At 40.4% G+C, this 132,323-nt stretch overlaps 3 protein-coding genes across 7 annotated transcripts; 1 reads left to right on the top strand and 2 right to left on the bottom strand.

The window, feature by feature from the left end:
- Positions 1 to 31,468: 31,468 nt before the first annotated feature.
- CLEC16A (C-type lectin domain containing 16A) lies at positions 31,469 to 93,366 on the bottom strand. 5 transcript variants are annotated; one of them, XM_050317070.1, is made up of 24 exons: positions 93,200 to 93,366; positions 87,801 to 87,929; positions 86,325 to 86,458; positions 85,665 to 85,813; positions 84,887 to 84,992; positions 83,076 to 83,199; positions 82,054 to 82,228; positions 80,515 to 80,568; positions 77,957 to 78,070; positions 72,876 to 73,104; positions 71,869 to 71,998; positions 67,874 to 67,974; positions 67,024 to 67,146; positions 65,402 to 65,511; positions 64,875 to 64,919; positions 63,517 to 63,567; positions 62,285 to 62,413; positions 58,873 to 58,993; positions 54,917 to 55,068; positions 54,018 to 54,222; positions 52,522 to 52,689; positions 47,417 to 47,563; positions 41,796 to 41,915; positions 31,469 to 38,151 (listed from the first exon to the last, which is right to left on the bottom strand). In XM_050317070.1, the coding sequence occupies exons 1-24, from the start codon at positions 93,277 to 93,279 to the stop codon at positions 37,811 to 37,813; spliced, it is 3,237 nt and encodes a 1,078-aa protein (XP_050173027.1). In that variant the 5' UTR covers positions 93,280 to 93,366; the 3' UTR covers positions 31,469 to 37,810. The 5 variants fall into 5 exon arrangements, with proteins under 5 accessions (XP_050173027.1, XP_050173029.1, XP_050173030.1 ...); XM_050317073.1 differs by having other exon boundaries at positions 38,008 to 38,151; positions 41,796 to 41,919; XM_050317074.1 differs by lacking the exon at positions 41,796 to 41,915 and adding an exon at positions 39,200 to 39,238 and having other exon boundaries at positions 38,025 to 38,151.
- Positions 93,367 to 94,792: 1,426 nt separating this feature from the next.
- Positions 94,793 to 103,405, top strand: DEXI (Dexi homolog). Its single transcript, XM_050317510.1, has 2 exons — positions 94,793 to 95,648; positions 102,745 to 103,405. The coding sequence occupies exon 1, from the start codon at positions 95,156 to 95,158 to the stop codon at positions 95,435 to 95,437; it is 282 nt and encodes a 93-aa protein (XP_050173467.1). The 5' UTR covers positions 94,793 to 95,155; the 3' UTR covers positions 95,438 to 95,648; positions 102,745 to 103,405.
- A 3,370-nt stretch (positions 103,406 to 106,775) lies between these two features.
- On the bottom strand, positions 106,776 to 126,880 carry CIITA (class II major histocompatibility complex transactivator). Its single transcript, XM_050317250.1, has 19 exons — positions 126,757 to 126,880; positions 125,695 to 125,823; positions 125,207 to 125,266; positions 124,137 to 124,220; positions 123,485 to 123,544; positions 120,446 to 120,595; positions 119,067 to 119,207; positions 118,881 to 118,937; positions 116,805 to 116,870; positions 114,646 to 116,353; positions 114,367 to 114,540; positions 113,458 to 113,529; positions 112,101 to 112,181; positions 110,961 to 111,053; positions 110,534 to 110,617; positions 110,107 to 110,190; positions 109,538 to 109,621; positions 108,791 to 108,883; positions 106,776 to 107,388 (listed from the first exon to the last, which is right to left on the bottom strand). Exons 1-18 carry the CDS (start codon positions 126,875 to 126,877, stop codon positions 108,811 to 108,813), a joined length of 3,321 nt encoding a protein of 1,106 aa, XP_050173207.1. The 5' UTR covers positions 126,878 to 126,880; the 3' UTR covers positions 106,776 to 107,388; positions 108,791 to 108,810.
- Positions 126,881 to 132,323: the final 5,443 nt, after the last annotated feature.

The raw sequence follows: 132,323 nt of genomic DNA on the forward strand, positions 1-132,323 counted from the left end.
TAAGGTCAGCCACTACTAATGAATTTCCACACTAACTTTTGGTCTAGTCAAGCCTGGTTTTGCACTGCTACAATTACTTGGTCAAAATAGTTACACCGATATATATGCCCCAACATGAAGTTCATTCTCCACTCCAGTAGGAATTAACTGTTTTAGCCTGAGGCTCCTCGAACTCAGTGCATTTCTAACCATCTGATGGTGCTGGACTCCTTTCTAACTCTACAATCATAAACAAGGACTCCTGCCTTTACATCGACAATCTATATTCGAGAACAAGATGTAGAAACCAAAAGGGTACTTTGGTATAAGTTTCATACTTCTCTTACACAAGCTGCTTCTGCTTGAGAGCAGCTTTTTCCTTTCAACTTTTGGTACCAATTTTTTATTTAACTACAGAGCAAGGTCTTTATACTTGCAGAATTAAAGATAGATACAATCTTTAGAAAGAAACCTCACAGTTATTTTCCCACATCCTGGGTAGCTGCAAGATCCTTTACATGTTATTAATGACCTTTCTGTGTGCTTCAGACTCAACCATTCTAATACCTTATTTTAACTGGTTAGTGTTAACCTGAACCCCATATTTTTGAGTACTTCTCACTCCTATGTCCCATTCCTATGGTCATTCAAAGAACCTTTTCTTCACTGCCTGCTGGGCTATGTACCTGCATGAGCATGGAAATGATCTTTCTCTGAAAGGCTCGTGGTATCAGTTCAAAGCTATTTGCACTTCTGTTTACACATCATTCCATGTGTCCTCTTTCCAGGTGCTCCAGAAAATGCTAGGAACAAAAGAGCACTGGGTTGCCACCAGCTGTTCTAGTGGGATAGATCTCCCAGTACATCAGTGCCTTTGGTGCAGATGAAGCAGGGTATGACCTACAGGAAACACAGATTGTTCCCAAGTTACACAGAGCTCGCTGATACCAACAACAATCTCATACAAATGGGTACACTCTGTGCAGGCATCAGCAGCTCTCTAGATGTGAGAGCTCTCTTCAGAGATAAGGTGGAAGCACAGGCACTGTGTGCTAAATGATTCAGTCAAATGTCTTGCAGGAAATTGTTGATGTATTCTGTTCTGGGAATGTTTCCTGGGAAAAACAGCTGGCAATTTAGAACAGAAGGCTTCAAGGCTGCCTCCATATCCAGCTGCAGCTTTGCTGGCAGCACACAGTAGGAGTTAACTTATAGTTAGGGTAGGTTTCCACATAATTAAATAACTATAGAGGAAAGGCATCTATGAGTATGGAAAGAGTAAATCACTCAAGCAGGAATAATTATTAGGGGTTAAAACTGAACCCACAAGCTCAAATGTAGCTGGAGAAAGCACCAACAGACACAGCTTGGATTTTGGTGATACATGAAAAACTCAGACACTTTGCTACCTCAAATTTAGACAGTCCTTGCTGGTCTCAGACTATGTCCTCTTCTTTAATATGTATTCTTCGTGCATGTAATTACCAAAAATCTGAGGATATGGAAAACATCTTCTGCATCAGCTTCTCTTTTAGCTTTGAATGCACCAGCAGGAAGAACTGAACTAGTCACCTGAGCTGAAACTCGTGCTGGTTTTGACTAGGATAGAGTTAACTTTCTTCATAGTAGCTGATATGGGGCTGTGTTTTGGATTTGTGCTGAAAACAGAGTTAATAATTCAGGGATGTTTTTGTTATTGCTGAGCAGGACTTACACAGACTCAAGGCCTTTTCTGCTCCTCACCCCACCAGTGAGGAGGTTGGGGGTGTACAAGAAGTTAGGAAGGGACAGAGCTGGGACAGCTGACCCAAACAGACCCAAGGGATATTCCAGACCATATGGCATCGTACTCAGTGTATAAAGCTGGGGAAGAAGAAGAGAAGTGGGTTGTTCAGAGGGATGGCATTTATCTTCCCAAGGTGTGATGGAGCCTTGCTTTCCTGGAATGGCTGAACACCTGCCTGACCATGGGAAGTGGGGAATGAATTCCTTGTTTTGCTTTGCTTGTGTGTGTGGCTTTTGCATTTCCTATTAAACTGCCTTTATCTCAACCCATGGGTTTTCTCACTTTTTCTCTTCTAACTCTCTGCCCCCATCCCACTCCGAGGGGAGTGAGGGAGTGGCTGTGTGTGCTTAGTTGCCAACTGGAGTTAAACCACAACAGAACTATAAGCAGCTTTTCTGCACAACAATTGCTTTTGTGATCCTTGTTCTGTGCTTGCTTTTTGCTCAGGTGGTGGGGAGGAAGTGCAAGGAGAGAAGATGTAACCAAAGGAGTTTGCATGAGAAACTGTTCTTTCTCATGCAGTTTGTTTTTTTTTCACACCATCACAGCGGGAGATTTTTCCCGGCAGCACACTTTGAAAGTTGTGAATCTTTGGGTTAACAAGGATCAAAGGTCCTGCAGGCCCAATTGGCAAGCTTAGAAATGCTATCCCTCAGTACTGCACATCAGAACCCTCCTGTCTTATTTAAGTGTTGATGAACCAGATAACACCTTGGTAAGACAGCACAGCCCCTGCTGGGCATCAAACTTTACAGCTCTCCTGCCTTTTGGAAGAGGTGAAAGGGCAGGGAGTCCCTGCAAATGCCTGCACAGCAGGCAGAGGGAGGAAGCTGTCACTGTAATGATGACTGAGCAGGCTCATTCCCTTGGGTACATCCTGTACCAAAAGCCAGAAGTGTTAAGGAAAACTAGTAACTGGATATCCTGTTATTTCATCTGTCATTAATGGAACTGAATATATGAGTGTTGTTTGGTTTTTTTTTTCAAGCACATGACCAGCACCTCAACTTACAGGGGCTGTAAATCCAACCCACAGAGGATGAAGCAAAGGATGAATAGTCCTTCCCTTTGTAAGTCAGGGTGTTCCCATGGGGAAATCACGCATGGTAGAATCCAACCTATTAGAGAACTGCATAGCAAAAGAAGAATTTAGTAAAGCTGTGGGATGAAAAAAATTCAACATGTAAATGTTGCTGGGTGAGAGTCAGCATGGATGAAAAGAGCAGAATGGTTTCAACTGTGCTGATCTGCAGCTCATTAATTGTGCAAAAGCCAGCACAGCTGTGCATCTGGTGACCTCAGTTTTGAGAGGTAATTAAAAATGGGATAAAGCAAGGAGTGAGACAGGAAATATCATGGGGTGACCTTGATGTGTCTTAATACTGAAGAAAACAAAGGAGCCTCAGGAATGCTCAAAATCTGTGAATTGGACCCTAGAAATGGACAGGAATTAGTAAAATTTCGAAACTTCATGACTAACTCCAAATCCTGCTGGCCAACAATTTTTTTGGTCTGGAGGCTCAGGCTGTATGGTTTATATTTGCCAGCTTTTTCTCCTTGACAAAAACTTGTTTTCGTTTGGGGGATTTGTTTGTTTGTTTCTGAGAGCAGGCTGAGAATTTTGTATCACTAAATATCATGAATCCATGATGAAACTGAGGGACTTGGTGACACTGCCAAAGCCACTGCATCAGGCACGTTTTCTGCTGAGCTTTGTGCTCAGCCCTTCACCCGTGCCTTGTTCTTTGTCTGAGTTCAGGTACTACGTGCCCTGCTGGTGCTTCCAGCTGTCCCATCCTCACCTCCCCTCAAGGACACAAGAACCGAGGGGCAAACCCTGCCTATTTGCTGTCGACCTCATGTCACAGCCTGGAGGGCTGTTTTGATGCAGTGAACCTTTCTAGAACTGCTAGTGCCATCATGGACTGAGGACAAGAAACTGCTCCTAAGCAAAGAGAAACAGCACTCAACACTCTCTGCCTCTCTCTCCCCCCAAACAGCAGCAGCCCTCTGGAAAGAGAGGGGTTAACTGCTCCCTGCACAAAGGGAGCTCTGGACTGTAAGAGAGGGGTCTTAAACTCCAGCCTTGTGCCTGCAGATGTTGGACCAGCCCTTGCCAATTAAAGGAATGACACAACTTCCTATTGCAAAAGAGTCCAAAGGTTAAAAAAGAAGGCAAAAGTAACATAGGATAACAGCGCTGCACGAAGCCAAATCCTTGTGTGACCAAAGTAAAACTTAACCAGGTTATAGTCTTTAGTAAAATCACAACATTGTTCCATTTACAGATTGGTGACTCCCCCAAATCATCCACTGTGTCAGTAGCTGACTCAAAGATTGAGGGTAAATATAAATTGGATTAAATATAGTCACATCCACGAATTTATTTGGAAACTGAAGAGTGTAGGTGTGTTTCATCTCAACCTACAGCGCAATTTAGCATAATTTAGCACACTCTGCCCTAAAAATGCTGATTTCTCTCCAGAGAGAGCTTAAGGTACACACATCCATGCTCTAAGTGGCTAAGGGCGATGGAGGGGAATGCCACGTCCCTTCTCCTGCATCCCAAGCGGCCTCCCCCCCAGAGGCAGGCACTGTGTGGGGGCGCCAGCTCTTTCAAGAAGGGAAAGACAAAGCGTAAAAAAAATACGGGGATAGGAAAAGTGAGGCCGTTTCCAAGAAGAAAACAAAGAATCAATCCAATTGAAGAAAAAAGCAAACAAAAAGTGGCCTGAGGAAAACTTGGCCTCCGAAAAACAATGGGCCAAGATGGAGAAGAAAAACGTGGGTAGGGGAAGCATATGGAGTACTTCGGTTTTTGTGGTAGGACATGTGATTTTTAGGAATTTGAATTTCCTTTCAAGGGAAACTGTTATTCCTAACACTTCCCTCTCTTCTGAGAAGTTTTCTCAGCTCGTGGAAACGATGTGTCAATGTTCCACTCCTTAGGTGGCCCCTCCAAATACTGATGAGCCCTTGTTTTCCTTGGAAAGCCATTAACAGGTATACACAGAGCCGCCTGCTCTCTGATGCACCTGGGACACACAAAGATCCCTTCAGGGGATGTGATCAGCTCCCGGCTGAGTGATAACCTGACATCCGCAGCGGCTAATCGTTTTATTTTGGGAAGGCGGGCAAAATATTTTGTTTCTGCAGGGACTAAAAGCAAAGTCTGGAATGCGAGACTCAGTTCCCTTTCTCTGAAACCTTGACGTCTCAGTCAGGCATCAGCTATGACGCCACTGGGCCCCAGGAGGAAGCCTAGAAATAAGCCACAAATGGGAGGGCAGATGCATGACTGGTACAGCAGCACAGCTGTTCGTGCTCTGAGAGGAAACCCTCCCCGAGAGCTGCTGGAACGCCGTCAGCAAAGCATGGCATGAGCGTGGAGGGGCCCCCAGCCGCTGGCACTCTGCCAGCAAAGGATGCTGTTCCAATAATTAGCTGGAAGCAGCTGCCCGCTCGGAGTCACACCTTGCCTTCTCTGGCCGTGTGTACAGGCAGGCTTAAGCAAGACCGAGGGAGGGTGTTGTAAAACCTCCTCTTGGCTCCCTCCCAAGCTTGTTTGCTCTGTGTATCCTGCTCTCTTACTCTGCGTCCCTCCTGCTCTCGCCATTACCGCTTGTTTAGTGTTTACAATGGCAGTTAGCCCTTTATTCCTACTTTTTTTTTTTCTTTTTAATTTAATTGGAAAGGAAATAAGTGAAAAAAGAGAAGTACTGCACAGACAGCCCTTGAAACTGCTGTGCATGGACTCAGCTAGTGGAGTTTTGTGACTGTTCCAGCTCAGGTGACTGGGATGCAAAAAATGTACCACAAATCAACACTCTCATGCATCCCTGGTGTGACAACACACACATGCTCAAACCATGTATCAGCTATTTCCTCTCCAGAGAAGGGCAAAGCTTTGGCAACACCCAGCACAGTTATGACACATGTAAATGATTTTAAGAATGTTATTTATAAAGACTCATCAGAGTCTCTGTGTCCTTAAATTACAAGTTAAGGGTGGGGATGTTATTTCATGAGAAGATAAATCACATGTTCTAACATGATGGAAGTTTTTAAAAAGAAACCACCCTACAGCAGTTGGACCAGCTGATTGGATATTTTCCTCCTGAGCTTACAGGCTGGCCCCAGACATGAAGCTGGCTGAGCAGAACTGAGCCCGTGCCAAGTCATTGTTATGCCTGGACAAACACCAAGTTCTTCTCCCTGTTTTGGCATAACATACCCCTGCACAAATGTGGCTGCTTTGCAAGTCCCTTCTCACCCAAGAGAAAATCCTGAAACAGCTGGGATCTCTATCACCAGGGCACCAAGCCTGTTTCATTCACGTGACAGGAGATCTGTGCCTGTGTTGGGGGGTGAGGAGTATTGCAGACCCCTCTTTCCCCTGCAGGAAAGGTTTCTGTAGCTCACTGGTAAAGCATGGTTTGAAACCAAAGCAAAACAATTTTTTTGGGCTAACTAATTCATGCTCACACCACCTGAATTCCAGCTGATGCTGTTTTCATTCCTGTGGATGAGGTTTGGGCCCCATAAATATGCCTGTTAAAGAAAAAGGAAGAGGCCACAGTCTTTTGGGACTGAGTACCACAGGGGACCACTAGTGCATTGTTCCTACTGTTATTTGAGGTCAGTGGGTAAAACCAGCTTCTTCATTTGCTGGGCTTAGATTCATAAAAAAAAAATGGAGCTGGATTCTTAATTGGAGAGGGGAAATTTTGGTTGGGTTTTTTGTTGTTGTTTGTGTTGTTTTGTTTTGGTTTTTTTCTGCATCTGCCAAAAATGAACTGTTCCTTGCAGACTGCAGCCAACACATAGGGAAATGAGGACCATCCTCTGTGTCCTGCCCCAGATGCTGCCCTTGGGCAAGAATTGTGACTGCCTGTGCCTTGCTCAGAAAAGGTGCCAAGAGAGGCCAAAGCTTTGAGCCAGCGAGAAGAGCAGAGAGTACACTGTTGGTGTGGAAGATCCATAAGTGCCTGATAGTAAAAGGAGAAGGAATCCCAGCATTATGTGCACACCCCTCAATGTGAAAACTTTAACTTGTCAGGTGTAGAGGAAGGAAACCTCATTAACCTTGGGAACCCTCGATGCACTGTGTCTGGGGAAGGGCTCACTGTCAGCCTGACAACATGGAGGAAAAAAGCTCCTTCCCAACCCCCCCTTCTTCTTCCCACACTTCCCTATTTCCCCATCCTCAAACCTGATGTTCAGCTCTGCCAGGTGCACTCCTCTCACACTTGTCCTTGAATGACTCCAGCAAATTCAGGCAGATCAGAGCAGGGATAAATCTAACTCACTGGCCTGGAAAACCAATACAGCTCCAACATTTGTGCTCAGATGAGGTTCCCAGATGGGAGAAGCCAGGCTAAGCTCTGGCTTGACACACTTCTCCTTGCAAACAATCCCAGCTCCCAGGAGGGGGCTGAGTCAGTGCTGGCCCCTCCTCACACAACGGGAGGGGGCCTGCAGCCCTCACACAGCTGGTTTCTTCAGATGCAAGTTGTCTTTTGCTCTGGCCTTCATCTGCAGATACATTCTCAGAGAAGCAGCACAAAAATCAAAGGATTTGTCCTTTGTCACTCGTGCTCTGCAGCGTCTCTTGACAAGACTGACATTGTTGGTTTCTTTCTACTGACAGGAGGGCGGCAGGGAGAGGGTTAATGCATTGCTTCCCCCTACATCCCTGTTACCTGCCGAGCCAAAGACACTGCAGGCCAGTCAGTAATTGGGTGAATCATCAGAACTTTGTTCCTCAAGACCCTTCACTCTACCAAAGCACAGAGGGAAAACACAAGTTAAGCCCCAGATTTGTCTTTGGTTCAGCCTTTTTATTCAAAGCCTCTGCTCACCAGGATTTCCTCTCTACTGTGGTGTTTAATTTCTCGATTAAGATGCCACATCTCCCTTGTTTCTGCAGGCAGAAGGCTCAGAAAGAGGCCATCAGCAACTTTTGACACCAACACACAGACATCATGACTCATCCTGCACATACCACAGTAGACTTTTCATCACTGCAGTTATATCTAAATGTATTGAACAGGTGCCATAAAATACCAATAAATTCCAAAGAAGTATTTTAGCTTTTGAACTAATATATCCCTTTTCAGCACTGGAGTAAACTCTTTAGTACCTGCTAGTTGAATTCTCTAGTAATCCCAAATTCCTTTGTGCATCTTTACACCTTGCTCTATCAACTGTATTTAGATGCAGAGAACCTGTTATCTTTTTGGCAGTAGGATGTAAAAAAAAATTCTCCAGTGAATTCTCATGCTCTCCTTCAGAGAGTTTAATTCATAAACGTTTCAGATTTCACATTTGAGCTGCTGTACAGCAAACAGTGGCAAGGAGCCTTGTAAACTACCACTTATTTTGTGTGATGCAACTCAGCACAAGGTGGTGTTCCCTCAGTTGTTCAATGCTCACTTCTCACAGCCACAGTGGCTGCACCACACCACGAAAAGGTTTCACTGAAGCATTTCTGCAATTCAGTCTCATTTCAGAGAAGTAATCAGAATCTGCTACTGCTCCTTCGAGCCCTTCTTAAACACCAACAATGGTTGTAATAGAAATTTGGTCATCTTACTAATATTTGATTGAGGCAGGAGCTCTCTGATGCCGTGAGCAAGCAGGGACAGGGAAGGGGGAAGATGAGGACACCAGGGTGGAGGAACGGAATGCGACCATGCAGGCGGCACCACGGCAGGCACAGGGCACTGATTGCTAATGCAGAAGAGCCAAGGACACAAAATGTGTCTCCTGTTGCAGCACTGGGAGGAGAAAAATGCTGCCTCCTGCAGGAAAGCCAGCCAGGGCTCTCTGATTCCCATCGATTTCTAAACAACTTGAGTCTTAGTTTCCTCGGTTCAAAGATATGGGCATAAAATCCCACCCCCCCTTTTTTTCTTTTTTCCTTTTGAGACCCTTTTCAGCACCGTGTTGCATCACTTCTACTATGAGGTGGATGAAGGAATAATTAAGAAAGACAACTGCTTAACAAGATGGCAGAATCCAGCAGGCACTCAGGAGACAAAAACCCCAAATGAGTCAGGTATTACACACTTACAGTGCAAGATGAAACATGAAACACAGGCTGAAGTCTCTTGGGGTGATGGGACGTGGCACCTCTGAATCTGTTAGGCACAAATATGTCTGAATTGCAGTGAAATTTCTTCTTCCCAGAGGATGAGGACTCATTTCAGTGATATGATGAACTGTAAAGAAGTAAGAAAGATACTAAGAAGGAAAAGAGGTTGCCTGAGACAAAGCTACTTTGAGAAAGTCTGTAAATGGATCTAATGGAAGGTACTGAGCGTGCTCTGCACCCCCAGACTTGCTCTGGGTACAGTTCTCTCTTATCAGAGACAGACAGATATACTCTGAGGAACCAATTCATCAGGAACTGCTTTAATTTCCCAGACAACTGCCATAGAACAAATGCTTCCAGCAATGAGAGACCCCAAATATTTTTGTGTGGTAGAGTTAATATTTCTTTCACTATTAGTCAACAAAGTCTTGATAACTGTACCTACTTTCAATTCGATCTTGCTGTATCCTGGGAGTGGTTCCACACAGTCATTTTTAGGCAAGAGTTTGTCTGTCTTATGATGACTTTTTTCCCCTTTTTTTTAAACACCTTTTTTCATCTCCCTGATCTTGCTTGCTGCAGAATTTTAGCTTTGGATCCTGAGAACTGCATCACACCCAGTCTGTTTAATTGTGTTCTATAGCACTCATGGCAGGCTGCCTGAGAGCACACCCTGCTCTGTAACCTACCAGGATAAATATGACATAACACTGCTAATTCCAGAGGAAAGCACCTGTAAGTTCTTTGATCTGAGGGATATTTAAACAGGATGATAAACCTACAACACAGTTCCAGTAGGGCAGAAGCGAGCCTGTGTTTACACACACCAAATATTACACCACAAAGTGGTTTATATCTTGATTTTATGTACTGTGGTGCCAAACTTTCTATCAAGCTTTTACTCTCAATGAAAGCTTAGAGAGCCAAAAAATGTAATTACTTTTAGAATGAACTGAGGTTAAAACACATATGGGTGCCGTCCAGACTGAGAAACCAAAAGTATGTAGATAGAGATATCTGAAAGATATCTATAAATGTTTGGATAACAATCTTGAACTAGTTTCCAGGGGAATTCCATCCATATGCTAATTCCTTTAACATGGAAACACCTCTGCAACGAAAGCAGGTCACTGGGAACACAGAAACCCTTCCAGCGTGCTGCGTGGCAGCAGCTGGCTGAGGATGCAACATCTACTTGTCTCCTTGGGACACTTCGTGATTAAAGTGCTGCACGATCAGCACTTCATTAACAATGGCTCTTTGCAGTCCTCTGAACAGCCCCCCAGTTTTTAAATCAATGACTTAATAAAGGACTAAACGCAGAAGGAAGGCTGCAGATTGCTCGTTCTGGGGCGAGTTAACACCACCTGTGGTGTAAGAGAGCCGTCAGAGGACCCTTGAGCCCCTGCGTGGTGGAGGAACAGCCCCTGAGGCTCAGCCTGCACTAATTCTCCACGCAGCGAGCTGAGCCCAGGCACAGAGCCAGCCCCGCAGGGCTCAGCTGGGTGGGGAAGCACCGTGGTCAGCACAGATAACTCCAAACCACATCAACCTGAGCTCAGTGGGAACTGCACAGTGTGTGCTGATTTCTTTAACAAGATAGCGGAGCTCCCACCGAGTCAGGGGGAAGCAGCTTCTGCTGATTGCACAGGACTTCCCTCGGCTGCTGTAACTGCGTTCAGCACAACCGAGAGCAGAGCCGGGGGGGGAATTTTCTGTGGACTTTGACAGAAGCAGCCAGACCTCTGCCAAGCTGAAAGGATCCTTCCTGACAAATAACACAATAGAATAGAATATCAAGTTTACAGGATACAAGATCAAGATACAGTCAGCCACAGGCTGCCCACTGATTTGACTTACTAATTTATATCCACAAGTTTCTACTCAAGAGAATGTTAGAAGTACGTTAGTTTTTTTTCCAATAAATGTACTGAGGAAAGAAGGTTAAGGAGAATAACACTGTGCTTGATGACAGTCAAATAATATCTCAGTAGCTTTATGTGATTCTCTTGATCACAGCTTTTGCTAAAATGCTTTGTTCAAAAGAGAATATATGCATATATATCTCAGTGCATATATATAGATCTCATATTTATACTGCTCTACTCCCCAGCAGTCTTCCTAGCACAGTTTCTCTCCTAAATAAAAATCTGAGATTCATCCTTTGCATTATTCTCTGTGATTTCTGTTGACTTACTTCCAATATCAAAAATAGACAGGGAAGAAAAAAAAAACCAAACCCAAAGAAAATTGATCCATGCCTCAGAATTCATCCTTTTTTTTTGCACATCCTGGAAGTGCAATTATAGCTCATGGGCATCTGTGTGGCCTCTAAAGGCAGTGGGAGCCCAGGGAACACTCACACAGTGGGAAGACGATTCACCCTGCAATGAACACAGAAACTTCTCAGAGCCAGGAGGATCCTGAGGGAGACTGTGACACTCTCAGAGCACTTCCTTTTATTTTGTGAAGAGCAGGAACCTTTCTCCTCCCCTGTCACAATGCTCACCCTGAGCTCAGCCTCAGAATAGGGCAGGCAAAGATATTCCAGAACCTTCTGGATGCAATCCTGTGCCGTGTGACCTGGGATGACCCTGCTGGAGCAGGGAGGTGGGACCAGATGACCCAGGGTGGTCCCATCCTGCCTGACCCATCCTGGGATTCTGTCCCAGCATTGTCCTTGTGGCGTCACGCACTGTTACAAAACACTGAGCTGTACCAGCCTTAACAAAGAAATCTATTTCCTTTCCCAGGAAAAGACTATCTAAAACTCCAGCTATTCCCTGGCCTTCCCGTATTTGCATATTATGGACTGATTTGGTCACAAAGTCTATAACAGTCACACTGCATTTCCTAACAGCAATTAAGCAAAGCAAATTTCACCTTCTGATCAATCAGCTACTGCTTCCATGGTTCCAATTTCTTCAGCTGAGCAAATAATTAACTGCTTATTTCATGGAAGCAAAACAATGAACAGAAGCAGAAAGCAGATAATACCTCTTTGGGAAACATTTCTAGGGAATTTTGGTGATATTAACCAGGAAAGGAGAAGCAGCAGCAATGATTTAATTTTAAAATAATGAAAACCTCACATTTATGTTAAAGCCTCTACTCTTTAGGCCAGTCCACACACATTCATCTACACCAGATATCCATCAACAGTGTAAGTCTCCTTAAATTATAGTAAACACTGCAAATCACATCTCCAATGCCAAGTGACAGCCCAAGCCATCTCCTCAGAAGTGTTTACCCTCTGGATATGAAGATAAGCCTTACCTTTCTCCAGGCAATTCTCATTCCAGTCTATTATTTCTGTTGTCCAGGTCATCCAGGTTCTGAACCTTCTGCCCTGCTCCTGCTGTAAACCAGAAATGCCTTGGGAAAATACATTATAAGAGAATCTGGGGTACACCTCAGTGGTGTGTTTGAGGTGTAGGCGGAGTATGAGTGGCTTTGGTACAGTCCAAAGATGATACAGGTGGGAGGAAAGAGCTCATACAGCTCTGGGTAGCTGTATGAGGGGGGAACTGGGAGTCAGCTTTACAGAGCTCATTAAGGTTTTGAAGCTACCAGGCCATAAATCATCAGAAGGGTATACTGATCTGATTTTAATGTGCATGCTTAACATTACCTTATTTGTGCTTCAGAGTTCTGAAGTTTAATATGGGGCAGTGAACAAAGGGTTCAAGTCCCAACAAGGATTGCTTTGTGACTTTGCTCAAATCTGATTCCAGCCTAACCAACGACTTAATGTCTAGAGTTTGGTTCCAAGTTTGTTGCTTTTTTGCAATTTCATTTCCTGAAGCACAGAAACAATTATCTATGTTTACAGTGAGCTCCTGGTTATGTCCAAACTATAAACATATTTTCAGGCTGGGATCCTGTCTAAGATGGAGAGTAAGTTTGTGCTATTTGCTTCCTCCATGTTTTTTTTCAAAATAATAATAAAAAATCCTGAACTTACAATATCTACAGTAATATCTTATTGAAAATCCAAGGTAAGCTTCTATGTAATAAAGAGAGGCCAGAGAAGATGTCAAACTCATTAACTTATATATAAACGATGGCTGTTTGAGTGCTAATACCATTGCATTATATCAAGACAGAGAAGAGGAAAGAACCCATATCTGACTAAGAAATAATGAACTTTGGTACTTCATCTCTGAACATTTTAAGATGGAAGGAGGTCATTTTCACAGAGTTCTTGTGACCATTTCAGTCTAATTTGGAGTTTCTGAACTCAAGAATCTTTGAAACCGCTATTGTTATGATCCTAATGTCACATCCTAATGTGTGATGAAGTAATACTAACCAGAGCAGGCTGTTTCAGAAAAATACCATGATTGCAATTAAGAAAACAACAGGACAAGATGTGGGAGGAGCAGGCAGTGTTTTTTGGGTGCCTAGTTTGATCAGAACAGATTATTGCACAATTTCAGTTCCTAGGCACGGGAAAGTAAAATTACCTGGTGGCAGTAAACTGACCTGCTACGGCTTCAACTCCTAAATCAACACTCATTTATATCTTGTGGTTTCCACACAGGCAAAGCTCTCTGCTGTCTTATTTTTGGGCAGTTCCAACACTGTGACAGACACATCCTACAGCTCTAGGTAAGCATCACAAAGCTCTCTGGAATACCTCTGGAATACCCCATTCTCACCGCAGAGTTACAGCTGAAGCGCCGAGTGGAGGGAGAGGCAGGTTTAGACTCAGCAGGTGCTCAGAGTACTGAGAAGTTTCTACTCCAAGTACTTGGCAAAAGCCCAGCACCACTCTTTGTGCCCAGGTGCCAGGACACCTGGCTCTGATCTACCTGCCAGAGAGGACCATCCCCAGCTTTACAGGATTTCCAGGGATAAAAAGGATTGAGAAGTCCTAGTGCCTGCAGCATTAAAGTCTGTCCATGCCTGCTTATACAAGAAGATAAACCATTCTCTGTTCCTTTCACTTTAAACACAAACACAATACAGTGAGGGTTTGAGTGTTTTGGGTTTTTTTATTGTTGTTGGTTTGGGTTTTATCCTAAACCAACATTAGTCTCTCTTTTTCTTAGGGAAGCTCAACGCTCACTTACAGCCAATAGGGCCTTACTGGGTTGCTGCCAGATTACAATGTCTCCTCTCAAAAAAGGTTTCCCTTTCCAGCTATATCTGTGTTATTTATAGGCAAAAAGCAATGGATACAAAAAACTCAGGAGAAAAGGGAGGGGCAACATCAAAGAAGGTGGGTCTTTATTCAGTTACTGCCTGACAGACAAATATTTGCCAAGGTCTCTTTGAATAACTTTAGAAACTTTCTATTACAGAGGAAGAAAAATCATTATTCAAAGATCTGGCAGCCCAGAGATAAGGAAAAGGCTTTAATTTCTAAACAAAAAAGGACACTTGGTATTAAAACCACCTGCAACATACTCAGTTCTGGAAAATGATAATGAGGGTTTGTTTGCCTTTTTTAGGGGGAGGAGGAAGGGGAGGGAGGAGGGAAGTGTTGGCTTACTTTAGAAAGAATGCCTAGGATAGAAAAACAGCTGGAGTAGAAATACAGTGGAGGCAGAACTGTGGTTCCATGGGAGAGCCAGGAAATTTGAGTGGAATTGCTCCCTTGCTTAAATTTAGGCAGCTGCTTACGCACATAGCAGAATTTTCTCAAAACACGCTTTTTTTGGTCTCAATTTTATATGAAAATATGATTTATGTTATTGTGCTGCCTCTTCTTCCTCCTATTCCATCCATACAAATATTGAAATACCAGAGCTATCCACTACCTCCAGCCCTTTGAATACCAGCAGTTGTGGAGAGAGGGGAAACTACTTTCTTTTTCTCTGCTTATCTAATCACAGAGGAAAAAGTACGAATAGCTTAGACTGTTTGGGAAGGCCCACCTTCTACTTAGGAGGCAAGAGCCAGCAGCTGTTTAGCTCTGACCAGCCACAGGATGTGCTGCACCCTAGTCTTAAAATCAGTAGAAAAGTTAAAATATCTACACTTGATGGAAAGCCTATGATGCACTGACTTTCCCTATACCGCTAGATTTAAATTCCTCTGCTTTTACAATATTAGAAGGCAAACTAAAAGGAAACATCAAAAACAAGGCTGTGGAGCAATCAGTGTACAGGCTCTGAAGTCCAAGGGAAGCAAAATGTCAACATTTCTCCATTTGAATGTACTCAAGTTTGTATTTAGCCAGTTATTCAGAAAATTATTAAATACGTTGTCATTGCCTATTCATAACAATCGGTAGCTGAGTTATCTTGCTCTGCAAACATAGAGAAAAGTGACAAGGCAGATCTAAAATAGAGCAATTAACACTGGGTTTGCAGGGTAATAACACCACTAAACAAGACCTGGTATCACTTTTACTTCAAACACTAAAGCCCTTGGCCCATTAAACTTCTTTTAGGGTTAATTAAATGACGTCAACTCTTGAATTAAACCAGACAATTTCTGCTTTTATAGAAGTTGGACATTCTTTCAGTTGAAGGTGGAGATACCTACCACTAGAGTCCATCCACCTGGCTGTTCTGTTTGATCTCCTGGAGTGAGTAGGTGGGAGCAGCCCCCTGCCCTCCCAACAAACGTTGCACTGCAGTAACATCCTGACTGTTCACCTGTCCACAGAAATAACCTGTGTTCTCTCCAGGGGCTGTGATGGACAGTGAGGGTGATCAGGTCCACGCAGATTTTGCCAGCAGCTGAACTAAATAAAACTTTTCCCCAGCCAGGTCTCTGGCCAGTCAGACTTTGAACTCTAGTGACATCTTAAGTGTATTGAATTTAGATCTCGCTGAGAATTTTTTATATTATTTATGAGAATGGATTGATTTTTCTTTTCTGTGAGAGAATAACATAGCATGTATCCCTCCCTCCCTCCCCCACCTGTACTTCTGGTAGAATAGTTCCTACATAAATACCAGTGCATCAGTGTCAGAAGCACTGGACAGTTTCAAAAGTCTGCCTCACTTCGTAGCTCCTCGCTTTGCCAGGGGTCACAAAGAATTCATGGAGAGGAAGAGAAAAACCCCCTGAAATACAAAGGAAATTCAGAATTACTTTTTCTGCTTGCTGTTGATATTCCATTACAGTATAAGCTTAAGTTCTCTGCTGTTCTTCAATTACAACTACATGTTACACAGACATTAATTTGATCTTGTTCCAAAGCACATTGAAATTGAGAACAGGAGCCTGGAGATGGTAAGTGATATTATCTTTCTTCCTCTCACCTTACAATAGGCATAATTGCTCTTTCCTAGCTTACAGTTGATAAACCAGACACATAACTCATGTTCATGTTTTTCTTCCACAGGATGAGGTTTCTCTTAAGACATTTAACCTCCCGCCAAACACTTAGGGTAAGAACTATGGGCTTATGAAGCAAGATTATGGCAGAATTTGGGTTCAAATTGTTCTAAAGGTTCAAAACTGTGATCATGAAAGTATGATTCTGCTGAGCAATTGCTGGGCCCTGAAGATGCTCTTAACTCCAGAGATCACTTTTGGCTTTACTTCCACGGATTTAAATGCTGTCTGCTGAGCTTTGCAGCTCTCCAGGCACTATACTGGGTTTGGATCTGATTCTAAGGGTGAGATTATAACAGAATTCTGACTTAAGGCTATCAGTGTAGCAGGGGTAGAGTGTTTATAGTTAGGCACCAGTAGATCTATTTCTCTGGAGCACTTGATCTCCTGTGATCCATTCTTCATCAACCATTTCCCACAAGGTTGTCTCTATTCAAATATGCCTTTGCCCCTTATCCTGTCTATGTGTCATTTACCCCAAAGGTTATCTACTGCTTTCTCTTAACAAGGTTGTTTTTGCTGCTGCCCCTGTTTTCTCCTCCTGCTTTCTCCCACACTAAGCAGACATGAGTATTTCCATCCATTCCTTCAAGGAGACTGAATGAGGCTGTACCTTTCTGCAGGGAGGAGGAAGACAAGGAGATGGGCCTGGGATGAAGCAAGGTGTGCTCAGAAAATTCCTGTTGGGAAATGAAAGGCTACAAAAATTTGTTTAAATTGTGAGCCAATTGATAAACGTCACAGCAGTAGATCTTTCTAAACATTAAAAGAAAAAAAAAAAAAAAAAAAAAAACGTGTATGTTGAAATCAGAAGAGGCCCATCTTTATTTTTCACGAAAACAAGTTTTTATCTATTTTAATTAAAGAGAAATATTTACGATTCCTACTTCTTCTTCTGGAGAAGAAAAATTATACTTAAACAAGTGCCCCACCATTTACTGCATCGAGGAAATGCAGCAAATCCAAGAACCTGAAACCGAAACTTAAGTCTCACAAAAGCCATCTGAGGAGCTGCCTTATCTCAACAGCTGATTAACAGAACCCGAGGCATTTACTAGAACACACTATATCACTGTGTGTCAACAACCGCACAAGCTGCTGTGAGACAGTTCAGTGGTGACACAAAGGGACACCTGAAATTAATCCGAGTGCGAGGAAGAAAACACTTGGAAAAACAACTCTCCCCTCAGTTTTGGGAAAAACTCCTTCACAGAAGCAGCCTTGCTTGGTGCTGGGGGAGAGGAAGAAAGGTTGGATGAACAAGCCTCCCACGGGAGATCAGCTCAGGGAGATCAGCTGAGCTGCACAGCCTGGCCGGTGCCCAGGGATGTGTTTAACAGCGAGGCTGCACAACGAGAGGTCTGTCACTAGAGCTGCAGGGCCACCCCCCTGCCATGGCAGCTGCTTGGGTCAAGGTTAAAGTGGTAGGTTACAAGCTTGGCAAGGAAAATAAAGCCTAGTTTTCTGCTGATTTAATCAGATTCAGGCTACAGTACTGGCCAATACCCTGCTAAAAAATCCCACAATTCCTTATTGTTCAACACTGCCTTCCCACTGAGTGTGCCAAGGCCAGTGTCCCACGAGTCCTGGAAACAAAGCAGCACTACCAATCACAACTGTGTAACAAAATAAGTGTAATTTATGGGCACAATGATAAAAGCCTGGCCTGTAATCAGCAGCACCTGCATTGCCCTGCTGTGCTCATGCTGCCACTCCTGCACTGAAAGTTTGGCAAAGTATTCACATGGCCTGCCAGACATCTCCAATTTGGTGGCTGCTGCTGTGGCAGCAGGGCCATGGGATGCTCTGTACTGCAGCACACCTCAAATGCACTGGGCCTGCATTCTGTGGGCAACAACAGATGGAGACACTGTTCCGACTCCAGAGGGAAAAGCCTGGATGGAACTGCACAGCTCAGTCCTGCCCGTTACATTAGTGCAGAAATCAGCATTTGAGAAATGATAATTTTTGCACTTGGAACTGAGTCCCTGGACCACAGATCCTGCATGTACTGAGCCAGTGTCCTCCCCCTCCAGACCATCCCTCATGCTCCAAAGAACAAAACGAACCCCAAAGAGCAGAAGAGAACAGACTCTACTGGCTCTGATGCTGGATATAGTGACTCAAAAATGAGGCATTTGCTTTTCTCAGTCCTCCCTTCTAGGTTTTTAGAAGAAATCTGTTTCATGTGTTCTGAACCCTTGTTTTAAATGGGAAGGATACTGTGTCATCATACTATTAAGCACTGCTTGCAAGCACAGTTTTGATCCCCAGCCAATGCAAACCCCACAGAACTGCTCAGCACCTTTCACTCAATACTTCAGAATAAGAACAGAAGTAATCCTGTTCTTTTGTATGCAGATATTTGTATGATAGAGAGAAACAAAATGTGGTTACAGCCCACACTACTGCTGCACAAACCAAGTCCTGAGAAGGACTAAATCGTAGCTCTGAAGAGCTTCCTTTAAACTGCACACTGGTGTAGTAATCACAAAATGAGTGACAAGTTCTTTTATAGGGACAAGAAGGTAGCAGAAAGCAGCAGCAGAAGTAGTTAAAGACTAAATCTCAGAGAAAGCAAATGCCTGGCACTCAGGGCCTGGGATAAGCTGATAGTTTTGAGTAAGATTTCATGGAAGTTTAAGTGAATTTCAGGATGTGCTGTGCTCCTGTGCCTGTCCCTCCCTCCCCATCTCTCTCTTGTGCCAGCAGTAAAGTTCATGTGGCTCTATAACAAAATGTCTGGCAAAAAAAAGAAGAAATTAAGTATTTGGGAACTTTCTTTCTTCCAGTGAAGAGTTTAGGCAGGTTAACTCCCTCACCACAGTCATAGGGGGACTGTTATGAATGCAAAGGAGAAAAGGGGGAAGGCTGTACAGTAAATCCCATGGGAAAGTGCTGCTGGAACCCACCACAGCCCAGGTGAGGCTGCCATCAAATGAGGCTGCTGTGACTCCATTCTTTAATCACAGAATGGAGACACTCAACCTCTTTGCTGGTAAACAAGTTCATGGACAAAGTCCTTGCCTCACTTCTCTGCACCCTTCTAAAAAGAGTACAAAATAAACCAAGTCTCAAACACAGCCAACCCACTTGCCCTTAATAAACTGAACCACTGGAGCACTTCATCAGACTCCCCAGTCTGAGTGCAGAAAAGCTTTTCATCTGTGCTGCACAGGTTGGCTCTCAATACCGAATGCACAGTGATGTGAGGAGAGAAGTATTTCTGCTATGGGAAGGTGACATCTAGCCAGAAAATGTCAAAAGCTTGGAAGCCAGTTCTTAGGAAACAGGCTGCAAGACATGGTAGGTGCCAAATGAAGCTTTGCCAAATACATGCCAAGAGAAAGAAAAACAAAATATGGTTGACAGAAAGCACCTATGTTGTGACATCCCTGCCTGAGAGCAGAGAGGGACTGAGGGCTGGCCAGAGACCTGGAGACAGTCTACTTCAAGCCTCTGTCAGCCTCCCTTCCCAATAACATGACTGTGTCCTCAATATCAAACTATTTCAAGATTATGAAAATGTGTTCCCTAAGTGCACCTGTTGTCGAGACACAAAAAGCTTTCTGAACAGGGCAGGAACAAATGGGCCAGGCAAGATGGCATGGCAATGCCTGTTAAACACAGGCAAGGCAGGGGACAAGACATCTTTCTTTGCAAGGTCTTCAGGCACCATCAAACTCTGGAAAGAGTCTGGATGGCTGTGAGATGCTCTGCAGAAAATCCAAACACTGCATACTGCCTCCTTCAATTTGGTATCCCTCACTTTGCATTTTGTTGTCTCCATGGGATTATCGGCTGGAAACGGACACACTTGATATTTTCTGAACCCTGCCACAACACTTACTAATTATAAATACTTTGCCAAATATCCAATGTTTTCACTGGCTGAAAGCCCACACTTAATGGGCTGATAAAGAACAAGTGCTGTCAGAGAACAGCATGTGAGTGGTTACACAGGTCAGCTGAAACTGTGCCCTCAGGAGGTGCCTGCCTGAGCAAACAGCATAAATGAATGTTTCGTTTCCTGGCTAAGAAGCTGAATGAATTCTACTCCTGGAAGAGAATTTAATATGTTTAACTATTCCCACTGCTACTAAGTCTTTCCCTTCAGTGCTGGAAGTTGAACATCCAGTGCATGTTACTCTCCCAGGAGTGCTGTGACCTGTCTTCAGTGATTAGAAAACAAACTGAGTGACCTGGGCTCGAAGATGAGTCTGTGCTGGGCATAAATACCTGTTTCACCACTCGTGCTGGTGAAAAGGGGAAGATACTGAGTGAGTATCAGTACAGCTGTCTCCTAGACTCCTCAGATCTTTGCTATCTAAACTCTCTCAACAGCTAAAAATGCTCTTCTCTCAACTTCTGGAGGTTAACACTGATGACATGTCTGAGTTATCAGCTGAGTGAATGCTCATTCAATCATCTGATGGCAGGTATTTGTAGGAAAATCTCTAGAAAAACTCAAATAATAATTTCCCTTGCAATCAAACATTCTAGTTCCCAATTAAAAAAAAAAAAAAAAAAAAAAGGAAAATCACTCATTCCTCAAACTGTCTTTCATGAAGTCTTTGCTTCTATTGTACCACATTCAGGGAGTTAACACTGTGGAGACTGTGTATGTGTGTGAAAACAAAGCAAAAAGCCCCACATGCTGTCCTGTCACTCAAACTTGTCAGAGACTTTGAAGAACAGTGTGAGGGATCAGGAGGAACTACAGGAGAAGCAATGGCCCAGGAGAGCAGAACACTGGAAATTAATAAACCCCAGGGTCAGCTTTCTAGACACAGTTCCTGACTTTTGCTGTTATTGGTTGTGCCCCTCACACCTTTCCACTTATTCATAATTCATTTTACTTGCCATCTCACTCAGATTCTTTCTGTAGTGTTGTCTTAGAAATACATTCAGGGATTTACTCAGTTCTCCTGGGGGAGAGAAGGGAAACAGAAGCCACCACCACCTGAATGATTAATCTCTCTGAGGCATTTGTAAGAGTACAGACCTGGGTTTTACAAGCACCTTTGCAGGGTTGTCTTTCTTTTAGAGGGAAAACTATTAACTCAGTTCTGTTTATGACACTTGGGCTTCATTCTATAACGTGTTGAATGAAAAGTTTGGTATCACCACGGCAGCACGTGGTGCCATATAAATGTGAAAGTAACTTCTGTGAAGGCTGCAAGGCAGGGAAAATGAGAGCACTTGGCAGCATCAGACAAAGCCAGCACCAGCATAACCCATTCAGGTTCAAAACTAGCTGAGATAAAATGTCTCTGTCTAGTCTGTTGGGAATTCAAACACCACATTAAAAAGGAATAGACGATTTAATACATTTTCACAAGTGGTTTAGTAAGAAAAAAACCAGCTTTGAACTGAGCTAACTTTGAAACGCCATACCTGTCTCAGTGGTGGGCAGGCAAGAGCACAGTCTGCAGATAGGCTTTCCACCACCTGCTGACTCCCATGTTCCAAGCTGGAGTGGGCATGGATTAAACAACCATCTGCTGAAGCTGAGCCAGCTGTGAGTTCAAACTCAGGTAACACTTCTAATTGCTGTTTATTACTGACCTTGTTGAAATTCCTAATGGGACGGTGATAGTTTCACTTTTCCTTCTCCTGGTTGAGGTTGTTGGGTCCATCTGGAAAGGGAGGAGCCCAGTTTCTGTTTCTCAGAAACAGTCCCTTTAGTCTTGGGTTTCCTGAAGTCTGACCAGGAATGTTCCCAAACTGAAGAGTTCTTAAACATTGCATGCTGCATCTATTCTGATCTGGCAGTGGACCAGCAGGTGCAAGGCCATTCCTTCACAGCAACTCTGTAATGTAGTGGCTCAGTTTTAATTGTCTTTATACACATTCCAGACTCTGCTGAAACAGCCTAAAACGTATTTGGGAACCAGCAAACTTCTGACATAAGCACCATATCTAACAGTCACTGGCCAGGAATGCATAAGCCAGTCTTCTTCCCCCCCCAACCTCTGCATAATACAAAAGTTATGGAATTCCAGTTCTGGACATAGTTTCATTTATTTAAGCTGAATTTTGTGCCTGTTATTTCATTTGTTCTCACTAGTGGACCAAACATGACAAAAACACTCCTATCAACAATTCTAGCTGTCTCCACCTTCTTTTCCCCCCTCCCCATCTAATATATTTTATGTTTTTATACTTTCAAATCCACCCCATTTAATCAAAACTAGTTGCAACACATGCAACCCAAAATGAATTACATCAGTATATACAAGGACATAGAAACTTAGAAGATAAAGGCAGAAGCAAATGACTTCTAAAACCATTTTCTGCAAGGAAAAATATATTGAAATGACATACTCCTGAGGGTAAGCAATTTAAGCTTCTGCATGACTAACTTGACATTAGAAGTCCATCTCTGGACCACAGACAGTGAAACAGTCACCCATAGAATGAACTTGCAGGCATGGTTTGCTTCACCAATGGACAAAAAAGGATGATTAGATATTTTTTCCATTCAAAAAAAAATGGTTCGAGGTTTCTTAACTAATTTATTTTGGCAGGACAAAGAGTCTGTAGCGGGTATTACTGTCTTGCTGCTTTGAAGAACCCTGGTTTTTTCACATTCCCACAGAAAATCATTTGAAGGAAAAAAAAAAAAAAAATCCTCTGCCTCTTTATGTAACAAATGGCTATGGCCTAAACCAATAAGAGAGCTTAAAATTAGTGTGTTTCTAATGTGACCACTGAGACATTTCAGACTTAATTACATCTGAGGCAGACTTAACCACCAATTTCTCTCCAGTTTCACACAAGCAGTAATTGCCCCTCTAGCCGCACGGCAACATTGCAGAATTAACCACATCCTAGAGGAGCTGGAAGAGAAAAAGGGAAACCAAACAGTCTCCAGAGTATCTGTCCAGAGGCAGAACAGGCTCACTGACACTCTGTCAGGTCTCCATTCTGCAGTAAGAAGCAGAACCAGCCCGCTGAAGGCAGGAGTGTTCTGTACCAAACACTAAAGCAGGTGATGCTCTTCTTCTCTTGGCTTTCTCCTTTAGCTCTTGTTGACTTACACAGAGCCAGAGATACAAAGAGAACACCCCTGAGTTCATATGTACATCTGTAATGTGATCATCCTTATTAATACACTTTAAACCCCCCCACTATTTTCACTTGCAGAAGCTGTGCAGATTTTCCTGTCAGCTGGAATCCTGTGCACCAAATGATACACAACCCCCAGGCAAAAAACAAGTGTTATTCAAGTTAGTGCACCAGTATAAACACATATAAATAGTGCCTATTAATAAAAATGTCGAAATTATAGGTCCCACAAAAACCTTACACCTGGATCTTACGTTCGAGGCCAGCAACCACACCATGGCAGCTGGAATGTGGTTCTGCAGTTCCAGTATGAATGCACCACTCCAAACATGCTCCTCTGTGGCAGGCAACAAATCCTCAGTGAATCAAAACAGGCAGCAAAATACGTGTTTACACACTTAGGTGCTATGAGGGAAAGTGGAAAATACACACTTAGGTCCTGTGATCAGCGGGGGTATAAACAAGATTCTCTGTGAGCCACAGAGCCAGGCACGTCTGCAGAATCAGAGCCTGGGAGGTGGCAGAAAAACCCAGGAGTTTCCTGGCATAGGAGATGGTACAATTCAGGCTGCCCCTGCCTTGCTGCAGTGCTGCTCAGCACAGGGAGGTATCTCCTCTCCTTCCACTGCACACTCCAGAGAGCAGAGCTCCCAACCACCATTCCACTGTCCCGTGTTCCAGACTGACTCTGGAAGCAGCAATGGGCTGCTCTGTGTGCTCCAGGACTGCAAACTTCATGGAGGGCCGTTTATTTTATATCTTGCACATACAGGCTTTGTTATTCTGTCTCAGCTCAAGGAGGTTGAATTACAGATCCCCACTTTATTGTTTCTTCACTGCCTGCTTTAATATAAAGAACAGGATTCACACTGCACACAGAGCTGAGGATCCATCCTCCCAAGCCTCCTGGAATGCAGAAGGAATGCTAACAAAACAAGGAGCAGCTGCTCCTGCCTGCCAGGTTAGACTTGCAAGAGATCCTACTTCTTGTTTCTGGTTTCAGGCGGGATTGTGTTTTTCATTTTTCTTTCTTACACTGAAACGAAACAAACATGCCAAGACAAAACAAAAATCACAGTGGTAAATTAATAAGTGACCCAGAATTCAAGCCTGAGACATACCTCAAACATAGACAAAGGCAGGGTATTTTGCTGTTTGCACTGCAATGTTTGAAAATTGCCTGTTGCAGAACTTTAATTCTGAGAGTTAAGAAATACTGTGGTTTTCTTCCCTATTGTTTCCTTAATCTAGAAGCAATTCAGAAATACCACAGTTCCGTGAGTAATACAGAGTCAGAAGAGCTAACATTGACATGTTCCTGGCCAGCACTAAAACTATCTGTATAAATCTGCCTTTCCCCCTGAATGGTTCTCTCCAGAGAGGAAAAGTGCATCCTACAGAACTCTGAAAGGCACCTTGTCCCTGTGCTTGCTTGGACAGAAGAGCTGTCTTCTTGCAAGATTTCTAGTCATTTTGGCTAAGGAAGGCTTGCATGAAAATTGCTCAATACACTTGGAATTAAATAGTCTCATTAAAAAACCCTGAAATATCAATTTGTTTTCATTCCTATTTTCTCCGTCAAAATGCTTGAAATCAGAGTTTGTTCATTTAGTGTCCCCCCAAAATTTGTTGATTTAGATACTTCACAAGCAACCAAACCATGGGAAATTGCTCTTCAATCAATTCCTGCTGACAGCTGAGGCAATATTCCAGATGATTCTCATTCAGACTGGCAGAACAATCATTCTGGGTTTGTAGTACTATTTTTCTTGAAACATCTACTTACTCATCATATTATTCTGAGGAGTAGAATCATGAGGAGAAGTTTCCTTATATGTATATAAAAAAGATCTTGTCTAGATGTATTTTAACATCAGATATTACATATAATCTCTCTTGCCACTGGAAATTCAAAACAGACATCAGTAAAGGCAGTTGCAGAATGAGGAGTTCTTGAATCATCTCCTGGTTATCCAGCTCAGAGTCAGTATGTAATTAAGAAAGAATAAGTGTTTCTCATTATTAAGATTAGTCACAGGACTACCCAGAAATTCCAGCTTCCAGAATGAATGGTACATTATTAACCAGGGAGCTGAGGAAATCCTGTCAACAGACAGGGACACGTTCTAACATTCTAACACAAGGTTGTGGTGACTTCTGCATTTCTTTTCTTGAGAATAGTGAAAAATCAACAGACTAGTTTCCTTCACATACATCCACTTCATTCACTCAGGATAATGTTCAGGTTATTGTTACAAGAAATACAAGAGCGAGTCTTGGTTAAGTCTCACTGCTAATAGTGCCTTATAGGACCAGCATTGCTGGCCACTTCAGGTTCTTCATTTTGCAGCATTGAAAAAAGCTTTACAGGGAATTCTCCATTTCTTTTCTGGACACAGACTTTCTATTCCCACTCCAGTTGTTCTCAGCTGCTTCCTGACACATCTTTTTCTAACAGAAAAGGCTCCACGTGAAAAACTGCACAGCAACCAAGCTGCCCATGGTCTGACAGATACTCTGAGCAACAGACTGACCAAGTGGGATTGTTCAGTTATTCTGATGAACAAATATATTGTATTTGACCTTTGCTAAGGTTTGTTATACTCACAGATACCTTGTTTTCAGTGCTGTTACTGAGGACTCTCAAGCAGTTAAAGATTTCTTCATGATTACCAACACTTAACACTTTCCTCCTTTGCTGTCTTAGAGGGAATTTTGTCACACTCCCAACTCAGAGAAAGCAAAAGGAAACATCCAAGAGCTACTCACCTACCCCAGCCCTTCCCCATTATTTCCTGTTACATTTCCCAGGGGTTTCAGATAACACATGACTGTCACTGAAGCAGATGAAAAGGATTCACATATTCCTTTCCAGTCACTCTGCTTTTGTACTGTCATGTCTTAAATGGAGCCATTTTTGCAATTTCCCCCCCAAAATAATTGTGCAGCTAATACCTGAGGCTTTTTCAGAGGTGGCCTGTACATCATGGCTGAATTTGAGGCAAACTTCTCACAGGATCTGGCTTTTCTTAGGCATTTCTTTTTAAGTTTCATGCTTCTTTTAGTCTCTATACAAACAGATGCTTAGAACAGTTTCAACATTCTGACTCAAACATTCAGTTTAACTTCTAAGTGGATTAATCATTTCCTTACTATCATTACTATAAAGCAGGAACAATGGAAAAAGTTAAAAAAATACTGATTTTTTTTTTTTTTTTTTTAAATTGAAAAGAAACCAGGCTTCTTTTCAAACGTCAGAGACATTCCTGTGGATTAACCAGACCGGACAATAGTGAACCACTGCAAATTATGACCAAAAGTTAAATGAAACAATCCTAGAAGCCAGGTGCAAGATTTTTTTCCTTAACGTTTGGAATTTGTCCAGATGACTCAGTTATGGTGCAAAAAACAAACAAACAAAAAAGCTATTTGTTTTGAAAGTTACAGGTATTCACCAGGAACTACATTACCTGGTGTGAGCAATTAAGACTGAAATGATGGGTTTAACTACATTTCTTTATGGCAAGGTGATAAAGAGATTAACTCTTGGCGTCAACGCCAAAGTGCTTTGCAAACACCAAGGAAGCTTCACAAGTGAACCACGAACTGTTTGACATAAATACATTTAAAAAGGGGGAAGTGAGGGACAGGAAGGACCTGTCCAACGTGCTGTTAAGCTAAAGCAAAGGTGAAGCCTGCTGATGCCAGGATAACACTCACTGTGAGATAATCCAGGCACAGTCAGGGAGAAGTCAGCTCTGATTTCCTATAATAGCTCTGGTTTTCTTTCCATACTCAGACAAGACAGAGCAAGCTTAACTCCAAGACTGGGGTTCACAGAGATGTGTGCTTTTAAAAATGTGACAGGTTTCCCTCCCTCACAAAATATCTTAGATGAAGATCTGTTCAGAAACCTCACAAAGAAGCATGTAAGATCTATTTTAACCAAAATTTAGCGGGCAAAGCAAGCCTTTTTCCCTCCAAAGTGTTTTGGCAGCTGTGTAAGAATTGCAGGTTTTCTGGCAGACAGTGGTTACAAACAACACTTTCGCAGGAAAGCCTTGAAGCTGATAAACTGATAAGCAAATTCAAGTGAACTGCACCATGGAGAAGCAGCAGAGCAAAGCTGCTCACATCTCGTTCCCAAGAACTCTGGAATTACGCTACACCCTCCTCACATCAGCTCTAGGGTTTGCACAGGGTAACGTGGTGGTGTAGAAAGAGTAACAATTAACACAAGTGTGGCCATGGACAGTTATAGCTGATATAGTTACAGATAATGTGTTTTTGTAGTACCAGGTAAGTAACTGATATCCTGAACAAAGGTCGCGATGAAATATAAATATACGACTGTTTTTTCTTTTCTCATGTCCTGTCAACCTCTTGTTCTTTCAGTTTTAATACCTGAAACAAGACATTACATTGAAATTAATAGGTTTCAAATTTCTTATCAGAGAGAAGTCAAAATGGAACAGCAAAATCTACCACCAATCAGACAAAGCCAAGGGACTTTATTTGAAGTCTATTTAACACACTAAATTAATTTAATTCTAGAATAGCAAACAGAAATCGTAAGATGTGTACAGGAAATATTCCCAAATCTTAACATATCCCGAACTGTATGCATCTAGATTAACAGATGTATCAAATAGAGTATCAAATACAAAGTTAGACAATTACTGGCCAGCTAGTTATTTTATGGTCCTTTGATTTATGTTATTTTTATTTGACTTGTTCCATCTGCAAATGGATGTCAATAGCTAAAAATAAACTTAAAATAAAATTTAATTACTGTCTTACATGAAAATTCTCTCCTGAATATGGCATTAAAGTTTGCTTTAAACTATGCATGATTGCTCTGATGCTTTGTAAACCCTTAGGACAGGGCAGATCAAGCTGCAGCAGGTCCTATTCAGTCACAGCAGACCTGACAGTAACCTAAAACCTTTCCAACTCAGTTCAACTTGAGAACACTGCTGACAGAAATGCCTGGTTTCTTTTTTAGGAGAATAATAGCATTAGTTTTCTGAAATAATTTGTATCACAAAGTAATTTAGGGCTCTCCAGCACTGCTGTCTTTGAACGCCTGGGCAGGTTAGAGAAACAACTGCTTTGTGACCTGATCCCAACCCTCCCCTTACAGCTGGAAAGCCAGCAGTCACTCCACATCCAAAACATGGATTTGGCAGACCAGTACAATTTTGAATTTACTTTATAGTGTTTTTATTGATGTTTTTGTTCATATTCACTGGCAACCTCCCCTCACCAGACGTGCTGCAAAACCCCTGGTGCAGTTTCTCCTGCCCCACGATGGGTGCAGACCTAACACACTGCTGACCTGCTCCCCTGAGCAGATGCCAGTCACGGTGCCCCTGAACAACACAGGCACCTACATTTGCACTCTCAGTCCCCAGAAAAAGAGGATGAAGTTCTTAAATAAAAGCCAGTAACAAAAAACGCCTCACCAAACCATTTCAAACGGTGAATCAACAGTGAGTCACGACACTCCTGGATTCTGAGTAACAAACCAGAGACTGAGACAACGCTGCAGATAAAAGGAATCCTCCATTTAGTGTGGCCTACAGAAGATATGCTAAGAAATAATCATAATAAACAGAGACTTCACCCTGTTGACAGATTGACTGCATTAGTGATTTCTCAAAGTTTGTGGTTTTCTTTTTTTTTTGATTCCCCAGTCCTTACTCACCATTGGATATTTCCAAAAACTGTTGAAGTGCTCATCTTACCCATAATTTCCCAATGACTGCTTGTTAGTAAGGGGTATCTACTATTAAGAGAGATGCTTTTGTTTAAGGGAGGACAGATGCAAATTTCCCCTCAATGTGGGCAGAGCATTTTCACTGATATTCAGGGTAGAAGTGTGGGCACACACATTACTATCACAATTAGGTTCTCTTAGGAAGAGTAAGATTACTTTTCTCCTTTGCAGACCCTACCTGACCTTTGCTGACTTGAAATTCTTTTCTCTAAGACATTATGGTGGTTCTGCCTCTCTCCTCCTTCAGAAACTCTGTTTCTATTTCTGGTAGCTCTTGCTGCTGAGGGAGAGCCAGCTCTGACCATCCCTGTGGTGGTGACACAACCTGGTTATCTGCCTCCTTGCCTTGCTTGACTATCAACATGCAGTTTCAAACAGCAGCTCTAATCTGCTTCAAACAAATGACCCCGAAATGAGGACAAATTTACACAAAGATGCCTTCACGCAATTAACTAAAAGACAAAATTTATTTCTACAGTAAAATAACAGCTTGTTTTCTCATCCGATGTCACAATGTTTATTCCATACTAAAGCCGAGAAAAATGTTGTGTAACTAAGAAACAAAGCCCAAGTATTCATCTGCGCTTATCAGTCATCCAAACAGGCCAAAAAAAATTAAACTGTGGCCTATGTGAAATATAAACCTTTATCTGGGGGCAAGACAGCGAGAATGGAATGAGGAGATCAGTATTTTCTGTTCAACAAGCACAACATTTCCCAACTTTGTAGAGTGAGTGTCTGAGGACAGGCAAAATCTTTCAACTTACTTCAAAAGATCTCAATGTCAAGTCCAAATAATCAGGCACTTCACCTCTTAAAATCCATTTCAGAGAACTGGCATCCAAAACCAATAATCATTTTAAGACCTGGACATATTTGCAGATAAGCTGTTGGTAAAACCCTGGAGCTAAAAGCAGACACACAACTGAACACCTTCCAACAGGACTGACTTAGTCCCCCTCAGTTCAATGTGTGTGAACACTGGCCTGAAACCTCCCTTCTAATTTTGCCACTTTGGAGATTTGCAGCTCCAGGTGTTGCAACTCCCTCCACCTCTCCTTATTTGAGAGACAAAAGGTATCATTTAAAATGCAATGGAATTTTCAGGGAATACAGCTACACTCATTCCCAGTTGTATGCATCCTGTATTCAAGAAAATCATCAGAAAGTGCCAAAATGGCTTTTGTCTTCACACAGGCTCTAACATGGCAGCACAGACATGCAGCTTCTTCCATCCATGAAAACCCAACACACACTTTCCTTGATACAGAAACAAAGTTTAAGAGTCAAAGAATGAAGATACCAATCTCCAAATGCAGTGTCTTTACTTAGACAAGAGTTATTTTGATGAAGATACATGTATTTGACAGAGTTTCACTTTCTTATTTATAGAACTATGCTGGAATTATATTAATGATGAAGCTGTGGATTTACCTGTTACAGGACTGTTCAAGTTGTTGCACTTACATATTCATGGGGGCTATTACAGCACTGCATTTCCGTCCAGCTCATTTTCAACAGTCAGCATGAGGAGAGGGTTGGAGGCTGTGCTTTAATTCCATCTCTGATCATCAGTGATGCAGGACAAGATGCTGAATCTGACTCAGTGTCTGAGTCTAGAAAGACTTTGTGCAAAAACATAGGAAAAATGACAACACAAAAGGCTGAAAAAGTTCTGAAGCATCAGGATATGGAATCACAGACCAGGTTCAAACTTAGGAAGGAAGGAAACTTCCTGCCCACAGATTAGAAAACTGGCACCCTTAAAGCAGTATCACTGTCACAACTTAGAAAGTTCAACTGCCAGGAGCAGATTTAAACTCATTTTCCATTATACACCATATTTTAATACTTGCATCTTGTAGTAAATCCCAGGGTTGTCTCCCCCCTCTGATACCTTCCTTGCCTATTTCAATGTACAATGTAATTGAATTTCTTCCTCAAGATGCTCCTGGAGCAATGATTAGTTTGAGAAATAACATTTCACAAGGAATGTATATGACTGCAACTAATTCCTACTGATGTAGAGGCTAATTAACAAGAATCTAATTAATAAGTTGGTTGGGTTTAATCCATACAGTGAACTGGCAACATACAGCAGAGAAAAGAGGCAGAGAGTGCAAGGATATACTTGGGGAGGAAATCACACATGACAGGCACTTTCAAAGTGGTTCACAGATATTTTAGATGTTGCCCAGCCATCTTTAACCTTTGGGCTCATCTACTTTCCATCTCCCCTTCAGGCTTCTTTTCTGCTCCCTCTCATGCTGTGTCCATCCTGCACACACAGTGCAAATTACTTTGGTTATTCCAGTTTTCAGCTCAAAGATTAAAACACCCCCCCTTCACACACGCACAACATTCTTCTAACGAACAGCAAATTCTGCTAATTTTGCCTTTCACTGTTACTGAACATCCTCGAGCATCAAATGCAGCAACAGAGCATGAAAAGGGAAGGAAGTTTCCTTAGTAACACCATTTTTATTGCCAAGTTCCATTTACAAAGAAAGGTCCATTCTTCATCCTTGTCCAGGTTTTCAATAGCCACGACACACGACCAATGCCAGCAAATACAGACTCAGCTATAGAAATCTGGATTTCAGAAACATACACAATATTTTCTAATTCCACTCCCTTTCCAGACACTTATTTACATTCTTCTTTAAATTAACATATCATCACATTTACTCCAACTGTCTAAAATAACTTATATTAAATAATTAATACTTATTGCCTGTAGAAAGACATTTCAGAATTCAGTTCACCCCATTTTTGGGCTTTTTTCCGTGTAAATGTAAGTGCATGTTCAGGACTTGATTTTTTTTCTCAAATGAAGTACATTTCAGACACAACTTTATTGAAACATATTTCATAGGAGGACAGTCCATGTTCATGAAACGTTTTATGTAGTGTTTAAACCCCAGGTACATTCATTCTTCTAGAAAAATACATTTCTCCCTCTTTGCACTTGAAACAAGCAAACTTACAAAACAACTCAAAATGAAATAAAAAGTTTGCAACAAAAATATCAACACAGCTATTCATAAGTGGAGATGCCTAAAGTTATTTTCTGAAGTTTATAATGCTTCCAGCAGGTTCCCTAGAACTGTGACAATGTGTTATTCAGTGCTATCCCTGGGCAAAACAAAGCTCCTAGAAATTCTAATAGTCTATAAATTTGCACACTTGAATGTATTCTCAATCTTTTTAAAAATTACCTTCGTGTTCAGTGTAAATATTTGTGCCACAAAACCTCAGACCCTCCCATCTCCTCATACATATTGAAGTTATCAGATTGCAATTACTATGTGTCTTAAACTCAGTTTAGTATGAGCACCCAGAACCAAAAGTAATAGGGAACAAGATAAAAATCTAATGTATCTTCAGATTACAGTCTTAAAAGGCTCCTGTGAACACTAAATACTAATCTGAACCTTAACTCTAACTTTGTTATCAAGTATTGTTAGTCATTACTTGCTTAAGCCCTCTTTTAAAATAAATGCACTCCATTCATTTTTTTATGACAAGAAAGTCCCAACAATGACTCAAGTTTTTCCTTTTCTTATTAAGAAGCCAATGAATTCAAGTTAGTAAAACAATAAACCAGATACCACCACAGTGCACATTTATTAGACAACCAAAATTTAGCTTTACATTTATAATACATTAACAAACACAAAATATACATTTTATAACACCTCGCAAAAGAAATCAAATCCGAGCAACGCGCAAATCTAAAAACGGTGGGAGATCAAAATAGGGAAAATTCTGTACAAATGTAATATAAAAATATGTTTCCATATGAAAGAACCTTCTGTTTGAGACTCAGCCAAGAACTGCATCTCCTATGTCTTTGTTGCTGCTCAAAAAATCCTGAGCAGCGGGAAAAACCCCCAAGCACTTCCCCCCTCCCAGCCCCTAAAAACATCCCACCCGCCCTGCTTGGACCACGACCTGCTTTTCCAAATCCACCAGGAGACAGTAAGAGTTATTATATTTGTTTCTAATTCATGCTGCAAAGGTTGGGAAAGGTCAAGAGCAACAGAGCAGGCAAGCACGGCAGAACTACTCCAAAGGTTTCTAGAGAGTAGAAGAGCAGTGTCCAGTTAGTGACACCCCAGGGTAAGCCAGGGATGGTTAAGCAGTGACACACCAAAAGACACTTTCAAGAAGAATGACAGTAGCAGTTAGGAAGAGAATTTCCAACATACATTTCGATGGCTACCATCAGGCTGTTTGGAAGTAGGAGACTCATTATCTTCAGAGGCAATAGGCCACGACCTCCAGCTGATGACTCTGCAAACCTTTGATTTGCACTGAGCCCCTCACTTTGCGCTTTTGAAAGCAACTCCCTGTTCAGCTTTGGCTGGGTAGTGGAGACAACGTCAGAACGTTTAGGCTGGTGGTGTTTTTTGACTACTATGACCTTGACTACTCCTGAGGCTGTTCTGGAGTTCCCTGGAATGTGCAGTGGAGAGTGATTGGTCACACCAGTGACAGCACCACGGGAATGAAGTGTTTACTTTTATGAAGTGGCTTCCCACTCACGCACACAGTTTGACCTGCTTATCTGATACATTACCTATGTCTTCAAGCGTATTTATTTTACTACTAGTGAAGTGACACTCAGTTACAGGGCAATTATTGAATTCCTGGATTGCTTAATCACCCCAAAGCCACTTTCAGTAAGTGGAAATTACAGTCACTCACACCTTACTGCTTACCTAGAAAACAAAATCACAGTAATTCTGATTCTGAACATCGTAAATGTTGCCGTGAACAAACAATTTTAACTATCACTTCTCAAATTCTACAAACCAAAATACTTTGAATCCGGAAAGGAACATTATTTTCTCCTGTACTCTGTCTCTATTGGGTAAAGCTTTTAAATTAATCACTGGACATTGACTTAAACTCTGAATACAGATCTGTATCTGAGCCTTAAATCCTGGATCTGGAAGATGATTTTTTTTTTTAAAATGTCACATACCTGTCTTTCAGCAACAATACTGCAAAAGAATAAATGAACTCTGGAAGATATTCCCAATTCTTCCTCACCAAATAACTTCAAGTAAAATTCCAACTGCATTGCAAAGAGAAGAACATTGAGGAGCTTCTTCAACAGGTGTAATTTTATATATTCCTTTTTTTTTTTAAGCTCAGTGTAATTTAAGAAAGTGTAGTCAGAATTTTATAGTTTATCATGATTAGCAGTGGAGAATACAAATGAGCTCTGCCCTTACAGTGTATATAATTCATGACTTCACAGACAAAATACAGCTTTTTGTAGTAATATATGTGACCACATTTCTAATGAAATTGGTTTAATACACACAGCTTGTGAAATGAAGTGCAGGAAGCTTGACCTTTGGTTTTGTTCTATATCAAAGAATTTCAGCAAAACCATTGATTTCCACACCCAAATTTCACACTGCAAGCATTACTTTCATGGTTAAGCAGACACCAGAACTGGTGTTTCCTCCCTCCCTTTCCTCACCAAATTACCAAGTGTCTGCTGCCACTACTCCCTTCACAAATGGAAAGCTCAGGTCTGGGTCACTGCTGTACACTGGGTGACAACAAAGCAAAGGGGACCAGCAAAAAGCAGTGAAGGTGACACACAGTTCTGTTAAACAAGTGGTAAAATGTAATAAAATAAGGCACACAGACCATAAAATAGCAAAGTAACATTCATTATGCTCAGGCTTCTTCGGCTTCTCCAAAGGAAGAGAATAACAGGATTGTGTTCTGTTGACAGGACATGGCTGAAGAGGCACAGCCCCTACAAACATACACTGAGAATTTAGCATATCTCCAGAATTGTGGTATTTTGCTCTGGAACGTTGCTGTATTTAGAGTGATTCTATCTCCCTCTGCAGTATTGCACTGAAAGAGTGGGGCTTTTGAATGACCAGGTGTGTAGCTGCTGCTCTCACCTGCAGTTTGGTATTTGGGTTTGGTTAGAAAGTGATGTTACTCAAACTTTTTTTTTTTAAGAAAAAAATTACATTTGTGGCTGATGTGCTGATGCCTTCCTGGTTGAGTTTCCTTTTTACAGTGAAAGGAGGATAAGAAAACAGCCTAAGGAAACAGATTCTGATGAGTGAGAGATAGATATGATACTCTTCAAGGAACTGCAGATGAGTATTATAATTGCAGAGCTTAAAAATGACCAGTGGCAGATTATTTTGGCATCTCCAGAGTTTTTACACTCTGAAGTCTCCTAACGCAGCACAAAGCACAGAAAATTGTACATGCCTTAACATCAACGTCAAAAATCAATTCTGTGGCAGAACCATCCAGACCCAGCTAAGAATAACACCCCAACATCGGTAAAGCTGGTGCAGTCAGAGCTTTCCTGGTGCAATTCCATCTCTGCAGAGAGCTTTTGATAGAACTGCTACAAGATATCCCACCTATCCCTCAACCAGCAAGGCTCTGCCAGCAGCAGGCTAGAGACAGTAGACCTAGTCTTCTATTTTCCTAATAATAGCATCCCTCCCAGTCATTTCCTCTGAAGTTCTCAGTAGACAACTGGTCACGAGATTTAAAAGCCACTCAAAGGCAATTTAAAGCACAAAGTCAGCTTTCTGTCCCTTTGTCCCCTTTCTTGTGCAGTGTGGCTCAAGGGTGAGACTACGAATACCCAAAGAGACTCCTCATGCATGGCTCTGATCTTCCTAGAACTGAATTTGAAGGGAGATAAATAAAGATCAAGGTTTTCCTGTCTAAAAACATTTCTATTTAAGGGAACTCATTCTGCACAGTGGCATTTTGTGTAATCTAGGTCAAGAGTTTAAGGTTAACAACCAACATAAAATGCTTTCAAATTAAGGCCTTTTTTAAAGTAATTGTCTAGAGGAAGTCTAGATTGCAATCAGTTCAGCTAATAATTTACCTAGCCCTTGTGCCCAAATTGCTAGTGATGTCTAGGCTTGTGCAGGTACATGCTCATTACCTGCAACAGTGACTGCATGAGTGCCAACTCACCCTAAGTACGTGACAAAAAACCCTAAAAAGTAAGCCCTTACTCCAGCCATGCCAAATTCTCATCCAATATCCATAGCTGTGCTCAGGACACCTAATTCTCAGAATTCATTTAGAGTCAGGGCCACTCTGGAATGGTCAGAATTATCAGTTAACTCAATTTGAGGGGAGGAGAAAAATTACTGGCATTCAGTAGCAGACACCTTATATATATGTTTGGGAAAGTTTAAGTTATTATTTGAAGGAGAAGATGGAAAAAGTGAGAAAAGTTACACTATATATATAACATTGAAAATCACTTCAAGTATTCCATATGACAGCCAGAAAGAGGTACAATAAACAACTGGGAAGTAGGTAAAAACTTTTCAGATTCCCCCATTTGAAAAGAAATCAATGGTAGTGGAGACAGAATGAGGAAACAGATTGCACTGATGACTGAAATCAATACCAGTAAACAGCAGACTTCCTTCTTTAGAGCCAGAAAGCACTCAGGTATGAACAGACCCACAATGACAATCTGCTCATTTTACTATTAATTTAAATTAAGATACTTAGAAATTGATGACAAATCTTAAATTTCACTCACGTTAAACTACGTATGAAATCAGCACAGAACATCCCTGACTTTAATCAATACTTTTCCACTACTCTCTGTCAACTTGGTGCCAGGATCTAGGAAGCAAAGTATGCCAAGCACAAACTCAGGATCACTGTTATGTAGCAATGTTGTTTAACTGGGATATCAGCCCAGATGGGAAAAAAACCTTATACAATCCCTTTCCTTTTGTGTTTCAGACTTGCAAAGGAATCCACAGTCAGATATGATGACCTTCCTATATGACTACGAAAAATTTGAAAACCCTCTTTGGAGTAAAACTGCTTCTGTCTGCTTCTTGAAGTTGTCTTTCAGGAGCAAGGATATCACCATTCCTCAGAGGTATAGCAATTTGACTGTCAGAAGCAAACAAACAAGCTACAGCAATCTCTTAAAATGTTTCACATTCCTCTGTAGATGGCTAAGCAAAGACCAAAGTAGTCTCAAAAATCCCTTATGTTAATTTGAATAAGCATTTTTCATTAACTTCAGACTTTTGCCTTTTAGAAAATTGTATCTTGCTTTGAACCAAACCTTGAAATAAATATTACATATGGAAAAAACAATATTGAAGTCTGGAGTCCTATGAAGACAACACTGAAAGTGGCCATGCCTGCTGGTATCATGCAGACCTCCAAAAAGATGAACAAGACCAGGATTAAAAACCAAAACCAACCAAACAAAAACCAACCAAACAAAAAACCAAAATCCCTCCTCCCTCCAAAAAACAAAACCAAACACCAAACCGAAAACCACACCCTGACTCAAATGGAAATTTTACCTCTGTACTATAACATATCATTTTTTTCTGGTCAATGGCATTTCTCCAGTTTGAGAGACGTAATAATACAGCATCATGAAGCTGGGTATCCAAAAATTTCTTCTCTTCCCCATAATACTGTATACCTTTTACAATTAGTTAGTTCCTGTTAGAAAGACAATAGGTCCTCTGAAATACTTTCATGTTCTTGTATAACAGAAATTGGTAGGAAAGAACCAGTCCAGATTCAAAAGTTTGTTTTTTCCCCTTTTCTCCAGCTGAGATATGCTGAGTATCCAACATTTCCTCTAAAAGCTGCTGACAGTCTCACTCACCAGTGGGCCCCTTGTGGACCCGATGGCCTCTCAGGCTTCAAGAAGTATCTGCACTCCCAGAGGAAAAAAACAATTCAGAATTTGGATGTGTTTTCTTCACTGTTTATTACAGTCTGCATGTTGCCTTTAGTCAGAACATTCTTGCTCAACCTCCTTTACCTTGCAAACTTCATCTTCAGGCTGCAAAGAGGGCTGAGGGATGCAGGGGAATGTCCGAATGCTGTGTGGATCCACCGGAGGCACCAGAGTCAGCGACTCTACGCTCAGGGTATCCGTGTTGTCGTCTGTAATCAGGGATATTGTGGGCTGCTGGGCAGGAATCAGGCTGGGAGACAGGTTTGCCGTTTCTATGTCACTGGTTTTCCCAGCACTTTTGCTGGACTTGGAGACGGCTGAAGGAGTTTCATCAGTCAACAACGTCTGACCGGAAATGGCCGTCTGAGGATGCTCTGGAGCTGAAGGATCATCTAATAAAAAGGAAACACCAAGAACAATCAATATTCAATTTAGTATGTACATTAAGCCAAACAATACACTATTACTCATGAGTGTTCAAGAATAGTTGGGTGGGAAATGCAGTTCTGTGAAGCACTATGCTTACACATTCACTTTCTAGCAATTAGAAATAAAACAAGATATTATGGAGGCATAACCTAAAATGCCAGCAGGATTCTGTTCAAAACCAGACAATTTTAGGCATTTAGTATTAGAATATGCAGCAATATTAGAAATATTCCTAGAGAGAGGAAATTGAGGGGAAGAATAAGAAAACCTCTCCAGTATTTAGTATCCACTAAAATAAACAGCTACCCCATGACAGGAAGATCTTGAGAAATAAGAGAGAAACCAAAAAAGAACCTAGCTAGCTTTCCCAAAAGGTGGCTTGTTTCTTACAAAAATTTGGAAGTCATTCTCTCAATTCGTTCTCCAGATTCACATTTAAGCGACACCTCAACCACAGGAAGCAAACTATGGAAGCACAGAGGGAGGAAAATGTGCTCACTGCAGGTGAAAGGTGCTGCAAAATAGGCCTGGTTTATACAGGCTTGGGTTGCAGGATTTTTTTGTCCTCCTAAGCATGGAGCATACAACACAAAATTGAGAATAAGCATAACATACTACAGTGAACTGATACGCTACTATACCTTTCCACACTATGAAAACCACTCCAGTATTAACAACCAGTTGTACTGTCCTTTTCACCCTAAAGATCCAAGTGAACTATCCAGTAAACTGTTCATTTGGCTCAGGATGGAGAAGGAATGGAGGGGATGAGGTGATACAGCCTTACATGAGCAAGTATGCCCAGAAAAGTAATTTTTTTTTTTTTTCTTCTCAGACTACAACAATTGATGCCATTAAAGTAACAGATATCCAGCTTCAAGACAGACCAGTTTTAGAGCTTTTGTAAGAAACAGCATGTGTTCAAGTGTACAGGCATCGGCACAAAGTCTACAAGGCAATGTAGTGAATACAGAAGGTAAGAATTAGGTTCTGGTTTTAATACACAGTGACCTTAAAAATATTTCCGTTTCAATATGATTCCAATTATTCCTGGAAAAGAACAGAAAGCACGAACATAAGACAAAAAAAAAAAAAAAAAAAAAAGACAAACAAAGCTGAGAATGGAATGGATCAGTGGGATAACAGTAAGGTTATCTATTTTTTTACCTTGCTGGTAAGATAAACCCCAACAATGGTGTATTCTCACTTCAGAAACCACACAAATTTACTTTTTCCTGAATCGGTGGCTAAAGCTTCTTGTTTTGACAAAACCAAAATTTACAGACCGTAAAAAAGTCTCCTTTTAAATAAAAGGGACATGACTGGTTATTTTTGAAATGTAAGGGCAGATTCAAAGTAACTCTGCAGATTCTTTTCAGTTGTCAAGAAGCTTTAGGGAGAATGCAGTGACTGATAACAGAGGAAGTGATGCAAGACTTGCATGGAAAATGAACTGCTAAAACAATGAAATACAGCCTCAGTTCTCTGAATTCCAAGCTAAATGCTACCATTTCAGGATGCGCAAAACAGAGTGTCTCTTTGTGGTGATTTTACTTTGTGAATTTATAAAACCTTAAAAGGATATCAAATGGTCTTTGCCAAGACTATTTTTTATTTTACTCTTACTATAGTGTGAATATTCACTAAAATCCAGGATTCAGAAACTTGAGGCGTTCTGATAAATAAAGCATTCTCAATCAATGGCATTCTGCTCAGGAATGTTCTATACAGCACATCTCTACTGTGGTTCTGCTATTGCACTTCTGATCCTGTATTTCATTTCTTATATAATTCCTCCCCCTTTCCCAATAAAATATCAATATATTTTCTCAATACTTTCATTTATTGAAATCATGAAAGACATATATATTCCTTTGTTATGCTGTATTGACCCCAAATCCTTCCACGTAGGTTCTAAATCAATGCTGAAGTGACTCCCTTCTTGACTTCACAAAGAGTATTTGCAAAAATCCTCCACAAAAAAAAAAAAAAAAAGAAAAAAGCAGCTGGAGTTAACAAGCCCAAACTTTCCATACAGAAGTCTCAAAAAACATTCATGAAAAAAAGATAAAAATATCAAAAAATGCTCTCAAGCCCACAGGCTACTTTAGGTGTACAATTGGTTTGAAAATGCGACTACAAGTTCGTGCTAGTAAGTTTTTCACCGTGATTATCTCATATATTGTGGATATAAGCCTAGAGGAAAACAATTCTAGACTACAGACAAAGGAAGACAGAGATCCAGCATCCTGGAATGAAAATTTGGTATATAAGAGACATTATAATGAAAAAAAAAATCAAACAATCCTCATGATGGAAAAACATTTTTAATTGAATAAATGGCTTCAGGACAATAATTACTAATGAGAAAATCTGTGAGGCTCAAAATTTCAAAGCCATTTGAAGTCATGCTCAACTCAGAGAAGGATGTAAATAATCTAATACTGGAGAACAACATTCTTATTTATCTCTCCCCAAGCAAGAGTGTTCTGGCAAAAAATATAAGCCAGATCTGAAACAATACCAAGAAGAGCGCAGCCAGTTTCTTCACATGGTTGTGATGTGGACATTTAGTTCTAACAAACCCCTCCCACATACCTGCAAACTTAAGCACCAAACAAGATTTGAAAACAGGGTGTCATTTTGCAAATTGTGGGGTATTATTAGCTCTCTCTGGAGCCAGTGGCTTCAACAGCCTTAGATGTTTTTCAGCACTTCTGTAATGCTACAAAGGTTATCATTACAGAAAAAAAATCCACACCAAATCAATCAATTTCTGCTATATTAACTTATGTTTAGAAGAATTATTAGTGAAAAAAGACAGACTAGAACAGAAGATGCAAAGAATGAATATCATCTACAGAGAAGTGTTCTAATCTGTACAGTAACATAATAGGAAAGGATAATGAAAACATAAATTACTAGACATTAAGTGAAAAGATGCAAATTAAATCTATAAAGATGAAAAAGGCTGTTTACATAATATCAACAAAGTATCTTCATGCCACGACAGTAAAAACAAGAAATTATTTAGATACAAGTTAAAGTAGGTTATATAAAAAAGTAGGTCATCTGAAGTGTATTTTCCATCTTTTTTGCATGTGTTTCCCCTCCTCAGGCAATTAAACAGTCCATAAAGTCACCTGCCCGAGTTTGATGACCACAGAAGCATTAAGCTTGTGCCATCAGAGTCCAGGGGCCATTCAGTTATGCTGAATTCAGTCCATTTTACCTGGGCTAGAATAGATTCCCTGCTGCCGGCCAAGCACCTGCATTACTGTCCATTCAGAGCCCGTGCTTACTCAAGGTCACTACAGCCAGGGCTGCCCTGTGCAAATGAAGACATGGCTGCTTTGAAGCTGGAGGTTTGATAGCACAATTTCCACCTTTGGCACCAGAGCCGAGAGACGTGGGAGAAACTGCAGATAAGGCTTTCAGAAACGGCTGAAATATTGCTTTACAGTTCTCCCAAAGCAAAACGCAGAGACAAAAATCACGACGCTTTCTTTCTTCAGTTTCCTACCTCACTGTCACTGCTGTCAGCACGGAAACCAAGTTATGTTCTAGTGAGTGTTATGGGCTTGTGAAAGCTTATGGAGGAACCTGCCTGAGTGGGTATTGCGGGAGTTTCTGCTGCAGCTGCTGCTCGAAGACCTAAACCCAGTGTCCGCCGTGACTGTCAGCCTCCGACAGACTAAACACCCGCCGGCGTCCTTTCCTGCCAGACCTTACTAGAGGAAAACACAGCGATATATCATACACAGGCTTTAACAGGGACACAGGGAAGGGAAACTGGAATGAAGACAAAGGATAAATGTTAGAGCAGCAACAAGTATAAGTGACAAGGACGCATCCGGAACTGCTGGTATCTTGGGATACAATTTGACACCGCACCAAGAGCTTTCTAAGTTTGGGAAATACTTCTGGAGTTGGAAGTATTCATTCTTTAGGAATAAATGAGTTTAACTGAATTTAATTTCTTCTTCCCTATCTGGAAAGGTTCATAATGCAGTTTGGGCTGTGTCTGGCAATACCAGCAGCACTTACACCAAGGAGGGACTGGCAGGCATTTATTTGCATTCCAATCTCCTCATATGCTTTAAAAACCTCGAGAGAAGTTATTTATCACAAATTCTGGTGACATAGAATTATTCTCCCTTTCCCTGGCCATAAATTATATGAGGTGCAGTACTGTGCAGGTGAGAAAATTGCAGACCATTCAGCCCTACAATTCTATCATCTAAAAGAATTATAATGACTATATTAAAGCTAACCACACTGTTTCAAAAGATAGCAGCAGTTCAGATGATGATGCTTGGTGCATAGAAAGTTCCTAGAAAAGAAACTTTCTAAGAACAAAAGTACTTCCTCAGCTAGTTAAAAAATTACTACCATCATAGAACAGGAGATCAAATCACATTTACATTACTGATCATGAGGGAAGAAACAGGGATGGTTTCAATAGGATGGGAGGCACTGCTCTTACAGGCTTCTCCATGCTTCATTAATCATCCCCTCCTTGGAATAAAAATTTAATTTTACAGACCGAAATCTAATAGAATCACTGCAACAAGGGACAGCTCTTTGTACTTATTTTAAGTCTTTTATCATCAATATCTGCCAGAAGTGTGAAATACAGCATAAGTGGCACAGAAGATCAGTGCCTTATGAAGTCCTCAACATCCATTGCTCCAATGTAAACATTTTCATAAGTACTGAAGCCAATTGCTTTTTAAAGTTAAGACAACTTAAAAAGTAATAAAATACAGTGTAGATGACATTAACACATTTGTAATTCTAGAAGGCTGCTAACTTACAGTAAAGAGAACTTCTATATCTAATCTTTGACATATATAAAATAAGCACTTTCAGGGAGTGCTCGGTTCCAGCAAGGTTAGCCAAGACGTGACTGCATTCTGAGCTCTGAAATCTGATGACTAAAATCTGCCTAGAAAGAGAGCATTTCTACTTAATGCACAGCAATACTTCAAAAGGACACGTTCATTAAAAAAAGTAAATAATGTAAATACAAAGAAAAACCCAAACCAACAGCAGCACTTGCAGAACTTGATACTGTTTTTTTCTGTCATTAGGGATTCTGCTTTCTTTATGGGATGACTTCCGACTTTCCGGTTTTAAAGAACTGTGATCTTTTAAAGGGGCTAAGATTAATTCCCAAATACTACAAATGGGGGAGCTGCTAGGTTTTACAATATGTGTGCCATAAAACAGTGTGACAATTATTAGGTAGGATAGATGATAAAAATCATAAGAGTTTATTTTACTCATGACAATGCAGTTAATGCAACACTGTGGGATTGCTTGATGTAGGTAGGAGTGATAACAAGTAACCTATTCTTACAAAACACCAAATTATTTTTTCCCCATCATGCATTTTTGAAAGCTCTTTTGCTGTTTAATCTTTAATGTATACTCTATGTTCTAACATTGTTTTCTCTTAACTGACATGCAATTTGTCTTTATTTTGTTCTCATCTATCACTGTTTTATGTTAAAGTTGGTGGGTATGTTCCAAATCTTATTTCCTGAAACAACTCTGCAAAGATTTACAAGTACCACCTCAAATATATCAAACCCTGAACAGTTTAAATCAATAGCAACTGTCAACAGACTAGTTCAGGACACTATAATCACAACTTTACAGTATAAAAAGCTGTGTGGTTTAAAATGTTGCTCTTAAGGAAGGTAGTTGAGGTAGTTTCCTTGAAGTCCAAATACCCATCTCCCCTTTACCTTGTCTGGCCTTCTTGACTGGAGTTCCTGAGCAGCTCAGCATGTTCTTCATGCTCAACAACCCCAGCAGTTGCCAGAACAAACATGGGAGCAGGGAGGGAGGGAGGGACAGAGAGCTCATACATGTGCTTGTGTGAGTGTGTTTAAAGTGGAATGGGAAATGAGACGGGAGATTCAAATGTGACAGACGGTGGTAGCATTCAAGTGCTACCTTGGGACATAAAACAGCTGTTGGCAACTGCTTGCTGCTCATCAGCTACTTGTTACTTGCTGCTCTAAAGAGCCACTTCACATCATGCAAGTCTCTTCTGCTTACAGCCAAGTAAGGCAGGCTAGTTCCAACTGTCCTCAGATGGTTAAGGGAAAATCACTGTTTTGCACTGAAGTGGGTAAATACCAACAACTGTTTCCATATCCCAGCTGAGTGGTCAGTAAGACCTGATACAACACACAGTGATGACACTGTCACTTATTTCAGCAGAGTACTTCTGCTCATGCAGAAGCCTATCTGGAAATGCCAAGGAGATCATCTCTTTCATGACTGTGTTCCTGGAAAGTTTCTGGTACAGATCTCGATTACACAGAAATAGTATAAAAGGGAGAACATCAATGACAAACTAGCAGTAAACCAGTCAAATCAGTGAATGCAGAAACACTGTTCCCAGGAATAGAAAGCACTATTGATCTGACACTGAAGATTAGCAAAAAGTGTCAATAGAGCACCTTGGGTTGGGGAAAATCCTCCCCACATCCCAACCCCCAAAAGACTTACCTCCAGGGATTTCAGAATTCTCTCTAGTTTATACCAAGGACCTTGAGACACCATCACCCCCTCAGCTACAGCTATTTAAAACATTATTCATTATTGGTTGCAACTACACCAGCAGTTTGGAACAGACCTTTGAAGCATCCTGCACACTTAATGCTTTGGTCTGATTTTAGGAACAGTTTCTGTGCATTAATGAGATTCTGTCACAAGGAAACCGAACTATAACATATGCTACAACTATGCACCAAATACACTTCAAATATTAATAGCAATGAACACCTGAACTAATAACTGGTCCTTCAGACAATCACATACATGGCAAAATCCCTGAGCCATCTCAGTACCACCTGTGCATCATCCTACTGCAACAAACTACCTGCTCAGGCACCTACAATCACTGTCTTCCCTCTTTGTTACTGCTCCCTGAGCAGAACAAAATTCAAGGGTTGAGCTCCAAAGTCATCCCTGCAGCAGGTTAGTGAAGCTGCTGACCCCAGACTGAAGGAGCTGACACCCATTCTCATGTTCACCTCCTCTGCCTTTACTGAAGGTCACTGTGCTCACGGTGGTAGGACACAGATCTGTATCTTCACAGCTACATTTGCTAAAGCACCTGCATCAGTGTGCCCAGATCCTGGGCAAAAAAATCATACCCCACCCAAAGACTGTTTTCTTGCATGGCATGTGGCATTATGCATACACATAATTTATGATTAATTCACAGTGAAGGTCAAGGTGGGCAGTTCATGCAATGCAACCAGTAAAGTGCACACTGAAACCCTTCCTCTGGTATTTTTGTTTGTTTGTTTTTTGCTGTTGTTCTTGTTGTTGTTTGTTTTGGATTTGTTTGTTTGGTTTGTGTTGGTTATTTTTGGTTTTGGGGAGGGTAGGGAAGAGTTTGTTAAGAGTTTTTGTTATTGTTTATTTTTATTTTTTTTTGGAAACAAAACCCACCCTCCTGTCATCAGGCTTTTTAAACTCTAGGAAAAACAGAATTTTATGCTATACAAATGCCAAGATAGTGTGTAAGTAGACTGTAATTTTGGTAACTACAGTCTGTGCTTATTCTTAGATTAGGCACTATCTTTTTATGCTTGGTGAGTAATTATGTGTTCTGAATCTAGGCATTTTTTCATAGAAGCCAGATTATATGCACTTGAAAGACCTCAGTTTGAAACGTAGTACAGTCTTGTTTGATATTTCTGTGAACTGGTATGTTGCTTACAACAACAAAAATAATTTAGATTCTTTATTTTCATTTCCTTTACCACAGTTTTCTCTTAGCCACTGTTGGCAAGAACTTGTAGTTACATTTCCTTGATCACAGATGATTTAAATACAGCAAGGATACTGCACATGAGCCTTTTTACACTGCTAAGGAGAAACATGTCATCAAACAAATCTTTTCTTGCAGTGCCAATCCATACTGAGAGTTCTGACAAATAAATGATAGCACCTCTAGGGTCTGGGTGCTGAATGCTTTACATATTTACTGTTCACAAACTTCACAAGCACCCTTTTCTCACCCTTTTCACCAGTATTTCTTGCAGGGATAGCCAATTTGAACATATAATGCACACTGATCTGCTGACACTGTTCAGTGAAGGCTACAGAACACACTAAATGCCTAACAAAGGTTGCATCATTTCCTGTAGGACTGCAATAAAGTTTAGATCTACCTGGGGCTTCCAAAATGGTGTGTCTTAGAAGGGGTAACCAGAACATCCCTCTCAAGGAGTGATCAACACTGGAAGTGACCAGTGAAATGAGGGGGTTGCTTGAAAAGGCCTTGAGAATCAGGTTCCCTGTTTTGTTTTACAACCAAATGAGGCAGAGGGGATCAGTTCTAGCAGGAAAGCAGCTCAGTATTGCACCCTTCAGCATTCACTTCTTGTTTAGTCTCCAGTCTAAGGCTTTACCTCACACATAATTTGCACTCAGAACAGACACCATTACAAGATTCTCTACAATCACTATCCAGAAAGGAGGAATGAAGGTGTTCTAATGCAACAAGAAGTCCCAGTTTAAACATACCCACTAAATATATTGACCAGTGCAAACAAATGAGGGCCACATTTGTCAAAGTTACACTGTCACTGATTTATACTGCAGCCTCTTCTGAACCAATGGAACAGCCTCCTGAAAGGTGGTGGTGTTCAGCCACAAGAGTGTTATTGCAAAAGCTTTACAATATTAACATCCTAAATAACTATTTTCCAAAAACTTCATATTTGGCCCACTGCTACAAATTAACATGAGTATCAAAAGAACATACAAAAGCAAATGTCACCCAGTTCAAAAAAGATGGAGATCAACTTATCCACTAAGGTGAAAGGCTAACAGTTTAGATCACATACTCATGCAAAGCAATACTTCAGTTAACACAAGCAAAACAAACCATCAACAAAAAAACCCCACAGCATTCTAAAGTGTATGTGCTAGGAGAGCAGACAGGCAAGCAGGACATAGTTTCACCAGTACTTAAAATCACTACTGGAAGATGCCAAGTATTTATTAGAGTTCCAGAAAGCTGAAGAGATCATTAAAATTTGCACCACAATTTACTTTTAATTGGTTTAGTTGAATGATCAAGTGATCTGAAACCATAAAACCCCATTGTTTTTAATCCAATAACACAGTAACTTAATTTTACAAGGAACTACTCTATATCCCTTAGTGCCTAGGCTGAAAATGGTGATTGAATACCTGAGGGGCTCTGTGCAGCAGAAGGGGTGGATGTCGAGCTCGCAGTCACTGAATCACAGCGCCCTGTGCTCCCACTGCCACTGGAAGGTGATGGTGATGAGAGTGGGGAGGGATTGTGCTGATTTATACACTGGGCTACAGCAAAGCCTGCAAAACAGCACAGTGAAGTTTACAAGTTAATTATTGGCTTGAAAGAATTAACCTATTGAAGAAACTGGGGAAAGGTAAGAGCAAATACTGTATCAAAGTGGTGCCGATTTCATGTAGTGCCCCGGAGGACCCACTGAAAGCTTTAAAACAGAAATGACAAGTCAGGAAAACGCTGTGAGCAGCAACATACACTGACAGGTTGTGCTACAAGTGAACAAAACACAATAAAGAACAGAGAAAAGCTAACAGTTATCAGTCCTGTTAATAATCTGACTCGATTTGCACTCCCGCCCCCATGCTTACACTCTAGAACTACACTCAAAGCCACTTGTACAAACACAGTGCTATCCTGAATTTCTGTAGTACTTGCATCATAGGTCTAGATGGGTGAATGCCACTTTTACCAAGCTTTTCTCTTATTTTAAGTTTCAATTCATTATGTCCAAGATGAACACCACTCGAAAGAATTAAATAACCACCACGGCAGGAGCCATCTATTTTAGTGAAAAACAAAACAGTTTGGTGAGGGGCTAATTAACCCATAAATGTAAATAAATTCATGTATTTTATTTCAGAAACCAACCTGATTGATCTTCTACAATCATTTAGATAAGTTGAACTGAGGTCACACACAGTGACGCCTGACAGTCTGCAAAAAGTTAACCACAAACTGACCTACCTCAAACGTGAAAGACTCCTCTATCACTGGGCCCGAGTGCAGTAGTTTTTAATCACAGAAGATGTACATTAGGTTTCTCACACACACTTCATATTTTGAAATACCAGTTAGAATGGGGAAACAAGGAATAATCAGTGAACTTCTGACCACAGAAGTGAGGCAAAGCCAACTGTTAAAGTGAATGAAATTTGTTTTAAGAACAGCTACTAAAGTCACTGGTATAGAAGTGCTTACATCAAGATATTTTTCTTCCCTTACAATGCTGGAAAAAGCTGTACCCAACCAAGGCACTCTACACCCACAACAGGTTTGCACTTCAAGGGAGGAAAAATCTTCCATCCTCACCAAAATAGCAGAAAACAGTAAACAAGGTCTGCCCTGACTATCCCAGGGAAAGCTGCCCTGATTCAGCAGGATTGCCTGCCCAAACTTCTGCAAAACAGCACTCAGGGATTCATGTCCTTAACAAGGGAGCATTTCCTTCAAAATGATCTTAACATAGCTTCTCTCCCAATACAGCTGCAGAGGAAGGATTTGAAGTTAACAGGAAGTTAATTTAGATAGGAGGGAAAGGTAAGTCTAAATCATTCAAAATACTCTAACTGGGAAACTGATGACCAAGAACAAATTTGCTAATCAGGAAACTCCTTCAGGAAATACTTGCAAAGAGAAAGGGAGCAGAATTAATCATAGCTACAGGAAGGAAAATTAACTTAGAAGGTTCTAGAGGGTCTTTGTCACTACTTTATGACTCTCAAGTTGTGATTGAGATTACTAATGAACAAAAATATTTCCTTTCCAGTAGTCATGATTCTGCTTCAACGTAACTTTCTATTTAAGAATCAGCAAGGTATTACTGTAAAGATGTGCCTTTCCAGTTCCTTGGAGATCTTATTTTCATAATCATAGTTTTTCATAGGGTTGTGTTTTCTTTCCTAAAACATGTATCAACAGCTATCCTCCTACTGTATTTTACATACCAGCAGCAAAATTTCATGCCAAAACCTGAAATAGCTTCTCTTTAAAGGAACTTTTTCTTAAGCAATTAATTCAAATCTTCCTGTAAAAAGCTCACCTATTGCCTTATAAAAGTTTTCATGTGAAAGGCAGCCTTAACAACAAATTCTCCTAAGAATAAAAATGGAGGTGAGAAAGAGGAGAAAGGGCACTGATGGCAGAAAACAGGAAGAGCAAAAACAAACAAAAAAAAGCCTGAGAAGTAGAAATAAAATCTTGGCCAAGAAAGTAGTAACTGTTTTCTCAGTGCAAACCATATTCTCATTGCCCCAATGTCTTCTAGGGCAATTTCTTACTATTCTTCTTACTATTCTACTACTCTTACTGTTCTTCTCTGCGTTGTTATCTCATTACAAATTCTCATATCACACTTAAGTAAACTATTCCAATCTGATTTTCCTACAGTAGTTGTTGAGCAAATTTTAAAAAGAATTCTTGCCTGTGTTTTCATTTTTATTTAAAGGGTTACAAAGTATTAAAAGATCATTTTTTCCTTCAGATTTTAAAATGCAGATGGTTATAGTTTGCTTGCCATGGCTAATGTTAGGGAGAGGTTTTTTCAGCTTTTCCCCTCAAAATCACATCATCACCATCATATACTAAGGTCTTAACAATGGATAAAATAGTAAGAGATATCTATTGATTCCTTTTGCTTTTCAAAATAAATTTACTCAGTAGGTAAGCTACCACACTTGTTAAAATATTTAGATGCACCTTTTGCTGGAAATCATTAAGATTTCCCTTAAGACACACTGGGAACATAAATCTCAGAATAGAGCTGATACTTGAAACTAATACTTGAGTTTGCTTGGAGAGGAAGTCATTATTTATTTACTTTGAGTAGAAGGCCTATATTCACAGGGCCCCTACCAAATTTGCTGGTTTCTCTGAAAACAATATAATTATTTACATAGAGTGCTTCAAAAGTATCATATTCATACACAGATGGTGAATAGTCCAGCCAGCTAAACTATCCCTAAAATGCTCTAACATTCTAGCAAAGGCCATTAACTTAAAATAGACCCTGAAGCATATTCATAGCCATGACTTCATGATGTTAAAATTGATCAAGTGAAGGCTTTTGCTTATGTTGTTCTCTGATGAGAACTGCCCAGTTTATCAGCCAGTTGGCTGGGATGATTCCAGCACCTCACTGCCTTTGGATAACACTCCATAAAACGTACAGGTGAACAGGGATGTTCTGGAGCAAGGTCTGTTATATTCTCATCACCCTTCAAGGGACTTGCACAAAATCCAGTTCTGAGCTACAACAATCCTCACCCTCTTCCCCCCAGATACCAAGAAGCACTTTCAAAAACATTTTAACTTTGGACCAGGAAACAATAAAGAAAAAGAAAGCACAGTTTGCCTACAATAAGGTAACTGCACACTCTCGAGTGAAATATGGAGAGCTCTATGTATGCACTGTGACAGAAACCAGACCAGACTGAAATATGTGTTCTTGGAAATTCTGAATTCATTGACAAGGGGGATTAGGGAACTGATTCAACAGCTGTATTAATATCCTCCACAGACCAACATTTGCAAAAGAGCTGAAAACATTTATATTATGTTAATGTCTTAAAACCCACACTGGGTGTACAGCACTGACAGCTAACATCATACTAAAAGTAATAAATAATCTTCCAAAAATATTGCCAAAAACATAGTTCTCCTTTAACTCTACAAAGGACATCATCACCACAGAGAAAGCATAATTTGTTTCTTAAAAGTACTACCAAATTTACTGACTGTATGAGCTTTGCACAACTCTTAAGCACCAGATGAAGCTGTAGAAATTAAGAATTGAATACATGAAGCCAGTAATTTAACTGCAACTTCTTCAGTAGTTGTTTTAAAAGGCAAAAAAAGTCTTCCTCTTGAAGTGAAAATCACTGTGGGCCTCATTAAGGGATAAGTACAAAGAGATTCCTATGAAAATCACTCAGAACAAGGAAACCTCATTCATTCATGAGCAAGAAAGAGGCATTTGATTCTTGTTTTGTAATCAGATGTAAAACAGGATATGAATCCATTTTTTATTATAGTATCGGTTGTCATAAAATGCACTTCAAAGATGCTACACTTTAAATGTTCTGTGGCCCATTTCTTGTACTTTGTACCAAACAAAAGCTCTGCAATACTTTTTCCTCTGGATTTGCAAGTGGAAGTCTCCATTTCCTGGAATTCAAAGGAAGTGTGTGCTTGTTTGAACACATTACAATATTGCACCACCTCCAATATCCCCCCCTCAAATTAGTGATGAAGTCACCTGTTAGGAACACAAGGGTACTTGTCTTGGAGAAAGCTGAAACAGTAACTCTGGGACACCTTTCCAACCACACCTTTTCCATGGAAGTCACGTCAAATAAGGAAATACACTCCCATCATACAACACACACTTGGCTTTTGAGAAACATGACTGGCAATATCTATGGTTTTATCATTGCTGTTCCCCAGCCAGGACTCAGGAAAACTGAGCTCCAATTCAGTCTTAAAGCAGTTAAACATCTGTGGTGTAAGTAGAGCATTTGAATTTTGAACCACTGAATCACATCTAAAGAGCAATGCTGACTTCTGTGAAAGGATTGGCAGCAATTGGGGTAATGACATAGTATCTTTTTGTATAATATAGCACAAATAAGTACTTTCAAGCAGTATGAAATTCAAATTTAAAATGACTCAAGACAAAATGAGAAAATTTCACCATCTGGAAAAGAAATTCTGCACAGAAGTCAGTTTTGCGAAACAGAAAATAAGAGACAAAAAGCCAAGAGCTCATTCTTTTAGAATCATTCCTTTAATCCCAATTCCAAGCTAATGTTTAAGGAGAAGCTGTGGCCCTCTTCTCTCTTGCTGGCTCTGAGGTAGATGAAGCAGTTCACAGTATCCTGGTTATTTTTACAATCTGGCACAAAAATCATCATAACCAAAGGAAAGGAGGAAATACACACAACTGACAGGTGTGTTGCATAAATATTAGAGTATGCAAAACAGGATTTAAACTGACTCAGTTTGTAAAGGAAGGCAAAGTATTAAGATATTCTCAGCACATCTGGGGAAGCTGTGTCATGGGTTTGTCATGAAGTATTGCTCATGACATACCCAGAATACACACCCAGCTGTTATTTGTTTCCCACGGAGCAAATTTATCCATAAGCCTCATGCTGGACTTGTGTGTTCAGGAACATATTACAGTAAGCTTTTCACTGCTTATATAAATTACAATACAGTTTTTGTCAGTGAATGCTCATCTCACCTGGGACTTTGTCAACAGATGCAAAGACAGAGCGCTGCACGGTGGGGTCACTGCTCCCACGCCGGGACTGGTCGTAGAATCTAAAGGGAAGGTGTTGGGCTGTGCCTCCAGAGCTGTGTCCAAAACCCATAACTTCAGTTGAAGGCTGAACAGGAAGATCCAGGAGAGCTATGTTTAATCACAATTGATAATTTTTGTTACTCAAAAATATATAAAAGGAAGAGGAGGTGAAAATAAAATTGATAGTTTGTTCAGGATCTTAAGACTAAGCCAGATTTTTAAAGTGATTGTCTGCATTTACCTCTTAATTATGGTTACAATTGCATTGGAAAATGAGAGAACACTTCTGGCAACCTGTTCTACCACTGGCTGTCCACATCACATTCACACTAAAGAAATCCTAGAATATAGTGGAGGGCTAAACCAAACAGGATTACAGGAAGCTCCTTGCACTAAGCAAGCCATAGGAGTTATTAAAAATAAAAAAACCTTTTGTTTTTCCCTGTACAAATAAAGCAATTAATTAGTTACAACTGAACACTGCAGAAAGCCATTGAAAGACAGAGTCTGCTTTAAACTGGCAAAAAACTGCCTCTGCATTACCATTCAACTTAAAATTTTTAGTATCAAATAGATCTGTATTACCCTCAGACTTGCTTTAAATTTTTTTATATGAAGAAAGCCACAAAAGTATGACATATCCCTTTGTAAACTTGAAGTATAAAACTACAGATTCATAATAATCTAAAAGCATCTATAATAATTCTCTGTCCAACTCAGTAATTTTAATACTAGCTATGACTTTGTTTGTCCCAGCTCTGATTAGTTCATTATTGTTCTTGGACTATCCAAGTAACCTTGATAACTGAGTTCCTTTTTATTTGCACACTTATTTTCCATCCTATATTTCAAAGCTTCTTTTCCTGCACTCACAAGTTCACTCAGTTTACTGGTAAGCTTCAATTTACTCTTCACTCAATACTCAAGTCATATTTGAATCATTGCTATTTCCTCAAAGCAACTCTTTCCTTCATGTCTTCACATGCATTTCCTCCAAGCACAGGAATCTAGTGCTGATATGCCACTCAACATTTTGGATTGCTCATCATCACCACATCCAAGCATTATCATCAAGACCATCCAACTCCAGCAAACTGAGCTCCAGTGCAGTCCTGGGGCAGCAGAACATCTGCTTTCCATTGGAATTCTGAACCACTGCACCACACTTGAAGAGAAACGCTGAGTTTTGTACAATAATTGGCAGAAAGCGGCAACCAGACAGGATTCCTTTTTCATCCGTTCCTGAACTGTCTGTCATAACTACGAAACCACATATTTCACTCCAATAAAATCTGTCACTTTGAAACTCAACACTGCTTTACAGCTTTCTGTGGCCACCATTTTTCAAGATTTCTGTACCTCACCCTTGTGTTACAGAGGGCTTTGCAATGCCACACAAGCCTTGTTTCCAGAACCATTTCACAGTCACCACTCACCTGCTATTCTCTGCATTTTCATGCGCCGGGCCTGGATCCGGCCCTTGGCCAGGCGCTGCTTGGCAATAATGCAGCGGATGTGATCCGAGAAAATGAACGTGGCCTGAAGGATGGGGAAGGGCTTAGAATGAGGGCTCGAGGCAGGCTTGTGAATGATTATGTTCAGAGCTCTACTGTCATCCTCTACTCCTGTCACCTGCATGTCCTAAAGAGTAACACATGGCAAGGAGTGAATGACAAAGCAAGCTTTTCAAAAAATACAGATTAAGGATCAAAATTAAAAGAAAACACTATGAATGTTCCATTGAAGCTCTTACAAAGACAGTTTCCACAGTAAAAACCCCAACTGCAGTTTGTGCAACCTTGGATTTACTCCTTCAGAAACTGGTATTCAGAGAGATTTAGTCAGTTTAAAATTCAATTAAATTATTTGAACATAGCAAATTTTCAGGAGATAAAAACAAGGCAAGGAGACACAAATCAGAGAAACTTCCTAAAGCTTTTGAAATCAATGAGATAAGCACAGATCATTTTGAAGTTGCAACTTAGTCACCTTCCCTACTCACGTAGGAAGATAAGAACTCTTGGAGAGTTCCTGAGCAACGTGTTTGGGACTCAATCCTAGCTGGAAATGACTTCAGTGTTCAAACGAACACAGCCCAATATATACTAGGGAAGTCACCTCATCTGCAAGTATGTTTCTAGTAAGCTGTGTACACTTCTTCAGAAAATCAGAAATAAAGGCAGGAAGCAGAAAAAAAGATTAACAGCTGAAGAAGCAAATAAGTATTGTACAGAGCTGAAATATGAAAGCTAATATTGGTATTACTGTTTATCCAACACAAAATGTAGATTTTCAGCTCAGAAAAAGTAAGCACCTAGACTACAACTTCTCTTACCTGCAAAAGGCCTGCAAATTTAACTACTCCCCATCCAAGTCTGGCAATATCTGGTTCAACCAAACTCATCTGGTAAATATCCACAGCCAGGAATCTTTGAACTTGACCCCCATCCTTTGTTATCACTGTACAGGCAATTAGATCACTGTTATCTGAAGGAAGAAAGGAAGGAAAAAGGTTATTTAATCACTGAAGTTGAGAATTCTTGGGTTTGGGTGTTTTACATTACATAAAATGTTAATCTATAAAAGCATAATAATTTTGACAACACATGGTTAAAGCTTTTGTTTGCCTTTTTAAAAAATATTTTAAATTTCCCTATAATATTTATAGCTACATAGAAAGGACAAGTTAGATTTTAAACAACAGTGGTTCATACACCTGACAAGCCACATATAAGATGGGTACTGTACTACATATACACCTTGCTTTCTCTTATCACCTTTATTATCTTTCAGTAAAAAAGTAACTCTTTCATCTCAGGAGTGAAATTGCAACATTGCTGCTGTCTCTCACTAAGTGGAAGTCTCAAAAAGTTTTGTTGGCAGACCAGAGACAGTCCTGCACCACTGCAGGTAATTATTTCTACCTTATTAGAAACTCTGGCTCCTGACACAAGTGAGATTTGCACAGGTCAGACACCCGCTATTCTGACTGCTGGAAGTGCTTCAACTTCAAGATTACACAGACTCTCCAGGCAAACTGTAGCAGGCTTTGGCCAATATTTGTTAAATGAGGTGACATTTTTTCCTTTACCCCTGCATTTTATTCACTTGTATTGAACATACCCTTTCTTTACCATTACTCCAGGACCTCTCCAACAAGGCCCCAGACAAATCCTCCCGTATCTCCTCACTGCCCCTGTTCCAGTTCAAACCCATCGTGCTTGAAAAGGGATTCAATCACCTTTTTTACACCATCTGGAATCTACCAAGTACCCCTTAAACTGGCACAACTTCTAGTAGACCTTTGCTAATCTTAATTAGATTTGCTTTTTCCCTTGCTTCAGACTGATACTTTCATTCACATACTTGATACACGCAGGTCTTTTTCCACTCTCTCATCTAGTACAATTTATAGCAAGTAAAGTATTCTGAATATTTTACAAAACAGTGGAACTTAAATTTACTCATCCAGACATCTAACCAAGTATTTAACACCATATTTCATACTAGAAACATTTGCAGGATAGATATAAAGGCTACAAGTGGAAGCACACAGCTTTTCACAGTGGCAGGTCATGCAACCACAGGCAACAGCCATAAATTATGGTTGGAAGGTGCAAGGAATTCCTTTGTACATAATACAGCACAGCAGGTTACCCAGAGAGGCTGTGGAATTTAAAACCAAAGGTTTTCAAGTTTCAAAAAACCAAAACCAACAATCCTCCCCAAACCAACTTCCTCTTCCCTCCCCAAAAAACCCCCACACCACAAGTGAGAGGTCCCTTCCAACTAACATTTCTCTGAATCTACAAATTACCCCTTACCAGCAGGATCCATTCAAAATTGATTGGGTGATAGGAGATGAAAAATGGAACCCTAACACAATTAAAAGAGGGTAATTAATGCTAATCCAGTGTGAATTTACTGTGAGCTCTTGAAATTTGAGAAAACAAGTTTAATCAATAAATGCAATACATACAGGACGTGATTCAGTTACATGAGGATTGATTGCTATTACCTTCTCACAGCCCTAGAAGGCTCAAGAAATCCATACAGGATTGGTAAATATTACTATAGGAGCCTGTGGAAGATTTATTCCTATTTAGAGAAGGAGCTGAGACACCAGGCAGAAAATCACAGAGATCTAAAATGGCAAAGTAGGCAACTGAACCCTACTGAATATTACTGTGCCAATGGCATTCTAACAACCTGAACAATGAAAGACAAGCCACAGAAACAGAATAAAACAAGAAAATCCATGTGAATATTTATAAAGATTTTAGTACAACAGCAAGTAGATTAAAATACTTGGAATTACTGCTGTACAAATTCAACTGCCCCACTACAAAAATGCACTTCAGGTAAAGAACTCAAGAGGTAGACGTTGCTTTCCAGAGCTGAAAGTTTTCATTTTAGATCTGACAAAAACTTGAAGTAGAAGTGTAAAAGTTTATCAAAGAACAGAAGGGAAAATTTCTCATTTATTAGGCAACTGTTACAGGAATCCTTTGAGCTTATACAACTGAGTGAAGGTCATTTACATGACTGTTTCTGGCTCACAGCTGCTTAAGGGTAAAAAGCTACATCGTCCTTGATGACAAAAACAGAAGAGGAAGTGCAGTTAAACACATTTCCAGTGAACTGATCTGAGAATACTCAAAACTGTGCTATAAAACAGTTACATATCACATAGCTAACACATTTAGATGAAAATACCAAGCCCAGTAAAATTCAGTTTGAAACTGAAAACTTGATCTGGGGATTAAAGCGAACCACAGGCTGAAAGGCCATTCAATACCAATGTGACACTGCTGCAAAGAAAGGTGCTGTCCTTTCTGAGATTAACTGCAGTGCCTCATTTTTCCTCATGCAAAATGAAGCCTGTAGCCAGTTTGGACACCACACCTCCAAGACATAGATCCAACAGCTCTGTGGACTTTCTCAAAGAAAAATACAAGTCTGAGGAATCAACCAAGGAAGGAGAATTCAAAGACCTCAGCTGCTTGCAGCACAGATGTACATTAGCTGAAAACAGCTGACCATGTTCATGCAACACTTACCTGAGAAGATTGCATTACATGAATTCTTTACTAATATAACAGCTACTTGAGGAGATAGTCTAAATGTACCTGATCTGCCTCAGGGCTTGATCTTTAATGATTTTATAATTTACTGTCATCACAATTCCAGAAATCATCTGCAGGCATTAAAAGCTCTTACAGAAAACTTGGTGGCCCAAGATAAGATAAGCATTAGGCTGCAGAGAGTTAATGCACCACCTCCCACCTGACAAGAAGAACCCTTCCCAACAGCACATAGCCCAGCAGGGATGATATTCTGCTTTACTGCTTACTAAGAATGCAACAAATCAAGGATCCACCTAGATGTTCCCACAAAGGACATTTAGTTGAGATTAGAGGACGTGTCCCTGGTCATACACCTGCACCACATTTTGGCTTCCTCTCTTTTCCTCAAATATGACGACAAGTTGCACTGGGCAGCTTTCTCTGCTGAGTCTGTTTTGAGCAGGGGAGTTAGACTAGGTGATCTCCTCATGTTCCTTCCAACCTCAACTATTCCACCATAAACAACTCTCAAACATTTTTTTAGAAATATTGGCTGCTTTTTCAAAGCCTGGATATTTGGCAGAGTGAACAAGAAGACTTAAGTATATTGTGACTCATTTTCAGTTTCAGTAAAGAAATAAAAGCTTTAAATGTATCATGATTTACCTCTTGGCCATGGTATTTAAAACATTTCCACTAACAGAATGCTGTTACCAGCCTGAAACCAAGCACTGAGGCTGTTAATTTGAGCTGACAGTGAACTTCACACAGTGAGCTGCTGACTAAGATTAAAAAGACACCTGCACGAGACACCTACAGCCTCACACGCAGTCTGAGGCATCACACAACACGTGAGTGATTCAAAACTATTTACAGCAGAAAAACAACACTGAAAAGTAATAGATATCGTTCTGGTGGCAGCACACACAGCAATATGGAATGAACCTTCTGTGGAATCCCCTGACTCCCAACACAAACATTCACGTGTAGTGCTGACAACCTTGCAACTATCCCTAAAGGTTTACAATGAACAACGGGCCCATCAAAATATTAAAATGGTTCTTTACAAGATACTCTGATCTTTCTCATCCAGTTCCCACAAAACACCAGCACTGCATTCAGGCAAAAGGAAAAAATAGCAGTAATAAGCAGTTTAGAGGGGGAAAAAAAAAAAGCCAGCAATTTCTCCATGTCAGACTATTTGGGAAATGGAGGGACTACTTACTCAAATCAAGAACATCATCTGTCTTTATCAGATCTCCCTCCCTCGTGAGTGGTAACTGAGTTTCTGGCTCATCTCGCAAGTGCAGTGACAGCGACCGGAGCATAAAGAAAACTCTGATTGCCTTCAGAAATTAAAGAAAAGAATATTAAAATATTGCTGCAGCCAGTACTACATATTTTAACAGAATCTTACAAGCATATCCTGGCATTTATAACCCCCAAGTTTGTTCTCATACAGTAGATCTACATTTTAAATTGAAAAAGTAGAATGTAATTTCAAACTTTGCTAGAAAAATATATGAAAGAAGTTGAAATGTGCAATGTTCAATGAAGTTCTGTTCAAAGTTCTGTTCAAAGCAACAGAGCTTTTGGGACACTGGTACACTAACACAGATTGTGACTGACAGGCAATTTTTTCTTTCATCATTATTTTAAGATTGATTGTATTTGCCATACCTATATGCTATGGACACCTACACAACCAGCCTTCAGAGACTGTCACATTTTGAACTCAAAAGCAGTGATAACTTTTCTGGCCAAGCCCAGCTAAGATGTCTGCAAGTTAGAGAGAAAACAGTGGGGATTTTTGCATTTTAATTTGCTGTGTTCATCAAAACTAACCACATATAATACATCATTCTTGGAGCACTTGATTTATATTCTCAGAAGGTCTGTACCAGGGCAGAACATTCTGAAAGCTGCACCAGGCCCAAGAAACTTTCAACAGCTGCTCTGTGAAATTAATAAGTTAGTTCTGATTTATAAATTCATGACATATGGTATGCAAAGACCAAAAGTGTCAAAGAACAATCATCATTTTATTAGCCACATTTTGAAAGGCACCATTTATAATCCTCTTCCCCTACAAGAACTGTATTTTCAGTAGAGTAAATGAAAAATCATTTTTTATTACTTCCGGTGTTTTGTTTTTTAAGAGTTTCCTACACAGCAATTCTGTGGCATACTGTAAATTAACTGCTGCCTTACAGTAAAAGCACTGAATTCATGAACAGCTGCAATGCCCAGAAACTCCCGGATTGCAGGAAGTATTAGGAAAAACAAATCTAAAGTGCTTTAAGGGAAAACCCTTCACCCCTCTATTTTTAAAATCAACAGAACTGTGGCTCCTGTGAACCAGCAATGTGAGTGCTTGGCCAGCCACCATCCTGGCAGTGCTTTCAGAAACTTCTGGCACAGCAGGGATGAAGAGAGGGAAGTCATGTACCCGGCTCTTCCATGAAATGACAAAGCAGATGAATTGGGCATGCTGTTGAAATCTATCGGGGCAATATGATTATGGGAAGCAAAGGATGTCAAGGGTATCTAAAAAAAATATGATATTAACACTGGCTTATTCATAAGAACAGGGTCACTTTGTAATGGGAGATCTCTGCCCTTTAGGCAGATTGCATTCTAATGGATTGTGGATTTACTGAAATTATATACTATTACTGTAAAGCAGTTTTACTACCAGATGCTTCAAGGAAAATTCACAATACTGGGTTTAAAACTTTTCAAATTCAATCAAGAGCAGGACTATTTTTGGTAACCCAAAAGTCAAACCCAACAAGGTGTTTGGGCTTTCTATTTGTTTGTTTTGTTTTGTGTTTCTTCTTTTTTACTTTGTTTTTTTAATTTAGAGGGCAGCCATCACTCAGCCTGCTTTCACTTATTTTTCCCTTCAATTCTCTTCCTCCTAGATAGCATCAATTTTGGTTGCATACATTCCCTATAAAAGAAACATCACTCATCTCCAAACATGTAATCACACTTACTGCAGATTAATGTACAGGAGCAGGAAACAAAATCAGAACTTTAGCCTTTGCAAGGAAAAAAATAAAAAGCGAGAATATCAGATGAAAAGGGAATTACACTGTGCTTCCTACAACATTGACAGTCCTCAGTTTGTTAGCAACATCAATACAAATCCAAAAGCATGTAAGCTTTTATTGCAGTTTATTGCCACTTAAGAGACTTTCTACAGAGAAAGAAGTCAGAGCCTAAAAAGATCTGATCTCTAACAGCTAGGAACTCACAATATAATCAAAGTAAGAGACTTCTTCATTTGCCAGTGAAATAAAACTAAAGAATTTTTTTTTTGAAATATGACACAGGATGCTCAGAATTGACTGTTCATTTAAAGCTGTCAGCAAAACCCCAGCAGCTGCAGTGGCAGCAGCAATGTCACAAGATAAACCTCGAGTTCAGCACACTGTCATGGCAATTCAGCAAAGCAAGGGAGCCCAGCTGGAAAAAAGCAGCCCAGGAATTGAGAAAATGCTAAAACTTGTAGAGCAATGTGACTGGGGAAGGAGGATCAACAAGGAAGCACTGTGGGACTTCTTGTGGATGACAAAGCCCCTTTCATCCCAAACACCCTACAGGAATATTTGCATTGATTTTTTAATTTCCACTAACAGAAGTTAAGCTATTCCTTATTTAGCACATCAAAACCATGGAACAGTCAGTTTCCATTAATGTGCACTTCTAAGTATCCTTCTGTTAAATGCCTCAGAGAGAATTCCAGGAAGCATTTTTGCTTTCTAAGAATACTTTTCAAAATAATTCCCTGTATTTTATCAGACAACTTGCGGTGATAACAAAAGCTGTGTGGTTTACACTAAGTAATGAAAACAAATCTTTTCAGAAGATTCCTGGAAATTTTTTTTTTTTTCTTCAAGGGTACTTGAATATATGTACATATACACTTATGTAAATGCAGAGAAACCCGAAGAACAGCACTTTTCAAATAATAATGTCATGCAATAATATCTCTTTAAGACTTACTGGCACTACAAGGCTTACAGGACACTGCCAGATAAGGGCCAAGAACTGATTAACCTAAGAAGGGTGATAATGATGTTGTCATTCAGGTCAGCATTACCTCTACAGATTGTGTCAGTCCTAAAAATAGATATTTTGCTATTTTTCTCCTCATTCTCAAGATCTCTATCATTAATTACTTTGGCAAGATGAACTCTGGAGCAGAATTAAACTTTTTGCTATGTGTAGAAACATGAGCAGTAGGAAGCCAGCCAGCCTTCCACTGCAGATTCCTACTCCAGGAATATAATTGCAAGATGGACAGAGACATCAGATCACAAAAGGAAGCTGACAATATCAAAATGCCTCTGTATGTGGATGTCTGTATGACCTGAAAAATTAAAACCTCAGTGCAAGAACATGTTGTGTTGACCAGAACAAGAAATCATAGATTAAAAGTTTCTCCACTGGGACAGGTAATTATCTTACACTCTGCACAGGTCTGTCTTCACCATGTCTTCCTGATTTTATGCATGAAGCTTTCAGTCAAGCAGTTTTCAAGGAAAAATATTATTCGTATTTCTAGGATTGCTCAAGGACTTTGGCACCATTCTGCCATGAACAAATATAAGAAAAATAGTCCTACTCACTCTTCGTGTCCTTTCCACATCTCCACAAGGCAATCTTTTCACAAAATCAATACCAGTCAGTGGCGTCCCCGTTGGAGGCAGCAAGATTGAGGCATCCATCATCAAGTATTCTACATTCATGGGTTTAATCTATAAAAGGATTTTAACATTGATTACCAAAGAGAACAATAAGCATTTGCCTCTTTACTTTCAAATACAACTCATTGTTGCATATTCTAAAGTTCAGAGAAATTTTAATACCATCTGTCCTACTTTAAGCTTCTTACAAGCCATCTCTGTTTTATATTTGTACATCGTTTCCTCACACACTGTTGAAGTTTCCATACTGATAGAACAGGGGAGAAGCTCCAAAATATTACTGAAGAAGAGGTATTTCCCTAACACTAAAACCCAAATTTGTCAGGTTTGCTTTTAAGTTTTGACTTAAACTTGTGGTTACTTCAATCACAAGAAAAAGTTTCCTGTAACTTTTTCTCTCCAGAAACAACTTTCCAGTTTCTAATAATGCAGTAACTTTCAAAGTCAAATGTTTCACTACAAACTTTCATTAGTTAGGCTGGTAAGATACGTGTAAGATGCTTCCCATATTAAAACACTTATTACAACACACCAACTGTAGATTGTGCTTTTTCAAAGAGACAAACAGCAGCTTCTCATTAAATCCCTGACCACTGGGGGAAAAAAACCCTGTAACTGAGTACCCACAGCATTTTAATCTGAACTCTAACCTAAGAATTGAAACAGATAATTCCTTTTAAAACATGTTTACAGGTTAAATATGAACTGAGATCAATCTTAGTAATCCATTAACATGTTCACAGGCAGTACCTCTCCTAGAGCAAAGGCCCCAGCGTTTGCTTGCTCCAACCCTGTTTTCCACTGGTAAATAAAGTGACACCAGCAAAACTGAGACCTTGTTGGGCTTCAGACAGATATAGGAAGATTTTTATATTGTTTAGTAACTAGGGAAAAAATAAATCCAATGTTCCATTTAGCAGGATAAAGTAATTTCTGTATACTCCATCTCAGAAAGTAATGGGTTTTACTAAATCAGAAGTTGTGAAATTTCACATAAACAATTTATGTAAGTAGAGACAAAACCACTGCCCATGTTTTGTCATATTTTGTTATTTTTTATTACAGAGCCCAGTGTTCTCAGTAACTATCAGTAACTGTTCCTGCTTCTGTGCTCTATCTGGGTTTGAGGATTTGGCAGAAAGGGTGTCACTTACTGTCATACTCCGGTATTCGTCTTCAAACATATCCAGAAAAATTTCTTCTCCCTTCCAAAAGCAAGAACATGAACACACCATGAAACCTGAGGGCTGTGGAGCTGTGTTGGTTTGGTTTGGTTATGTAGAGGGTGTCTGTGAGGGGAGGACTCTGCAGGACACTGCTGAGCCCCACAGCAACACTGATGGAAAACACTCTGATTCTTCTGCAGCCCCTGGAGAGGATCATGGTGGAGCACAAACCCACAGTGCAGCAGGAAGATGTGCCCTGAAAGAGCTGCAGTCTGTGCAGCACCCACAGATTATTTTCCTGCAGCCCATGGAGGAGGGGACCCACACAGGGGCAGGGGAGAGTGTGAGGAAGAAGAGGCAGCAGAGATGAACTGTCACGGTCTGACATCAAACCCCTATTTCCCCATCGCCCCCACACCACTCAGCAGGGGGAGAGGGTAAAAGAGTCAGGAACAAAGGAGTGGAGCTGAGCCTGGGAAATCGGAGGGCTGGGGGGAAGGTGTTTGTTTTTATTTTTAAATTTGTCTTTGTTTCTCACTCTCTAAATTTATTTTTATTGGCAACAAATTCATTTTTGCCGAGTTGGCTCTGTTTCACCCAGGACTGTAATTAGCAAGTGATCTCTCTGTTCTTTATCTTTGCAGCAAGATATTCTCTTGTCCTGTTGGGGAAGGGCAGTGAAAGAACAGCTGAGTGGACCTCTAGCAGCCAATCAAGGTCAACCCACCATAGGTGACTTATTTTTTGGAAGCCATATTGAGCAAACAGTCTCCAAAAGAATTCTGACAAAACCAGGAAGATATTTCAGACACTTGAAATCTCCAATGGATTTACTGCTCTGTATATGGAAGTTAACACCTCGATATTATCATTTTAATTCTTTCACTATTTACAACACCCACACACACAAAAAGGCAAAAAGCTGCAAAAGCCCCCAATAAGAAAAAAAGATTAAGTATCAGCATTTCAGATAAGACACAAACAAAAAGTAATGTCAAAACCAAACACATTTCATATTAGTGCCAATGACAAAATCCCAGGAATCACGTTCTAATTGCATGACTCACTTCCATGAAACAAATAAGAGAAGCAACAAAGGGGCATGACTGCTAACTTGACCTCCAGTATAAACCCTGAGTCTTCCAAAAGCCCTTTTGTGACATATGTCAGTGTGGTATGGGAAGGACAGGAAAGCAGAGGACAAAACACTTTGTTTTCTGTCACAAATTTGGAGTTCTCATCTAAAAAAAGTGCTGCCTTGGGCACCAGTAAAGACTGGACTGCAGGCTTGCTTCTAATTCCATGTGATGTAAAGGACTTTTTCTTACAGCATTTTGCATAAATACCTTATAGAAACGACGAAGGAGATGAACGCTTTCTTCCCTTGCACCCTGGAAAAGATAAAATGTATTTCAGGGAGTACATACACAATTTACTTATTAATCACATTAAAAAACCCACACAAAATTTATACAGAAGAGACTGTCTATTAATAACCCCACACACACTGTCTTCATCCCAAAATTTGACAGAATACATTCTGAACTTATAAAAATACAGCTTATGTGAGTTTATTAGTTTCAAAAGAACTTTTCTTTACATTACTGAGGTGGATGACATACAAATTTCAGAGAGAAAATTAAACCTAACACTGCTTGGGATGTTATGAGTTTAAATAGCATAACAGCAAAGCTGGGGACAGAACAGAGGTTTTGATTCCTCTGCACAGAACCACCAGTGCAATGATGTTCTAGAAGCTCAAATTTCACATTTAGGCTTATTGCAATGAGATATGAAACAAATTTATTCAACTATGCTACAAGACTCAAAGACTAGTAATGCTGTGACTGGAAATTTGAAAGAAAATACTCACCTCAAGACAAGCAAGGTGAACATCTTTTATGATGCTGCCGTTTTTGGAAAACACAAGCTGCTTCAGCAACAGGCACCCAAGTTCCAAAGTTGCCAAACGGATTTTTGCATCTATGAAAAGAAAATTTCAGTACACAAAACAGTCCCAGTTCAATTATTGTTCTTCTCACTATCTGATGTTCTTCAGTATTTTTACTTTTCCTCCAACTGTCAAACTTTGCTCCTCTGTCACACACCCTATCTGACAAGCATGAGTGCTGATGCTGGCTTACAATGCTGATGGCTAAAAAGAACTGGAAGAGTAATTTAAAGCAGAACTGTGCAATATGAAGGCAACAAAGATTAACACTATTGAAAAATAAGCCAAACCCAGTGCCTTTATTAATCTGCAACACAGGGTGAATTACACTAAAATTACAAAAGGATCAGAGACATTTGGCATGGATAACATTTACAAGGTGAAAGGCAGCTTTGTATGTAGCATACTAATAAGGTATAGCTTTTCCTTAAAAGAAGTCCAAAGGATTCAGATACAGCCTGGATTTGAGAATCTAGAGAAGACAGAGTGAAAGAATGCACTGGGATTTTAAGCTTAGTGTCAGAAGGACTTTAAAAGAAGATATTAAAAATTATGTAGGGTCTGAGCTCAGTGATCTACACTAAGACAAGATAGCCAGAGACAGACTGACGTCTCAGCTTTTGACTCCAACTCCTGTTCCACCACTTCAAAAGTTAGCACTGTGCTGCCAGAAACTAAAGATACAAAGGGCAGTATCCCCCCACAAAAACCAGAAAAGATGTTCTACACAACATTTAGCAAGTGTAATAAAAATCCAGTATTTCCATCCTTCCCAGCACTTCCCTTCCCAGACAAGCCTTTACTTAAATAAATGCATTCCCTCATCTTGCACTTTTTCCTGCTGCTGTACGTAGAAACTTTTCATATATAAACATGTTTTTAATCTCTGACTGGCACATCAGCACAAGTTAATACTCTCCGACTAGTCTTGCAAGTCAAACAAACATTAGATTTTATTCTGCAAACAATCAGGAATTTGATAATGTGTCAGTTTCAGGGGAAAACCAGTTCCACCCATTTGAAGTTTTAAGGGGGGAAGTGCAGGGAGAAGAGATGTGGCTTGAACAAAAGTCAGATTTCCATGGAATGGGTCACTGAGCACTGTAACCCTCATTTCACAAAAAAAAAGCTGAAGAAAAAAACCTCACATGCAAAGCAGTTCAGAACTGAGAATACAATCTGAGATTTAAAAAAAAAAATCATGGGAAAAATTGCTACCACCTACAGGTGATGGACAAAGGAGTGCAAAGGGTACCATATCATTTTCAGGACTATTTCTCCACTGGAATTACTTTTACAAGCAAAACTGCCACAGATCATAATTTCAGGATGAAATCATGAAATTAACACAAAATCACTCCATTTTTGTTTATTCAAACCAAGGATAAACCCAATAGTTGTCTTTCACAAACCATATGTGCAGATTGCTCATTGAAGAGCAGGTTAAACAGTCATGTTCCCCTCAGAGAGAAGAGCCCAGATGGCTTTTTTCCAGCTTCAAGAATTTCAGCTTGGAAGGAAAACAAATACTGGAAAAGCAATACCTGGTTGTGCAGCATAATTCATTATCCTGATGAGCCTTTCTGCAAGCACATGATTATATGAGTTTCTCTCCTCAGCATGTTGAGCTGGAAGCTGAATTCTCTCCAGCTTGACTGGGTCAATTCCTGTCATGGGAGCGAAGGAAGAAAGGCAAATTAGAAAACAGGAGTATGTCCTGAGGCAAGCACTTAATAGACCACAGCAGTTTTCTCAGAAGATAATAATTAGCAGTATGAAAATAGGCAAGTTAGCTTTGAATTAATATTACAAGGAAGAACAAGAGAAAGACTGAAGACATTGATGAATCCCTGAAAATTCTCAGCCTTAAAGAGAGCATTTAAATCCCAAAGTGGTTGATGAAATCCAAGCTATTTTACTGTTTCTGTAATTCTCAGACTGTTTGTTTGCATCTAAATCAAATCGAAGTCAAGCCATAGATCTGAAGAGCATAGTGACTAAAGGGGAAAGATGAAAGTCTGATTTTAAATTCTGCTCTGGTAGTAAGTGATCTGTTCATATATGGTTAAAAAAAATGGGAATTGTATTTTGTAACTAGGAGTCTCTGACTGAGTACCCTCCCCCATGCAAATTAGATTGCCCCTGGCTTGTTATATAAGGAAATTAATCCCATTTTTCTTCAACATATTCCTCTAAAATATCAAGGTATTTCTCAGAATAGACTGGTTACTGTAAGACCTCTTAGGACAATACATAATTACGGCTTGCTGGGGATCTCCCTGTCCTGTTCTCAAGAATGGCAATAAACAATCTCATAAACCAGAAGATGATTATATTGAGATTTAGTTTCTTCCAACCCTGGCCTTGCAGTTAACTCTGCATAGCAGCACTTACCTTTGTTGTGTGACATTGCATATAAAAGACAGAGCACAAAGAGGGCATAGTAATCATCTTCAGGACAGTCCAGTGCGTTGTAGACCATATCAAGAAAAGGCCTGTGGAAGAAGTAATTTAAAAAATAGAAAAATGGTTAAGAAAAAAACATATCTAAAGAAAAATGGGTAACTATCTTATTTTACATGTACCTAATGGAAGAGGCAAATTTACAGTAATGCACATTATCAGGTATCAAAAACATTTCTGTTACAGAGTACTCAGATTATAGCCATGCCCTGTGTTTACAATCTGCCAATAATTCTGATGTTTTAACGGGATTTGTTACATAATACTTTGCCAGGAATTGATTGTTCAAACATTTACTGGTTGGTTGTGGCACATTTAGTACATATTGTAAAGCTTGTTCTAAGTGTATCCCTAAGTCACTTCAAGGAGCTGCTCTCACTGTTGCCTAAAAGAAACAGAATATCTCCAAACTCCTGTACTTAACAGAACCGAAAAGTTCTATTACAAGTAAGCATTTTTCACCAGAAGTTTGGAGGAAGCCAGATTGTTCTGAAACAATCAACAGCAGTTACAGGAAAGAAAAATTAACAAGCAGGGAACATCTGAATGAAAAAGAGAAAGCTTTGGATTGCAGATAAGCTTTGTTTTTCTGAGTTTAAGCATGTGTGACCTATGACACTTCTGCAGGAAGTTACAAAGTGCCAAGTTCACCCTTTACCTGTACCCTGAAGAGACCACAAAAGTCAGTGTAATCCAGAAGCCGTTTGGACAGATCAGATATGGCTGAGATTCAGCTGATATGAGCACAAGCCTGACTGCAAGGCAGCTTGGTTTCTTGTCTTAAGCTGGCTTGCATCCAATCAGCTGCACCAGTTCAGTGCACAAGTGAAAATTCAGTATATTTTCACAACTGGTCCAGACACACAAACCCTATATCAGGGAAGTGTCACAGTCACCCAGAGATGACAATCTAGAACTTGAGTGAAAAGAGTTAATTCCCTATCTTTTGAAGTATTTTTTAACAGGGAAAGGAAAAAAGCCGACCTTACATTACTTAAATTACATTTGAATAAAATACATTAAAGTAACATCAAAGTCATAAAAACAAATACATTTTCCTGTCTTCAGAGCTAGCAGACAAGAAGCATCCACTACAAACTCCTGGTTGTGGTCAGCTGAGGGTCAGCAGGGCTATCAGAGCCCAGAACACAACATACTTCAGTACCTCCTGTGGCGCCATCACGGCCACACTTAATGTGCAAAGCCACCAAGTCATAACAAGGGACTCGACCTTCCCGTCAGCTCCACACACACTTCCCCACCATGTTCTCTGTTACTGAAACAAGGCAATGATCAGATTAACAGACCATGCTGTTCCTCTGCTCAGTTCCTGACACTGCAGCACATCGTGCCTTTCTGAAGCTGCACCACAATCATCCTCTGCTAGAAACGCCACCGAGTTATGACCCCTCTTTGCCCAAGGTCAACACCCTCTGTGCCCAGGCCAAATTTCCCTCATATTGTAGATCTTAAATAAGGTAACTATTCAAGGAAAAGCAACCTAAATAATTAGCAATGTTGAAAACAAACCAAGAGGACTCTCAGTTTTCCTGAGCGTTAAACAAGCGCTAAAGCCTCACGTCACCCTCAAACTGGGGGCTTCTCACCCCACAGGGGTTTCAGCAGGTCAAAGCTGCTGAAACATCAGTAGCTGTTCATATAACACCAATATTACAGGGTATTAAATGATTTCTGTAATCTCTAATGCATTTTTCATTGTTTACCGCAGCATACCAATTAGATTTGTGAAATTACATAACTTGAAAAAAAAAAATTACAGCAGCAAGAGAAATAATTTTCATTCCAGATGCTTCTTCACAGCATCTCTCTATCTGCATAACCAGATTCTCAGTCACAATAAGCTGAGGTCAAAACAACTTCCAAGAATCCCACTCACCAACAGTCCTCAAATAGACTAAATACATGATAGACCCAGAAAAACTCAGCTGAAAGAAAGTAGCAACCAAAGCCACAACATAGCACAAAGATTTCACATTCTGGAAAAAGGCTTTGCTGTACAGCATATTGTAAAAGACAGTTAATTTAAAACATATCTTTAAGCTCAAACTTTCCAGCAGTGAGGCCCATCAAAATAAAATTCCACCTAAAATACTTCAGCTGTCTCTTATGTTCTTCACAGCAGTAAAAGGGCTAAGGGACTGAAAACCTGACTTAGCTTTTAGAGTTACAGGGTTTTAACTCCCATTCGTGATGTTTTCCATTTATTTTTCAACAACTATTGGACTATTTTTAAAAACACTTTTAATAGTAAAGTCTATATTGTAAATATTTTCGAATATAAGTAGTTCTTAACTCTGTTAACTTAACTTTCTTCCTTAACTCAACTTTTACTACCAACTTGACAGAAGAAGCAGATCAAATGCCATACAAGTGTTCTTCAAATTATTTGTTCTTGTGGAGATGACAGTACACTGGGAATCACTATCACCAACAGTCATGAATGATTATTCCAGTTAGGGAAGATTCACTTTGGGCATGGCATAAAGTTCACTGCATTTTCCACTGCCACATGGCACCTTATCCACAAGACTCAGTGACTTCAATCAGTGCAGGGCAGAAACTGAACACACTCAAGCCAATCCCTTGAGAAATTCAGCTACTGTTTCTAATACTACATTTGGCACAGAAGATAACACAAGATCTTAAGCCATAGTAGCTTATCCACTGGTATTTCCAAAAATTCACATACAAAACGAAGGCCAGAATTGCACTACACAGGTCTATCCTTATTCCAAAAATATTTTTAGCTCTGCACATTCTTTGATGTTGTTTATTTTTAGGAAAGATGCAGGATGCTGTGAGATCATATCTGCAGAACAAGAGAGTCCTGAACTGCAGACATTTGCCAAATGCATCACACCTATGGATTTTGCACTTTGAGACCTGAGAGCATCACAGTCACTTTAGTATTCAATGCAGTCATGGCCAATTTCTTTCTAAAAACCATTTGGCACATATTTTAGTCAAATTATCAATAATCTAGAACAATGTATTTTAAAGCCAGTTCAAGTCAAGGTTCAATTTCACTTTTACAATGAAATGAAATGTTATCTTTATTAATGAATGTAATCTAAGGTACATCAAAGCTATAATGGAGACAGAATGAAATTCTGGGAATACCAAGGCAGCATTTCCCAAGTTTAAAAATAAATTTAAAATGCTATTAAACATGTGCATTTCCCCAACAGACACATCTGCAATTACTTTTGTGTCAGTTACAGCACATTTGGTTTCTTTTCTTTAACATCCTATTAACAGGAACACAAAATCCTTACTGTGAAGGTGTCTTATGTATTTAATATATCCAAGTTAAAAATTTTAAGTCAGGGTGATTTCTGCTCCCAGAAACACTTGAAAACTGCATTTTCAATAGAAGTTTTCAATACCCTTAAGATACACAAATGGACCCTGGAAACTGTACATAGGTTAGAAGGGTTTATGTGTAACTACCACCACTAAAATTTTGTCAAATTCAGCCCTGAACTAAAGAGTTTTCCTTGTTTTTTTTCCCTACAGGTGCATACAAAACTGACAAATGTGACCTTAAATATAATTAATAAACCTTCTTCTGACTTAATTTAGAGGTTTAGAAAATTCTGGAATGCAAACATTTGTATTTATAGGTTTGTTGTGTTAATATTCTGTAATTTAACTTGACCAACTTAATGTATCACAATTGCCATAAAGAAAAGCACCAACTTTGCAAAGGAACAGGATCATTTGTGAAACTGATGAGCAGAGAGGCTACATCCCACTTTTCTGTTGATTCCCTTATATGTGATGCAGAAGAACCCTGTAATTTCAACTGGAAGCAGATTTGAAACATCCTTTAAGAGAAGTGAAAGAATCAAGGGGAGGACAAGGAAGGAAACAATTCAGCAAAATATATCACAGTTCCTTTATACCTGTTCCAGTTTGTTATCTCACTCCCAGAAGCAGCTGCACTCTTTTCTTCATCTGTTGTATTCTGTTCTGTCACAGTAGAGATGGACAGCTCTGACAGCTTACATCTCTCCATGATCACCATCTCTATTTCTAAAAAAAACCAAAACACACCACCAAAATTGGATATTTTTAAAGTTATGACAAACTCTTCTGTATTTTCTGTTTGCCATTAGAAGTGACTGATGCATCTATATACAAGAGGTATTAACCACCACCTCAGAAAGGTTAATGAATGAACAGATGTAGGTAAATTTTCTTTCCAATAAAGAATTTTGTTCACATTTCTTTAAGGAGTTTGATGCTACAAGAACTGTAAACATATACATAAAATACGTAAAAGAAAACAAAGATATCATTTTGGTAAATAAACAAGCAACAGTAAGCTCCCTTCCCCACAAACCACAGGAAGAAAGAGCATAGAACCTCTTTCTGCTAAAAAGATTTCATTGTGAGGATGCTGGTGAGACTGGGGCATGGGTGGACATCAAGTTTCAAGGAGGGTGTAAAGAGGCCTCTACAATAACAGCAAACAGCACACCTCGGCCCCAGTGCTTCAAACCTGACTTTCATTAGAACCATTAGGACCAAATCCAGCCTCTGCTTAAGAATTTGGACAAAGATGATGACTAAATGCACCAGAGTAAACAGTAGATCATTTCAAATTTTCCTCAAATCATGGTAGACAACACACCAGTTGACACCCTTTAAGGAAAGCCTTCTCAAACAGACTGCTTACCTAAACCTAAATTCAACCCTGTTTGGACAGGACTGTCCAAGCATAACACTCGTTTTCAATTGCTTGCATGCCATTCTGCCACAGTTTTCTCAATTTATGTCTAACAAATACTAGTTTCTGATGTTTGCTCAGTTACCATGCACTACTACAAGAACAAATCACAACTAGGTCTGTACAGTAAATAAAAGTACCTATATTGTAAGCATCATTTTTATTTGTTGGTATACCCACCTTCATTTTCACTGCTTGTTCTTACGCCTTTTGAACTTGCTTCTGTACCTTTAGATTTATCAAGGTCATCTTGGTTATCTTCAGATCCTCTCTCCTCCTCATCCTCTTCACCAACATTTTTATAGTTGGGTCTTTTTTGCATCCTCTTCTTCCCCTTCTGTTTATTAATTTCAAGAGACCTCTCAAGTGTTTCTGTTGGTTTGATGAAACATCTGATACTTGACTTTGCCTGTAAATTTGGAGAGTTTACACTGAGTTACATCAAGCCATTTTTAACTGTTATTCATAAAGAAACTTCAGTTCGTACAAAAGATGGGGTTTAGATTGTAAATTGTCATAATATTTACAAATCTCAAATCCATTTTAAAATACAAAAAAGCAACTTGTATCAAATCATCAGTAGTACACACTGCCAAAGTAAAATACCCCAAAGATTTATCATTGAAAGGATGCCATCTTGAGACAAGAAGACACAGAACTACCTATTTCATCAATAGAAGTTTATTAAATTGTTTTCCCCTTCTTTGAACAGGTAAGATAGACAGTACACATATAATTAAGACACCTTTTGTGAAAAGGATGAAGGCAGCAAAATCCAAAGTGTGTGTTAACAGTAGCATATTAATATGAAATACACCCTTTAAAGGTCTTTGGCAGTAGCAAGGACAAAACCTACTGCTCTATGCCACAAGCTTTATTTTGTTTGTTTGGGTTTTTTTGTTTTTTGTTTGTTTGTTTTGAGTCTTACACTTCCCTCAACATGAAACTAATCCTTGTATCAACTAGAAACAAATGACATCGTCACCAACCCTTTTTGGGTCTCCAAACGTTGACCTACCGAGTTTAGAAAAGAAGTTTCATTTGTTAGACTTAATTTACCTTATGTTTTACCCAAAGTTATCACTGGCTTTGGACAAGATGGCAAACAGTATTTAATCAATACCTAATTTTCCCGATTATTAAGTTATAGAGCCAGGAATTAAATTTAAATGACAAATTTCTCCCAGAAGAAATGAAGTATTTCCAGGAGCCTGTGCCATCCTAACACAGAACAATGTAGAATTTGTAGAAAAAGACCAAGACACTACAAGAAGTTTTGCAATTAGAAGGACTAGAACAAAACTTGGGTTTCTACAATTTTGCAGCTTGTTTCTGAGCTGTATTGCTTTAAGCTCGCTTCTCACTTTGCTAGGCCTGCCAGCTGGATTACCAGAGTACAATAAAAACATTGATCAGCCAAATCTCTCTTACTGAGAAGTGAAACACATGGACTGGGGGCATCCTGCCAGTACAGGTTTATGTTAAACAAGACTGCTACAGAAACTCCATTACCTTTCAGAGCTTAACACTTCATCACATTTAGCTGACACTGGCTAAAGGGTTTAAGATTTTAGAGCAAGAGAAAAGAAGTAAGACTAGAGTAAATACCAAACTGATTCCTTTCTTTGCCTCAGGTGACTCAAGTACAATAAGCATTGAAGGTGAGTGCATTGAAGAGACCTCAGGGAAAAAGTTTGGAAAAATCTCCCTCCACTTAATAATAAACATCTATACATAAAAACCAAGAGATTAGGGAAAGATCAGAGAAGAAACTGTCTACAAGTTAAAAGGCCAAAATGATTCTTTAAGCCTTCTGATGTTTTGCAAAGGTTTTATAGAAATCTTGCATAAGTCACCTTACACTTGGCAATGAAACAAACCACACAGGAGGAGGAACTTCCTACAAGACCAAAAAACCGCCATAATATGAAATCTAGTACACATGTCCCCCAGTTGCCTCTCTGATAAATTGTCAGTCTTATCCAACTGCAACACAGGAAGGTTATAAAATGACCAGGTTACCTTTTATTGGTGGCTTCTGGTCAGAAAGGTTGTAAGGAAAGGGAAAAACACCTTAAGTCCTGTTCTTCAGGGAAAGAAACAGAAAAGTAGCATGCAAGTTGCATAATGCATTTTCCCCTTTCTGCATTCAGTTCTTACTTCTGCATTGCTGCCCAGAATCTTTTAGCTACTTTCTTAATGCAGAATGTATGCACTTAACATCCTTGTATTTCTAACATGCTGTTGGCCACATGAGCAAACTAGCACAAGAGACCAGTAGACAGTGATATGCACTGAGTCATGGTCTGTTCCATATAAAGAAAGACTGCTGAAAAAAAAACCCCTCTACACATATATTCTGTTCTGTTAAACACAACAAGGCTATGTATTTAAACCATTCTAAAATCAGACTTCAAATTCATTTAAATAGTATATGGTTTATTATATAAGCTGATTTTACAGCTTGAGGTACTGCTACTTTACACTTCCAAAATATCTTTCAAGCATATTTTCAATGATGGTTTGTCTTGTGCAACGTGTGCTGGTAAAATAAGGCAGTACCAGTAACACCTTTTACGGGAAGGGCAAAGTAGGTTAGAGAAGAAACATGCACTGGGTAGAACTGGCCCACATCTGAATTATGCAGGAAAACAGATCTCACAGGAAGTCAGGTAAACCTTGGTGTGATGTCTGACAACAAGTTTAAGTACATTCTGCTGGCTACACATATTCAACTCTTATTGTGAGATAAGGGTTGAAAAACCAGAAATACAGGGAAAAAATATGGAAAAATAAAACTGTGTCTTAATTTGCTACACTTTGAGGCAGAGAACCTGTTCAGCAGAGGTCAAGCAATGGTAACTACACTATGATGTCCAGTAGATCTCTGTGGGTAGGTTATTGTCAATTCGTAAGATGTCAGCAGTTACAGCTGTTGGTCATTTTTTCCATAAACTGATTTCAGTAAAAAGCAGCACTTGTTCCTTTTGTGACAACTACCACTGCTTTTTGTCCTAAATCACTCAGGATATTTCGCATTTATACACAGCAATTGCAGTCCTTCTCAGCTGTTGTTTTTGTGAAGTGTTCTTTACTCATTTAGCCTGCTAGGAAGAGGACATGTGACTCTGCTTCTCGTAGTCTCAGCCCTTCCTGTGTACACCTCATTCCACTTTAATTCATCTTAATAGGAAGATGAATACAGATATCACTTTCTACTTACTTTGGGTTTTAGAAACTGCCAGTTACACTTCAGCTTAAACATATCAAGACATCTCAGTTACATCCCCAAAACAACGAGCTTAGGAGATTATCAGGGTGGTTATCATGAGAAGTTATAGCAAAAAGGAAGTAAAAGATAACTTTGGGTCTGACTTACGAATAAACACAATTCTACACTCAGATAAAATGCAAATTAAAAAAAACTTACTCATCACTTTTCTCTACTACTTCAAAACAAGTAATTCTAAAGTGACTTCTGAAATAGCTTCCAATATTCAATAGAAATTTGCAATTATACTGATACACCTTACGGTCCAAAGAACAGCCCCTGAAATGGCTCACAATGCTCAAAAATCAACTTTCTGCTCTATGAAGTGCCATCACAGAGCAACAAGAAACTGTCTCACCTTAACTTGACTATGCCTCCATATCTAGAGCTGACTCACTGCACTGAGCTGTGTATCAGTAGAAAATACCAAGCCATACATGCAGCATTGTTCATACACACTGACAGAGAGCAGCTCACATGATAGCTCCTCTCCCTGGAAGCAGGGCATGGATCTCTTCTGCTGAAGATCACTCCACTCCTTCTGCACATAACCAACCTCCACCAGTGGGCTTTCTCACAGTACATGTTCTCCCCTCTGTGGTTTCATTAAAGAATACGGTTTAATTTACTAAAAATTTAAGTTTCTCCCATGGAAGTTTTTCCCCCCATCCAGCACTCTGCACTCTCTGTAACAAAGCTCCACCTCCAGCTGATAGAGAAACTGCAGAAAGCCAATACTCTCCTATTTACTACCTGTTCAGGTAGGACAGAATTCCCCATTTACATACTGTGAAGACAGATCTTTAAGGCCAGTAAGAAGCAGCAACCTAAACAGTATTACAAACATAAGAGAACAGGTGAACAGGAGTTTACAGGGAAGCCCCCATATTTCTGACATTAGTGCAAGCACACAACACATGCTATAGGTATTTTGTAACTCTGTACAGTAACTATGACAGGAAAAGAAAAATCTCACTTCTGTAACAACTGGTGCTCCACCCTCTTGCCACAAATTTCCTTGTAACAAAGCTGCTTCTGCACAAGTCACACACAACATTCAGTGTGCAGCCAGCAGAAGGTCAGACATTTCCCACCACAAGTAAGGGATTGCTTTATTGCCTTAAAGCATTAAGTCAACTCTACCATTCTACTATAGTTTTTTTCTAAAATAGATTCTAAATATTCACGTCAACAGAACAAAATACCAGAACCCAAAAGCTACTGCTGCCCACACAGCTTCCAAAGCACAGAGGGAAGAAATTTGGAAAAGTTGTTTTATGTGATAGAAGAGTTGAAGCATCTGCCCTTGAGCTATAGCCACTGCTGGGAAAGAACATGCAAGAGAACCAATCTACTGCTTGTTATAAATTAAACATTTGGTGAGCAACTGCTGGCCAGTCGTTAGGGGACTGGCCTATTTTTAGTTCAATTTTTAGATTGAACTACATTTTTAGACAGAACTATAGTCAGAGGCTTCTTAAAGGTCATACCCTCTTCTTACTACTATCCCCAAAACAGGCCTTTAAAAAGTAACAAATAGGCATTTCACAAACTGTGAGACCCACAACAAAATGGAAAATATATACATGACACTTAAAAAGCAGTAACAACAGCATCTAGCAACATCTACACAGGACTGAATGTGAAGGTACAAGGGCAGTAACTGAGGGACAGCCCTCCCATCTGTCTGAGGATGGTCTCTACTCTCACAACCACACTGATGCACATTTTCAGAGGTGACCAGCTTTCCTGCCAAAACACTTTGAATATTCAGAAGAAAATCTTTATTTCCTTCTATATCCAAGCACAGACGACTGGATTACAGGTGTCCCATTAAAATGATGATCCAACAACAAAAGCTGAAGTCTATTGCTGCTCTTACCTCCTAAACACACACACCTTGGCTTATCAGTTCCCAATACCTAATTTTGTTTTTCAAAGATTTTCTTTGCCTCTAAAACATTAAAATTAAAGACAGTTGGCCACTTACTGAGTTTTTCTGTATGTCTTGCTCAACCTTAGAAGAAAACACCGAGAGGTCACCATTGAGTATAACCTCAGCCAAGGAGTTCACCAAAGGAGCATAATGTATAATTAGAAAAACCTATTAAAAGAAGAATGGAAAGAAATATCAGATATATTTACAGAATACATACAATTTCACAATTTCACTCACTGAACAAACTCTTCTGACCTTCTTAAGTGGTATCTTTGGTTTATCTGTAGTATGACTGGTAACACTGATTGTTCATTAAATCTACTTTAAAAGATAGGAGACCATAATCCTCTTTACAGCTATTTGAACTTTCTCTACCTTTGAAGCCACCTAGTTTTAACAATTGTTCATGTTCTTCCTTTCTTCTGAGATATGTAAATTCTCTCTCCTTATCAACTTTGAGATAAAAGTTATATGATACCCTGGAGAGGAACTGCTCCAGAAATTAATTTTTTTTAGAAACAACACAAACTGATTATGGTGCACAGCATCCACAGATCTTCCATGACAACAACTGTGGGGATTCCAGGAAGTTCTGTGCCATGACCACAATTGCTGTGCGGTGATTGATGAGTAAATACCATGCAATTGGCTGAACTGCACCAGAAGTAGCTTTTCTTGCTCTGAAATTGCAACAAATTAAGGTCTAGCGACAAAGTGGCAGGTGACATAAGGCAGGTAAGGGCCATAGTGCCTGGAACATTAAAGCACTTCTCCAGAAACTTTGGTGCTGTAACAGTTCTCTGTTTACACCAACTCCTCTCTTCTGAGCCAAGGCTTACAGAAGTGTGGGCCAGCAAACAACTGGCTTCTGGACAGAACCAGTTCAGGTCCAGTCACAATAACCTTCTCCCAGCTTATATGAATTCTCTTCACAGGAGTTTCAAAGCTGGATTCCTAAAGAGCTGCAAAATTCCAAAATAATTTCCAAGTCATTAAATCTAATCGCTGTTTTGACAATATTTAGCTCAATGTTCTCCACAGGTTTTCTGATTCAAGCCAGCACCATTCCAGACCTTCAAAAGGGAAGTGATTATTGGCATGTGCTGCTGACCCATGTAAAGCTTTGGAAAGTCTCATCACACTTCCAAAATCCTTTGAAGAACCTCCAAATCACTTGAGCTCCTGCCAATCCAGAAAGTGTTGCTCGACTGTACACAGGCCTGTTTTGGTGTGAGTACATCACATGTTCGCTTCGGGAACAGGGGATGAAAAGTCCCAGCAGTGCATTCTCATTTGCCAGCACGGGTCTCTCAAGCACTTGTCTCTAATATATCAGTAGTGCCTGAAGTGTATCCCTGGTGTCAATAACAGAAACAGTTTGCAAGGTTTGTCAGATGCTCAGTGTGCAGTTTTTCAGATCCCACTCCATCAAAGACAGACTTTGGGCTAAAAAAGGCAGAAAAAGATGCGTTTCTGCCAGTTGCAGAAACAGCAGCTTGATTTTCTGTATCACATCCCATTCTGATACACAGAACTTGTTCTCAATTCTTTATGACTAGTTCCATTTTCTTTTTTAAAAAGAATGAAGAACATAGATCCAAATCTTGAAGTGATACCCAATCGATGCTTCCACTGAAATCAAAGAGGTTAAAAGAGTTCAACTAAAACAACCCTACGATGCAGATTCCTTTAGTGACAAGAAGCTGTTGCTCCCACAGTTTTATCTATGGTAAATAACTCCCACATCACTACATTTTTTAGGATTTCAATTAAGGAGTATCAAATTATATTATCATAGAAAAAAAAATCACACTTTTAGTAAAGCTCAAAAAAAAGAATGAAATTATGGGCCAGACAATTATAAAAGGACTATTGAAAAACCTTAAGTTCAAAGAAAAAGAAATATAAATTCTATGAATACAAGTCAAAACTATATTCAGGGAAAGTAATTTAAGAAAACCAGTCTCACAGCAAGGCACTGAAGCCTACAGAGAGAAGATTAATTTTCTCTACGGTAAAAAAATCCACTGTAACACTCTTAATTTAAAAATAAGTTCCAGAAAGAAAAGTAGGTGGGAACTTGTAAGAATAAGAATTAACAAGTACTTAATTATAGATTTAAGCTACAGGCATAAGGAAATTCAACTTGTGAGAAAGTGAGATTTTGGTAGTGGTGGTTTTTGGGGTTTGGGTTTTTAAAAAGGAAAATTCAGACCTGAAACCTTTTACAGCTGAGGCACATCCAAAATGCAATAAAGCATCTCTCTAAATTTCACCTGCCATTGCACTAAGTTCTGTCCCAACATGTTGCATGACTCTGTTATGCATCATTTGTCAGGTGCTGACAATCCACAGTCATGGACTGCTCTAGAGGTTATCCTGTGCTATGGGAGCCTCAGAAGAACGACATTAACTCAAGTAAGAACCTATTTTGTCTGCCCATAAAAAGACAAAACATTTTGCTTTTCTTTTTTTTTTTTAACAGAAAGGTTAAAACCTCCTTTTGCCTAATTGTCTTTAATGACTTTGCCAAAAATACAGCAAATCATATATCATAACAGTACTGAAAAAGCTTATTCTGATACACAACAAATACTTAAAATACTTACTTGAGACAGAAGATAGAGAGAAACTTGGAGACTTATTTTTGGACGCTCTCCACCCTATGGGAAAAGGTTACAAAAATGCTGATCTATTTATACAAAGTTAAAGCCATTTCCACTGTTGATTATTTCATTGAAAATGTTTAACATTATATTCTTCTACAAAATATTCAGAAAGCACTGCTCTTTTAACATTCACTGCTTGTGAACTATTTCAAATGGAGACCCTTCGTGGTCACTTCAGTAACTTAAATTTAAGAGGTGAGCATATGAGAAGGACATTGGTTTTCACTGTGCTACTATTCTTTCACAAAGTACTTCTCAGTTAACATTCATTAAAATCTGCTCTGAAAACCAGCTATTTGGAAACAGCAAAATATTATCTATATAATAAAAGCGTGTTCTTGGCAGACACTTCTTAAACCAAGTAAATAACATTGGGTAAAAATATTTGAAGTGTTAACTTCAGCACAGTAACATCAAGTTTATAGACCAGTAGTATTGAAAATGTTTCTAAAAATAATTAGTGATACTTTAGAAAAATCACCAGATAAATTCATCAGAAGGTAGGAGCAGCCCAATTTTATGATTGAAAATATCTCCAGCCTCATGATAACAGACATCTGCCTGATAATAGGAGGACAAGCAGGGTTTTGTACACGGAACAAGTCAAAATAGTTGAAATGAAAGTAAAAGTCAGGAGAGCTCCTGCACTCTATTTCAATTGTCTTATCAAGAGCAAGAAAAGAGGCTGACTGTTAATTCAACCTTCAGTGCACATGTAACATACTGAATTCATTAACTTGCAGGAAACCTGATCTAATGAAAGCATGCTGAAATTCCAAAGCATTGTGATCTTAAAGCAAACCCACTACAGTACAAGAAGAGGGGAGGAGGGGGAAAATCAACCAAAAATGAACTGAACAGTGAAATTTTTTTTTTTTAAAGACAACTCAATGCTAAAAGCTGTGCAGCTTTTAAAAAGACAGTTATTATTTCATTAAAAAGTAGTTCTGCACCAAATTTAATGGCTATGCCTTAAAAATAAATTCAGCTGTATCACATTCCAGCACAGCTTCTCTGCAAATCAAAGAATCAAATATCAAAATCAAAATTTTGTATTTTCTATGTGGTACAGATTTTAACACCATGGGAAATTTGCATGGGAACAGGCATTATAACCTGCTTTTGCCAGAAGACAGGTTACCTTATCAGAAAAGGAAATCACACGTCTCCCAGCGTCAGAGAAACTTAAACCCTGTTCTGAATTCACAGTTGTTCTTGTCTCCACTACTGTCAGCTTTTAACCACCATGTCATCCAAAGCAGTACTTCTTTGGTGAATAAAACTGAATCTGTTGTGCTCTTAAATTCATTCTCAGGGGATTTCCCTTATAGTCACCTTATTTAAGCAGTTTCATGTAAAACACACAAACACAGATATCAACAGTATTAACCCTATTACAGCAGACACATCCTGAACAAATCACTGAGCTGAAAGCAAGTAATACCTCTGAGGATTAACTGTTTGCAGATATTAGCTTACCTTATCTTGATTTACTAATGAATACACATAGAGGGGAAGAAAGAGTCTATTAAGTAGGTGGTCTGTCAGCACATCGTTTAAAAACTCGCAATTAATGATGAGGATATCATTAAGGTAATGCAGATGATCGAGATGTTCTGCTACCAGGTCACTCAGTTTGCCCCTATTTCTGTGCCTGAAAGAGAGCAGAAAGAAAGAATCACACATGAGCAATTGTGAAAGTCACAAAAACCCAGGTAAAAAAATTAATGTGCATCCCTGCCACAGATCACCTCGTGCAGACAGGCTGCCTGGAGAAGATGTTTCAGCAAAGTCAACTAATGCAAGCAGCAAAGAATGTTCAGGCTTTTATGTGCTTTAGGATGCACATAACAAGTTTTTCTTCACTGCCAGAGGCTTTTCACAAGCCAACCACAAAAAATGGTAAGATTTGTTCCCAAATATGAAAGAAAAATTCTGTGTTGTATTTAACATCTACCTCTTCATTTTAAGAAAGCAAGAAACAGACACCCACTCCAAGGTGGGGGTGGCAAGGAAAACCAAGAATAACCTGAATCAAGAAAATATTTCTGTAGTTGATAGTGGAATATTACACAGCCATGTCAGGTTTGATAAAGTTCATCTTCCCAGTTTAAATTTTTTTACTAGGATCTTTTCAGAAAGATCTTCTTCTGAGATCATACATAGAAAAGAAATATTAAAAAGACAAAGATTATAAGATCGGGAAGCACAAAATACCTTTTTTGCCTTCTTGATAGCTACTAAATTTAGCAGAATTAAACAGAGATGAAGAAAAAGCATGTTGCCAAAAACTAATTTACTTGTAAGGATATTAGGACAGATTGGGCACACAGAACTAGCTGTTAACTTACAGAATGATTAAAAGCTTTGAGGAATGAAACTGTCTACAAGGGAACATATTCAAAAACTAACTTAACTGGACTACTACAGACAAAATAAGGAGAGCTTTAGCATCTGGGAATAGCATTTCCATTCAATACCCAGCACTTGTAAAAGCTTACTCTTCATCAGTCTGCACACAGTTATCCAGTTCTATCACGTGGCTGCCAATAAACCAGACGAGGTTGGAGAAATAAGGAACTGCAGTTTTATCTCGGATGTAATGCAGCATAGGCTGGTTGTCCACTGAAGGGAAATCATTGAAAAGAAAAATGAGTTGCCAGTATTTTTTATTGCTCTTTAAGAAATACAACAAAGTATCTTCTGAATTTTGATGACATGCTGGCTTTCCACATGAGAATATTACCTGACACAATCTTATGCATGAAATGGAATCTACACAAACGTCATACCACTTCTTAGCTGGCTTGAATGAGCCTGACGTTGATATATTTACTTATGTCTGAAGATAAACAAATCTAGTAGAATTCAGAGAGGTTCTTTTAGCACATTATTTATTAAAAAGAAGAGAAAAAAGCACAAGAATAAAGCAGTAATGCTGAGAGTCAAGCTAGTTAGACTTACATGACACTGCATTAAGGAACACGGGAATCATCAGTGAAGGAAGGGCAAAAGAAACAGACAACAGTTAACAGGATTAGGAACTGGGATAGTGACATCCTCTAAAAGGGTTAAAAAGGCTAAAGCACAAAGCATCTAAACTACAGGATACAGGGTAGGTGTTAGAGCAGAATATACGCAAATGGATAGTCAGAGAATTACCAAACCTGAACATCTGAGCTGTGCTTTTTCAGCTCTAACCTTTACATCACTACAACAACATTCAATGAAAATTCTAGACATTTTTTCTATAAAAATACTTAGGTGTATAACTGTATCAGAAATAGCACACGAAGCCTACAATTTTCTCTATTTGTGAGTTCATTTTTGAATTTACAGTTCCTTGAAGTAGAAGACCAAGTACCAAGTGCCTGTTTCTCAACATACAAAAGAAAAATATTTTGTCCCTTGCAGCCAACACTGTGAAGACCCTGCTATGCAAAACCACCCAGTCATTTGCAAAGCAAATTGCTCATTGTTCTAAAAAGATCTTGCACTCTTCTATAAAGACTGTCATGAAACCATTGTGTAAATTCAGCATGTAATTTAACTTAAAATGCATTAAAGAACAAGAAGTCACGCATGAACATGTTGCCTAATACTACCTTACAGCATGCTGATTTCAGAGGTAGAGGTTTTGAATAAACAATCTGTTTTTCTACAGAGATCACTGTGATATTCTCAGTTAATTAAAAACTTTCTTAACTACTCTGACAGTGAAGTTTCAGGTTTTTCCCTTATGTCCTACTGGAATGCCCAGCACAGGAATTTGCAGCTGTCCTCCTGGTCCTTCACTAAGCACCTCTGGGAATGGTCTGGCTCTTCTTTAGACTGGGGTGACTGCAACACCCAGCAGTTCTACAGTCACATTCTAATGCACTTCAAATCCAAAAGGAAGTGATGTAGGTTACTGCTTCATACACTGTAAAGTTCAATTTCATCAGTAAAAATTAGTTTGCATTCTTAAAACATTTTGGTTTGGGGGTTGGTTTCTGTTTGTTTACTTTTTAAACACAGTCACATTCTGATCTCTGTTGGAAGGGAAGTTAAACTTCCTTGTATATGCTTAACACCTCGGGTTTTTCTTAAAGAAGTTTCACTGGTGAGAAAATAATGCCATTTACAAGTACATACTGTAGGTTTGGGATAACGTTTCATAAAAGTCAAAATGTGTATCTGAAGCATGTCAAAATGCTAAGCTTCTCAATCCCATAAAACAGACAGAAAACCCTCCAATGTAAATAACTGATAATTAAACTGTAATCAAATCAAGATTTATACACATGCTCTTTTTAATATACAAAAAGCATACCTTTGTAGACATTTAAAGTTATAGTCCTAACAGCAATCCTGACCATGCTTTCGGGGTGGTTAAAAAACTTAATAGCTTCAGTGTACAAAGCGAAGTCATTAGTGTGCTGTAACAAGGGGAGAGAAAGCATTTATTCAGTAAACATGTACAGGATATTTGTTGGGATTCCGTATGAAAATTTTTTTCTGTGGATTAATATGGTATTTTTACCTTCTGTTTAAGTAATCTAAAGGAGTTTACAACGCACAGTCAGCTGCATTTGTAGCTCTGCATTAAAATAAACTGCTTTAAGCATCAGAGCTTCCCATGATAACTGAGCACATACTCAGTGCTTTCGTGCCCTCTTCTGGCAAAAAGCAGAATGGAGCAAGGAAAAACTGATTTCAACTTTGCCCTTTGACTACTCAGGCTTTTTGGACTTTGACTAAACCTCTTAGAACCAACTGATGCAACAGAAAAGAACTGCTTACGAAAGCACAAGAAAACAAGACATAAACAAGTCAAATTCTCAGGGCAGTAAAATTCAGAATTCCTGAACTGGTTCAATACAACAGTAACTTCCAGATTTTTATTTTATTATAGTTGTATGAGGACAAAGAACTTCTTCACCAGGCTTCTGCAGAGATCCCCACAAATGAATCCTCAATCACTGGTATTATCATTATAAAAATAAATGCAAGACATTATGAGACAAGAGACTAAACAGAGTATGTGCCACACTGCCATCAAGTTCTAATTCAAGTCCACTTATCATTATACTGCAACTTTCTTCACTTACCTCATTATAAAAGAAATGTACAGTATGATTGTTGAGCTTCAGGGAAAGAGTTTTCAAAAATGATATGTAATATGCCATGATCTCCTCATCAGAAAAGTCAAATTTGTGGACAATAATAGAATTTACATAGTTATTAGAGAGCAGGTAATCTGAAAAATAAGAGATAGGTTAACAGAAAAAAATCATTATGGTAACAGGTTGTATTTAAGGTACCAGCTAGCAATAAACTACTTGATGCTTGAAAATGCCAATTTTTAGCCAAACAACTCATGTGATGGTTTCAAGCAGTAATATAAAGGAATTATTCCCTCCCAAGACTCCTGAGAACAAGACAACTGAGAATATACATCACTTTCCTCGATGTATGTAGGCTCTGCAGTTAATAACACTTAACTCTCTTTTCCTCCCCAAATCCTAACTCTCCAAGCCTGAATATAACTTTCTCTTCATGATAGTTGTGGAGAACATGAAACTAGCTATTAATTCTCCATCCTCTTCATATTTTTGGAGTCGATTTACACTGTATTTTGGTTCAATTAAAAAGACTGTTAGTAATACAGTTCTGCAAGGGGCTACTAGTACTAAATTTCATTGAGTGAAAGGGGATTCAATCAAATCTTGACCACTTAATCCTAACCAGTCTAGGAGTTGTGCCCTTACACAGTGATGTTTCGTGACTGATGTTCTCAAAGAGGATGTTGAGAGTCTGCAGCAGCTGCACACACACGTAACGACCAGACTTCTGACGCAAGATGTTCAAGAAGAAAACAAACATATTCTTCTCCAAGAAAAAGCTGAAATAAAATAAGAGGTGTCATTGAGTCACATGCTGTAAGTAAAGGAACATAGGAACATAATTTGGCTAGGGTCAGGGATGATTCAAAGTAAGTTTGACCAACAGCATGTTTTGCTTTTATGAGGAATTATTTTGCAAAGTTGTATCTGCATAATAAAAATATATCTTTCAAAAACTTTAGGTACTAAACACAGGGGCTTAAAAATTCAAATTATGCAGAGGAAGGATGTTAAGAAATCTGGGTCTTTTTTACTGTATTTTAGTATACTCAACTTATCAGGCACCTTCCCTGCCTTAAAATCTTAATTTGGAAGGGGAGAGCCTCTAAATGAAGGTTACATTTTTGTTCACGTGCCCCTGTTAAGCTAACACACTTTTTCTTTTCAACACTGCAGAGCTTATTTTTGATCCACTTTAATTATTTTTCCCACACCCAAACAGGCATTTCATGGCTCATTATACAATTCAAACAGAAGTGAACACTTGCAGTGTTTTTAAACCAGAAATGCAATATAAGAGAACAATGTGGACTCTTTCCTACCAGGTTATCACAAATACACATCCACGAAAATTTCTTTACATTAACAAAAGAAAAAACTCCTCATTCCTAAAATTCTCCCAAGCAGAGAAGACAGTGAGGAATGTGATAGAATTACAGTATAGATATGACTAATCAGAATAATTTTCTTGGTCCACATCATAACCAATTCATGCTGAAATAATCTTGTAATAATAAAACGAACCACTCCCTAAACAAGTAATTTAAACCACCAAACACTTCAGCTTTTATTATCTCAATCACAAATTGTCTTTGTAAAAGAACAAGTGTTTTGAAGCAAACTGCAAATCAAAGGCAATAAATACTGCCACATTTGCAACTGTATTTGTTTTGAAGTTCATTTTTCTATCACCCTACTCTATAAGGATTAAAACAATACCTGAACTAAAACCTCTAAATAGTATAGCTAGAATAAGACATTTATTTGTGATATCTTAGGTAAACTGAAGTGAACAAATTGAAGCAATATGATATTACTAGATATGTTAAGTAAATCTGGGCACTAAAATCAGTTAGTTTGTATTTATATCAAAAGAATGGAGAGTCAAACAAAAGCAGTACACAAAAGGGGCTCTGGACTTCGAACATTTTTTTAAAATAAGCAAATTTCTACACGACATGAATATGATACTGCTCACCCATCTACTACAGGACAGGGCTTTCTACATACATTCAGGAAATACAGTCTTGGAAGAAATAACTTTCTGAACTAGAATTCTGTAGAACTCTAAGCATTCTTTAAAAAACAGAAGCAGAGTCCAAACTGCTCAGAAGAACTTACTCAAACACTGAGCTGTCATTCTGGTCCCCCCATATGAGGATCTCAGTTATGGAACGAATTGTCTCCACCAGCAGGTTTCGGTTGTGATCTGTTACTGTTGTGTTTTTAGTCAAAATATGATACATGTACCTAAAAGAAAAAATAAGTACAAGTAATGATGCTGTCCTGCCACTTTGGCTTTAGTAACTGTAACTTAATGTAGACCCACACATATGCACATGCTATGTCTAATCATTGCACAATTCTAAAATCCTAAACTTTCCTTTTAATATTGATGCAGAAAGAAAAGCAATTGTTAAATCAGAATATGTGGCAAAGGAAACAAATCCCTAACCAGCCAGTTATGAGTGTTTATGCATATGTTAACATGGGACTAGGAACTGTGTAACACTTGTCCCACCCTGTTTCTTATGGGAATTTCTCTGGAATATGTTGAAGTCAAAGGAGTGATGAGCAGAAAAAAGGAAAAATAGAAGAAGCAGGTAAGTATGGTATGGGAAAGTGTAACTGTGGAAAGAGGCACATACAGATCTAACTGGAGAAATCAGACCCCTTTTCTTGTCAGCAGAGATCATCTACAGAGTCACATCAATTTGATGTTTAATACCAGGACTGTCAAAGAATATTCATTCATCTTGGCAAAGCTTAATCACCAGGTCTCTGGCACCTCGAGCACAGAAATACCAATTAGAAAGGAGGCAAGTTCTGACTTTACCATGGCAAGGGCAAGAGTTCAAAAAAAAAAAAAAAGGGCATGTTTGTATCATACAGGTGACAGGAAGCTAAATAAAGTCTGGAAGGTTTGTATTCTAAGTCTGAGAATTTTACTCATCAAGGTTAAGTGCTTTTCACTCCCCCCAAAATAAGTTGTTACATCAAAGGTTACTTCTTTCTGTCCCACCAAAAAAAAAAAAAAAAAAGGAGGGTTTAACTTTGATCATATTTACAGTTTACTTAACATTCACAAAATTTTGTTTGGGGGATCTTCTTCAAACCCTTGAGCTGCCACTGAGTTGGGCAGAGCTTCACAGGACCTGCTGCAAGACACTGTCCATCCCCAAAAGCCATGCAGGGAGCAGGTGCTGCTCCAGAGAAGTTGATTTGGTGAAATGCTCTATGCTGTGAGGGTAAAACACTGTGTGCTTGCTGATCTTGATATTACTTAATCATCACACAACATTTTACTGTGTTGAGTACAGCACAAGGACAGCCAGAGGTAAACAGCTCTCAGAAGTTCACAGCTTTAACAAACGTGATACACCACGCCCCAAAATCAGCAATGTGGCAAAGCCTATATCACATTACCAAAGCCATTATCATATGACATGGATCACCAGACTGCAAAGGAAAGAGGAGGAAAAAGAGAGGAGGTGGCAGGAGAGGGGGAAGAAAATTGGTTTTTCATAGTCTTTCTCTTCAGTAAAAATATCTCTCCTCTCTTGATGGTATTTTTCATCCCCCTCATAAATCAATACTCATTTTCAAATCCACAACAGAAACTGCTCAGGTTGAAACCACTTTAGGAAAAGTTGATTCACAGCTATCTCCTGCAGTCATAACTGGCTGGTTACGGACAGTACCATAACAGTCATTAAATGGCAAGCCAAAGAGCACCTGCAAATCCTCTTCCACTAATCCAGGGATCACGGTTCAAGATTCCTTCTGTGGAGACTGACAGCGTGATGGCTCACAGCGAACACGTGAGAGCTTAAGCCTGCCAGTGTATGAGAATTCCCAGGGTTTCTAAGAGAGCACATGGCACAGGAGTCCCCCAAAACCTTCCCATCGAGGCACTATGTGTATTATCAGGACAGTGAATCAAAAGACAGTGCACAAACTCAGTCCCTGCTCTGAGCTTGCAGCAGCAGTTAATGGAGCAGAGATGGCAATTAGATCAGTTCATTCCACAGCAATCTGGACAGTAAGTATTTTTCCTGTCACCGTTAAAGAGAGTAATTATATACCACATTACTTCACATATTTTAGACTATTTGAAGTCACATATAAATGATTGCATCTGTGAACATATATTTCTCATTAATCAATCTCATTATACAAGCTTGGAAATAAAGTTTACTCCAACAGTAGAACTCTGGGAATGGGATGTAGTGGGAAGAATTATATGCTATTACCTCACCCGGGGAGCCTATGGAATACAGAGTATTACAGATGCAAAAAGGAAGAAACCTTTAATAGTCAGGAACACATTATCTCCAAATTTATTTACTTAATATCAGCATTAATGCAAAGTTCCTTAACTTGTTAAGGCACTGATGCACTTAGAGGAAACCTGGGCTTCACCTTCAAGCTATTCCTCTATCTGTTTACTTGAAAAGGAATGAGAAAGCAGGCACAGACTTGTTTCTCTTTCCACACAATTAAAATAACATACAATGAGAACAAAGTATCACACAAACCCCGTATTTTTATATTTAGACAAATTCTTAAAGCCTCTCTAAATTCTGATTACAGATGGGTCAAGTTCGTGCTCCAAAACACAAAATCCCTCAGAGGAGGCCCTTGTTATCTCTGTATCTGGAGACTGGGTTCAAATAAACAAAAACCCATCACACAGGAAGTGTCAAAGTACTCAATACAACCAAAATCAGTGGGAGATGTTGCCAGCAACTGAACAAAACAAACAAAATTCTGAACATTTTTCTGGTAAGAAAGCATGCTCAAAGGGGTAACATAATAACCCATGAATACAGACAATGTGTATTAATGACTTTCCTACTTATTACTCACAAAAATACACTAAAACATGTAGGAGTTTAGTAAGTCAAGCAGTCAAGTTTTAAAACCTCAGACCTAAGCATAATATGCTTGTCTCTTCACTCTGCTCTAAATGGGTAATTACATATTATTCTCACAGAGGAAACCCAATGCATAGCACAGGCAGGACCTCAGGAAATGAATCAACTGTGAAAAGAGACTTGAAGCACACACCTCTAGGGACGCTGCTTCTGACCAAGGCATGGGAAATGTTCAGCACCCAACTCTAATGGCATAAAACCTGTTGTGCAATCACTATGCAATTAAAATACCAAGAGCAGAAGCAACAATGGGGAATGTACTTTAAGGTAATAACAGGGCTGTGTAAAACATCTTAGAAAAGTAGGGTGAAAAATTGTGTCTTAGAAACAAAGATGCACAAAAATACCAAGTTCTCTGAAAAATAATGGTTGGAAGCACCCAGGTAGTGCATAGTACTGTTTCATCCCTCTCTAGATCACATTTCAGAAGTTGGATTAAACTGTGTTTTCACTAGACCAACAGACTGTATAAAACACTTAATACAGCCAGCTTCACAATTTTCCCTCAACCAATCCATTCTATGGCATGTGTGCAGAGAGACTGAATAGTAAAATTTCCAAAGCAAGCTTCAAAACAAACTGCATTAAAGCTGATGGGAAAGATCCAACATTTACTGACCAAAAGCAGAGACTCTCTCGGTATCACTAAACAGGTGCATTGTTTACAGTTTAGACTAAACTCTACTTTATGCCAGTTTCAAAATACAAACATTCCCATAAGGCTGACCCGGGCAGATTTCACTCCTGTAAGCATAAGATACCTTTTACAGGCTGAGCTTATCTGTGACAGCAAGGCTGGTGTGTTCTACTCAACTCCTTCACATGGAACACGACATGGAGTTTTGATGAGTTGAAAAGATGAGAATGCAGACAGCTTATCAAGGGATCTTATCTAGACCAACTTGCTTTCATGACTCAAAATGAAGACTCTCTACTCTTTTTCCTTCTGTTACTTCACCCACTTCAGCTGCTATCTCAGACAAGCCCTAAATTTCACCTTACCACTACCCTTGCTGTTGAAATTCATGCAGCCTGGCTAAATAAACACTTAAAATATACATAGTCTAAACAGATCAAAGGTCTTGTCTGCCCTTTCCATACTGCCATTTCAGACTCATAATTAAAGAAGTCAAATGCAAAGAAACAAACAGACCAAAGCCAGTCGTTTAACAGAGAATTATATACTTCAATTCTCAGATAAGAAGTCAAGCACAAGCCACAGCACCTCTAGCCCAATTTTTGCTGCAGATCAACCAGTGTGCCATTTTTGTATTATCCCTGGCTCTGAGAGAACATATGGACACATTTTTTTTCTCAAGTCTCCTTCTCACCAGCCTATTTTTTTTTCCTAAACTTAAAGTTCAGTTTCTTCAAAATTCATCCTATATCAGCATTCTTGTTCTGTCTTCAAGTGTAATATCAAAGCCAGACAGTTCTAAAGCCCCACTAGCACTGAGTACCTAATGACTACCCCCTGTATGTTAAATACAACACTCCTATGTTTACATCTGAGCATGACTTTTCCCCTTTTTCCTGCAATGCCAGATCATGTTACTTACTAGTCTGACATACCATGCTTTCAAAACTACTTCTGCAATGCTACTGCCTCATCAGTTTTCTATTCATGCACTTGATTTCCCTGTCTTTGGTAAAAAGTAATGCATTTCAGTTAGTCTTGCTCATTTTGAACGTTTTTCCAGTTCAGGGATGAGGACCAGAATCCATAAACCATCTCGATAAGGAAACTGCAAGATCCAAATCTTGCACAGTGCATCCTACCCATTACTGTCAGACCCCATTCATGTCCTCCTTGTAATCTCACTAATCATTGAAAACTATCACTCTTTTTTTTTTTTTTTTCAATGAGCTACATATTCCCAGTGATTTCATTTCAAAAATGCTTCCTCTCTTAATGACCTCCTTTTCTTTTTCAGTACCAAGTAGTTATCACAGAGGATCTCATTTTTCTCGCAACAGCACAACACTTAAAACGGAGCAGAGAAATTAAAATTTTTTATCCCATGCCATCCTGCCAACTCTCCAGGGGCAGAGCTAGGAAAAAAAACCCGAAAACTATTCCATCTTCTGGAGACAACAGTAACACAGGGAGATATATATCGGGCTCCGGAGACCACCGGTGTAGTTCTCAAGCAGCTGCCGAGCCCTGCGATCCATCCCGCACACCGCCGGCTCTGTCCTGCTCACACCGGGAAAGGCTCCTCGCTCCCACCTCGCCACTGCCAGCGAACAAAGTTCTCCCCCAAGAGGAATGTGACGTTTCCCGTAGTTAGCACCCCTCGCACCCCACTCAGCCCAAGAGCCCGCGGCAATTATTAAAGACCAAACACCGAGCGTGACACGACACCGCACCACGGGCTGCGCCCGCCCCGAGGACGCTCCGGGTCGGACAGGCCGATCTCCGCGGGGCAGACACCGGCCCACAGCGGCTGCCCCGCCACCGGGACCGCCCCGTGCGCCTTCCCCCGGGGAGACGGCGGCGAAACCCGCCCGAGCAGCCCCGTCACGGCCCGGGAGCGCCGCCCGCACCCCCCGGCCCCGCACCGCCCGGCCCCGCGCTCTCACTTGAGGTGGTCCAAGGAGTGGATGCTGCGGGCGGCCTTGCCGTGCCCGCCGCCCACCCAGCTGCGGGAGCGGCCGAACATGCTGGCGGTGAGCGCGGCCCGGCGGCCCTACGGGACCATGGCCCGGAGCGGCCGGAGCGGGCGGAGCGGGCGGGCACCGGCGGCGGCACCGGCTCGCAGGGCGCACGCGCGGGCGGGGCACGCCGGGAACGCCGGCCCGGCCCCGCCCCCGGACTGCGAGTCCCGGCGGGCACCGCGCGGGGGGGGCCGCCCCTCACGGGGAGCGCTGAGGCGCTCTGCCCGGCTGGGGGAGCGGGGGTCACAGTCATGGGATGGGGCAGGCTGGAAGGGACCGCACTGCGTTATCTGGTCCCAGCAGGGTCATCCCAGAGCACACGGCACAGGACTGTGTCCAGACAGTTCTGGAATATCCGCACTGAGGAGACTCCACACCCTCTCTGGACAATCTGTTCCAGTTCTCGGTCACTGCGCAGTGAAGAAGTTCTTCCTCGTGTTCAGGTGGAACTTCCTGCCCGTTGCCCTTTGTCCCATTGCTGGGCACCCCGGACAGAGCACGGCCCATCCCCGGACACGTCCACTCAGATACCGATGGACACTGACGAGCTCCCCTCTCAATCGTCTCTTCTCGAGGCTGAACAGCTTCAACTCCCTCAGCTCGGCCTCGTCAGACAGGTGCTCCAGTGCCCCCATCATCTTTGTCACCCTCCGCTAGACGCACTCCAGGAGCTCCGTGTCTCTCTTTGTCCTGAGGAGCCCAGAACTGGACACAACACTCCAGATGTGTCCTCACCAGGGCTGAGTAGAAAAGCAGGATCACCTCCCTCGGCCTGCTGGCAATGTTTTTCTTAATGCAAATTTGGTCCCCGACATTCATTGTTCAGCTTCCATAACCCCAAGGAAGCAGCTCTGTGGGGTCAGGTCCTGTGCTGTGAGACACAGCAGAGGAAATGCAGCTGCTGACATTCCCCTTGCTAAGATTCTTCCAATGAGGATTGCACATTTACTTTTGAATCTCTTTAAAAATCAAAGAAGAATTAAGAGAACAGGACTATTAGTGACTGTCGTGACCTAGTTTGGGACTTTTTTTTTTTTTTTTTTTTTTTACTTTAATCAGAGAAATAAATTAAATCTAAGTAAAAGATTTTGTCAGCCAGTGTTAAAACCACCTCGAGTATGCCTTGGGTTATATTTTGATAAAGGCATGGCCTTGGTCAGCAAAGAAACACCTGCACCGCAGCCGAGAGGGGCCCGCGCCCGCAGCGCTGCGCCAGGAGGGGACAGGGAACAACTTCCAGGGGCAGAGGAACAGCGCAAACCTGCGGGGCGCTGCAGGGCTGGGCAAGGCGAGGGTCGGGCACCGCCAGCCGCCTCCTGCCCCCTCCAGCCCTCGGGCAGCCGCAGCGGGACCCGGCTGTCGGTACCGGTACCGTCCCCATCCCGGCGGTGCCCGGCGGCGGGCGGGGAGCGGGGCGGGCAGCGCGGTGCAGCCGCGCAGGCCGGGCCCGCAGCCGGCGGCAGGTGCTCCCAGCGCGCCTGCGGGCTCCTGCCGCGAAGTTTGCGGGCGGGAGGAGGAGGAGGAGGAGGAAGAGGAGGAGGAGGAAGGAGCCGCGGCGGGACTGCAGCAGCCGCGCTGGAGATGCCGCTGAGGAGCCTCCTGCCAGCGGCGGGGCTGCGGCAGCGCCGCTGAACCCGCGCTGGCCGCCGGGGCGCCTCGTCCTCCGGGGACGGAAGGGACCGAGCCGGCCGCTCCGCGCCCCTGAGGGGGTTCACCTCTTCCCAGGGTCCGGATCCGGCTCCTCGGGTGTTCTGCCCTGCGTTGCCGCCGCGGACTGCGGTCGTGCAGCCCTGCTCCGCTCCCGGCCCCGCCGCTGCCGCCCGCCCCCCCGCGCCGGCCGTGCGGGTCGGTGCCCGCTGCCCCCGCAGCCCCCACGGCTGCATGCCCGCCGCGGTCTCGGCACGTCTGGATTCGGTGGAGTCCTGGGCCTTCCATGCGCTGCTGGTGCTGCCCTATATGTTTTACGTGGGCTTGTTCTTTGTCAACGTGCTGATCCTGTACTATGCCTTCCTGATGGAGTACATCGTCCTCAATGTAGGCATCGTCTTCCTGCCCGAGGATATGGACCAGGCTCTGGTGGATCTGGGAATGCTCTCCGACCCTGGCTCCGTGCTCTACGAGACGGACAGCGAGCTGGATGTCTTTGACGGATACTTGGAGTGACGCCCCGGGGCGCTCCGAAGCGACCGAGCGGTGCCGCCGCCTGGCCCGGGGCCGGGCGTCCGGGCATGGCCGTAGCTCGGGGGCCGCCGCGGCCCCGGGATGCCCTCGGCGCGTCCCGGCTCCTGCTGCGCAGCATCTTCCCTCCCGAATGACAACCCTCCCGCCCGGTGCAGGGGCCAGAGGGGCAGCCGGGACCCGCTGCCACAGGCAAGTAAGTAATTTCCCCGGGCTCGTCCTGGGCAGGCCCGCGGGGCGCTCCGGGCGGGCACAGCGGGCACGGCTCTGGGACACGCTCCAGCGCAGCTCCCGGCACTGCGGGCGCGGGGCCGCGGCCGCCCTCGGGGATCCCCTCGCCCGGCAGCGCCCGGGGGCCGGCGGGGACAGCGTCCCTTCCTCGCCCCGAGGGCTCATCCTCCGAGCCACTGCAGCTGCGCTGCCTGTACAGCTGGGCAGCAACTTTGCTCATCCCGTCCTGCAAGCAGCTCTGAATCTGAATGAGCATCCCGGCTAATATTTAGGTACAACTCAGAGACCATCCTCGAGCCAGAAGAAATACATCTTAGTCAGCTGCGCTTTAAAACCACTCTCGTGGATCATGACAAACTACCCAGCTCACCGTTCTTCCCATTTTAATTGTAGCACAAGGATTTGCTTGATCAATTTGTTGTAGTTCTGAGTGATTCTGAAACTCTGGATATATAAGGATTTAGCATTTTAAAACACTGAGATGCATTTGGGAAGAAATCACTGTTTCTGGCTAGGACTTTCTGTGCCAAATGTATGTTAATGAAAACATTCACAGTTTAAATTAAAATGTGTTAGCAAATCTGCCAGTGGATTTTTTAGCAAAATACTGTCTGTAAATTTGAAAACCAGTTCAGGATACCTTCCCCCCCGTTTGAAATGATGAAAATAAGAAATTTAGTTATAAGATTACAAGCATAACCTCAGAAAACACACTGTACAAATACCAGTTAACATCAAGCTATTTTAAAGTCATCTAATTTAAAACAAACAAACAAACAAACCTACAAACCTTTCATGTAGTTGTATCTTTCATATAGGTTAAAATTCTCTCCTAAATATTTCTATTCAGATTCCATATAAAGCAGTAGTAGCTGATTTTGGTCAGTAATTTAGAAGGAAAAATTGGAGTTGGACTAACATTGATTTCACAAACACAGCTGAACAACACTTGGTCAAAGGCACGTGGGAGCATAACGAGGGAGTGAACAGATTTTGTTGCTACTGGAGAAATCCCACTGCATATAGTCACTGAAAATGAAACATGCCAACATTTGATGGTTCATCCCAAGCAACTGGATTAGAATCACTTCTGCTAGAGTGGAAGGTTTGGAACAGAACAAATCTCCCAACAAAACACCATTGGCTACTTTTGTAGCTGTCTCCTCCTTTTTCAGCTAGACAAATAACAGACATGCTCTGTATTACAGGAAAGAAATTCCTAAAAGCTAATGAAAATCTAAGCAAAATGTTTGGTGCAAAAATCCTTATCCATTTTCTCCCCTGAAATACCTTTCCTCAAACTCCAAATCTTATTGCTCCAATGCCACTGAACGGGTTAAAGGCCATTTAAGGGATTAAAAATACTTTTTTAAAATCACTGTTTTTCCTGACTAAAATTTGTCAGGGTGAGTTGCATCCGTTTTCAGGATGACCTAAGGAGAGCAGCAGACACAATTTTCCTCAGTGGATTTTTCCTCTTGCGTGACCGTAGAGTTTGATAGAGGATAGGGCCTGAACACAATTCTGTTCAGTGTAGATAAATGGGCTTCTTAGAATTTCCCTTCATATTAAAAAGACAAGAAGATCTAGAAATTTCTTCGATATTTGGCCTATAAAACCCTGTCATCTCCATATGCAGAAATCAAAATGCAGAGGTCTTCATAAAGCTCAGAAGTAAGTCTCAGTCTATATCCACTGTGAGCTAATGGAGCTCTGACTGCACAGGTATCAACTCCAGCCTTGATCCTTTAATTTGGAAGCTGTCCTGTTACATGGTGGTTTCCACTGAGAATCAAATCACAAATCCCTAAAGTTAGATCAATTCTCAGGCAGCAAAAAGCATACTGTGTTTCATATATTTATATATTTAATTATATTTAGAGACGCAGCAGCCAGGCCACAAATTGCATAATTATTTAGCTACCAGGCAAACACTCAGCATGTCACCATGAGCAGGAATTTGTGTTAATACCCTGGTTACAGGTTTCTTCACTGTTCTGTGCCATTCCTCCTCACCAGTCCCTTAGCAAGGCGGCAGAGAAGGGCCCTAATCTGGGGCTGTGTTTTCTGCTTTGGGAGCAGCCATAGGGCACTGAAAGGGAAGATTTAAATTCCTTTGGTGCCTGGCCTGCAGTGACCCGAGGTCGGTCTGAGTGTTAATCCTTGCTCTCCACAGCTTGGGAAGGCTCCCCACCCACCCTGTTGCCTTGCACCCAGAAGTGCTGAGGATTCAGGAGGAATTTGTCTGAGTTTTGCCAGCAGTGATGAAAAATACATAGAAATCCTCTCTGCATTAAATAGGAGTGTTCTTCATGTGACTCACCAGTGGTTTCTGAGAGCAACCAAAGAGCTATGATTAGCCTCAGCTGAAACCTTGCAGCATCCTCCATACCCTTAAAAAAGCATGGAGGTGAGTGGCATGTGTGACAGGAAAACAAAGGGGGGAAATCCCAAGAGGTGATTCTGCAATATGCAGAAAGGCTGATTTAGATGCAAAATTAAAAGAACATGTGGATCAGAAAAGCTCTGTTCTCTCTTTCAGCAAAACCCTCACTTGAATAAACTCAGTAGGAACAAAATCTTGTCCAAGTTTCTGAGCATAATTGGTGGCAGAGATTGAAGGCAGAGAACTAACTAAGCAGCTGAAAGAAGTTTCCTGGCCTATTCAAAAGAATGGAGAAATTAATCTGTGTAAACTGAACAGGATTGATCTTGTTTGTGTCATCTATTGTTTTCGAGTGAGTGTGCCAGGTTCTTTATTATATTTGAAGTCCCCTGGAATAAAGTCACATCACTGTTCTCATACTTTCATAAAATCAGATGTGACTCATCACAAAGTACTCTAATCAGAAAGAAAATGAGCAAAAGTAATCAATTATCAAAACTGAATAGGAAATACTGAATTTATATAATCTTACAACATTACAATATTATATATAATTGTATTAATAATACATATTGTGTATATGTATATATATGTTATTACATTACAGTATTATATATCATTACCTGTATTTTTTTATAACATGAAATTTGATTAATATCTTCAGTAAGCAGAATCCAGCACTCAGAAATTTATGACTCAGCACTTCTGCTGAATGTCAGCATCTAAATTCTGAATCAAAGAAATAGCTTTACGCACCAGCTCATCAACACAGTGCCAGTTAGAACTGCAGGCTCAATGTCTATGGGACCATAGCCCAGTGAAGAGGGAAATAACCATGCTGGACTGCTTGCTGTGTCTGCCACTGGTGCCTTCTGTGAGCTTAACTCACCTGTGCCTCTGTTCCTCTCTCTGAAACAGAGATGTCCTGTAAAGGACAGATCAGAAGAATGTTATCACTGGCAGTGTCAGGATAAATGCATCACATAAATGCATCAGAATCTACTTCCTGACTTCTTCCTTTTCAGACTTTAAATATTAAAAGTAATGAGAACAGCAGTCTGCTACTTATTTTATCTTACCATTTTTCACTGTGTTTTTCCCCCTCTTTGTAGAACTCTCCAAGGTGGCTTGTTGACTCCATGATACAGATCAGTTGACTATTTTATAGCTATAGTAACAAGAGGCTTAAGAGCAATTAAAAAAATGTGGTTTGAATTCTTAGTTGTTTTTAAAATTATTAGAAGTGCAGTGTTCAAACTCACCTCATAACTCTGCTTTAAAGAGAATTTTGTACTTAAAAGGAATTTCATCCTAGATGGAAGGAAGAAAATCATGGTTCTGTGGAACTGTCCATACAGACTCATTAACCACAGCCATGGGCAGTCCTAAGTGATTTTCTGCCAAATGCATTTATTTATATAATGCAAAGAGAGGAGGCAGATTTTTCAAAAAGTTTTCCAAAAGCTGCTGTTATTAATGTGAATTAAAACAAGGCACAGAAAATAGGGAGACATTCAGTTTTGGATAGAAATAGTTCAGGCCTGAGTACATCATGTGTTAAAAGCCTCAGCCACAAGTAATTTTAAAGAATAATTAAAAAAAAAATCTCCAGTTCTTTCCTATAAAAAATGAAGCCTACTGTAATCAGCTTCCTTCAATAGGTGGCAATAGCCAGTTACCAGTTCTAAGCTGTCAAAGGAATTAAGAAATGAATCAAATTTAATTCTTCATGTTTGTTTCCTCTGGAGAAGGGACAAAGTGCCTCTATAGTTCAGCTAATAACTAACAATCCTAAAATAGAAGAAAAGAATAATTTGTTTAGAGACATTTAGTGTGTGTGTGTTTGGCCAGTCCAACTCTATGTATTTATGCACTCATAATGATTCTGGTTTATAAGGAGTGCAGCTGTCAAAAGGGATTAAATAGTGTGCACAAGTTGCTAAATCTTTCTATTTCTTCAGGGAAACTGTCACACTGTCTTTCTTTTCCTGGATAAGCTTTAGTGCTTTGGCCACACTCTTGGAAAAAAATAGCTGAATAATTTGAGTGATGCTCTCTGAAGACACAAATATGTTTCTAATATATGTGATAAAAAGGGCAAAGACTAATAGCAGCCATATATGGAAAATAATGGTATAATGGAAAATGATGACGTGCACTGAATGATATGATTGCTGGGTAAAACCCCAGTTCAGTTATATACTCTTTGAAGTTCAAATATACTCTTTGAAGGGCCAGGACAAATAGACCAAAGGCTTGCTCAGGCAGCAGAGCCCAAATAGGCCATGAGATCTGAAACACACTCCTGCAGATAGTCAGGAAACAGAAAGCAGACAGTGTCGGGATGCAAAATAAAGTCACTGTGTGTCCTTTGGTCCGGGCTGAATTGTGAGGAAAAATAACCAGGCAGAATTAACAAAAATATCACGATTGAGTTTTTTCTAAAGCTGGAGTTATGCTACTACAGCCATTCTGTTAAATGCTTGCAGATATGTTGGCTATTGGGAGACTGTAATTCTGAGATTTTAAAAATATTTTCTACCTTATAATTTTCCATTGGTTTTTGAAATTTTTGAAATTTTCTATTAAAAAATAGGTTCACGTGAAATTTGAGGAATAGCCTTTTAATCAGAAGATGAGAAAGGCAAGACTGAATATCCTGGTCAATTGTATACTTCACACCCCATTTAATATATGCCACAACAAATTACAGTCTTGGACTAGCAGCCCTACAGCAGTACTTGAAACTTCCATTAGATGGCTTTATACTTTGCTTTGGAGGTCCAATACATTCTGCTGTGCTATTTTTAAGTCAGCCTATCATTTGATCTACAGTGCAGAATACTAACCATCTCTCCCTGAACTGTCTGCTGTAGACCAGTTTTTAGTTCCACATCGAAGGCAACCCAATAAATGTGAAATGAGTTACCTGAAAGAGCTGCTGTTTCCCCTCTTTGTAACCTTAGCTCAAAAGACAGGATTTTGAGCCAATGTTTACTGTTAGCAGGTACTGCAGCTGACAGACATTGGACAGAAATGCCTCTCTGGACACAAGAGCTTTCTGTGTCTGACACAGCATCACAAGAACATGTGAAATATTGTGATGAGTCAGACCACGATCCCCTAACCCTGTGTTCCACCTCTGACAGGGGCAGGGGATTCTCTCTGGGATACCAAAATCTGCAGGCTGTTCTCCTTGTGCTTCCCAGAATCCACAGTGGTAGGATGTGGGATGTTAGAGGGCACTTTGCTGCCCAGCCCTTTAGCAAATGTTTTCCAAACCCGACACCTTTTGCCTGCTCAACGTTATGAAATCCTTCTGGATTTGCTTCCTATCAGCACAGCTTCTGAATACCTGAAAGAGCTTGTTTTCTGCAGTCTGGAAGATTCCTCTATTCATTCTTTTCTCTGGGTCAGTAATGGTGATGAATAAAAATTGGTCCCTGGTGTACTCTGCTACTGAGTTCTTTCCTACCAAAGCTTATTCTTTCCTTCCAATCTTTTAATCTGCTTTCAATCCACAGAAGAACCTTTCCCTCGGTACTGTGTCAGCCTGTTTGCTTTCAGCTGCCTTTAACACCCTTGTTAATGCCAGTATTCCTCTGTCAGTCCAAACTCATGCAGAACATGTGATCATCATAGTTCATTCTTCATTCACACCCAGGAAGGGGAAGGAGGGAAGAGCTGCCCTTCCAGACATTTGCTCCACACAGCCCAGATGAGCTGCAGGCAGCCAGGGGACCTGCTCCTGGTCTTCTGTACCTCAGCTCATCCTCAACACAGATTCATCCCCACACAGTCATCCCCCCTCAGAGCTGCACCATTCTACGTTGTAGTAGTCATCTCTATGATCACAACACCAAATAGACACAGTCAGTAGTGCCCAGCAGCTTCATAATCCACAGCTCTTGTATTTACCTCTGGTGGTAGTTAAAAATCATCTCCTCACAGCAATTGGATACTGTGACTTAGGCAAGGCAAACTGGTTGAACTGGGATAAAGTAATATAACAGTAATTTATTCTTGCCAGTAAGACCAAAGTAAGTTACCCCAAAATGTTACTTAACTCTGTAACTACTTACCAGTGGATCCAAAGTGGTTTGAACAACACCACTCTAACTTAAAAGAGAAAGTGACCAAAATCAGAGCTACATCAAATGTAGGCAATACATAGTTAACATAATAACACAAAAAATAACATTCTAATGAACAATATCTCCTTAAGAAAAAGTAACCAGTTCAAAAAACAGTTTTAATGAATAAGTCTAATGATGCCAAACCTGTCATAAAATAGGTTACCCCAGTGAATGTCACAGCTGTTGTACTCTCTTAAAACCATCCTTTACTAGTTGGCACGGCTGGACTGTGGTTCACAGCTTACTCTCATACCTCTCAAAGCCCTCACACCGATATCTTCATGCCTCTGTTAAAATTCCACTAAGGGCTTGTGTGCTCTGACATTAACAGGAACTGTTAACATGAATTTCTATGAAAGCTTATTCAGGCTTTTACTGCTCAAAGAATTATTAGCCATAGTCACAAAAGGGTTTGATTTTTAATTTTTATTGTTTTAAAAAGTCAAGGATATGGTGCTATATCTCACATACACAGTGACTATTCTGTTCATTTTACCTGTGGAAGGTTACTCTCTATTTATGTGTTTTCTTTTAAACAGATTCATTAAAAAGCTGAAATGGATTATGACCAGGATAATGGATCAAGTCCTGGAAAGAAACTGTACTCTGAAATATGGAGATGGAAATAAGGACAAGAGAACAACAAGAAGAGTTGTCATCAGACCTTGTCAGTTGTGACTTCTCTTCAAGGCCTTTGCCTCTTGAAGGTGCACTAAACTGCAGTGATTTATGCACCGTGCTGGGCTTCCATGGGTAATTCTGGGATGGACTGTGTGAAAAATAAGATAAATATAATGTTCCATTATAACAGAAAATCAAGATGTTACTCAGATTTGATACACTTTTGAATAAATGCCATGTCACCCAAGTGGACACGCTCTATGTATAGCTTAAGAGGGTTTTACAATCACACATTGAAAACTCTACCAGCCAGTAGCTCAAAGGCAGTGCTTTCTCAGGGGATAATATGCAGGAGTGACTGCAAGGAGGTTCTGTTCAGGGAGTATCACGGCAAGACTGTGCTAGTAAGATATTTTATTTAAATTGTGAGTTTTGAAATAGATCAGAGGGTGAATTTTATATAAGTCAGATGGATTAATTATCTAACAGAGAATATTTGGCAGATTGTTTAAGCTCATGTTCCTATGTACAGATGTGAAAGCAATACAATAAAGACTTACCTTTTCCATGAAAAATTAAGCAGTCATATTGGAGTTGTTATTATTCTATTTGGATAGAAAATAATTTAAATATGCTTTCCAGGAAATCTTAGTTTTCCTACAGGTACCTCACATAGTTCCAGATTGCTGAGATGCCCAGCATGTAGAAATCCTTCTCATAAACAACTGATTAAGAAATCCGACCTGAACTGAAATATCAGGAACTTTGGTGGGAGGAACCCATACGTTACTGAGGGCAGGTCTTGGCCTGGGCTTGGTTTTATTTTTTAGAAAAGCGTGAGTTTTGTAACTGTGTAGTTGTTTAGCCAAGCTGATGTATCAAGACCATTGCAGATAAAGCAGTATTGGAAACAATTCTCCTGGTTTCTCTCTCTGCATGATGTCTGTCCTCTGAGGTCTGTGTTTACCATCTGCTCCGAGCTGGGGCTTCCCAATCCAGACACAGCATGAGCCTCTTGACAGTCAGCATGAGGGAACAAGAGGGTGGTGGTTTAGATCTCCCATGAAACAATGACAAAGAAACTTGCATATTGATTTTTTTTTCCCTGATACTCCCAGCGTGTTGCACTCTAACAGCATTTTTTAGCCCCTAGGCAGTATAAACTATCTCCCAGTTCCCAAAATTTCTGTGCTCCAAATACAATTTTCAGCTGCTCCTGCAAGAGATGAAGCACTGGCGTTGAGCCAAGTAGCTTTTCTCCAAGATAGGTGTCATCAGATGCAGTTTAGGGCCTTAAAACACTGACAAGTTCTTTGTTCCATATAATCCCTAGCTGGCAATACAGGAATGAAATCACTTAGGGCACAATATTCTAATATATAAAGATACATTTAGGGAACTAAATCCCCAGTTAGGTACCTGTAGAAAGAATAACCAAATTAAAAAACTTGTCAAGATCACACCACCACTTGTGTTCATGTGCCCACTTGGTGCTAATACGAGAAATGCTGAATTTTGCTACTGAAGGGGGCATTCTTGCTGCCTGTATAATCAGAAATTCATACTGTTCAGAGATGGCTTCTCTAGTTTTTCAGGGTCACATGCATGCCATTTTAAGAACATGGTTCAGTTTGTTGTTATTGGTACTTACTGCCCTATCTACCATTTTGTAGTAATTTCCCTGCAGTGGGTTTATGCCACACAATGCACAGATAAGGCAATACAAATTCCACCCAGTAAGTCACTTTGGAGATTCTGAATCTTAGATCAAGATTTCTGATTTCTCAGAACAGCTCAGCTTCAGACATTTAAAGGATGGAGAGAGTGCTATGGGGTCTGACTTCCATCATAACACAATCCCTGGTGTTTTAACAAGGCTTCTTTGACAACAAAAAAAGATTGGCATAAAGAGAGCAGCATTTTTCTCACCCTAAAAGATTTTTAGAACACAGATTTGATCAGAACAGCTTCTTTCAGGGTAGCCAGTGGATTCAGTCTCTATACACAATACGCTCATTTGACAAAAGCATTTTGGAGGAGCTTTGTGCCTCAAGAATATCTAGACTTTAAACCGTGATTAATTTTAGAATTTTTAACTACAAAGATTTAGAAAGGATGAAAAAACCCTTTTGCTTTTGTTAGCAGGCAGGCTCAGTCAGCCCTTTTGCATCTTCTGATCCTGAACTCACAGTCTGTCAGTTGGCATTGCAATACCCCGTTGCCTGTTAAGAAAGAATTATTTCTCCATTTCCAGACCACTGAACTGCTAAGTGCCAGCAGGACCAACCTGCCTCCCTCACACAGAGTGCTTCCCACTGACCTGCAACATGAAGTCCTGAGCTTGTCATTACGACAGAAGCCAGCACTCTCTCATGGTTTTCCAAGAGAAAAATCAAAATAATTTTCAACAGGTAGTAGAAGGTACTGTAAAACATAATACTCAGCTTTATTAATACTTTAAAAAAGATGTGTAAAGACAACTAAAACACGGTGTCACAATTTACAATCTGTACATTATAAAAATACATCTCTCTCTAACTCCTAGAAAGAGAATAGCAGTATATACAGCCTGACTTTATCAGTCCAGACAGGGTCCTGTAACATTCATCTGCCTGGGTAATATTTAGCACATTCTCAGATTCAGTCACAGTAAAGTGCAGCTGCAGAATATGTGCCTGAAGGGGCATTTGTCATCCCAAGCTTAGTTAAGGGAAGCCAAGACAAGCGTTCACCGTGGATGTGCACGGCTGGAACGCTGCAGGCTGATGGGAATATCACACAAGATTTGGCTCAAACTACCTCCCATTCAAGCAGCTCAAAAGGGGGAGTATAAATGAGATCTTTTATCCCTGATTCTGGCTAGACAGAAGAATCATGCAGACAGTTAAGAAAAATACCACATTCTAATTACATTCATATTCTCCACAGAGTTTTTCCACCTTACTCTCTATTCTTTCACATCCTATATCTGATCCTCTGCTCTGAGAAACAACCAACAGACCTTCCTCCCTTCTTTCTTTAATTTGTCCAACTCTCTGTCCCTGCTGTCAAGATCCTTCAGGCACTGGAACATTAGCAAAGGAGTGTAACTTGCTTGAAAGAACATAAAGACTGGTTTTGAGCTGTTTAAAAGGGGGACTTTTAAAAGACCAAGCAACAGAGTATTTGAGAGGGTAGCTGAGAGATTCTAGTTTGCACCAGATACTTGGGTCAGTATTGTCAGTGCTTCTTAGCAGAAGAGATTTCAAAGGAGTGGCTGAGCTAACCCTGAGCTAACTGTGAAGGAGAGACTTCCCAATTTGTGGCATATCAAACGTTCCTAGCTTTTTCTGTCCCTTTTTGTTGTTCTGTCTCAGACTGTATCTGAGAGGAAGCCAGAACTCTAGTGCTGACCTGACAATTGTCTCTGTACAATTGTAAGTTCTCTCCATGTTCACAGAACAGAAATAAAGGAAAAAAACGGAGACAATTGGTTTGCTGTTGTAGCAACAGGATGACTATTTGGCCCACATATGACTGAGACCAGCAGCACAGACATGATAATGCTTTTAAATGTATTTTTGCCTGGTTTTGCCCAGTTATGAATAACTGTATCAGAACAACCACATAAACCACATACAGTAGTGAAATCACTGTCAAGTATAAAATCTATGCCTGTAAACATTTATGTTGCCAGCTGCATTTAAGAGACTAAATCTCAATACGGGTATATTAATTTACAGTTCTCATTTGATACAAAGTAAAAACCTTCAAAGATTGTCACTTTGAAGATTTTTGTGCAATAAACTGAAGGTATTTGTATGCATTTGGATTTCTGTGATGTCAGAAAAATCCTGAGTAGTTTTTCAGTTTTAATTCCTTTCTTCTCATTACTTCTTTCTTCCCCCCCCCCCAAGATTTTTTTGGAGGATTCTATAACAAACAAGTGATAGAAAATATCTTTCTATCCCTTAAGACAGCACTGATGATTAGCATCAAGAAAAGAACCACTTCTAAATTCTCGTGGATAATCTTCCAATATCACTTTTTCTAGGACTGATCATTCTTTTTTATGTTCCTCATCCTAATGCTTCAAATCAGCCCATACTCACAAGTGGAATCTGTAACACTGGGCTTTAAAAGTCCAAAATCATCAGACCAAAGTCAATCACAGTTACCACTGGCACCATGGAACAGTCAGATTTGATCTATCACTGCTTCAGGTGTCGCAGATTCAGCAGCTTTCAGTCTGCTCTTTGATGAATCGATGATGGAATTCTACACTGTCAACATCCTGGTGGTTCCTGGTCTCCTTTAATGGTGATCACAATATCCAGATGCACTTTTCATCGATGAAACTTGATGTTGGCTTAGCTCTTCATCACTTCAGTAGGAATACGACTGTGTCTTTGAGTAGCATTTTAAATGACCTTGAAAATTCAAACTTTATAATCCACCTAATTTAAGCACCACTTAGAAAGTTAAAGGTGACCTTTTTTGCAACATGAAAATCTGCCTCTGATTCGTAAAGCAGCGAGAAGATAGGAAGGCACAAAGACACCTTCCCCTCTTCTTTATGATACCTGTGAAATGATGAAAACAGAATATTAGATATACACCCACCAGCCTAATCACCACTACGATTACCAAAATCAGATATTTGATGAGCTCTGTAAACAGACAGCAGTGGTTGGTAGATGCTGCATGTCTCAAGGCTGGGAGACAGGACCCAGACTTGCTACCATTGCTTCTCCCCAGTGCTAATGCAGAAGGTTTCCTCCCAGTGATCATATCCCTAATGTCTCCTTTCCTGAGTAGGTACAGTCATTCAAGAGGACAAAGAATTAGTTGACTGTAGGCCATTAAGGACCACAACAATTTTTCAGTGCTGCTGTATAAAGCCAGGCTGTGGCACCTGAGTCTTCCACAACCTGCAGCCTGGTCAGTGCAATATATACAGCCCAGTCTGCATCTGGTGATTAGTGCAATGAGAGCAGGAGTCATGCAAAAGCTCAGCTCACTGCATGGTTTAGGGAGCCATTGGCCATTGCCAGCCCTTTCACACCACAGCTCATGCAGCTGGTGATCTCATGGGATGTGTTTTCTTGCCATCTGAAAGAAAGCTGAAGGGCATCTGGTATCTGGCTTGACTCTGGTATGTCATTCTTCACTGGGATCATTTCACTGATGCATCCTCGATTTTTTTTTTAAGAGCAAGAGGAAGCATATGGCAGAAAGCTGGGAACAGAAATCCTACACAAATCCCTAACTTCCCATGCCAGCTGCAGCTCCTTCAGTCCAGGAGCATCAAGGCAGTCAGATCCTGGTGATCATTGCCAAACTTATTAAATTATTAGCAATGCAATTATTTCAGGAGTCCTTGAAACTGCGAGCAGAATCAATGAAGTGAAGTGGCTGCCAGTGGCTAAACCACACGATGAGACTGAGAACAAGGAATGTAGGAACTCATGGTTTGCTCTGAGTACAGTATAGGTACAGTATAGGTACAGTATAGGAACTCACTATAGGTATAGTGCGACAAGCAGCTGTCGAGGATTTGTATTAAACACAGGAAAAGTGAAAGGACTTCCCAAAAATCAACACAAACCATCTCTGAAGAGAACAGAACTCATCTATTAAACATGAGAAGTACATAGAACTTTAGTTTTTGGCAACACAAAAGAGAAGGTAAGCAGGGCAACTGCCAGTCACTGAACTGGGCTGAACTGGAATATTTGGGAGAAGTCCATTTTTCTTAAAGCAGCACTTGCAGTCTGCTAGTGCAGGTGCCAGGGAGATGGGGGATGAAAGGTGAGGGGGTAAAAGGGACCCTGATGTGACCCTCTGTGCCACTCTAGGGCAGTGTCTCTGTCCTTGTCCATGGACACATGGATGCTGTTCCTGTGCCTGCTGCCAGGGAGCCTGAGATCAACAGCTCCCCCAGAAACAAATCTTGCCATCTTAGGGAGCCAGAGTTTCTGTTACCTTTGTGGGATCCTCTGAATCTACACACTGATCCTGGAGTCCAGCTGCTGAAGGTATTCAAGAATTCCATGGGGAATGGTGGGATTCCACATCCTGTAAGGGCAAATTCAGAAAGGAAAGAGATTTTAAGAAGTGTTATTTGCTTCACAGTGTTTTTTCTGTGTTTGTTGCGTTTGTGACTTTGTAATTGTTGTCTGTGGGTTTTTTTTGAAATTGTCTTTCCCTTTGAATATCATGCTATAAAAGTATTTAAGCTATGGAACAAATGAGAATGCATTTTGATTTAGAAAATGCAGCTCAGTCCTCCATGACCTTGCTGACTCTGGTTACAGGACACACTACAATCCTGTTTCTGTAACTGTTCTTCAACTTTTCCATCAAACTCCCTCTGAATGTGTATTGGCAACTTCAGTTGCCATCACCTGTAGTGGTGTTTGCTCATTGTTTATCCCCCAAACACAAGTCCTGCAGCACTGAGAACACTGAGTTCTCTGGGAGGGCAGAAGATTACAAAGGGAGGCTTAATCGTAAACTATGTTTGAGGCGGGACAAACTTGCCTGGGACCTTTGGGAAGTAATGCAGCTGAAACCAGAGACAACTTTTTAACATCACCGAGGCTGCTTTTGTATTTTGGTGACGTCTCTTCGTGCCTCATAAATCTGACAAATACAGATCTCAGCTGTAGCATGATTTCTACCCCAGTTTTACAGGATGAAGGTGCAGCAAACAGCCTATCAGACACTTACACCAAGTTCTTTATATGGGGACATTTTCGTAGGCTGTTGGTCAACTGCTGGGCTCCAACGCTGGTTATTTTGTTGTACTGAACACTGAGGAATAAAAACAACTTTGTTAATCCAGATCACATCATGTAGTGGTGTAATCAAACATTTAATTCAAAATTAAAAATACTGTATAGGCTAATCTGCAGATGGGAGAAGAAAGAAAAAAGAAAAAAAATAAGCAGAATAGATTCTTGATTCAAAAAGCCTGTAATAATGTACTCAAAAGGTCAAACAGGAATTTAACTAAGTCAGTTCATCTGAGGGATTCCTTTTTCTGTGTACCTGAGGTCCTTCTCCAACTCCCCATAACCCTATTCTCCCATCTTAACAGCAATATTTTATTTTTTATGGTGAACTGCTCCTTAATCTTCTCTAGTCACTGACTGTTTGGACTCTGCATAAGCACGTTTTCCCTGTGAAATTTCCCTCCTCAATTTCTGTCTCTTCTGAAGCCAAGCATGGGACATTCGAATTTTCAGTCTCCAAGGAAGTAAGCTTTCCTAGGCCATTTCAAAAGATTTCATACTCACTCTAGCACTCTTAAAGATGTCATTGCAGGAAGAACTTTTGCCAGATTTTCTGCTCCAAAATCACTAATGTTGTTATTGTACAAGCTGCAGAAAACCAAACCAGTATAGTCAAAATTGAGTAATGGATAATGTAAACACACTATATATTAGATCAAGGGTTTTCAAATATTTCTTAGTACATTTTAGCTTTCAATTGATGCTTATTTGCAGTTAAAGTTTAAAACACAACTTCATATTCCTGAGATATCCTTCTGTATGTCTGTGCTGGGCCAGAATTGTTCTCCTCTTCTTTCTAAGGGCTTTATGCAGGACTGAAGTCAAAAGCTTGGCTGTTGCACAGTGTATATATTTGTTCCACATTCAGTAATTTCTGCCAGAGACAGCAAGGTATGTTGTATAAAACACCTGGACAGGATACACTACTTACCTTAGTGTTTTTAAGGAGGACAAGGAAGGAAGGGCTGTCGCGAGTTTCTCCGCACCCGCGTCTGTTATTTTATTCTGTGACAAACTGCAGGAAGAGAAATCACTGTGTTAGTTGAGCACGTTTGTTCTAATTTATTACAACATAGGGAAAATTAATTTTCATTTTTTTAAAATATAAGTTGGGCCGTCTGTTTAGACCAAATGCAGAGAAAAAGACAAAACACGGCCCTTGAAGGGCAGGGAGGAATTGCCATAGGATTATCCTATTTCTCTAATAAATGAACAGATTAATTATCCCCATAGACTCATCTGGTCTTCCATGCCCATGGAGTAGTTGTGCCCGTAATTGTTAACACACAGTCCCTTAAGGCTCTGACTTTAATTTACTTCTTTTCAAAATTTCCCAGAACTGTTACCCTTGCACTTACTTTAATGTTTCCAGTGATGTCAGGGTTGGAAAGACTTCAGATAGACTCTTTGCTCCTTCATCTCCTATGCCATTTTCACTCAGAGCGTCAAGGCTGGGTGACGACAAAGAGAGAATTAGCTCCCCTTTTAATCTAAATTTTTGTGGTTTATTCACCTCAGAGACCACTCTATCTATCTTGAAAAGCTCCTTCTCTGCAGTAGCCTCAATCAGCATGAAGCATCACACAAATTACAGCTTCTCTAATAAGCAGCTTTCTGCTGCCCAAATTTACAGCCTAAGAATTTTTTTTTTTACTAGTTGAATGAATAGCTTGACCCATTTCCTTTGATATGCAAGATTATTAAAATAGTTATGAAACAGCTGTGTTCCAGCTAAGCTGAAATGAGATTTCCTGCTCACACAGAAATACAGAACTGACAAAATCCAGCAGAGGCTGTAAATCCCTGCCTAAACAGATCCTTCTCCAGGGTGAGAGTATTAGAAATTAAGTTTTCTTCGTGTCTAGTCACAATTTTAGATATTCGATCCCCTTCTAATCTGACAGGTAATGCTGGGATATGTTGGACTCATTTCAGTCTTAAAGCTTTATTCTTTTCCCAAAACACGAAAAGGCCAGATCCAATACAGACAAATGGCCAATGGGCTGAGCCAGGGAGGCCAAAGGCCCTGTCAAACCTCAGTCACCTTCCCACAGACACCGTGGCAGAGTATTGGCTATTGTTGGTACAATTGTTTCAGTGTAAGGAAGCTTAAAATTAAGAGACAGTTGGTTTTTCATGGATAAGGGCAGGTTCTGGAGCTTCAAGGAAGAAATAAGTGACCCTCAGGCAGTGCTGAGCGGTGCTGAGGCAGGAAAGGGGGAGCACCCGGTGGGTCTGGACTAAACCCTTCCCAAAAGCCAAGGAACACCCAGGGAAGTGACTGAGGGTACTGAGTGGAACACCACCAAGTGTCCCAAGGGAGGATGAAGAGCTTTTCATCTGCTGTTACAGACTCAGGATGTGTCTGCTGTTCAGTTTGTTCATCAAAACAAAGAGTCTTGTGGCCAAATAAAATGTTTCTCAGGTACAAGAGCTCTCCCATCATCAAGGGCTGCTCAGGAGTGATGGTGGCAAAGCTGATCTGTAGCAGAACTCACTCTAAATGCTGAAGTGATGGAAATGCTGCAAGAATTTTCACGAGTCTTAGCAATCCCTGAGGGCCACACACTGGACCCAGCCTGGAAGAAAACACAGACATGCAGCAGTTTTTTCACATGCTCACAGACAGCAAAGTTTAACAATCTTTAAGTTCTTTCCCTGCAGCCCCCAATGCTGTTTACACTCCTCAGAAGCAACTATTCCCTGCCACCTGCAGCAAGGAATTCTGCTGTGAAGCCTCCAGATGAGGAGCACACAAGGCCAAGGTCCTCAGGAACCACAGAGTCAGTGGTACGTGCATTTGCCACTTTTTTGTTCCTCTTTGCAAAACTCATCTCACTGTTTTAAGATTTCTGTATTTCTGTTCTTTCTTTGTCTTTCTTAGGTTTTTAATTTTAAGTATAATCTTGATAACTGGGATAAAAAAAATATTTTTTGCCTCAACTACTGGCAATTCAGACTAACTAAAAATCAACCATTTACTGCTTTTTAAAGCATAAATTGTGCTTTGATATCCATGCTCCCAACATTAGTCCCTCAGATCCTAATCTCTGATTGGGAGTTTCTTTGGTATCAGAGTAAATTTAATTAAAAGGATTTAAATTTAATTTAAATAAAAGGAAATAAGAAGAGGAAAGGAGAACAGAAAGCAGCATAAAATCAGAAGTGAGGCCAAGCATAGCAGTGCTAGGTTGGGTTAGATTTGAAGGGCAGGAAACAGATGAAGACCTGCTGAGAGTTCTCCATTGCACTGCTGCAATTTCTGCCCAAACTGATTCACAGCCCATGGCAGGATATTTTAAGCAATAGAAAAACCTTGGAGGCTGCTTGAAGTTTGTGGGGAAAAAAGAAATGTTACTAAACACTCCTTTTCAAAGTAAGTGTTTCCAAGTCAACCTTCCTTCTTCTAGGAAAAGGGTGCTAAATAATTTATTTGGGAGGCGTTCTCTGACATGATTCCCTCATGGCCTGAGCTCTGATAGGGCAGAAAATCACATCAGGAGACCCAGATAGGAAAGTTGAGCATTTCTGGGGGAAAAAATATTCCCCAGGTAGCTGGATCACAATCAAGACATTTTGTACCCTGTGGCACAAGATCTACACCTGGTGGTAAGGAGCAAACTTGTATTAAAATCAAACAAAATTGGTAAAACCTTGCTGATCTGTATCACTGCAGGAGCCAGAAATGATGCTTTCTGAGTTTTGGCCACAATTTAATAAATCTGGTTGAGAAAAGCAAAATAGGTTTTCGTTACCATAAACTAACTATACATCAGTTCAAGGACTGTAGCAATATCCACAACTTCTCCTTCTTAAATGTAACCATGTCAATCAGCAGTGAAGCACAACACTTACGCAAATTCGAGTTTTCTGAGGTTTTTGATGGCACGGATTTCATAGCTGGTGGACTCAGATGCATCTTGCTCACTAAACAAATCACAGTAGAACCAGAGTATGATAAATATTTTAGCAACCAAAGCAGTGCTTTAAAAATAATTTGTTAGTAAATTTTTACAGGACATAAATCATTGCTGAATTAACCGAGGAACCAGGAAACTTCAGAATAACTTCTGCTCCAACCTTTCTTCAATCAAGTAATTTCCATCTGATTATTGCCTTTCACAGAGTGGTTGTTTGCTCTTTTTCCAATAAAACTTAAAAATACACTTTTCTATTCAGACATGAAATTATTTTGTCTATATTTTAATCAAAATACTCTGCACATCTTAAAATGGAAGCCATCCTTTAAAAAAAACAAACCAAAAACTTTACTTCTGTGTGCTTTTGATTGCAACCAGTCCCCTAGCCCCAGTATGAGCAGGGATGAAACACAGGGTTTATAGATCCAAGCTTTCCCCTCCTGGGCTAAAAGACTGACTCAGGCCATATGTGACTAGTGCAAAACGAGCTTTCATTCATGGCCCAGGGGCTACAGGGGAAAAGAATCAGCTCAAGTTATGACTGAAAGCAATTGAAAGATGGCCCACTTGGAGATTGAAAAGAAATCTGAAGAAAGAAATGACAGCTGGCTGTTTTATTGGCACTTTTGGTGAATATTCTGTGTGAGGCTGTCATTGCTCCACCCTGCTGTGACAGCCACCTCACAGCGGGGTAGGAGAACTCCCTGATGTGGTACAGGAGCTTGCACTGCCTGAGTTACTTCTCCTTTGGAGAAGCAGAGAACTCTGTTGTGCAGCACTGTGAGTGAAACCCCATTTTCTGAAATTGCTAGCACAAGAGATTTCTGATCACAAACGAGCCTACCAATTCACCATCTTCTCTTGTATCTCTACAAGGTCAGAGAGGTCACTGATGTCCTTCATCGTCTTTGCCTTAAAGGGATTAAGAACAAATTTCTCTGCAGAGGCTTTCAGCAGCTCGTAGTCTTTCGACTGTTCTAAGGATTTCCAGAGCCTGACAGTGTCATTGAGGGAGGCCCTGTGGAGTGACAAAACATGCAAAACCAACAGATGTGGCAGCTGTTGTTGTATAAAGGTGTCATCTACAGACAGTGCTACGAACTACATACAGAGAGTGACCAACCTGAACGACGCCACGTTCTTCAGGCTGACCAAGTCTTTGAGCCCTTGCATGTCAATGCTGCTGTTTCTCAAATCCAAGGAAAACTCCTTTCTTGACCTTTTTAAAATAGAGTGCAGCACGTGGACGTCGGGTGGTGTAAGGACTATGTCCAGGAAAGACAAGTCTGGCTTGAGTCTCAAGGCCACATGCTGCAGGAGGTAATGGTTTTGTGTTTCATAAACACAGCGTAAGAGCTCCAGCAACCTCTCTGGACAGAGATCATTAATCTGCAGCCTTCTAATGTATTTCAAGAGTTTATTCTGCTTCTTCACTGGTTGTATTGCGTCCTGATTTGAAAGGGAGCAGAAGTAAGGGTCATCCTGGAGAAACAACAACCCAGACAGAAATCGAGGCACTAAATCTAACCAGTTATAGGGTTTTTTCCTTTTGGATGGAAAAGACAGGTACTTTGTCACACTTTTATCCTTGAGCTCTTCTGCTAATAAAAGGTGAAGCGCACACAAGAAGTTCTGAACGACAAAATCAGAGAACATGCTCCCAAATTCCTCTTCCTCACTATCTGAATGTCTGGGGAATGCAAATGGCAGGAAAAATCCATATTTCAGAGCAAACTCTTTAACTTCCTTAGAAGGAAACAGATCACTTTTCATGGCTCTTTGGTGCTTTTCTCCAAGACACCAGGCTATACGGGCTAAGGCAGCAAGATTCTCTTGATTTTGTGTGCCTGTGGCATCTGTTTGCACAGGTATTGTCTTCTGCTGAAAAAATTTCAAGAAGACTTCAGAAAGAGTTGAAGGGAGGCTTTCCTCTCCCATTTCAAGCGCTGCCTCACAAAGAAAACAAATAAATCTACACATACCAGGGCTGTAACAATGACTGAACAAGTACTCACGCTCTTTGACTAATTTCAGTGCACTGTCACAGTGGGGTAATCCTTCAAAGTATTTGGTTATGTACAGTTCTCTCTGTTCAGGGGAAAATCCTACTATTTCAATAGTCTTATCCACTTTGGACACATAGTGGTACACCTTGTCTTTTGGTCTTGCTGTAAATAATAAGGTACAACCATTAAGTATCTTTTTTTGGATGAGTCCTGAAAGCAGCTCCTTTATACTGTACAAATCTTTTTCAGGCAGGCTGGCTGAGCGACGAGGAGAATTCTCATGGTCATGCAATCCTTTAAAACCATCAAAAACCAGAAGGACTCTAGCAGGATTTTGCAATATATACTCAAATATCTCTTTGTTTCCCTCTTGAGGTTTTACAAAAAATTCAAGCAGCAGTTCCTTCAGGCTGTATCGCTTCTCAGGCAAGCTTATTTGTTCACAGTCAAACCAAAACACAAATTCAAACTCAGAAAACTCTCCATTGGACCAGTCCTGGCAGATCTTCTGAACAAGTATGCTTTTGCCCATTCCTGCTTTTCCCAGCATCACAATCACTTTAGTCTCTAAGCCTTTACGTTGTGGGATTTGAAATATTTGGCTTCTATCAATGGCTGTCTTTTCCTTCTCGTGCAGACTGCAAGTTACTAGCTGGTTTTCTGTTGTTTTTGCATTATTCCTCCCAGTCCTGGTTTCAGTTTGGCTTTGAACAAGTGTCCCATCAATGAACAGGTGATCCAGAGCTACCTCACGCTCCATGGTCACAAACTTGCACATGTCTCGGAAATAATCCTTAAGGGATGTACAGAAAGTTTCCACCAGCTCTAGAGGAATAAAAAGCACACACAAACTGAAGAAACCAGCCCACAAATTACAACATCATTTCATGGTGCTTTAAGTACTATGGTAATATGGTGAAAACACGTCCATTCCCACAAAGCCCATAGGTCTGGATTTATCCCATGCAACTGCAGGTTAGAAGTGCAGTCACAACAGACACTTTTAAATCTAGGAACTGAATTATTTTGGAGCTATCTACACAGATGATAAAACCAGCTAAGCATGATGACCTGCTAAAAGTAAGTACTACAGCTGGACATCTAAAGGTAGTCAAAAGTCTGACATCTTGAAAACAGGAATTGTGCCCAGGCTCTCAGAACAGCTCCACAAATTGTTTAAGGACAATTCTTACAAGTAGTTTTCTGTACGAAAAGAGGCACAAGAGTCTTTTTCCAGAAAATACTGGAAGGTTTAAGTTAAGAGTTCTAAACTCACCCCGTGTTTTGAAAGGGTCTTCAGAAGGAACTATGGAATCTTGAACTTCTTCAAATGTTTCCACGTCTGGAGAAACAAAACAAAATACTTGAAGAAGACACCGAGATAGTAATTGATTCAGCCTTACTAATTTTAACAATAAGACTAATGTAAATTTTTAAGTTCATTGCAGCATATATCCAGAGGAAGAGAGATTTTGTTGACTTTACAAGGAAAAGGAAAGAAGTCCTCACACAGGTAGGATTCAGCTGACATGCAGTTGCAGACAGTGCGGCACCAAACAAGCCGACAGCTGCTCTGACAGTGGCACGAAGCAGATCTGTCATTGCAAGGTGACATCCATTGTTCTTTTAAGTGTCAGAGTTTTGCATAAATTCACATTCACACATAGTGCTTCTCTATGTCTTCAAAAGCAATTGCTTCATTTTGTTATTCTACATCTTGTAACCAAACACTAAGGATGAAAATCATAGCAAAGTGACTGTTGGTAACAGAATTTACCCATTGCTTTTGCTGGCAAAGTCCTGTTGCTGTCCAATTTCCATTGCTTTTGTGTGTTTGCTTTCAAATTTTTGCACATGTGTCAGATGAGCAGTGTCTGCTTTACAGAAGGAAATCAGGAATGTTTCAGAGAGAGCATATTTTCTACAGGCTGGTAATGGCAGTCTATCAGTTTTGACAAAACTCTTGGTAGACAAAGCTTTGCAAATGCAAGACAGAATTTAAATTGACAGAGACTGTAACAAACCCAATCTCTTAATTTTGGAACTACACGTAACAGAGATGTGCAAAAAATCCCCCAAATCAAAGCAGGTTAATCTCCCTAAGTTTGTACAAATACATTTCATACCATACCATCATCTTGATGTCGAATGTGGCTTAAAAAAATACAAATCTTAGAGTTTCAGAGATCTGGAAATTAATTCCTACCCTGCATGCCAGCAAACTTTGGAATGGTTTGAGTTCAGAGTTGTTTCTAGCAGGGAAGCACCACAGACTTCTAATAAGCAAGTCTTTTTTTTCAGAGAAAGAATACATTTGATACAAACATAGCTCTCCTCCTTGTAGAAAAAAAACAACCTAAAATATTAAATAAAGAAGGGTCGTGCCTGTTTTCAGGCAAGTGTCTGATTTTGGTTTACTATTTATTTTATTAATTTAGAAAACAGAATGAAAAACCAAAGAAGCTGTAATGGGACATTTAGATGAGAAACTGATCATAGCAGTCAGGAGTGAATAATTTTTCAAGAAGGAAAGGACACTGGCTTGGAATCTTCTGCTGCATTTGGAATTCTGAGACTGCTGCAAATCGGTTGGAATCATCGGCATTGTGTATGAAGATAAGCAGTATATATAATTTACAAAGACTTCCCCAGACCTAGGGATATTTACCTCTTATTCCCCACTTTATGCCTTTGCTTTTGTGGCGGTGGAAGCCACCAGAGGGCAACAGAACACCTGTACTGGGCTGCTGCAGCTGCAGGGACCAGCAACTGAACACTGACATCAAACTCCAGCTTCCAACTCCTCTCCGAGGGCTGGAAAAAGTGTCTCAGGGAAGTTCGTTGCCACCGGTGGGACTGTTATATCCTGATCGAGGCTCTGACTTCTTTATAAGCCTTTCTGTGCTTTAGGCTTCTGTTTTGTTCAGTTAGATCTAAGTCCTCACAGGTTTGGTTCTGGGGCTTCCATGTGAGCTGCGCTCTGGCTTCCAGCACTGAGCATTTCAGGACCAGAACAACTTCCACTTTCCAACGGGGCTCAAGCACACTGGGCTTTGCGTTGTTTTAACTAGGCAAGACTTACTCCAGGAACTGGAACCTCATGGCAAACACAGAGGCTGCTAAAATACAGCTGAACCTGTAGCTCTGCAACCCCTTACCTGCACCTTATTTTGGATTAGATTAAGCAGACAGTGATCAATACAAAAAAGGCAATGCCATCAATTTTTATTTTCCTCAGTAAGACCAATATGAGCAGAGCCTGCCAGAGGAGAATTGGCTTTGAGTAGAAACAATATAGTCCTTCTAGCAGTTAAAAGTGCTGTACACATATAAAAATCAATTTTCTACTTACCAAATGAACCAACTGGAAAACTTGGGGGTATGAATGTTTCCATGGAAGAAGTCAGCACTGGCAAGAAACAGATGGTAGTTTTTAGCATCTCATAGCTATCAATAACTGAACTTAGTACTTTGTTGGCAGCACTGATTTTTCAGCACTTTATGCCTATTTATGTGGATGAAAGGCTATTGCTCTTACCTGGATATATTATAAAATCAGATATGCCATTTTCAAGAACAAAGTTAAGTAACTGCTGAGGAGGATCCGCAAAGCCTGGATTGTCCTGGCTCCCTTTCACACTGACAGGTAGGAACCCTGCAGTCAGAGGTTCTGAAGATCCTGAAATGAGTGCAGAACAATTACTATTCTATGTTTAAAGCTCCTGGTTTCTAAAGTTTTCTAAGAGAGAAAAATCTTTCTAAAGGCTATTTATCCTTTATGGAGCTTCTAGTGCAAATATCCACAGGATCACATGAGGTCCATAGAAAACATTTAGAAAAGTCACTCTTAAAGGGTACAATGAATGTGAAGTACAAGGGATTACCCAGCTTTTAGTGACCACTGTTTTTAGACAGTCTAAAAGGAAATTCTAATAATATAAGGAGAAGTGCTTAAGGCAAAGTCTGTCGACATATTGACAGAGACCCAGAAGAGAGAAGATGTGAAAATAGTATCCACATTAATTTTAGCATCCCACCTAAGTGAACATCATGCAGGTTGTACAAGCAGCCAGCAACCATCCCCCCTCCCAACCCACAATGGGTAATTTTTTTGATGATTCAATGCTTGCAATTTAATCAGCCATAGCTCTAAGTTTCTGTAGGTGTGACAGAATTTCTTCTGCTGCTTTATGCTGCTTCAGCTAGCATCAGATACTTCAAGACTTCCAACTTATAGCCTGCTTTTGATTCCTTTCCAGCACAGATTTAACAGTGAAAGGTATTGAACTGTAGGGTGGGCTCAGTTTCGCGCACACTGTGTCTCACCTAAAAAATCCAATGCGCAGGCTGGAAGGTGGAAAGACCTTCCCCGGATCTTCGCTCGCGAAGACTGGCCATTATTATTATTGAACTGTGTCTTTGTTATTATCACTTCACAGTGTACCATGAGCACCCTCTGCTACACAGCCCCTCACTACTCAGCTTTTATGAGCTAAATTACAACCTAGATTTTGCTCTACTATTGCAAATGTAATTATCCCTCAGTCCTTTACAGACCTCAGAGTGAAAAAGTAATTGAAGCTAAATCAAAGTTTATTAATGAAAGTTTTGTGACTTCCTGTTCTTAAGAAAAGTAGGTAATTACTTAGATCAGCATACAGTAAATAACTGTTCTCTTATAACCTGCACTTCACCAATTAAATGCAGGATTCCTCCTATTTCATTAAGGGCAATGCCTTTAATTTCCCCTGAATGTTTTCATTCTTTTAGTGAGAGCCACACTTTCAAGTGCTTGATTGAGAGAGCTGCCATACTTGGTTTTCCTGCCATTGTTCACGGTCAGGATTTATAAGAGAGTTTTCCCCTTGTATAACTCAACCTCTGTACAGGTGCACACCTATAGCTCTGGGTACGTACCAGGAATTAGGAAACTTCTTTCCAGCCCGTGGGCATCAGGAACAGAAAAGGACAAGTGCTGGTTAGTCAGGGAGGTGCAGCTCACTGGCAGGCTGTTGAGAGGCAGAGCTAAGAAGCTGCCATTCCCTGCAGACACTGCAGGCACTTCCACTTTAAAATAAAAAAGGAAAACGAAAGGAGAAAGTTATCTCATTGCTAGAAGTTGAGGGGACCAAAGAAGAGATAACAATAGATATCATAAATCACTAGTCAGCAAGAACAATTCACAGTAGCTTTCTGGAATATACTCAGCTCTCAAAATCTAAAACATATTTTTGAAATTCTGTAGCGGATCACTTTTTCTTCTGAGTAGTTCACCTTTTATATTTTCTTTTTTTCATATTTCCTGGTCTGTCTTATTTTTAGAAATCTCCAGATTTAAATGTAAATGTATGTTACACAGGGATAGCTGTAAATAAATAAGTAAATTGATGTTACACATGGATAGCTGACAGATTAGACATAGCAAGGTCTGACATTGGCTGTGATAATTTCCCAAGGACAGTTTGTTATCTCAGTATTGTACAAGAGCAGAGAGGTCCAAATGCAGCAAACTGAGGCCTCTGCTGAGACACTACAGTGCTTGAAAGGACAACTCTAAGAGTGTTTCCCAAAGAACAGACACGAACACCTGCATTTTAAAGGATGCATCTTGCCCACAGCGGTTTTTTTCCTTCCACAAATGGGACAAATGGGGAGAGAGACTCATGCATTATACAATTTCATCTGCTTATGGAAAGTTTCTTACAAATTAAGTAAGACACACTTGCTAATTTGAATTATTCTTCTAGTTTCCTTGGTTTTGCCACATCCTTATTCTCAGAGATTTTTTTTTTTGCTTTTTCCTTCCCTCTCCTGTCTAGAAGCAAAAAGTAAGTCTACGTTTGATCACTTTCTGTGGTTTGATGTTTTTATCTAGAGCTACAGACCTGAGTGGGTTTTGTGCCACTATAAATTACACTGTGTCTTCATTGCAAGCCTTTTAGGGTGGGATGTGTTTACATTGCTTATGAGGAACTGATGTATTATTTTGTTAAAGAATCTTTCATTTTTACTGAGGTATAAAATCAGATTTTAAAAAGTGTTTTTCAGCTTATGCTTAAATCAGTGGGATAAATTCCCCTGTAATTTCCTACCCAGGGATTGTTGCATTGATATGGTCAGATGACAACAGGTACTGCTCTATCTATCAAAACAGTTGGGCAAACATAAACTTTACTTTCCTTCAATTCCTTTGAAAGAATCTCATCCTTTGCTTGCCACTCTGAATTTAGCACACATTATCCTCTTTACTGTAGGCAGTCCTACCCTTCTGAAGAGTTGATGCACTTACCTTTGCAGGATCACTCTGTGACAGCTTAAATAAATTCCTGATTTTGTCAAGTAGCCCATCTTTTTGTCCATTAGATTTTTGTACCCAGTACTTATACTGTCTTATGTATATATTCCTTCCTCAGCATCTCAGTGCCTTTAGTGCATCAAGGAAGGTAGAGAGACTGAAAACATTGTGAGGACTTCCAGAAAAAGGATAGGTGCAGCTTTACAAAGCACCTGTTAGCTCTGTGATGATGCTGGAATGCAAGTTCTGTAGGGTGGGACATTTGGAACTGATGTGCTGTTTCTTTATTGAAAACTCTTGTTGTTACTGTGGCATAAAAAAAGGCTTTTAAAAGTGCTTAATCTCTAAGGGAACTTAAGCAGATAGAAGGTAACCCACTTTTAATGGGTACCAGCTGACAGGAACTTCACCTGTGCCTAAATAACTACAATCATCAGGTACCCATTCATTAGAAACTCTGATTACCTCTCCAGAACTAGCAAATGTATCTTTTCTACAGCTAATTCTGTTCAATCATCCCTCCCCACTGCCTCAGAACTGCATATGAACACCAGAAAATGAGCTCGGATCCCAGACCCAGTGCACATGTCTGTTCTCTCTGACTTTCACCCAGTCTGTGCCAGTTCCTGACCAGCTGCTGGCCTGAATTGTGCTGAGGTGCAGCCCCTTGATCCAGGAGCTCTCTGGATGGATCTCTAGGTTACACTCTGGTTTGGCTGCCCTCCCTGACATGTCCATGGCCCCCAGGGTTTGGTACAGTCAGAGTTCCCCTGAGGAGGCTCATGAGGTGTGCTGACATACAACGAGTCAAATGTCAATTCAAAACACAGTATAAAATATTCATCCAAAACTGGTTGCTCTCACATGGATGTTGGAAGAGTATTTTGCTGTTTTATCTATGTCTGACACACCCATTTAGGCTACAGTTGGGTAAGAGCAATAGCACCAGTTGACATGTAGGGAGCGAGTTCCAGCCTGACTGCTGGCCTTGGGCATTGTAAATGGTCTAACAATGTGCAAAAGCCTAGAAATTTCCCCTTCTCCCTTTCTTACTTTGGTTAAAGGACTTTATAGCATGGACTGGACCAAGAAATCATCTCTTCACCGTTATTATTTTCACTAGGATGTTTCCCCAGAGTTTTGGAAGATGTCACACTTCTTCCAAAGATCAAGCCCAGGAAACGCCGCACTACGACCTGAGTCATATTACCCACCATAAACAAGAGGTGTACGTGATCAAAACTACAGAATTTGGCACCAAGACAGTTCTCCACTGTTTTGCTTTCTTCTTTCAGATGGATTTAGAAAAGCTCAACTGTGCTGATGTTAAGAAAGTAATTTTCCTATCCCCTGGCAGGAATATGTGCTTTTGAAGCGTAAGGATCCAGCTGTTCCTGGGCTACTGTGGGGCTGGTCCCAAGTTGCACCAGTTAAGAGTTGCTGATGAGAGGACATGGATTTGTTACATTATAAATTAGTCAGAGAAGTATAAAAGTGTGATTTTTGCAGAACCATGAAAATGCATGATGGTCAAAATCACCAAATCTATGAGAGCGAATTTTTCCTGGAAGACAGAGCTCCAATACCTAGCAGAGGATGAGACTTTGGAACCTGAGAAAATACATGTTCCATAATCTTCTCCTATTCAGCCAATGACTTACCAATTTTCCTGTATTTTGGGTCTGAAGCATCAGTACAATTCTCTGCAGAGCCTAAGAAGGCTGAAAGAAAGAAAGGTGAGAATAAGTGACAAAAACTGAACCAGTTTGGTAATTTTGAGTTTACCCCATGGAAGATTATTTTAACCTTTTAAACTAGGAGGGGGTGTTATGAGTTTCAATTCAGCTACTTCAGAACTGTGCAGGTCCAGTGCATAGACATGAATGTGAAAAGCCTCATATTATTATTTCACTCTGACTGTGAAGTTTTAATTAGGCTGCAGATTTTCGTACCACTCAAAGATTTTTGCTGTTGTCCTTGCTGTTAAAGAGGGAATTGTTCAGCCAATACTTGCTAAGTTATAGATCCAATGAAAAAGAAGTTAATCCACTGTCACATGGATGATAAAAATGTGAAGAAATAGATCGTGCCTAATGCCATGTCACAGGACAGCAAATTCTGTGAATTGTAAATCCTGTGCTTGGAAGAGCTGTTTTCAGTTCCTGCCCACACACCACGAGCTGGGGCAGAGGAAACACATCAGTTTGAATGAGTGAAAAACTGCATGAGAAGTGCATTGGGGCTGTGCTAAAACCATGAGAGTTCAGAATTCAAACACTACACCCTTCCAAATTATTAATGGTCTTCGCTTACTTCGTTTATGACACTTCTGCTTCTTTACATCAGGAAATTTCTCAGTGTTTTCAGCAGCCATTTCATCCAAATTGAGGTTCCCTGCTAAAAACATGTAATATGGCCAAATGTCAACCTTTGTTCTCCCAGAAGAATTGCAGAGAGAAGTAAAAGCTAGAGAAACACACCATCAGGCAGCAAAGATGGAATAGGCTCCAAATAAAAGGTAAAATATTATGCAATAAAACATGTACCCAGATTAATATGATTTAGAAAGCCCACAGAGCTCTGAATGCAGATTTTCTTACCATGTGTTAGTTTCTGAACTGCAAACTATAAATCTACTGCCATAAATTCAGTGGCAAATAAAACATAAATACTTCTTAATGCTCTAGGGATGAGCAAAGGATAAAACATCACAGCCCTGCCACACTGTGATCTCAGTACAGGTAAAGTTACTCAATTTATGTACAAAAGGGATTAGATCCTTTAGGAGACACAGTAAAGGGTTCTAAAATGATTTTATACTTTGTGTTGCAAGAACTGTGAAGTTACCCATACCATTCTTCTACTGGCAAATACTAAAGTATTAATACTGTATCTTGTTTGGGTTTTTTTCTAAAACAAATATAAATATTGCCATTAGGTGCAAACCCCCCAAATTCTAGACACTCCAGGGAGCAGTATAAATCATTTGAAAAGTCATGTGAGCTTCCTGTAGCCAGAATTATTCTAGGGAAGGACTGACCTTTGGTAAATTATTCCAAATTATTTTGCTCAAACATAAAAAAAGGATATGCAGATATTGTGTGAATCTTTCTGATTCTATGGATTTCTCAACAGCCACACATTAATATATATATTCTGAAATAGTAAACAGCTGCATTTTTGCTACTACCTAAGCAATGACTTTGTCCCAGAAGTCAAGCAAGTATCTCCAGGACACTGAAAAGAAAATCCTGGGACACTGTTCACAAGTGGAAAGAAGACACCAGATGTGTAGAAACTTCATTAGTGTTTGAACTGTGAGCACGAAGCACATGGTAGCCAGAACACTGTTATGGAGAAAATGAGTGGCATATGAATCTTACCAAAAATGTCTTCCACCTGCTTCTCCTGATGATCCTTGAGCACATATTCTACTAATTCAGCTAGCAACACAGGAAAGAAAAAGAGAGGGATACAGCAGTGACATAGTGAATTTCTCAGTAAAATTCTTGTATGCTTGCCCTTATTAACAGAAATCTGCAGTTTAAGTAAAATTGAAGAGTTAATTTAAGTTTTTCTTGTAAATTGCTGTTCAGGAAATAAAGATCACAAGAAAGGAGAAGTTGAGACAGGAAGTATTAAGCAGAAGAAGACATTAATAGAGAGATTTCCCCCCAACAGCTACAAATACTGTTCCTCTGTTTCCCCACAGTGCACAGGTTTAGGTGCTCTGGTTTGATCTGCCATGCATGAGGAACAGGCCACTTGAGCATGTGCCACTGCTTCAGAGTGAAAACAGGATTTCTGTAAGGAACAGCTACAATAAGTGATTGTAAAATAACAATTTAAACCCCTAAAATTAGTTTCATACCCATTTTAGCATAAGCATCTGTGGTGTTGGTACAGAGATACGACCCATCTCCATTTTCACCATTTTCCATTGTAGTCATGAAATCCATATTATTTAACTGTTCATAGTTGCTGGCGTCAACTTCAAGATCTAAAGAAGAATATGCATTGGCTCAGTGAATACCATAAATAAGGAGCAAAAAACACAGATAGCATGACATGCAGAACAGGCTTTGGCTCTGCACTGTAAGTTGGCTAAGGAGGAACAGAACTGAACTCTCAGTAATTCACAATCACCTGGAAATCAGCGCTTTTCTTTTGCTAAACTCTGAGACCTCATCTCTCCTAGTAAATAAAACATTTCTCAAATCCATTCTATGACATTAAAGCCCAGACTCATTCACACTATTAAACTTTCTTCAGCAGGATACGGTGGTGCCATCGAAATTCCCTGTTCAGAACAACGCTGTGTCCATGTACTGCAGATTGCCTGTGAAGCTTCCACTTGGCCAAGGCCAAACCCATGCCTGGGAATGTGCTAAGACCTTCCCAGCAGAGATGTTCAGCTTCCAATAACTGGTGGTGTGTCCTGATGATGTTTGATTTACCTACATCACCTCAGACACTGCTAAGGCTCAAACGGATTCAAACAAATGAAACATCTCTGATAGCACAAGAGTCAGTCCTTGATCCGTAATTCATCCTACTTTCAGTCACTGAGCAAGTGAGGCCAGGGGTTGAAGAAATACTCCTTGCAGCTGTAGTTAACAGTCAAGTTGAGAGAGAAAAGCTCAGCCTGGGAAAAAATCAATCACAATGATCCCAGTACAGTAAGTTTTGTTAGACTGACTCAGCAGGATGCTGTAAATGAGTACAGTTTTAAAACACAACAGTTTCTGGAAGCAGTCACTACTATATATACAGATGCAGACCAAGTTACCATATCATAACACCAAGTGCTTGTAGAATTTAGCCCCACCACCAAGATAAAGTGCCATTAGATGGCTCTGTGTCTGAGAGGAGATGGAAATAACTTACAGCATGAGCACTGAACTAACCAGACATTTTTTAGAGTTTTACTAACCTGCAGTGAAGTCACCTTCTCCATCTCCAGATGACTTAGGATCAAGGAAAGCACACAGCTGCAACGGGTCGAAGTCACTGTGCAGTAAATCAAGGTAGCCATTCTCGGGCACAAAATCCATGGTTTGTCTCTTGATGGCTGAAATCAAATTCCAGACCGTTAACTCTGACAAAATCACAGCTTCTGCCAATCCAAACCACAACTCCTGCACTGTGGCTTTCTGTGGGCAGGACACTGAGATCTTCTGGGGAACTGGTGTTGCTTAGACCTGCATTGAGTTATAACCCTGAGATCCTTAAACTTACAGACCCAAACACAGCTGGCAGTGAGACTCACCTATCTTTCACTCCAGCCAGGGCACTGGGATGCTGCAGTCTGACCACCAGGACCAAAAGTATTTAGTAAGTGGCAACCCCTGTATCTTACCAGGATATAAATGATGGAAGCACAGATTCAGCAGGTGTTGGGGAAATTAGAAGACTGCAGTGAAGATGGTGGAAGAAGAAGCCCATTTTTTACTCTCGGGACAATTTCATCTCAAGGGAAGCAGCTTCTGGCTGAGATGCCACACCCAGTTCCTAAGCCCTGGAGGTGGCTCTAGGAGACATCCCCACAGCACAAGAAGGAACAGTGAAAGAGAAAACATTTCCTACAATTCTTTCCCAAACAATGTGGTTGATTGTGTACAGAATGGTATGGTCACCTTGGGAATTAATTTCTGGACACATGACACTCTCTGACATTTTGGAATCTATCACATTTCTTATTTAATCAATTTCTCTTTCCCACCCAGAACTCAAGCACTAACCTACTCCTGAGCTGGGAGTTGTTATAGCCTTCCAAGTAGAGTGCCACACAACATCCAGACAAATCTGACTGACCTAAGGTGCTCCCTGCTCCAGCCATACCATATGTGAGAGCTGCTTAGACTCTGCAGCTACATTTCCTGATAGACTTAATTTTATCTCCACATTTTAAATCCCTTCTGTTTGCTTCCAGTTACTGCAGCAGGTTCTAGAAGAAGCTTAAACATTCCTTCTGGATATTCCACAGGTGTAGAATAATCAACACTACATGTTGGTTATTCCTCATCTTTATCAGACTATTTCAAATGCAAATATTGGCTCTTTGGTGTTTACACTGATGTGAATGTCACCAGGGCTGCCAATTCAAGTGATTTACTCCACTGTAATACTGAGATACCAGCATGAAACAATCAGCATGAAACAACCAGCAAAATTTCCAGACCATATCCTGTTAAATAGGTGTCCACATGCCACAGCCACGAAAAGTTTCAGCTTGGCATCCAGCACCATATTCTGCAATGAAGAATATCTAATAAATGGCTTTCAGATAATCTGCCCTTAGCAGAATTCCACTGCCATCCCTGCTTGCACTTGTCTCCTCTCCTGAGGTGTGCAGACATGGAGCTGTACCGTGAAGCTCACCTGCAACATGAAGAAAAACAGCCAGCACTGCAGCTGTGATGAGAGAAGGCAGAGCAGACGTAGTCACCCACTACCACATGCTGCTTTTTTACAAACTAATCCCCATTCTTCTTACCCCTCTATGAGGCTGTCCCTCTGAACAGCTTGGGAATGAATACTTCTGAGTTCTGCTGCAGAAAACACCAGAATCCAGAGCCAGAACTTCAAAAAGGAGCTGAACTCAGTGAGGTTCAACGAGTAGGAATAACCTGCACTAAGGTAGTTCTCCTTTTCCATGCTTTGTGGCCTCACTACGCTACAAAGATTACAAAAATTTGATATTATTGCCTGGCATGCTATAAATGGAAAGCAGAAGTTGAGAAACCTGCATGAGAACCAAGAATGAGGTTATAAACACACCAGATTAATTTTTTCGGTTTGTTGCAACACTTTGCTCTGCCCTTTCCTTTTGTTGAGCTAACATAAAATCTGAACAGGGCCTTTCAGAATTCCATGTTGCATTGGACTGTGTGAATAAACCTGTTGAAGAATTACCTCTGAGTCAAGATAATTTTGGGGTTAGAGAAGCAATTGGGCAGAATGCATAATGGGAATGCAAGACAGATAAATGTATCACTTCAAGTTCCATGATTAGCAGACTGTTTGATTACAGCAGACAAAGAAAAAGGCACATCCTATGGAAAGAAACTAAGTAGGCCTCCTTAATCCTCATGGAAATATTAAGCTTTAATTAATTTATAGTCATTAGAGCTTATCTTATTTTAACCCTTTCTTTCAATAGCATTTCTCTGTGGATAAATACAGGAGTAATGTGAAATATTTTGGCTGAAACAGTCAAGAAGTCAGGAAGCAACCAAGGGGAAGTCTTGTCAGTGCCAAGTCTGGCTAAAGAGCTGAAAATTAGAACATATAAGATGCTACAACCCAGGTGCACAGGAGTGAGAGACACAGACCCTTCTACCTTAACAAGAATCGAGACTGACACTCTTTCAAGAATGAAAAACTTGATTGCTTGCCTTTTTTTTTGCTTCACAAGTCTGAATGGCCCTCAGTTTACTCTGGTATCTTTTCTTGTTTTGGTTTTGACACAAATCTTTACACAGCTGTCTCTCTATTGACTGCACTGGTTTGGGATGGTGGGATTCCTTTCTGTAGCTGAACCAACTTACTTTGAATAGCAGCTCTACTTTGCTGCATTAAAACCATGGTGCCATCATGTAAAGCACTCTGTCCAAGGGTGCAGGAGTAAAGAAGCAACTTTTTGAAAGTGGAAATTTCTACACTGAGAGAGCCAGAGGCAAAGAGAATTCCACCTCAGGGACAGCAAGTGTTTTGCTGCATGTTGTGACTGAAGCACACAAAATGAAACCAGACCTTTCCCAAGCTTGTTTACCACGACAACTCCTTTCCCCAGAGCTTCCCCTTTTTTTCTCACAGCATCCCAACAGTCTCCTGTCTGAGGGCGAGGATTAATGAGCTCTGTACTGCTCAGCACTTCCTCAGCTGTTTCAGACATGATTTTAGCTTAATTTACTGATATTACATTCCCTTTGAGGTCCCATGGGACCCAGTGTTGCCAAAATGGGTGTTTAGTGCAGTTTCATGTCAAATGTAAAGAATAAAGATTCTGTGCTGGGGCTGTGAGGGCTGGAGCCAGCCCTCAGAGGGGGAGGACAGAGCCTGCAGAGCCTCCTGCAAGGCTTCCACGCACAGAGGGCATGTGCTGGGCAGGGGCAAGGCAGGATGTACTTCCAAACGTATTTCCATGCTATTCAGAGAGTTCAACCCTTTGTGGTTTGGACACTGGTTAAAGCAAATATTTTTTCTGTAAATCTTTAAATAACATCTCCTTTCTCCAGCAGCTGACACGCTCTGGCTGCGTGGAGCAGACCTGTGACCCTCTGCAGTGACCCAGGGACACCTGGTACAGCCAAACTTCTTCTCAGGATGCTTCGGGTTTAGCTCTGTATTCTGCATTTTTGGCATGATTATACAGTTCACTTTTAAATTCACAATGTTTTTTTCAGTGCTCTTTCAGAGTCCAAGTGTTATCATATGATTTAAACATGCTGGAAAAGTAGTAAAAGAAACAGTGAACATCACTGTACCAGGATGAAGAATCTAGTAAATGAAGGAATCACTTAAATCACATATAAGTCTTCAGAGTTAGAAGGGGTATTTTGGATTTCTAAAGGTAAGGGAGATTGTTGTGATTTATCATTTTGCCCCAATAATTTCATTTAACAGTATTTTAAATTATCAGCATCTTAAAGACTCCAGGCAGTGGGGTCTGCTACTAACTAAATCAAATGATTTTAAGAGAAGGAAGAAGAATTATAAAGGCAAAAATGTAACATTTACTCCAATAATAAGGAGAAGGAGAAGAGAATTGAGGTTTGTTAGGGGGTTTACTTCCCAAATCTCTGCTAACACGTGAACTGACAGGTAATAAAATAATCTCCCACATGAATATAGAGGTTAAGAAAATGAAAAGTTGTAAAGTAATTTTAGGAACAGAGGAAATCCCCCTGCAATTTAATTTTTTGTACCAGTTTAGAAAGTTGAGAATAATTCATAGAAAAGAGTAGTAGTGCCATGCAAATCACACATTTTTCAACCAGAGGATGACATAACATCCAAGTCTTTCATAACATTCCAAGTCTTAGATTACAATAAAATTAGAGAAGGGACTACTGAGGAGATAGGAGGCTGAAAAATCAAACACAAAGATGCTGAAGAAATGTTATTTTCCTGCAACACTCCAAACCATTAAGTGCTACATATGAACCTGGGTGAAGCAAACTGACAAAATATAACAAAGGTTATATCAAAGTGTAAATAAGAAGTCCAGTGAAACACTTTGATTCAGAAGTACTTTGATTGAAAAGCTCAGTGTCGTTGGCTGCTTTCTTTTTTTTTTCCAACAACGTTAGAAAGTTTTCTCTCTTCTTCTGCCCCCCCAAAGGTTGTGTCCTGGTACTCAATACACTCACCAGGAGGCAGGGCTGCTTCCTGGATTTTGCCCCAGGCAATGTTTTGAGACAGTTTCTGGGGAAATGGTCAAGCCAGCGAGGAAGGGAGAAATCCCCTCCAGGTTACCATCACCTGTCTCCCTTTTCTCTCCCCAAATACATCCCTAGCAATTCCTCCACTCCACAGGCACCACACAGATTTTCCTTTCAGAAACGGCCTGATTGCTTGTAAACTGCAAGTAATGGAGCTCAACTTATATTTAGCTTTAAAGGTTTTAGTTTCTATTTCTGATCTGTGAAAAGCTTCTGCAGCTGAAAGGCAGTTTGACTTTTCCTTTTGCATTACCCAGCTGAACAAGGGATACTGCTTTTGTTGAGAGTATTGATCTTCCCAATGGAATGGTGTTACTTTGCACAGACTTTATAGTCTAAAATGAAAGAAGAACAGCGATGATGCTGAAAAAAAGCTGATCCATATCCTGCCATATTCACCTTTGTCTCCCCTATAGATGAGTTAAAAAAGTTAGAAAAGGTATAAATCACAAGGAAAAAGGAGTTTTTCCATTTAAATGAACTTAGCTGCACAGTGATCAACACAACAGAGAGATATCACTCATCTGGTGCTGGAGACAGACAAGCTGAGGCAGACCAATGACACACTGACCTGCAGGTGTCAGAGCTGGGACTTAGAGCAGAGTTTGCCTTTTCTTATCCAGTGTTGCCCAGCACTCCCATCCCAGCAGCAAGATGAAGTAAAGCATCACTGCAGACACCTTGCCCACATTTTAACTCAGTGATTTTCTTCCAGACAAAATTCCAGCCCACCTTAATGGGAAAGTAAAGCTCTGGGCTGTTTTGCCGGATTTGTGGAAAAGATGGAAACAAGCCAGTTTCTTTCAATGATTTTCAGTTTCAGTTTCTATAGGTGCAACATTTATACAAAAAAACAAAGATCTTCTTAATAAAGTCTGAAACAAATTACAGTAACCTTTAGAGAAAGTAACAGGGCTAGCCACAAAGTAAAATCACAAAAAACCCTATCCAAAATTTCACCTGCATTCAGACATCATCCTACTAATATTCCAAGCAACAGAAGTCCAGATACCCATGCACTACAGTTACCAACACCTATAAAAGGTAAACTAAG

The sequence above is a fragment of the Myiozetetes cayanensis genome, unplaced genomic scaffold (assembly GCF_022539395.1).
Source record: "Myiozetetes cayanensis isolate MyiCay16 unplaced genomic scaffold, myiCay2020 scf20-37, whole genome shotgun sequence".
Taxonomy (NCBI): Eukaryota; Metazoa; Chordata; class Aves; order Passeriformes; family Tyrannidae; genus Myiozetetes; species Myiozetetes cayanensis.

Excerpts from the sequence above, each read along its gene's own strand:
- CLEC16A (XM_050317070.1), bottom strand. The coding sequence starts at position 93,279 with ATGTTCGGCCGCTCCCGCAGCTGGGTGGGCGGCGGGCACGGCAAGGCC. Across the intron at positions 86,459-87,800 it reads AATGACAGCTCAGTGTTTGA|CTTTTTCTTGGAGAAGAATA; the intron begins GTAAGTTCTTCT and ends ATTTTATTTCAG. Across the intron at positions 41,916-47,416 it reads TGCTGCACAGAGCCCCTCAG|GTCTGGCAGGAAAGGACGCC; the intron begins GTATTCAATCAC and ends TCCTCTAGTAAG.
- DEXI (XM_050317510.1), top strand. The coding sequence starts at position 95,156 with ATGCCCGCCGCGGTCTCGGCACGTCTGGATTCGGTGGAGTCCTGGGCC.
- CIITA (XM_050317250.1), bottom strand. The coding sequence starts at position 126,877 with ATGGATTTTGTGCCCGAGAATGGCTACCTTGATTTACTGCACAGTGAC. Across the intron at positions 125,824-126,756 it reads AGAAGGTGACTTCACTGCAG|ATCTTGAAGTTGACGCCAGC; the intron begins GTTAGTAAAACT and ends ATTCTTCTTTAG. Across the intron at positions 114,541-114,645 it reads AAGAACGTGGCGTCGTTCAG|GGCCTCCCTCAATGACACTG; the intron begins GTTGGTCACTCT and ends GTCACTCCACAG.